Source organism: Strix uralensis, chromosome 22, assembly GCF_047716275.1.
Source record: "Strix uralensis isolate ZFMK-TIS-50842 chromosome 22, bStrUra1, whole genome shotgun sequence".
Lineage (NCBI taxonomy): Eukaryota > Metazoa > Chordata > Aves > Strigiformes > Strigidae > Strix > Strix uralensis.
The window spans coordinates 11,148,787-11,283,940 of NC_133993.1; the positions used below are offsets into that span (position 1 = coordinate 11,148,787).

General features: G+C 59.5%; 7 protein-coding genes and 1 long non-coding RNA gene across 19 annotated transcripts in view; 3 read left to right on the forward strand and 5 right to left on the reverse strand.

The window, feature by feature from the left end:
- The first annotated feature begins 553 nt into the window (after positions 1-553).
- Positions 554-10,945, forward strand: ODAD4 (outer dynein arm docking complex subunit 4). Its single transcript, XM_074892055.1, has 12 exons — positions 554-680; positions 1,018-1,149; positions 1,451-1,604; positions 2,705-2,766; positions 3,772-3,928; positions 4,894-5,118; positions 6,112-6,319; positions 8,291-8,377; positions 8,591-8,787; positions 8,980-9,080; positions 9,835-9,913; positions 10,646-10,945. Exons 1-12 carry the CDS (start codon positions 567-569, stop codon positions 10,867-10,869), a joined length of 1,740 nt encoding a protein of 579 aa, XP_074748156.1. The 5' UTR covers positions 554-566; the 3' UTR covers positions 10,870-10,945.
- Positions 10,946-11,082: 137 nt separating this feature from the next.
- Positions 11,083-17,061, forward strand: CNP (2'',3''-cyclic nucleotide 3'' phosphodiesterase). Its single transcript, XM_074892113.1, has 4 exons — positions 11,083-11,212; positions 12,966-13,635; positions 14,187-14,329; positions 14,835-17,061. Exons 1-4 carry the CDS (start codon positions 11,210-11,212, stop codon positions 15,285-15,287), a joined length of 1,269 nt encoding a protein of 422 aa, XP_074748214.1. The 5' UTR covers positions 11,083-11,209; the 3' UTR covers positions 15,288-17,061.
- A 4,749-nt stretch (positions 17,062-21,810) lies between these two features.
- DNAJC7 (DnaJ heat shock protein family (Hsp40) member C7) lies at positions 21,811-42,090 on the reverse strand. Its single transcript, XM_074892084.1, has 14 exons — positions 41,966-42,090; positions 32,027-32,115; positions 31,399-31,523; positions 31,202-31,315; positions 30,545-30,619; positions 28,895-29,013; positions 28,387-28,540; positions 27,448-27,612; positions 26,315-26,406; positions 24,639-24,712; positions 23,913-24,059; positions 23,520-23,672; positions 22,931-22,993; positions 21,811-22,129 (listed from the first exon to the last, which is right to left on the reverse strand). Exons 1-14 carry the CDS (start codon positions 42,046-42,048, stop codon positions 22,092-22,094), a joined length of 1,491 nt encoding a protein of 496 aa, XP_074748185.1. The 5' UTR covers positions 42,049-42,090; the 3' UTR covers positions 21,811-22,091.
- LOC141953547 (uncharacterized) lies at positions 35,542-37,542 on the reverse strand. The gene is made up of 2 exons (XR_012631926.1): positions 36,637-37,542; positions 35,542-36,217 (listed from the first exon to the last, which is right to left on the reverse strand). It is a non-coding gene; the product is annotated as an uncharacterized LOC141953547 (long non-coding RNA).
- Positions 42,091-42,168: 78 nt separating the features above from the next.
- NKIRAS2 (NFKB inhibitor interacting Ras like 2) lies at positions 42,169-44,760 on the forward strand. Of its 3 annotated transcripts, XM_074892161.1 has the most exons (4): positions 42,169-42,762; positions 42,971-43,048; positions 43,146-43,212; positions 43,622-44,760. In XM_074892161.1, the coding sequence occupies exons 1-4, from the start codon at positions 42,669-42,671 to the stop codon at positions 43,716-43,718; spliced, it is 336 nt and encodes a 111-aa protein (XP_074748262.1). In that variant the 5' UTR covers positions 42,169-42,668; the 3' UTR covers positions 43,719-44,760. The 3 variants fall into 3 exon arrangements, with proteins under 3 accessions (XP_074748262.1, XP_074748261.1, XP_074748259.1); XM_074892160.1 differs by having other exon boundaries at positions 42,200-42,758; positions 42,971-43,212; XM_074892158.1 differs by having other exon boundaries at positions 42,206-42,762; positions 42,971-43,212.
- On the reverse strand, positions 44,752-120,710 carry ZNF385C (zinc finger protein 385C). Of its 7 annotated transcripts, none has more exons than XM_074892066.1 (9): positions 120,593-120,710; positions 95,423-95,671; positions 58,143-58,285; positions 53,809-53,919; positions 51,564-51,735; positions 50,451-50,780; positions 48,690-48,877; positions 48,421-48,519; positions 44,752-47,657 (listed from the first exon to the last, which is right to left on the reverse strand). In XM_074892066.1, the coding sequence occupies exons 1-9, from the start codon at positions 120,627-120,629 to the stop codon at positions 47,433-47,435; spliced, it is 1,554 nt and encodes a 517-aa protein (XP_074748167.1). In that variant the 5' UTR covers positions 120,630-120,710; the 3' UTR covers positions 44,752-47,432. The 7 variants fall into 7 exon arrangements, with proteins under 7 accessions (XP_074748167.1, XP_074748165.1, XP_074748163.1 ...); XM_074892064.1 differs by having other exon boundaries at positions 48,406-48,519; XM_074892062.1 differs by having other exon boundaries at positions 48,690-48,913.
- Positions 63,509-71,268, reverse strand: C22H17orf113 (chromosome 22 C17orf113 homolog). 3 transcript variants are annotated; one of them, XM_074892026.1, is made up of 3 exons: positions 70,848-71,268; positions 67,166-67,694; positions 63,509-65,734 (listed from the first exon to the last, which is right to left on the reverse strand). In XM_074892026.1, exons 1-3 carry the CDS (start codon positions 70,862-70,864, stop codon positions 64,202-64,204), a joined length of 2,079 nt encoding a protein of 692 aa, XP_074748127.1. In that variant the 5' UTR covers positions 70,865-71,268; the 3' UTR covers positions 63,509-64,201. The 3 variants fall into 3 exon arrangements, with proteins under 3 accessions (XP_074748127.1, XP_074748128.1, XP_074748129.1); XM_074892027.1 differs by having other exon boundaries at positions 67,166-67,794; XM_074892028.1 differs by having other exon boundaries at positions 67,166-68,069.
- A 14,180-nt stretch (positions 120,711-134,890) lies between the features above and the next one.
- DHX58 (DExH-box helicase 58) overlaps positions 134,891-135,154 on the reverse strand; it is a 4,553-nt gene continuing 4,289 nt past the window's right edge. For both annotated transcript variants that reach the window (XM_074892032.1, XM_074892031.1), the window contains one exon: positions 134,891-135,154. This exon is cut by the window's right edge and continues 352 nt beyond it. The gene's annotated coding sequence lies outside the window, so the exon portion shown is untranslated.

Below are 135,154 nucleotides of genomic sequence, written 5' to 3' on the forward strand. Positions count from 1 at the left end.
CGGGCTGCCGCTCACCCGACCCGGCCGCTCGCGCCGTCGCTCTCCAAAGCCGTTCCACCACGCTCCTCGCGCTCCCACACCCCGTTTTTCCGGCCGTGCCTCCAGCGCGGAGCTTTGGAAACGCGGGTGCAAGAACAAAACCCCGAGGGCCACCGGATCCTCCACCAGCCAGACAGGCCGGGCCAGGAGGGGCCAAACGCGAGGCACCACGAGCACCCGGCACTTTTTTGGCAGAAAACACGCATTTTCCTGCTCATCCAAGCAGCGCAGCCCCTCCCACGCACCTCCCTATCGCCGCCCACGCGTGCCCTACTTACACCGCACCTCTGACCACCCCACCCCACCGCCGGGCCTGCGCGGACTCGCCGGGAAGGCGGCGGAGGAACGGGCAGGGGAACGCGCCCGCCCCCCCCTACGTGCGGCGACGCGGGAAACTCCCGCCAGGGCGCGGAAAACGGCGGCGTGCGCGGTCCCGTGACGTCACATCCTGGGCGGGGCTCCGCGCCGGAAGTCGGGCCGTTGCCTGGCAGCGGTTGCCAGGCGACGGCGGCGGCGTCGGGCCGGCCATGGCGGCAGCGGCGGACCCGGGGCCGGCCGGCACCTTCCCCAACTTCATGGCCGAGGGGACGCTGCTGTGCCGGCGGGGCGAGTACGACAAGGCGCTGGCCTGCTTCAACAACGTGAGGGCGCCGTGCCGTGCCCGGGGGGGGTGCGAGCGGCGGGAAGGGGCCCGCGGGCATCGAGGCGGCCTGGGGGCGGGAGGGGCCCCTCGGACATGGCGGCCGCGACGGGACGTGCGGCCCCAAGGGCGCCTGGAGGTCACGGCCTGAAGGGAGGTGGCCCACGCGGGGCCGTGCGGGGGGTGCAGTGGGGTTTTTCGGTGAAAAAGTGGGTTTCTCCTCACCCATCGCCCAGACCCATGTCGGGACGGGGCAGGTTGCAGCGAGTACTTGTGCCCGGTCACATCTGTGCTGCGGAGGCAGCACCGCTGGTGTGTCCCCGTCTGCTGCCTTCCAGGCGCTGAAGCTGAGAGCAGGAGACAAGCACTGCCTAGTCGCCCGCTCCAAATGTTACCTGAAACTTGGGGACATGGAAAATTCCCTGAAAGATGCTGAAGCTTCTCTCCAAAACGACAAAACGTTCTCTAAGGTAAACAGCATGAGGTGACAAGAGTCTGGGTGGCCGAGGACCGGTCTGTTATCTGTGAAACTCTGAAGGGGCTGGGAGACAGTGTTGTGTAGAAACAGCTAATTCCAAGCACACCCTTGACATTTTTATTGCTTCCAGAGGAGTGGAGGTGCTTAGTCAGCAATTGAGAAAGAGTTTCAGGATTGGATTTGGTTGTATGCAGATTGCGATAGCACAGGGCTCTCACTTCTGCCTAGCAGGGACATGTGATCTCTGAAGCTTTTTTTCCTCTTTTTTATTTTTTTTCCAAATGTCATTTTAGGGCCTTTACCAAAAAGCCGAGACGTTATACATCATGGGTGATTTTGAATTTGCATTAGTGTTTTATCATCGAGGCTACAGACTACGTCCAGAACTGCAGAAGTTCAGGCTGGGTATCGAGAAGTCCCAGGAGGCAATTATCAACTGCATTGGAAGTAAGATGTTTCATTTTATGGCCCCTACAAGCACAGCCAGCAGCTGGTCGCTGGACAGCTGACGGCAGATTGGCTCAGTGAGTGACCCAAGGACCCTGCAACAACAGAGTCTCTTTGCTCAGCGGCCACTCTCAGGTGAAACCAGGGAGCACCAAAAAGAGCACAGCCCTGTTCTTTTTTTGGCTGAATGCCCATTCATATACAGTGTCTAATAACCGGTTATGTAAGTAAATTATGACACTAACTTAAATTTCCAAAGTCACCGTGAAAATGTTCTAAATACAGAACCAAGCAGCTCACCTGCTTACGGCCCTACTGAGTACAGAATCTATTCTGAGATCTTTAGGCTAATATTCAAAGTTTGTAATGAGATTTGCTGTGCTACCTGAGACTGGCCTTCCTGAGATCTGACTTTCCTCCAGTTTACGTTGCACAAGACCAGTGAAACTGTTGACTCTTGCAGTAGAGCGCTGCTGTCATCATCTCTGGCCTAGATCACAGAACGTCGCCCTGCAGGAGGCAGGAAAGGCCAAGGACCCAGTGGTGTTCGCAGCAGGCTGACACCTCCTCCCTCCTCCCTCAGTTCTTCTCTCAGCCACGCTCTCGCACGCCGACAGGCGCGGACAGGCCGTGCACCCCCTCCCAGGCACACAGCCCCTCCTCGGCGGGTGCTGCTGCCCCAGACTCGTGCTCAGGGAACCCGCGTGTCGTGTCGCTCCCGGGGCTGCTGTGAAACCGCCCGGCTGCTCAGGGGCTGCCGAGGTGGATCCCCAGAGCTCGTCCCCTCCCTGCCGGGGCACACCCTGCTGCGCACCCCTCACGGGCCCTGATCCTGCAGATATCTCAGTGCTTTACTCTCCCTCAAATCTGTTGCAAAATTTCAGTCCACCTCCAGTGCCACAGATTAACCTCACATCCCAGCTGCAGAAAAGCTTGACGCTCTTTCATATGTGATATTTATTTAAAAAAACAGGGAAAGTTTCCAGATCTAGCTCGCTTTCTCCATTACTGCAGCTTGGCACATTTACGGTCCTTTTAATTTCTAAAGCCTCTGCACTGCTGTTCTTGAACACTAACAAGTATTTTCTCTGTATTTGCAGGTCCATCCTCAGTTAAGCTGGAGAATAAAGGGGATCTGTGCTTTATAAGCAGGCAGGCAGAGGTACAGTCTGCAGAGCTCTTGCCCTACAAGCTGACTAGAGCTGTTACAGTGCAATACTTTCTGAAATAGGCATTAGAGGGTTGAGAGTTTCTGTAGCAACATGGGTGGGTACAGCTGGTCTGGTGAAGTGCCCTATGAGCACAGAAAGCACACTGACCCCTTGGGAGAGTATTTATACACCTGCTTTTAATGTCATTCTGGCTCAAGCTACGCAAAATTTAAAGAAGGCAGAAGGGCAGGGGAGAGCAACACCCAGAACCAAAGCCCAGGTTGAAGTTTCTCCGCCAGGCGGGCTGGTCCTGCCGGCGCTGTGGATCCCCCATCAAAGGCTAATCAGTAACAGCGCTGGGGTCGGAGCCCGGGTTCATTTATCCACGATGTTTACTTTGGTTTCACCTGATGTTTAAGGTTCACATTTTTGATAACGGACACTGTCTTGATTGCTTCATTTCGGGGTGCTCCAGTGAAGTAGCGCCTCGTTCCTCTGCGACGCCAAACCACACTCCCCTGGGGTCAGCGCTGGGGAGCTCATTGCTGCTCTCAGCTGGAGTGACGGGTACTCCGTGGTAAAAAGAATTTGTACAAAGGGGCCTAAACATGAGCACTGTAACTGTTGGGATTTTGAATGTGAAACTTTAGAAATCCCGACGTTTCAGAAGCCCCGACTGTTACAGCCTCTGTTTCTTTGACTGCGGACCAGACCCGCCTTTCCCCCAGCCTTCACGGCCTCGCACAGCTCTGGCCAGGAACCCGCCCCCGACAATACAAGACCTGGGCAGAACCAACTCTTGCTCTTCCTATAACGCCCCCTCCTGTTCTTGGAGGGGAGGGAGCACAGCGGGCAGCAAAACTGCAGTGGCTCATGACCAAAGCGATGGGTGAGACACTGATTTTTTGCTTTTCTTTAAAAAATAAGTGGGCTCATGTGGAGTGTAAACAAAATTCTGCTAATCCTAGTGTTCCCCACTAATCTCCCCCAACTTCCTTTATTTTTTCTTGCTGTAGAGCAAAAAAGCAAATCAGAAACTCCAAATCAAACCAACTAAGGATCAAAAGAGGACAAGGAAACAGGAACCTGTGAGGAATCCAAAAACAGAGCGAGAGCTTCTTGGAGAGCTTTATGCTGACAAGGCCTACCTAGAAAAGTTGCTCGAGGATGAAGGTCTTTCTCCATTTTATTTAACTAAATGCTCTAAGCAAGTTAAGCAAGTTCTTTTTTTTTTTTTTTTTCTTCATATCCCTATGACTACTCTTCCTTCTCTGTACCAGAGCTCACCTCGCACATAGTGCTGGCAGTGGTTGTGAGGGAGGCAGGAGTCTGGAGGGTGCAGGTATTTTTGGAGCCAGATCCAATATTCACAACTATAAGCATATTTCCTTCCCTATTACATGTCAGGCTTTTATAACAAACAATAGATCAAGTCCAAGCAATCTGTGCTGTTGAAATCAAAAGCAGGAACAGTGTCACTGCAAACTACTTCTGTCTTAGTGTTAAATTCCACCAACACTTGCATTAAGTGCAAAGTGTTGCTCCTAAGACTGTAACTCATTTGTGGGTTTGTTATAAATGCTGTTAAGATCAAGATGAAGGATTTGGAGAAGTATCTTAGTTTAGAACTAGGCAGAAAGGTGGTTCCCCTTTAGTAATTCTTCTAGGGAACTCTTTACCCAGTAATAGAGAGGTAATTAAGAATTTAGTCTCCTGGCGGGGTGATGGCATTACTGGCATGAATAATGTCTGTGGCTGCCTGGTCTCCAGGCATGTAAACGCTCTCGCAGTTTCCCTCTTGCAGTCTCACCCACAGGCTGTTCAAACGCCCCACGCAGCCGTTTCTGCCCAGGACATCATCACAGCCAGCCCCGGAACGGCCCCGTCTGGGCTTTGCTCAGCAGAAGGCGGCAGCTAAAGGGGCTGGGAACCAGCTCTCGCTCCCGCGCAGAACGGGTGACAGCACGGGCGTTTGCCGTAGCTTCCCTCCTCATCGCATCAGTTCTGGGGAGCACTGAGGACTTTCATTTCTAGGACTGTCTGTCAGAGCAGAAAAACATTCACAACCATCCCCCACTGAACTGCAGCTTCATCCAGCACCCACATTAATACTCTCCTGGGTTCTACCATCTTTTCAGACTTGATGGAGAGCAGCACAAAGCAGGGGACCAAAGTAGCGGACCTGGTTTTGAGCGGCATTTCCTACCTGGACGCTCGCCGTGAATTCTGGCAGCAGCAGAAGCCTATTTATGCCCGTGAGAGAGAGCGCAAGCTCAGGCAGCAAAGGTGGATCCGGAACAAGACACGAAAACCAGCCGAGATTGGCAGATACATTGTGAAGAGCATGGAGGACATCCAGCTGTGTAGGTGTCCTGGCTGGAAGCAGCGAGAAAATGATGACTGGCACGTGTAATTATTTGCTGTAGTAATAACAGACCAGAACAGCAGTAGCAGTGCAAGCATTAACAAACACCAGTTGGCAGTTTTGGGGAAGTATTTGCGTTTGTATTCTTCACCTTTCCCAACGCTTTCTTAGATACAGAATCCAACACAATTTTTTCCTCAGCTTTTTCTGTACTTGAGGTCTTGATGGTTGGTTTTCAGGACACCACGTGGATGGCGAAGCCAGGCAGGCCCCTGCTGCGTGCTTAGCAAACGCCTCTGGTCTGGGAATCAGCAGTGGTTTTACTGAGGGAATGCAGGCCACTGCAGTTAATCACTTCCATAGTTCAAAAATACCATTGCAGAGAGATGAAGAAGCTGAGAAACAGTGGTCTGGAAGGAAGGAGTAATTAATCTCTGGTCTCCTTCTCTCTTCCTATGCTACGTATTTACAACCCAGGGAAAAGAGTTTAGTTGTTACTGCAATTCAGTTCTTTTAAGCTACAGCAGCTGGGTGAAGGTGGTGTCAGAAACACCCTGCAGCCCGGCTCCTGCAGCAGGGTGCATCGAACAGAGCTCACCAGGGAAGTGCAAGGGCTCATTTAGGAGATAAAAACCTAAGTGCTGTAGCTAGACCCTCATCTCCAAGGCCAGACTGCCCTGCGGCAATAACTGAGCTTTCAAAACCTTTGGACAACAAGCATCTTCTCCTTTTTCCTCAGCAGGTGTGAGGTCGTTTCCCTGTGCTTACCCCAATGAAAGTGATTTCCAGGAGTGCCAGGTGGAGGGTCAGAAGTGCCATCTCGCAGGGGCAGATTTCTTGGACATTAGAGGGAGGAGTGTAGGAGATGCTGAAGGGTTGGGAGCTCCAGCCTTTCCCCAGCTTTGTCTGAGGGGTACACGAGCACGCCTGGGCTTGCCTCCCGCTGTCACTGTGTCCCCCGCCAGCATTGAACTCTCCTCCCTGTCACCAGTGCTGGCCGGGGACTGCCCTGAGGAGAGCTGCAGGAAAGCTGAGCGGCTGCTGAAAACCGTACAAGGGTGCTCCGAGGATGAAGTTCCCAACAAGAGTGAACTGATTGGAAACCTCCACAGCTGCATTGGGAATGCTCAGTTAGAGATGGGCCGGACAGAGGCAGCTCTGCAGAGCCATAAGATGGATCTGGAATTTGCCAGGCAGAGGTGAGTGCTGAGAGGTTCAGGTGAGTGGGGAAAGGAGGAAGGTGCCTCTGCAAGGGCTTTTAGCATCAGGTAATGTCGTAATTCTCATCTGGAGGTTTAACAGGGCAACGCATTCAGGCTCTGCCCAGGTATCGTGGTCTCTAGTGACTTCTTATCTTCACTATTTCAAAAATAAGGAGGCTGAAGCAGATTTTTAAAGGACCTAGACCACGTGGCACATCTCAATCTCGGCTGAATCAAAGCAAAAGAGAACCCAAGTCCCAGTCTCAGCACTTGTAGCCTCTAGTACACACTTCCTTCTCTGGGAGGTTGGGCTCTAAATTACACCAGTTTTCTGCTACATTTTCTCTTAAAATCATTTGCATTCAAACTGTGATAGCAGACTTGAAATATTTATCTAAGAGGTACAATTATCTGCCCATACGTACACATTCTGCAGCTCTTTCAGCTAAAACAGAATGGAGCAAAGTGTAGTCTTAAGATTTAGTAAGAGTTTTGCAGAGCAGAGGAGAAAACACCGAACAGTTGCTTGAACTGAAGTTATTTTGGTTTTATTTTTGCTAATACTGCACAGGACTTTCGAAGTGAAACTGTTTCTCATTTTCACAAATCCCTTTTTAAAATTAATACCGGTTTAAGAAATTTCTGCCTCTCTCCTGGCGATCTCCACTCCCCAGTTTTCCCAAATAAAGTTCAGAATTAGCAGTAGAGAGGCAGGAATGCCATACATCATTTTAGGACTCTTCTGAAGCGATGTCAAGTTGTGTTTCAAGGACGGCGGTGGCTGGGGGGGCTTTGCCCTCTCGTGGCTGGAGCTCAGCAGGGCAAGAGGAGACACGTTAATGCCTCGCAGCGCCCCCGGCAAGGCATTTATCCTCCTTTCATCAGTTTTTTCATTTGTAAGGTAAGGGTAGTCAAAGCAGGCCACTTCCGAAGGTGGGAACCAGGACTAATTAAGGAAAAAATTTAAAGTCCACAGGCTACATTATTATAGAAGCTGCCTCTAGCATGGGGCGAAGGCTCATTCAGAGCAGAGGGAGCAGGGCCTGTTACCCAGAGCCTGGAGACACAGGGCAGGCACGGACCGGTCTGGGTCTTCCCTCTTGGGCAGAAATCCGTTAGCATTTGGGACCCGGGAGCTGGCAGGGGACTTCCGTGGGACCCCCAGGGCAACTAAGGGAAACAGAGGCAAAGCAAAGTAGAAAGACTTACAAGGGCTGCCAGGTTTCTGCCAAAACAAAAATAAACCCAAAGACAAAACTAAACCACTTCCCCTGTGTCTTACGGGGTGTCGGCTGCAACAGCTGCAGATAAAATCAAAAATCCACCTTGATTTTATGACTTTCAGTCTGATATTGGTCCTTTACCTCTGCTTCTCACCACTTCACCTGAAGTTATGCTGAGCACCAAAGAAAACACGTACGGCTGAAGAAAGCCCAGACTATGTCAGGAACAAGACTAAGCCGTGTGTGAGCTGGCACAGGCAGGATGCAGGAACAACCACAAAACCACAAGCAAAATGCAAAGAGTAAATTTATTCTCGTTCCCTCGCGAGCGGGGGGATCTCCGCAGCAGCACCCGGGCAGAGGCCCGCGAGCGGGGACGCCGGCGCCGCGCAGCTCGGGCCTTGCCACCCAGAAAGACGAGGAGAAAAAGATCTTGAACCTGCTGCTTTCACCCGTGTATCAGGGATTTTCGCAGGTGTAGTTTTCTACTGTGCTTTGATCTTTCCCGCAGCAGGGCAGGAATCTCAGGCGTGTTCGATAGGTGCCTCGGAGTCTATCCCAGGCCCCTCTCATCTAAACACAGATGTTCTACCTGTCAGGCACACAAAACTAAACAATTGGTGTGATAAACGGGTGTTTCGACACCCCAGCCCATGTCACTTGAGTGTGTTTACAATCCTCCTTGCCAATCTTCCGTTCTATTCCGACAGTCAGCTACTACAATTTCTTTTTCTTTCCATCACAGCGATCTGCCAGATGCCGTGTCCAGAGCCCTCGATAACATTGGCAGAGTTTATGCCAGAATCGGCAAATTCCAGCAAGCCATTGACACGTATGTAAAATTAGCAACAGAAAAGGCATAAGGCTGTTTTGAATTACCTAGATGATGCCTTTTCAGTTTGTTTACTCATACTGGCAGCAAGGGGGGGCTGGGAGATTTTTCATACAACAGTACCTGGAACCCTTTGTTTATAGAATCAGTGGTTGAAATTATAACTGTGCTTGGTGAGATCTGCTAAATGTCTTTCTTACTCTCCGCTCCAAGTTGGGAGGAGAAGATTCCAATGGCAAAATCCAGCCTGGAGAAGACCTGGCTGTTCCATGAAATCGGCCGATGTTACCTGGAGCTGGATAAAGCTGAAGCGGCCCAGAATTACGGCCAGAAGTCCCTGCAGGCATCAGATGAAGAGGGAGATGTTGAGTGGCAACTCCATGCTACTGTCCTGGTGGCACAAGCACAAGGTACAGGCGTTAGTACCAGTTTTGCTCTAGGGATGGCGACAGCCTGTCCCTTCAGCACCTTGTGAAAACATCTCTGTGATTTAACGGCCAAAGTAACTGTTCAGACCAAGACCCCTCATCAGAGACTCGCTCGATTAACTATTGTTCTCTTGGTCTTGGCTTAAAATAGATGTTTTCATTTGTCTGTTACAGTGAAGTTGAAGGATTACTGGTCTGCGATCATGAACTTTGAAAAAGCCCTGGAGAAGGCAAAGCTTGTTCACGATGAGGCTGCTCAAAGGGCCGTCATTGCTGTAAGTGGGTTGTTGTGAAGAGGAGAAGCTTGGGGCCAGGGCACTAAGTTGGCTCTAACTATTGTCTGGTGAACTGAGAAAACATCACTGCACAGCTGGTGTGTTAAGAGGGGGAAAACGCAGCCTCCGAAGCAGTTTACGTATTGGAAGTTTTGAAACCTCCTGGCTCAGAAAACTTAACCCCAGTTTATGAACCAGTCCAACGTATAAAAGGATGAAGCCCTGGCCCTGCTCAGGTCGAGGGAAAATGTTCTTTTGACCTTCCTGGGGCAAGGATTTCCCACAGAGAGTGGCTGATCACAGCTCACCCTTTCCTGCCCTCTCCGAAAGGTCCCAGAGGAGCCACTTTGCATCAGACCATGGAAGAGCGTGTGGGCACGGCCAGGGACCTGCGGGAAAGCGGCCGCCTGTTGCCAGCCCCCACTGACCCGGCAGCGGGTTGGGGGATCCGGCTGAGCCCAGCTTGCCAGGCACCAGTTCCAGCACAGGCACCGACACCAGATCCCTCACGGGCATCCAGAGCTCGGGCAGAAAAAGGGTAGTGTGAGAGGGTGGGACCTTCAGGGGAGGGGACGCTTGGTAAGGGCTGAGGCCGGTAGGAATCACCGCAGAGAGGAACAAAGCACACTGTCACAGAGAGCCTTGTGGTAAGAAAGGACCAGGGAACGATAGCAGAGAGCAAAAGAAAACAGGAAAAACTCAAGTATGTAACTGCATGTCTAGAGCTTTCGTTAATAAGCCGTATCGCTTTCAGGCCTTGGATGATGTGAGCAAAAGCTTCATCGAGGAGCTGGACAAGAGGAGAGAAGAAGCGAGAGTTTCCTCTGTTAAAGGTAAGTGTCATTTAGACCTCGGCACCCCATAAATGTAGAAATTCTCCGTTTCCCTTCTCTGGAGCACAGACATGTGGGAACAAGGCACCCCGTTCCCCGGTGACAAGCACCTGGATCTCTGGCCCACGTTGCATCCTGCGGGCTAGGACAGGCGAGGGGCTAACGCGTTATAATTTGTAGCTTCTGGTTTTTGGTAGTGAAGGTTTAATCTTGAGCTGGTATAAACCCAAACAGGTGATGTCGGTGTTGGAGGGGGCTTTGGGCAACCTGGGCTAGTGGAAGGCAGGGGGGCGGGGCTGGGGGGGCTTTGGGGTCCCTTCAACCCAAACCCGTTGGTGACTCCGGCGAAGGAGCCGGCTTTGCCCTCCCCGCCAGACCCTCCGCTCCGCTTTTCGCAGCGCTGGCAGCGGCCCCGGTGCCCCGGCAGCCCCGTGGCGGCCCGGAACTCGCTCAGGAGCAAAACGCGGCTCTAAAAGCGACTGTGACTGAGGCCCGCGGCGCCCCCGGGGCCGGTTCCCTTCGCGCGCCGAGCTGCGACCGGCGCGGGGCAGGAGGGGGCAGCACCTCCCCAGCGGCCCCGGGCCCGCTGCCCCCCACGGGCCTCTCCTGCCCCCCCCGGCCCCGGGCCGAGCTTCCAGCTGCGGGGCAGAGGCCGGGGGTCTCTTTTCTTGCCCCCCCCTCTCCGATTTCTCAGTGCCGGGACTTGCTTTACTGTTGTTTTTTCCCTCCCAGACGCTGGGTGCAGCGGCGGGACCCCCCGAGACAACTGGGAGCAGCGGAGCGAGAGGGCGGGGAGCGGCCCGGGGGGGCGGGAAGAGGCGAAGCAAAAAGAAGGTGCCGGGAACTGCGAAGACGCAGCTGGAAAGGCCAAGGAAGGGGCAGGTGGAGGAGGAAAGGCCGGAGGAAGCGGCGAGCGGGAGCGGCGGGGAAGGCCCCGACCCGACGGGAGCCCCTGAGAGCCGCGGGGCCGCCGCCCCCCCCCGCGCTCGGCGCTGCGCGGGCGCGCTGCAAACACGAGCTCTGCCCTGAGAACCCGACCCCGACCCTCCCTGCGCCCACGCGTGGGGCGAAGCCGCGGGAAAGCGCCGCCCCCCCCCCCTCCATCCCTCCCCGTCCCGGGCGGGGACCGAGCTCCGGGCACCCCCCAACCGCCGCCCCCGGGGGAGGGTCCGGCCCGGCCCCCCGCGCCTGCGCGGTCACGGGGGGGGGCCGGCGGTGGCGGGGGGGCCCCGGCGCTATGAAAGGGACCGCGGCCGTGCCCGCCCCAGAGCCGCTTCCCCGCGCCGCTCCCTCACCATGGTAAGCGGGGCCGGGGCCCTCCCGGGCGCTGGGTTTCGTTTCCCGGGTGGGGGGAGGAAGCTCCGGAGTGGCCCGACACGGGGGTGCTGGGCGCGGGGGGGTGCCCGGGTCGGGGGGTGCAGCCGGGCGCAGCCCCGGGGTCCCCGCGGTGCAGCGGCTCCGCCCGGGGGGGTCCCGGGCCGCCCTGGGCACGACCCCCCCCCTCCCGATGCCTGGAGCACTCGCTCCCTCCGCGCGAGGCCCCGTCCCTGGGGGGCCCCGGGGCGCGCAGACAAGCGGGGGCTTTGTGGGGCCGGGCCGGGGGGGTGGCGGGGCTGTGCGGGGCCATTGTCCGGGCCCCCGCCGTGAGCGCGGCCATTGTCCTCCGGGCTGGGCGCGAACAATGCGGGGGGGGGCGGACATTGTTCCTTTGTTCGGCGCTGGACAAGCGGCCGCAGTCACCGCCATCGCCGGCAGCTGCCTGCGGGACCCTGCCCGACCCGACCCTCGGCCCCGAGGGGCTGCACCCCGTCCGCTCCCTCCCGGGGGGGGCTCGGGGGGGCCCGGGGTCCCCCGCTCTGCTCGGGGGCCCGGCCGGGTTCGGGAGCGGGCGCGGTGCTGGGGGGCACCGCCCCGGGGTGCTGCGCGACCCTGGGGCCAGGGGGGGCCGGTCCCGGGGTGCTTCGGAACCAAAACCCGCCTCCGCGTTCCCCAATGAGGGGCAGAAAAGTGAATCCCCTGAACTCGGTGTTTTCTAAGCAACAGCCTCGCCCTGGGCTCGTTTCTCAGCCGTGGGCAACCCCCCCCCCGGCAAAACCTCCTCCAGCATCGCCCGCGGCCACTGGTCACCGGGGCTGGTCGCGGCCGGGCGGGGGGGTGGAGGGTCACGCACTGACCCGCGGACCAGCGGCCGCCCCGCTGAGGCTACTGAGAACCCGCAGAGTTGGAGAAGTCCCGCGTCTCCTCCCAGGCCCTGCTGGGAACCGCCCGGGACTCCAGTTCCCGGGGGGAGCCTGGGCCAGCGCCGGCCCCCCCTCCCGGCTCACTCGCCGCTGCCGAGCGCGGCCGTCGCGGCTGGTTTCGCTTTCGGGTTCCGCTGCTGGGGGGGGCCGAGGGTAGCGGCAGCGATCGCACTTGTGCTTCATCCCAAGAGGAGCCCAAACCCCCCCCCGAGCGCTCGGGGTGCTGATGGGGAAATGGCAGGTCCCGGCGCCGCCCCGGGGGGGGGCTCCGCTCAGGAACAGCCTTTGCTGCGGGGCCGGGGGTCCCTGAGCTCCTGCAGCCCCTTCGCCCTCCCCGCAGCCACGAGGCTGCAGCAGCCGCCCCAACCTGCCGGGACTCCGGTTCCCCGGCGGAGCTCCCCGCCACACGCCGCAGCCTCGCCGTCGAGTAGGACAAGTTGCTGTCGGTGTTCAGAAATAAATTGGGCCCTCGAAGGGCTCTGCCCGGGCTGCAGCTTCGGCAGCTCGTGGTGCCCGTGAGACCGCGGCTGCTGCCACGTGACGGGGAAAACTTCCCCTTCCCGGTCCGGCCGCGGGCGCAGCGGGGAGCGGAGCTGCACCTGCGGCCCCTCGGGTCAGGGCCGGGGCCGGGGGGGTGGGACGGGGCGCGGGTCCCCCTGCAGCACCCGCAGGGGTGGCTGTGGGGTGGTCTCAGCCGAGGTGGGGGACGCGGGGGCAGAGGTGTTCCCTGCACCCCCTGCTCCTCCCAGCACCGGGGACGGGCGGGCTCCAGGCGTTGGTAGCCTGCAAAATATTTCCTTCTTGCATTTCAGAACAGAGGCTTCTCAAAGAAGAGTCACACGTTCCTGCCTAAAATATTTAAAAAAATGTCTGCTCAATCCACGAAAGAAAGACCCGAAAGCTTGCAGTTCCCTTTCCTTGACGATGAAGATACCATCTCCACAGTCAAAGAATCTAAAACCTTCTTTATTTTACGAGGCCTGCCGGGCAGTGGGAAGTCCACTCTCGCCCAGGCTATTCAGGATCGGTACAAAGATGCCTGCAAGGTCATCTCGGTTGATAGCTATAAAATCACCCCTTTAATAAGAAGCACCGTTCCTGAAGAGTATTCAAAGGTGGATGAGGATCTAGTTGACTATTGCAAACGAGACATCAGCGTTATTGTTTTGGATGACACTCACCATGAGAGGGAACGACTGGACCAACTCTTTGATATCGCTGACAAATACCGGTACAAAGTCGTCTTTGCCGAGCCCAAAACCCAGTGGCGGCTGGATTGTTTGCAGCTGAAGGAAAAGAACCAGTGGAAACTGTCGGTGGAAGAGCTGAAGAAGATGAAGCCGAGCTTGGAGAAGGAATTCCTACCCATGTATTTTGGGTGGTTTTTGAGCAAAAGAAGTTCAGAGATCCTGAGGAAGGCTGGCCAGGCCTTCTTAGATGAGCTTGGAAGTCTCAAAGCCTTCAAAAAGGAGAGTAAATACTGTATGTATAGAAGTGTCTTACATCTGTTGGTGAAATGTTAACAGTCAGCGAATGGACCGAGCTCAGTCAGCTTCTAAAGTGAATTTCCAGTGAAGGTTAGCAAGGAGAAGAACTGTTGAAGGCTACTGATCTGTTCCCCATAGCTGACAGAGTTGCTGTTGTAATTAAAAATAAACAAAACGGTTTTTCCTAAGGAGCCTGTTCAGCTCTGGCGCTGCAGGAGCTGCCTTCGGCCGGCAGCAGCGTTGCGCCGGGGGGCTCAGCATCCCCTGGGCGCTGCCGTGAGCTGGAGACAAAGGGAGAGACTGAAGCACCTCGTCCCCAAGGGGATCGTGCAGTGTCAAGGTTAAGACGAGCCATGATGATACAGAGAAGCTTCTGTTGTCTGTTACATCCCCTGTTAGCCCGGGGGGAGGGAGGAGTTTTACCCACCCATCAAGTCCTTTTCAGCAGTTAAAGATGAAACACGAAGGTTGGGGAAGGGACTTAGGCTCATGGGTGACATCAGGGGATCGCGTTTTGATACTGATATTGTTTACTTGTATTTGCAGTTGCTTCTGCTATTGAAGACCCCAAAATAAAAATAGATCTCACCAGCTACTTCGTGAAGAGGCCGCCCGGGGTCTTACACTGCACCACAAAATACACCGACTTTGGAAAAGCAGCTGGAGCCGAGGAATACGCACAGCAAGAAGTGAGTATGTGACCCCCGTGACCCCTGTCCTGTCCCGACCCCCCAGGGGATCCACGAGCCCCCCGGGGGGGGACACACGTGGCTTTGCTGGAGCCGAGAGGGCAACTGGGGACTGTGGCTACGTCCGTCCATGTGGCCTGTGCAATGGAAAAGTCGTAATTGTGGGGGAGATGGTGACTATTTCCTGTTGTTTTCCAAACAAAATACTCCTGCCCCCCCCCCCCCCCCCCCCCCCAGCCCCCACTTGCAGCATCATCTCCCATAGCCTGATTTGAACAATGATGAATTTAAGGTATTTACGCTTCCAGCTAAATTATTTCAAAACAGCTAAGCCCAAGTTAAATATCACAATTTGTGAAGGAGAGGTGTAACCAGCTCCGAATTCATGGAGCAGGAACTCCAGGCGCGACCCTCCAGTCGCACCCGGCGCCTCCGATGTGCCCGAGCAGGAGCGGCCGAGCCCCCGTCCCGCCCGCGGCTAAAGCTCTGTCCTCCCCCCTCGCAGGCGGTGAAGGCTTCCTACGGCAAAGGCTTCACCTTGTCCATCTCTGCTCTCTTCATCACCACAAAAACTGTCGGGGCTCGCGTAGAGCTGAGCGAACAGCAGCTGCTGCTGTGGCCTGGGGACGCCGATAAGATCCTGCCCACCGACAGCCTCCCGCGGGGCAGCCGCGCTCACGTCACCCTCGGCTGCGCCAACAGCGTCGAAGCCGTCCAGACCGGGCTGGATCTGCTGGAGTTTGTGAAACTGGAAAAGGCAGGGAACAAAGGGGAAGAAGTGGGGGAAATTGGAGGAGGGAAACTGCTGTATTTTGGTAACGGTATGTGGATGCTCACCCTTTCTAAAAAGATCGATGTGAAGGCAATATTCTCGGGTTACTATGGAAAAGGAAAACTTGTGCCAACGCAGAGCACCAACAAACGGGGCTCTGCCTTCAGTTCCTGCACCATCATCTAGGGCAGGGCAGGGCAGCTGGCTGGGTTGTTTTTAAAAGGCAAGTAACTCCTGTAACCTTTAAAAGTGTAAAGAGAAATAATTCTACCTTACTAAAGTCAGCCCTTTCGCCAGCCCCTCTGGGGAGAGTTTATTGGCCTCGAACAAGGAAGAAAACAAGCAACTCCTGACTGACAAGGGAAAACTGTCCCGTAACTGGTGCCAGTAACTGAAGTGCTGCTGAGTGTATTTTAATGACGTTTTGGAAGAACCAGCCGTGGCGTTCTGCTTGTTTTCTTCCTCAGAGGAAGATCAACTCTGGCCTTGTAGCGCTTCCCCATGAACCACAATCGTTAGAGCTTTCCCTGTCGGTACGAGCGGTGGCAGAGCAAAGCCTGGACGGGCCCGCCCCGAGGCCACGCGACGTGTGTGACGCCGCTGCCCGACTCCCGCAGCCGGGGGCTGGGATCAGCCGTTCGGGAGCGGAATTGCTGGGTCAGACCTGCGGGACCCGCTCGTGGCCCCCCCTGCTCCGGCGGGGCAGGTTCCGGTAGCTCAGCCCACCAGCGGGACCCCGCAGAGCGCAGGGGGGTCCCCAGCCCCGCGGGCGGCCGGGCTCTGCCCCGCTCACGTTTCCCCTGGGTGGGGGGACGGGCCCCACTGGCGAGCGGCGCAGGAGCCGGACGGGCTCTGACAGCGGCCGTGGACTTAAAGGCGACGAGCAAAATCCCAGGAGGGGGATTTGGCTCCAGCCACGTGTCGGGGGGGGCTGGACCAAGCCCTGTCCAGGGGCCTTGGCCTGTAGGGAACAATCCTGCCATGGCAGGGAGTGGAAGAGATGAACTAATGTCTTTTCCATCTTATTTTATAGAAACTAAAATCGTGTCTGAAGTACAGAACTGCACTTCATGCAAGATTTTACTACTTTTCTCTAATGCACTTGAATGTTAAGTTAGGGTGGCAGTAACACTGTAATGTAGGACCTAAGTGGAGGTATCGTAACCACGTAACTCACGTCTGCTCAAACCTAAACCCTCGGCTGGGACTAGTGCTAACGACCGAGCTCCTGTTGGCCGGAGCTTTACTGAGCCTCGGCCCGAGCCTCTGCCGGCCGGGGCTGGTCACTGCTTCACCCTAACACAAAGCTCAACTAACAGATCCCGGTCAGGACAACCTGAAACTCTGGCTCAGCCTTTGTGAACTCACAGTGAAATTAATCCCCTGTTAATCCATGTAAATACTGACTGTGCTCGACAAGCGCGTGCTGCGTCTGTCAGGGAGCTGTGGCGGGCGCAGGGGAGCCGGCGCTTCCCCTGGGGCTGCTCAGGACAGAGGCCAGGACGGCTCTGGGGCTGCTCTGGGGAGCACTCGGCAAGTTCACCAACGGAGCCAAACACTCCTGCTGTTTCAAAACGATGGATGATAAATTCTTGTTAGAACATAAAAGAATTATATATACACAGCCCTGTAATCCCCCCTTCCCCTCCCCAGAGGAACCCCGGCTGGTTCTGCAGAGGGCGAGTGCCTGATGCTCAGCCTGGGCCTCTCCTTTGTTCCCTCAGAGCTTTAAAACCGCGTTTAGCAGCGCGGGCCCAGGGCCACTCCTGGGGGAGTGCGGGAGCGCCCTGACCCCCCGCCCTCCCTGCCCCGGGAACTCCAGCTCCCACCCGGCACCGAAACGCGCAGCTGGAAAATCGTGTTTCTTTGCCTGTTCAAGAACAACAGTGAGACCGTCGTCATTTAAGTTTTTATTAGTTTGTACATCATATACAGTTTATAATAAAGTAAACCAATTGCATATGGTTTTGCTTCAGTCTGTGATATTCTTCATATAAACACATCATTATGAATTATGCCTAATGAAGTAAACAACAAATATTCACATTTTTACCATTCACATCCTAGAAAGGTTTCAGGGTCCGGGGAGGGACAGTGTCACACCGTGTGAAGCCCGTCTTGGAGAGGACGGCGGGTTTGGCAAAGCGATGGGGACAGCGATTGCTCCATGCAATACTCCCTCCCTCCCACGGGAGAGGGGACGAGAAGGTATTTACACTGAGGTAAACATTCAGAATTTCGGTTCAGATAAATACTGCAGCACGGGCGCGGGCGTCCTCTCCGAGTTGGCTTCACATCAGCGTCTGGTTTTGTCCTGACTGCGGCTGAATGTCGTTACCACAAAGCTGACACACACGCCACGAGGGTGCTGGGGCTGCTCTTTCGCACTCAACCCCTCCACCGTTGCTTCACGCGATCCCCTCCTGCGGCGCGGGGAGCAGGGGCGGGGGGGTCGGGGGGGTCGGAGGTGGGGCCGGCCCTGACAGAACCGCAGAGGCGGCCGCCCCACTCCCGCCGGCTCAGCCCCCCGCCCCGTGTCCCAGCCGGTGCCTCTGCGCCCCGCTCACACCCCCCGTGCCAGAGCCGAGACCCCCGGACGCTGCTCGAGGGAGGGACGAGCCAGTCCCTGACCCTGCGGGCGCGGGGAAGGGCCAAAGCGTTGCCCAGCATCTGCCGAAGGGCACAGAAGGGCCCCGGGAAAGCCGGGGGGTGCACGCGCCAGCTGTCCCTCTGCCCTAGGCGAGGGGAGGGGGTACAAGGCACAAATTTAAACGGGATGAAAACCATCCACTTGAAGATAAGTGAGTATCTTTAGTTATTACTGAAACTGAGGAAGTCGTTCGGGAAGATCCAACCACCGCGTGGTCCAAGCGCTTTGTCCCGCGAGCGGCTGCGGGGGCTCGGCCAGCGCCACGCTCCGGTTCCCGTATCGGAAACCAAACAACAGCACAGCAGCTTGTCCTCTGCACCCCCGCCGGGTACAGAGAGCTGAGGGACTTGCAAGATCCCAGGGATAATCATAACGGTTGTCTCTAAACACTTTTCTTTCCTCCTCCTTTTTTTTCCCAATTTGCATCAACGTATTTACAAAACAGTCAGACGCCTTTAGCACTAAGGATCCAGCTTTCAGCAACGCTCCCCAGCGGAACCGGGCGCTTCCCTGCGTAGCCAAAACACCGAAGAGCCTGTCAAAGGGGGCAGCCAGAGGCACCTTAATGGTCTTTACAGCTGATTCCAAGTCCAGGTTCAGCGCAGCTGGGAAGGACTCTCAGCACCCCCCGCAGAAGGTGGAGCTGACACAGCATCAGATTTGTAAAGCAAATCCGCACGCGGCGTCGTGGTCTGGAGGTCGGACCATTGTACGCACCAGGATCTCCCCACGCCAGCGTTACCGACGCCTGTTCTCGTTTGTAAAGCACGAAACTGCTTCTGTTTTCATTCAAATGCAACTGCAAATGTCACTGTTTGAAACTACCCCTACAGCAGCTCAGACACCACAAGTATCATCCGGCAAAAAAACACCAGAGGGAAAGCGCGACAGCCCCACGACTCCTCACAGCCCCACGACTCCTCGTCTCCCTGTGACGGCCACGAGCCCCGACCCGTAGCTCCACTTCCCACGCTCGGCCTGCGAGAGCCCCGCTGCCCCCGCTGCCCCCCGCAGTTCAGAGCTCACCAAGGAAGCCGACAGCAGCTCCACCAGGCACCGAGCTGCCCCACAGCGACTGCGGCCGCTGCGAGATCCCTCCCTCACACGCCGACCCGCTCTGGCTCTGCCCCCCCTGGGCACCTTCTCACAGCACCGACCGTTCCCCTCCGCAGAGCCCGGGCAGGAGCCGCGGGGCAGACGCGCAGCCAAGGCCGGTGACGGGGCCGCACGGGGAGTTCTGCTCACGGGCCTGTCTGGGGGCACGTTTCGGGGTAAAGCATTAAGGCTCTTGCTGTTATGCCAAAAAAGAAACCTTTCAGTAATGACAAAGACTGACTTGGTTAAAGGGAAGGGCTTTCCCATCGTGCCGAGTTCCTGCGGTGACAGTGACGGGACGAACACGCGTCTGCGTGAGGCTCAAGGGTGCTCCAGGGCGTCACCCCCGGCAGCCGCCTCCTCACCCCCAGGAGCTTTCCACCGCCCAGAGGAAGCGGAGCCCTGACCCCGCTTCGAGCCCCTCGTTCGTTATCTCTGGGCAACTCTGGCGCCGAGGGGGGCCGGGGGGTCTGCGCAGCGGCAGCCGCCGCACAAACAGCACCAAAGTTCCCCGCGGCCACGTGCCAAACACGACCCGTGAATAACGTTCCGTAACCACCACGTGTGAAAGGCAACGGTTCAAGCAACGCACAGCTAAGCAGAGTTTTCTCAAAGAAACAAGAGCCCCGCGTCTCCGAGCCGCGCCAGGACACGACGGAGGTTCCAAAGCCACCGTCCCCCGCCCTGCGGCGCCGCGGCCGCTGTCCCGGGGGAGCGGAGTCGCCCAGCGCCGCCCCAAGCCCAGCGCTCTGCCGAAGGGAACCCACGTTCGCCTTCGCTTCGAGTCACGTAACACGCTCCTTAGAAAAGTCTTGGCACTCACCATATTAATATTTAACTACATTAAATCATGCATTCATGTACAGTTTTATAAATATCTGCTGTGTACATTCTCTCGGAAGAAAAGCCATTCCCCTCCTGTCCTCCGAGGAATGGTCTCATTCGAAGTTTGGAGAGAAGGAAGCCTGTCGCACTTCACTGCGGGAGGGGGAAATAATAATAAAAACCACTGACAGATGCGGGACGTGTCTCTGCATGGTGATAAAAGACTGAGAAAAGTCCAAACTGTACAGTAATATCAATACACACAGGACAAGACATGATGAATCCCGAATGCCACACTAAAACAAGTCCTGTAAACTCTGATGTACAAGTGCCGGGAGAACTGCAGAAGTATCAGTATGCATAGACCAGTATTTCAGTTCCCCAGAATTACCATTTCAGAGTCTGAAAGATGCAAGGACCTCAATTTGCTCGCAGTGCAATCCGGGTAAGTCCATCACGTTACACTGGTGCGAAGGAAGTTTGAATAAACGTTGTAGAGTCTATTTTTGGAAATATCACTCAACATTGGCTCATTTTAAAAGCTGACTTTTGAGCGAGTTACAAAATACTTTCTTTATTCTGCAGTACTGGAATTTAAGCCCTTAAATCTTCCCTCTACGAAAGCAGATTGTCAAAAGTTCTGACAAATGCACCCGCGGGGCCGTAGCGCTCGGCGGCACCACGACACTATTGCAACCGCCGCCGGGCCGACGCGCCGCGCGGGCCCGGGACAGCCCTCGGAAGGAAGGAAGACAAAGATGTCAGCGTTCAAAGTAATCGCTTCATGCGATGGATTCATTGCAATTTTTGTTCCTGCAGTAAGAAGTTAAATCCGATATTATATAAAAGTTAGCGTCAGGCTTCTCTAGGACAGAGTCTTGCACGTATTTCTATGAACACCCGTTGTCTCAGCCAAGCCCAACTCAGCCTCCAAACGCCACTACGCTACCGGGGGCAGCTCCGCACGCTCCGCACACGCGGCGCTGCCCAGACTCGGCTCCTCGCTGGTGCTTTCTCCCAAAGCCAACGCGCTCGCCCAGCTCGGAGCCAGCCCGCGCCACGCGCTGCACTCCAGCACCCGCCACAGACAGCGCTGAGCCGGAACAAGGCACCTCCTCCGAAAGGTGCTCCGCTCTCTAAAGAAAAGGGAAGAATTCTGGAAGCAGAGTCCTCTCCCAGCTGAGATCGTGCTGCAACACTACATTTAGGGTGAAAAGTAAAAGAGCGTTCCCGTTAACGGGCAGGACCCCCAAGCCCAGCCCAGTCCCAGTTCCAGACGGCGGCAGCAGCCCCAGGCTGAGCTCATCCTCCAGCACTTGTCCTGACACCGTGCGAGAGAAGCAAGCGACAGACCGTCAGTTCAGTTTGACTTTGCATTTTCTTGCTTCTTTGGACTAGTAAATTACTTCTAGTTGAAAACTACTTGACTAGTTTAACATCTTTGTACAGTTCCTGTAAACATTGAGAGCACACTGCTGCACGCACACAGTAACCGTTTTCAATCATTCACCTGAATTTTACTTTGCATTTCTTCAGAGCAAGAAAGAGCTCATCCGCGTTATGGATCAGTAACACGAAATCAAACATCAAGCTCAACAAAATCAAGTTTTAGCACAAATATTAAATGCTTAAGTGGATTAATTAAAAAGAGTACGGTGAAGAAATTCAGCCCAGAGCAAATTCAATATTCCCTTAAACAGGACAATTGTCGGAGTGGCAACACAGAGCCCTTACTTCGAGCTGCATCACAGGGAACTCTCACATAAGCTGCTCTTTCAAATCCAAAGAAGCATTTCTCCGATACAAAATTGTTAAGCTCACATGTTATCATTTCAGTTAATGCCCAAGTGTACTGTTCTGGCAGAACCATGGCAAAAGAAAAAAAAAGAAAAAATAAAAGACAGCTGGCAGGTAAAATGCGATTGTATCAAACTTGATTGAATCTTGGCAATATTGTCAGAAGATGGAGATAACTTACAAGTCACTACAAACCCCAGCCATGCTGCCACACTGCGCTTTGGAGCCAACCAGAACAAACAGGAGATTTACTTCACTCTCTTACAAGTTGAGATTCTGGGAGGACTTCAGGGAAATCCTCTCTGCTGAGGAGCAGGAACAGTCTGAAAGTATGGGCCAGCATGGAGGGACCAAAAGATTCAAAGCTTTATTTTTTTTTTTTAATAAAGTTAACAGTAAAACAAAATTCACAAGCCTTCCCCTCCCCGAGCTGGTTTCCTCTTCACACACAAAAGCACACAAAACAGAGGTCTCCAACCGAGAAAAATGAAACTGCTCTAAGTACAATGAGACATGATGAAGGAAGGAGTCTAAGTATGTCCGTATTCAAGGTTAAAATAAGCAGATCAGGTATGTGTGGTTGGTTGATTTGTTTTTGTTTTTTGTTTTGTTTTTTGTTTTTTTTAGCCAAACTGGAAAAAGAAATTTCCAGGCCCAGAAGCTGAAAAAGAAAATGACAGACATTAGCACTTTCAAAATGCAAAGGCAATAGCGTTACCTACTATCCTGCAGCAGCGCGATGCCCAGCCAGTACTTAACTCAAACAAAACCATCTGACCAAGCAGGAGATGAGATCTTTGCTGTGCACTTCCAGCAGCTGATTTCCATCCACCAAGCAGAAGAGTGGACTGCTGGCAGCACGGGTAAAGGAGGCAGATTTACAAGGAGGAAGGTGAACAGTACAGGAAGTGTGCAAGGCTTCTCAAAATTCACTCAACCAAAGCCCTCACGGAACGCACACCTCCCCCCGGGCGTGCCGATCCCAGCCGAGCGCCCGCTCAGCGCCGCACGTCCTGCTCCGAGGCGCGAGGACAGCAGGACACCGAGCAACAGCTTCTTCATGGCCCCCGTCACCTCAGGGTCTGCAGCAGAGGCCCTCAGGAGGGTTCAGCGGGCAGGGAAGCAGCAGGAGCTGACTGGGAACTGCCTCCTGCTGCTTTAGCACCCGCAGCTGCACCCACGTTATGGGTAACTACCCTGACACAACACACACTCCCGGCACAGCCCGCGGGCGCTGCCAGGACAGGGCACCCCGGGGGCTCTTGCTCCAGAACACGAGAGAACCAGAACCCACCATCACCTGGGATGTGGTGGACTGAACGATCCAAAAGCTCTGAGGTACTTTTGTGTGGAGAAGTCCAATACCCTTCCCAAACAGCACATCCACCGCAAACCCCGCTGGCCTCTCACGCGATCTGTGTACTTACATTTCCAAAGCTGACAGGAGAACACTTCCACCTACCTTCAAAACTGAAGCCACCTGGCCCGCCAAAGAAGGCCTTGAAGATATTATTTGCATCAAAGTCTACAGGGAAGAAAAGGAAGTTGTGAGCTGAAGTGAAACAGTTACAGTTTCTGCAATTTAGAAATTGTCACTTGAGGGCCCATAAAGCATTTTACAAACGGACAAAAAGCTACAAGCAAACAGCTGGCTCTGTCCGAGCACCGCGACGCAGCGGCCGAGCGCAGGGCCGCTGACAGGAGCGGGAAGCAGCTCAAAGCAGACAATTTCAGTCACCAGGGCAACCTCAGAATCTCGGATAAGCAGCATTTGGGGACCCACAACCTTCCTATCACGCTATTTTATACTCGTGCCTAACAGCAGCCACTACCTACCGGCTCAGCCAGGGGTAACAGCCACCACATGACCCCGACTGTTCACAACTCGAAACGCTCGGTGCAGATCTGCCATTCAAATGCTTCCTGAGCCCCAACCCAGTCAATTCATAGAATTAGTACAAATGGGAGGTTTGCTTTAGAGGAGCAGGCAGACTCTAAATGGTCCAATCTTTTAAAGGCTGCCATGGTAGAGTATCATAAGGAACACTTACCTCCCATGTTCAATCCATCCTCTTCTAGATCCTGGCCGCTGTCGTAGCGAGCCTTCTTCTTGGGATCTGACAGGATGGTAAAGGCTTCACCAACCTCCTTAAATTTCTTCTCCTCCTCTTTCTGTACTTCTGCACTTGCCCCGCTGTGTCGGTCTAGAGGTACAAAACCAAGCAGGAAAGCAGCCTTCAGTTTCTAGCGTGAATGGAAAAGGCTTCACATTCCCAGTTACCCTCACAGGACGTATTTGAGATCCGGGGGCTCAGAAACGCTGTTTGTCCAGAAATCCCCCCGCTCACGTTTATTCCTGCCTCTGAGCGACGGCTGCGCAGGGCACGTGTGGAGCAAGGGGACCAAAGAACACCACATGCTCTAATAACAGAGTCTGTGGATACCTGGATGATGCATTAGTGCTCTTTTCCTGTAAGCCTTCTTGATCTCATCTTCAGAGGCATTTTTGTCAACCCCAAGGATTTTATAGTAGTCTTTCCGTTTGCTCTTTTTCAGTTCCACCTGTGCGTTCTTTAGAAGCTGCTTGTGTTCTGGAAAGAAGAGCAATGCCGAAGGAAAGCGGCGTCAGTGTCAGGCACAATCTCCTGCTTTAAAAGGGGCCGGAGACCAATGTGTTGAGGTGACCTGGGCTGAAGGGCTGAAGAGCCACAAGTGACCAGCCCACCTGGGTTTACAGTCAGGTGGCTGATTGAAGCCTCACTGCCCACCTCAGGCTGCTTCCAAATGTAGGTAAAGGTCTCAGTGCTCTTAAACCAGCACTAGGCACTGAACCACAAGGACTAAGGCTACTCTGTCCATTACATTTCAGGCTACTAAAACCAGCAAGACAACAGTTAAGAATGAGAACCACAACCAAATATTCTGAATCTAGTGCACTGCCTCGGCTACACACTAAATTATCTTCTCAGCATCAGTGCTGGGAGAGAAACAAGATTCTGAGATGGGTATTTCAGAGTGGTTCGGAGGGCTTCTCCAGCATTGTCCTGCTGGGGTAAAAGGCTACAAGTCCCAGCGTATTGTGGGGGAAGAAAGCAAACAAAAGAAAAAACAACAAAAAAATGCCAGTTAAGGGAAACTTATGCGCACAAAAAGAATGGCAATATGCTCACCTTTCGTTTTTTCTGTCTGATAAACCTTTTCATAGTCTCTTACAGCATCTTCATATTGTTCTGTGTCCATGTAACTGTGGAAAGAAACACTGGTGGCCCAAGTGTACTTCATGGGAAATAGCAAGAGGGGGCTCAGGTACGAGCTTACTGGATGGGTATGAACTAAGGAAAAGATGCACACGGGGCTGCAGGAAGAGCCATCGTTAGAGGAACCCACAAAGGGTCTCGGCCAGGCCGCCTGGAAGCCCAGACACCTGCTATTTGTGGGAAATCCTGGCACGGGAACCCGTACTTTAGGCTCTAAGTGGGGACTGCAATCTCACTTGCCAGCACAAGTTCTACTTTAACGATCTGATAATTCCTTTATCCAGCTGCAGGAACTAACACCAGCCAGATTTCAAGGAAGCTGGTGCGGAGCTGAAGCTGGTGCAGAGCTGCGCCCCAGCGATGCCGGTCACAAGTGACAGTGCTGGCAGCGCGGGGGGACGTGTGCCCGCACTGACCAGCGCTGCCTGCGCCGGGCACCCACCAAAGCCGCTCGGTCGCTCCCCTCCTCAACTGGGCTGGGGAGGGGGGACATCACGAATGACTCGCGGGTCGAGATGAGGACAGTTTAACAAAGCAAAAGCAAAGGTTGCGCACGAGAGCAAAGGAAAGCAGAAGATTTTATTCTGTTTCTCATCAGCAGGAGATGTCCAGCCACCTCCCGGAAGCAGGGCCGCAGTACGGGCAGTGGTTAATCCAGAAGAGAAGCACAAATAACAAGTGTCCCCCCCTTCCTCCTCCTCTCTCTCAGCTCTTCGTGCTGAGCAGCCCTCATACGGTCTGGGACACCCCTTGGGTCACCCCAACCCCGGCGGGGCTCAGCACCTCTGTGGCTCCCACCACAGCACAGCGCTACAAGGGCCACTGGGGGAAGACCAACCCCATCTCAGCCAGACCCAGGACACTGAAATTTAGCAGTTACGGAGCTGGAGCTTGAGAACAGCACTGAGGGGTGTAAACTGAAATGAATGCACCACGGGAGGGCTGCAGTAATGGGTCTGGTTCAATAAGCCAGGCAGCTTTGCCACCAACTGGGGAATAATCACTACTGAGGGAAGTAGCAAATAAACCCATGGTCAGAGCAGAGCTTTGACTACTTCCCTGGTTGGTGCCAAGTTCTAAAGGAGACAGACCCAAAGATCCTCTGGACACTCGCTCAGCCCCACCCGAGCTGCCGTTTACCCAGGGCTGACATGGACAGCGCCAGCGGGTTCCTCCCTCGTGGGAAGCCCAGCACCCCATTTCAAAATCTGGCTTGTTGGAAGCATGAACAGCCCTGCCAGGGTGAGATCTCTTACCCACAGCAGCCCTTCTGAAAGAGCTCGAGAGACGCTCTCTGGGACAGAACATCTTACGTTAGTCTGTAAACACTGTAAGTCAAGCTTTAGAACAAATCCTGCCTAAATACAACATCAATAGGTAGTCCCAGATCCACACTGGCAGGACTCACTACACAGAGCTTTCCCTGTCTCCTCGTCAGCATAAGGGAGAGGAATAAAGTCAGGAGCCCTCAAGACAGAACCTTTCATTCAGTTAAGCTTCAGATTTGTTATCCCTGTCACTCAGTGCTGTAGGGAGGAGGTTCCTACCCACAAACCTGCCCGACATGCCCATTACAAAGGTTTACTTACCACTGTGCTCTCCTCAAGTAGGCTTTGATATACGTGTCATCCAGTTTTACTGCATTCGTGCAGTCATCTATTGCTTCTTCAAGTTTCCTAAGCTACAACACCAGACAGAAGTTAACTGAATCCCAATCAGAGAACAAGTTCTGCTAAGCAGCGTTACGATTTTAGGCAAAGGAAAGGGGTAAAGTATCTTGGAAAATCTCACTGGTTTGTATGTCTGTGTCTAGGAAATTTTTCCCAATGCCCCCCAAAACACAGAGTTTTTTAACCCTAGGAAAAAATTAGAAGCTTGGCCAGTGAAGCAGTAGAACTATGTGGTGCTTCTCTTTAAGAAACGCACTTGGAAACAAGGGTCTTCCTGAGAATGATCTGGAAACCACGTTATTCTGTATCCTAATTAATTTCCAGACAGGAAAATAAAAAGATTTAAAAGATTTTTTTTTTTTTTTAAAAAAGCATTGTTTGTTTCCAGACACAAACAGCCATGTAAAATATCCATTATTGTTGCCTTCAGCACATCCCATTTCCCAGGTTTTGAGAACAGCCTCTGCCTCTTGACCCGGGGGGTGCTGAAGCCTCGGCGCTGGCAGCGCAGGCATCGACAGAGACAGCTGAGGAGGGAACATGCCCAGAAGTAGTGCAGGGTGGAAACTGGAAGCGCTATCACATGGCTGACTGTCTCTCTGGATAGTGCATGACCAAAATGGAACAGCAAACCTGGAAAAAGCGTCCAGGGTTTTTAGATCAGGTCCTATTTTTTAGATCAAAAAACCCAAAGCGAGACAGATGATCTACAAGAATAATAACAAAATAAATCTCCTCGTTACCAGGAAGGAAACAAATAAGGATGCCTTTATGCTGATGAAGATAAGGCTAAATTACATTCCTCCTCTCCCTCCCACTCTGTGCAGCTCAAGTATTTGAGTTTTGTTTCTTCAGGAGTCAACTTCGTTGGCTGTTTGGAACAGATCCAGTCATTGTGCAAGTACAAAAACCTGAAACACTGCCTACAGCACTAGAAAGATCCAGCTGCCCCAGCAGCCAGACTGTGCCTTCCAAAAGGACTGATTTGTAGTTTATAAACTCTGTGGTGAGGAGCATGCTGAAGGACTACCTGCCAGGTGACGATTTCTTACCTTTGAATTAACTGTCCCCCGGTTGCAGTAGAGTTTGGCATTTGTTTTTATGTTATTTGGATCTATTCCTAGTGCCTCTGTATATAGTTCATATGCTAGTTTGTAGTTTCCTTCTTTGAATGCTTTATTCCCATCTTCTTTCTTTGCTTTAAGTGCTTTGGCATTCTGAAAGAAAATATACCCTGGATAAGGACATTAGGAAGCGGTTCAGGGGCAGGAAGCACCTTATTTCGCTGGGTGCAGGCCCTCCAACATAACTGTTCTAATTTGGTTTCAGATACATTACAGGATCCAAAAGTCACAGCCTTGCTGCAGCAGCTGAAACGGGCTGTAAGCGTTTTGCCTTTCCCCCAGGAGAAGCGCTAAGGAACAGGCAGTGCTAGTTACAGGCGTTCTCCATGGGAACAAAGGGTGTCTAATGTTTGAGATGAGAACATGACAGTGAAGTAAATCTATGTATTCAAAATAAATAGGAATGGGATGTCACTTTTTGAGAGCTTATACAAGTGAAAAAAAGATCTAGAAAGTCAGTTAAAGAACTACAACAGAGTGGAAACGAGGGAAGGAGCAACCTGAAAGGAAGAGTGTTCAAACGCAAGTCAACCTGCAGGCACTAATATTGAATCAGAAAGTCAGAAGTTCTTCTAGAACCGACAGACCTCGTTTTATTGCTCCTACATCTGATCAGGGAACAAAGAAGAATGAAAGGGAGGCAACCTTCAAAGCACCACAGCCTCCTGAGAAAGAGCTTCTAGCAAGGCAGTTTTACCTAAAGCAGCAGCTGGTTGTCTTTGGGAAGGGCCCGACACTGCTGACTGCTGGGGGACGGTGGTGTTGAGGGAGGGAGAAGGGATTGATGCAGCAGAACCAAATTAGGTGTCTGGTTAAAAAAAGAAATCCTGGTAATTGTGCAGTCCCATCCCAGTACCCACAACTTACACGGCAGGCAAGACATGCTTTCTCGTGATCAGGAGCCATCCTGAGCGCTTGGACAAAGAACTGCACGGCCTTCTCGATACAGTCCTCGTAATAAAGGCAGAGACCACGGACGTACAGAGCGTCTGCGTTTGTTGAGTCCATTCGCAGGATGTCACTGTAACAGACATTAAAAAACGAAATGGTTCCCTATTCCAGTTTCCTTCTGGTCTCCAAAAGCACTCTTCCTCCACTGAGATATTTAGTTATTTCACCAAGCCCGTGGTACAGATGTGCAGGAGCGTGGGAACTGGCTGAAGCAGGACTGCTGGTTATTAACTGAGTCGAGAGACAGTTTCCCAGTAAGATTAACTTTAAAGGGGATAAATCCACGCACGCTTCCTCCCCACAACTTGCATTAAGGACTCTTCCTGTTTTTATATTCCCTCATTCATTTTGGGCTGTGGAAAACGAGCGGCGGCCAGGAGGCACCACCCGCTGTTACTCAATCTCTAGACCCTAAGACACTCACCTTGCTACGGACTGTGCCTCGGGGTAGCGACCCAGTAACGCTAAACACTCAGCCTTGAGGATTTTGAATCTGTGACAAGCAGGAGCAAACTCCAAAGCACGATCCATGCAAAATACAACCTGGTGTGAGAAAAAACACAGATGTGAGCAAAGCAAACAGCCAAAGGCTGCACCATTACCACACCTGAGATTTCCTATTCGTCTTTGAACAAGAAGGTAAGCGTGCAGACACCCGTTTCCTCTGCTGCTGGAGGCATGTTCCGGTAGAAAACTGTCCTCATCTGCAGGTTTTTTGTCCTGTCTTTTAAAAGGCCTTGTGTTCAAAGGTCTGTGCACCTGCTATGTCACTGTAACTAGCACTACACAGGAAATTCAAGGGACACCTGTAGAAGGTCCATCCCTTTAACTCTCCGGAAACTGTAGGCCCTAAAGAAAAAGTCAAGGAAGACAATTCTGCCCCTGTTTCCTGTATTATAAAGACATGTGGGAAGGACAAAAATTCCATAGATGGAGACAGTTTGGCCTGGACAAAACCCAAAAAAGTACAGTGCAGGGACTGATCTTGCACTGGTCTGACTGCAATGGGCAGGGTGATCTAATAGGTCTTTTCCATCTCGGCCTCTCTGGTGGGGCCATCTGCACCAGAACGGGTCATTGTTCCACCGAGGTTCATCTGCTTCCCCGGCCCGTGACATCACGATTGCCCGCTGTGGGAAGCGCTCTGCTCCAGACTGAGAAGCCAATGGCTTCTGGGTGGGGAAGGAGCAGGAGCAGCTCTCCAGAAACAAAGGTCACATCTCATGCAACGCTGCCCAGTGAAGTGAGACGCAAGAAGTGAAGGGACAGATGCAAAAGCCCAGAACATGCAACACAGGAAGGGCAATTCCTGCACGTGAAATCCAGACTGACCATACTCCCCATTTGCTCCTCATAACCAGGTGACACAGGGATTCACCCTTCCAAAATCTTAAGCTTAGTCTAAGAGTCAGCGACCTGAACAATGAGCTCAATGTGCTGGACAATCTCCTTTCTGGGCCAAACTTGGGCCTTACATGCATCCACTGAACAGAACCAGTTGCATGAGAAGTGTTTGGTGCCTTTCAGATGTCATGCTGTCATTTCTTGTTGTATCAGGTCAGTACCAGCTGCATCCTGTTACAGCCCTTGGGAAGAAAGATTTGGAAACAGTAACGGAGAATGCCCCACGCAGATCTACATTCCTCCTTCAATGACCCTCACTGTATTACTGGCAGACAGACTGCCTTTTTTTTTTTTAATATAAAGAGTTGAGAAAGAAGAATCCAGGATATGCGCTAAGGAGCAAAGCGTGATCAAATGCTGCTGCTGACAAAATCTGTATCAAACAGCTCATTCATGGTTCCGCTCACCCTGCAAAGCCAACAGTAACAGAGGATACTCAGCCTGAGCCAGTCACCCTCTTCACTTTTCATCCGCTCAGCGCTGAGAGCACGAGCTCTGCCACTCGCACAACCACCCCGGGCTCAGCAGACAGCCCTGCTTCCACAGCCAGCGCCTGGTGGCCAGCACCTCCCGTGGGGACCCAGCTAACGCCGGACAGGGAAAGCAGACATGCCTCTGGCTGAGCTGGACAGCTTCACAATGCTACAGGAGACCATCCAGTTAATCTCACCTTCCTGAAATCCCGCTTCTCAAAATCCACTTCAGCTATTTTTTCATACTCAAGCACAGTACTGGCGTTCTTCAGCTGCAAGACAGGAGAACACAGCAAGTGTGGCAGGACAGTCACTGCTCTGAAACCCCACCGAGCAGCATTTAAGCGGTTAATCCCTAAAGTGTCAGAGCAAAAACTGTTGCAGACCATGAAACAGTAATGCAGGTTACATGAATAATTTTGTCAGCATTTAAAATCAGTTTGAAATCAAGTGACCTAACTGGTAGCCCAGGAAAATGTGCCCCTGTGAACGAGATAGAGAAGAGGCAGCAGCCTTCTACACGCTGCATCACCCCTTTCTGTGCTGCCTTACCACCATTCACCATTCCTCCCCTGGAGTGCTGGGTGAAGGACCAGCTTAGCCTCCACGCCTCTCCGCTAAGAAGAGACAATCACACACAAAAGTAACTGTGCAGCCTGGCGGTCTGCTGAGAAACAAGCACAGACTTTGACAGCATCTCATTTCTTCCCATTACCTCCCAGTACGCAAACAGTCATCACTAACACTGACTCTGACTCCACCTCGCAAATCTGAAGCGAAAGGCTTACCAGTTCAATCCACCCCCTCTGACAGCCCCATCTACTGGGAATATTTAAGTTTCAAGAACCTCTTACCTCTTGCTGTGCCTGGGTATTCTTATGATCCAGTTCTAAAACTCGTTGAAAGCAGCGGCTGGCAGCCATGGCATTCCCTAGGGAAAGGTGGCACTTCCCTTCCCGTAGATGGCCCTGAGGAGACAGTTAAAAGGAGCTGCAATAGGTGGAGAGGAGGGTACGAGCCACCAGTAAGAAGTACGAAGTGCTCCACGTACCCGTACAAAGCTATCGTCCAACCTGACAGACTGCTGAGCGTCTCCCAGCGCCTCTCGGAACCTCCCCAACATCATGAGCGTGGCGGCCCTGTTGCCATAGTAACTGGCGTTGTTAGGACAGGTATCTGGGAAGAGGCAAGAGCACCCGTGTCAGGGTAACGCAGACAGCTACACAACTCGGACAACATATTAAAAAGCCGTGCTCGGATCAAAAACTCACATTCCCAATTTATAAGGTCACCTGAGTGGCTTAAGATGACACATGATGGTCAAGCAGCGGCTTTGAACAGCCAGTCATAAAACTGCTGCTGCCCACGCTCTACACGGGGATGAACTCCCACAGAAGCCGGCAGCACCGCTGACCCTGCGCTAGCGGGAACGCTGGGCTGGCTTCGCGTTAAAAGAATCTTGGCTGGAGGAGAAACAAAGAACTGCTGCTCTCACCCACGCTGGCACTGACTCGCATTATCAGTCTGGTGAAATTTCGCAAGGTGATTAAAGCAGGGAAAAAGTTTTCATCCAGCATGTGCTGTTAGAAACCCTGCTGGTATATTTTAAATCAACTACCAACTTCTATTTTCAGACATGGTATTCAGCAAGGATTAATATTATTGTAAACTGTTCTCACCTATGGCTTTTGTATAATAGTTGTACGCTTCATTGTAATCTTTCTTGGCATAGTATGCGTTTCCTTGTTCCTTGAACGACTCTGCTTCTCTGAAAGGAAGCAAAACACCACATTTTAAGAGGAATTGACACCAGAACAGATTCTGACCATGACTGAGCATTTGAGCCCTAAGCAACCTTGGTGTAACTCTGCAGTGGTACCTGGTTGCTGTGAGATCTCCCTGCAGACACTGTCCGTGAGAAAACGGCACACGCCGTGTCCTGCTGGCTCTCCGATACTTCATCCCTCTACCAGGGCCGTGAACAGGGGTACTCAGGGATGGTACTTAGCTGCATACTGCAGGGATGCAGGAGCAGACTGAAGCCACCTTTGAGCACCCTCCCTTCAGTCTCAGAAGCACTGGCTTAGAGCCCAGCAAAACTCCACTGTACGTGGTTAATCAAACCAGCCTACTCCTGCGAGGTGCTGCATAACCTCAGCAGGCACCGAAGTCAAGGAACAGTGCTGTCTATCTTTCAGAAGTAGTCCCACATACTTAAGAAACAGGGCCAAGAACAATTTCTACATTCAAAAGACAGCTAAATCAAAGAGAAATAAGGGTGCAAGCCTCAAGTAGAAGCTTGGCACTGCCTTGGCAACAGGTCCAGAAATAGTCCTCACACCCAAGAGCAAGCATTTGCAGAGACACTTTAGGACATTTAGAAAGACACAACATATGGTTTAAAGCAGCATCCCTTAAACTCTTGAAAGCAAAGTTTCCCCCGAAAGAAATTAAACCCTCCTCTCTCTTCTCCCATCTATCTTCACCATTTTAGATAAGCAGTCTGAGAGGGAACTTGCACCATGGTGCTGAAGTTTAATTCAACTTCACTGAATTTAATTCAGATTTAGTTCACTTGCTTCCCCTCCTAGACTGCTTCTCACGTAAAAGCTATGAGGCCAACCCAAAAGCAGCATCACCCCACTCCAAGATACAGCAGTCAAGACTCGCATCGTGCTTGCGGGACTTCACTGCTGTAGCCAGAGACAGACACTGTTTGTCCACTCTCCAAAGCGTTCGCGCAGCCAGAACTCTGGCCCCAGACAAAGACAAATTCTAACTGTCAGAACAAAGACCTTCACGTCCCACCGGGGACACGGCCAGCGTATCCACGAGCCCCAGCTACTCTCTCCTTCGACAACCAGCAAGCTCCTGCTAGAGCAGCCCAGCCTGCGCAGGGAGGTCACCCTGTCACAAGCAGTACAGATGAAGTTGATTATTACAGGTCATCGTATTCCTCCTGGATGACTACCAAGTGCTCTGAAGAGAGCCTCTGCTGGAGCAATGAAGCAGAAGTCAAAGAAGCTAAAATAGCTGGGTGACCCCCCAGTCTGCCCAAGCAGAGCTGCACTTGTGGGCCCAAACACGGGTCACTCCCAGGCTGTGCCAAAACGTTGGGCTTCGGCATTTCTTGAAAGAAGGATCCAGAAGTGAAGGTGTCGCTTTGCACCACTTGCTGCAGGAAAGGGAAAGCCAAGGTGAACAAAAGCAAGCCAAGCCAGAGACCGCAGGACCAGAGAGTGAAGAGTCACAGGACTTTTTACATCCAACTCCACAGTAATGACGAGCTGTTCAACTGCTCTTGGGCTGAGGAGCTTCACTTCTGTAACTGGCAACGCTACAGTAACAGTCAAAGGCCTGAGTCAGAGCCAGTCTTCAGTCTATCAGGGACTATAAACACAGAGATAATCTCTGCCTTTAAAAATTGAGGCTCGTCTGTCGCAGAAAGTATAATGCAAGTGATCCACTTCTGTATCCACCTCTGTAAAGATCTACACCTTTACAAAATTCTCAAAAATCAGCTGCAGCTTTGAGCATGTTACAGGACTGGGGTTTGCCCAGAGGAAGGAAAGACTTTGTCTTTCACGAATCACATTCTTAATAAACCTCACAGGACAGACGTTGACCGTCTTCACTGAGGGCTGTAGCTACGACACATTCAAAGCTTGGAAAAGGTGCTCTTACTACAGGGGACGTACTGTTAGAAGGTACCGTAGTGAGAAACCTCTTTCAGTATATAAAAGAAAAACTGAAGGGAAGACTGCTGACTAGCTCTGCATTTTAGTAACTGCCAAATCCAAGACCTGAGCGTGCAGAGCAGACCTGGTAAGAGTTGACCACCACTTTGCTTTTTTATTTTGGAAGTATCTAGAGATCAGAGAGCTTTATCTCCTGGCAGCTGCCCTCCCAGGACAGCCCGAGCTCGAGCCGCAGCGTCCTCGCCGCGGGGGGAGCGCTGCCAGAGCACATCTCGGCAAAGGCAGCGCAGGAGCCGGAGCGGGGAGGAGCCCCCCAGTGAACGAGAGCAATGTTCAGCAAGCCTACTAGAGAAAGAACAAAGGGAATTGTGTTGAAACAAGTTCACATGTTTCTAACCTCATTCGGGCTTGCCATTGGCCATTCCCACACAACCGCCTCATGCAAAGGGTTGTTTTCACTGAACCATCACAGTTTTGCCAGCTGGCAAAACAATAGACACAGGGAGCTGCCACGCCGAGGGCGCGCGGGCCGCGGCTGATGGGTGCGCTCCTCACTTTCAGTTTTAACTTTTGCCACAGCGACACCCCGGCAACGGACCAGACACCCCCCTGCTGTAACTGCTGAAGTCAAAGAGCACCCAACCACGCTGCCGTATTGAGTTGAAATAAGATGAACAAGTAACAGGGTGGCAAAGAAACGGGTTAGCGCACACACCCCACTACCTCGGAAGGGTCTGGTCATGGCTCCCGGGTCCGGCTCTTCCCCGCCGCACCCGCTCCAGCCCATCTGAGACGGGAACCTGCTGCAGCTCCTCTGCCCCAGCCTTGCCACCACCACGCCCCAGGCAGGTGCTTGTTCCTGAAGCCAGCACGCTGCCAGCCCCCGACAGCGGTACAGCACCCCCCGGGCTCCTCCCTCCCCAGGGCCACAAGATCTAGAAACAACTGTGTGCCCGCTGGCTGGATCTGTATCACAAGTGGCAGGACTCATACTTTGCATGATTAAAAAGGTGTCCAAACACAACCCCCTTTTTTTAATATCACAGATCAAACATTCCAAATGCAGTGGAAAAACGAATCGGCAATTCTGCACTTCTAGAACCGTGGCAGTAAGCAGTTTAACCAAAACTCTATTGTTTCTGCAATCATAAAAAGAAAACCACAGATCCGACTGAAGTTCTTTCCCTCAGGAGCTCTCTGCTGTATATAAAGAAAAGGTGAACTACTAATGGCAGAACTCATCTGAGCCACCACTGTAACCTGCTTGGCATACCAGTCCCCGACCCACAAGCCTTTTGGCAATTTTACCTGTCGTGTTACGAGGAAGCCTCGTCTAATAGCTACAGCTGAAGGGCTGGGTGCCAGAGCATCTGTGTGCCAGCAAACTGCCAGCAAGGGCTGGGAAAACGGGAGAAAGAGGATGGATACATGGCAAAACCAACTTTCACAAAGCACCGGTATTCTGAGACGCTAGAGAAAACACACAAACACAAGAATTACTGTTTTCTATTCTATTTTATTGGTCTATTTTCTTTGTAAGCATTTAACACAGATTGACACGTCAACAAGTCACACCACCTCAGGTAACACTAGCAGAAAGGAAGTACACAGGTATTTCTACTGCTTACACAGCTTAAACTTAATGATGGAAAGAGTTTGTGAAAAGGAGAGCAAATTGCCCCCAAAGCACAAAGGCAAAGCCAGTTGCTGGAAGTGCAAGGCTCGTGGTCTGAGATCCCAGACACAGGACAGGAGCATCTCTCCCCAGTTGCGCTCCACTGACATAGAAAGCACACAGAGAAAACAGTTCTTGTTTACCACGGTCTCTGGCTATGACAAGAAAAAATGCAGATCTCCTGATATCACTGGTAATTGTTTTAATCCAAACAGATGCTGCAGCCTGAATGAGATCATTCTGCATCTCGCACTGATGTAGGCTGCATTCCCCACTTGCTACTTTTGAAACTGAAGAAGAATCGTGCTTTGCTAAAAATACAATCCAGGCTGAATGGATCGCTTTGTGAGGGGAGGTTGGTGTCTTCTCAGGGCCTCTCCACGCCGGACACAGAAGACGGGGAAGAGTTGCACCAAGGATCTCAGGAAGAAGCTTCTCTTTCATTGCTTGCGTGTACCACGGGCTCACAAGGAGGGAACTGTTTGGAGTAACTCTCCCTGCAAGCCAGACAATTTTTTTCTCTTTTACAACATTTGTCAGGACCCCTAATGCTTCAAGTGCTCCGGCCCTTCTCACCCTAGAGGACCTGCCACCAAGAGAAGCGGCAGCCGCGGGTGCTGGCGCTCCCCTCGCACACCCGGGGGCTGAGGGGACGCAGCGCGAGGAGCTCGCTGCCATCACAAGGCTCCTTCTATTCCCTGTGCCTGGCTGAAAGCTCAGCCCCGCTCCTTCCCAGAACAGAAGAGCTATGAGAAGCAGCCATCCCGCGCACCACTGACACGAGCCCACATTTGCCTAACAACTTCTGCCTCCTCCTCAGAGCTTCCACATGCTGCCCCCGCTCGAGTGCCAATGGCTTCCACCCCTCCTCCTCCAGCTCCCAACGAGACATATGCAGCCCCACCTCGCAACACACCTGATTTTCTAAGTCATCGGAAACTCTGGGCATCTGTCCAAACCGCAGCCCCAGGTCTCGGTGTGCTGGCACGGCCCCTGCACACGCGGGTACAGGCACCCAAAGCCCATGACCCAGCTACAGCAGTTCAGCACCGAAGCAGGCGGCAGACTCGCGCTCTCTCAGCTCTCCTGACCCTCACTCCTACTTCGTTTCCTGCCTCCATTACGAAACAGTGACAAAAACCCTAAAATATCTAGGATTTAACGAAGGCTCCAAAATCCTGTCCTGGCCAAGCAATCTTTTTTAGGATGCTCTGACAAAAGGAACATACCTGCCTTTTCCAAGCAATTCCTGAAGAGATTTTTTTCTTTAATAGGATACAGTGCCTTTATCTGGCATTTTTTTGGGTGAAACCCAGTCCAAATTCTCAGCTGTCAGATGTTACTCAGCTGCTGGGGTAAAATAAGTTTGGTGATCTCAATACAGTTTACAGCGGGCAGATGTCTAGAGCTTAAAATTAGCTGTCATATTTGCCACTGGACATCCGATACTCTCCCCTCCCTCCCTTCAGGGCTCCGAAGAGAAGCCAAACACTACATGGGCCACAGAGATACACAGGGTGTACTTCCCTGGACACTGCAGAGACCCTTCCTCCAGGTTCAGTTTTATACCCTGAGTGAGGATTTAGAGCGAAGGGAATCTCTCTCATCTCCCAGTGTTTGTGTTTTCTGTCTCTGGTGCAGAAACCACCACCAGATCATACAGCACATCCACTGTGATCACCCTCTGCAGCCAGGCAGCATCACGCCGACCCGACTGCAGCAGAGCGCGAGCCTCAGCACGCATTGCTCTGCACATCAGCACCCCCCACCGAACGAGGAGCGGGTTTACTACCAGCTGCAACACAGAAATGAAAATGATGACATTTACTCACAGCATGCCCCAAACCAGGGGAATCCTGAGTCTGTACATGCAAATATCCACGTGGATAGTCTAAAGACTCACCAGCTGAAACACAAAAGCAAAGGTCTGCCTCAAGTCTCTCACAAGAGCAGACGACAGCAACATAACTGACATTTAATCCTGAAGGAGCAGAAAAAACCCCGCGCTAACCTCTACACACAGCCCAGAACATTCCTGGTACCCGAGGACAGACTCAAACATGGAAGACCAAAAGCTGCAAGGACCAAAATACGCCACAAGAAATCAAAGAAATGAACCAAAGCTCTCCCTGCAGCTCTAAGTAGAAACAGCCAGACGAGCCCCGAACTTTAATTGCGCCGTTATGTAACACACCTCGCTCGCAGAGCTCCGTGTTAACCCAATTCAGAGCAATGGCCCGATCACTGCTGGCAGGGTCACAGCGCTGCTGTTGTGAAAACCCACGGAAGGGTCTAGAATCAGCTAGAGATAGCTTTTTTCCACTGAGGCCTAAACGAAGGAAGCCAGCCAGCTGTAAGAATTACATGGTAAAACAACTGCATCTACAACATGATTTGCCCTAAAAAAGCATGTTTTGTGTAAAAGAAAATGGCTGGAATTGCAGGTACTGACCATCTTTTCATACTGTATAAAGCGACCACCTCATTCAGAGCATTGAAATACTCTGCAAATTTATGGGAGATCAAACAACTCTGTGAGCATCTTCTGCTGCTCCTTGTATTATCATAAGATCATAAAGTAATTACATATTAGTAAAATAGGCCAGATTTACAGCCTGGAAAACACAAGTGCCCATTTACAAGCAGAAAAGGAATGGTGGAACCTTCTTCAGGCTATCCCGTGGCGACGCTTACCCACCAACGGTGCCCCTAGAGCGGCTCACCCCCCCTCCTGCCAGCACTCCCCGCGAAAGCGGCCAAGTAACGGCCAGGATTCACCAGGAGCCTGACCAAGATGCAGCTCACTCCTCGCAGAACAGCAGCTGAAAGGTTCTTGCTGCTCACCAACACCTGGCAACCTCCAGGCAACATCTGTCCAACTAATTAGTGACCCAAAGTCGGGCAGAACCTTCTGGACTTCTGCACAATTTCCTTTGTGTGGCAAATTTCACGTTCACTGCTTTGCTGAGGTTAACTATGATTTGCTCCAGAGGCATCAACACACCTGAAGTCTGCAGCAAAAGCCCTGTAAAAGCAGCAGTCCGGGCAGCTCATTTCATAATGATACTTTCCAAACAATTTGAGATACTTCTTTTTAAGAGGCTTCCACATCCTCCAGTGTTGAAGAACGAGGAGAGAGATCCAGCCTTAAGTACACGCATCAGAGTCTAGAGCTGCCAGGAAGATGACAAGAAAATTCTCCCTGGCAAAACTCCAGTGACCCCAAGCTCACAGACCAGCTGGGCCCGGGGAAAAACTGTCCCCACGGGTTAGAAACCTTCACAATTACTTTTTGGGGCAGACCACTCCCTGACTGCACCACAGCTCAACCCCTGGTCATCAGCTGCTCCCCAGCAGAGGAGCTGGCACGAACAGCACCACCACCCAGCAGATAAAATTAATGCAATTACATCAACCCTTTTCCATAAGGACCCCCACAAATTATGCAGCAGCAGACAATAATTATCCTGTGACCAAACTCTATTCCTGTCCCTTAAACAACCTCTGAGTGAGCCGTTTGGCGTGTTTTAGCTGTTTCACTGTATTAGTTACAATCATTCTGAATTAGAGATCTCTACTTTTGCTAATTTCCTAATTTTTATGAAGCCCCAGAGAAGAGAATCGTGCATTCAGACAAAGGTGAGTCCTTAAGCAAAGTCTGTGTATGTGGTCGTATTGTAATTCCTAAACAGAAGTACAGAACGTGGAAAGCCTTGATGCTGACTTACAGCAATGATTCAGAAAAGGTTTTCACTTACTGTTGCTGTTCTTTGATAGAAGCTAGCACAGACACATCATAAAGGCTGAACTAGATCAGATTCAGGTATATGCCTGCACATGCCTACTAATGTGGAGTGTCTGCACAGCCCTTACACGGACGGTTCAAGATGTTTTACAAACATTAGACACCTAATTAAGCCTCCCTAATACAGCGACTATCACCCTAATTTACATTAGATCAATTGAGCCACAGAAGTTAAATAACTAATGTAAGCCAAGAAGGGCCAAAGTAGAGAAGAGGTTAATGCACAGGACCCCAACAAAACCTGCCTCGGCTGGCAGAAAGGCCTGAGTGTGGAGTTGGGAACTGTCAGTGTGAGGTTAATGGTTGGACTGGATGGTCTCCAAGGTCTTTTCCAACCTAGACGATTCTGTGATTCTGTGTAAGGCCTGTGCTTTCTGAGCAACCAGAAAGAATAACTGGAAGTAGAATAATCATCTCCTACCCACACATTTCTCTTTTAGCAAGATAAAGGAGTAATATCCCAACAACAACAAAAAAGGAAGCATCGTGAAAGCACCCAGCAAAAGCACTGCATGGTAATAACCACAAACCATGGCACTGGCCTTATGACACCCAGAAAAACCCAGATGCACGAGACTGCCTCTGTTCTTCACAGCTGAACCTCCCTCAGAGCAGGGCGAGGACCGAACACTGCTCACAAGTTCTTCTATTTCTGTACCAGCTCAGCCTTTCCCAAGAAGATCATCCTATCCACGACTGGTTTCCTGCACCCATCACTTCTGCAATGAAACTTGGGAAGGAGGAAGGAAGGGCAATGCCAGGGTCAGCAGCAGAAGATGACCGCACCTTCAGCACGGCTTCTACATTTGGATATTGTTCACGTTTCAAAACACCATATTTAATTAGCCTGGGGGAAGGAATGACTTACCCACAGACAGGGCTTTCCCAACTCCACAGGCCATGCAATTTGTCAGCATTCTATGCACAAATCCAAGTGCCTCTTCAGCAACATCTAATTTAACTCCTTAGAATGACATCACCAGGAAGCCAGCTCCTTCCCAGCACAGCTCCTTAAGCCTTCAATTTCTGACAGTAAACAAGCAGCACAAAACACCTCAGGCCATCAATATTATTTTGAAAATACTATTCCTCAGAGGCCACTTTCAATTTTGTTTCCTCCTTTTAATTCCATGCACCGAATAATTTTCTAGAGCAATTGCCTCACCTTCTACAGAAATAGTTCCCTCCTCCCCAGTTCCCCAGGAGATAACCAACCGCCAGCGTTGATGCTGCAGAACCAGTGGAGTTTCCTAGACATCGGACCTTCCCACCTCACTGCCTGCAGAGACTGCAACGCTCCGCTGCTGCGGGGAACCACTCGCTCGCTCTTGAGAAGAAAACGTGCAAGAAAGGTTGGGATTCCCACCACCCCCGGCCTCCGACGGCACCGTCCGCTCCCCTGGGCGAGGTGCACCAGATCACTTTAGAAATAAACCAGTTACTGGAACCTGAAGAAGCTCTTTAATTAGGGTAACGTTTCCAGAGCAGGACTCTGCCCAAACATTCGCCTTGAGCTGACACTTTTCCCAATATCCACAGCAAGAGTAAAAATTGCTGGGTGTAGATTTCAAATGGTACCAGGGACAAGGGAATTGGGTTTAATGAAGAAGCGGAGAGCAGCACTCTAATCTACGAGTCTGAAGCTTCCGTTCTACACCACAGTTTAATACTCTCCTCCTTGTCCTCAGCGATGGGAGGAAGCTCTCTTCAGACACCAGCCCACATGGCCTTGAGACAGAAAGGACGTTAATTATATTTCTAGGACACTTAAACTCTCGTTGACTGAAGGCAGCCCGACTCCACCACAGGGTGTATGTTCTAATCCTGGTACACACGGAGGCCATGAGATCTCACACGGGACGTGCGGCCAAGACATCCCAAAATAAAGCGTCGCCCGGCAGCAAGCGCAGCCCTGCCCCGCCGGTGGCATGTCAGAGCCCCGGGCGGGCCTGCGGGCCCTCGCTGCGGGGCCACGGGCGGGAGCAGCTGGCGCTTCCCGGCGGGTCGAGGCTCGGAGAAAGGCCTCGGCCCTCAGGGCCCGCCCCGGGCGGGGACCGGCCGCAGCCCCGGGAGCGCTCCCCGCCCTGCGCGGCGCCCCCCAGGCCGGGAGCTGCCGGCCCCCCGGCGCGCAGCCCAGCCCGGCTGCGGGCGGCCCGCGGCGCTGCCCCCGCAGAGCTCCCGCCGAGGAGGCCGGAGGGGCCCTGCCCGCCCGCCGGGGCTGCCCCGCGCGGGAAGAGCCGGCCCAGCACCTGCGGCAGCCCCGCACCGAGGCCCCGGCACCTGCCGCCCCGGCCCCCTCCCGCTCCCCGCAGCCCAGGGCCGCCCCGGCCCCCCCAGCCCTACCCGCCCGCCGGGCCCCGGCCCGGGGAGCCCGGCCCCGGCCCCGCCCGCCGGCAGGGACACCGGCCGCCCCCTCCCCCGCCCGCGGCAGCCGCTCTACCTCCGCGTCTCCTCCTCGCTCTCAGGCTCGCCGGGTCCCTCGGGCGCCGCCATGATCACATCGCACTCGGCCGCCGCCGCCATCTTACCGCCGGGCCGGGCTGGGGACTGGCGGCGGGGCGGGGGCGGGCGCCGGAAGGGGCGGGGCTTCCGCTGACAACGGCGGCGGCGCGCGGGCCGGCGGGAGGGCGCTCGGGCGGGGCGGGGCGGGGCCGCCCTCGGGGTCCGCCCGCCATGGGCAGGCCGGGACGCGCCCGCGCAGCCGGAGACGGCACCGGGCACCGGGCACCGGGCACCGGGGCGGGGCCCTTCCCCTCCCCTCACCCGCCGTCACCGCGGCCCAGCGAGTCCCGGCAGGTCCCGGTCCTCCCTCCCGCTAGAGGGCGCTGTGGGCCCGCCAGGCCTTGCCGCGCCCTTCTGCTGTCGCTCCGGTGAGGCCCCGGCGGCCCCTTGGCCCGGCCCGGCCGCAGCGCTGCCCCGGGCGGTCCCGCAGGCTTCGCCCCTGAGGCCTGGGCCGGGTGTGGGCAGGGCCGCGTCCTCCGCCCGGCAGCTGCGGGCTGGGGCCTCCGGTGGCCCCTCAGGCCCTTGTCCCCGTCCCCGCCTGGCCGGCGAGCCCCGAGCGGCGCTGGCCGCCCCCCCGGCCCTCCCCTGAGAGCCGCCGGTGTTTCGCGGGCGGGTTCCCGCAGCGGCCCCGGTGAGGCAGCATGGGCAAGAGCTGCAAGGTGGTGGTGTGCGGCCAGGCCTCCGTCGGGAAAACCTCGATCCTGGAGCAGCTTCTGTACGGGAACCATGTGGTGGGTGAGTCTGCGGGGGACGGGGAGGCAGCGGGGCTGGGGGCTGCCCGGCCGCTCCGCTGGGTGCCAGGCGAGGAAGGTGGGGAGCAGGGGGCGAGGCTGCACCCCCTCAACACGCCGGCGGTGGGGGGGGGAAGGCTCGCTGGCCGGGTTGTGCGCGGGGCAGCGCCCTGGCCACAGTCCCCATGTCCCCCCTGGCCACCTCTCTGCAGGCTCCGAGATGATCGAGACCCAGGAGGACATTTACGTGGGCTCCATCGAGACAGACCGGGGGGTGCGCGAGCAGGTGCGCTTCTACGACACGCGGGGCCTGCGGGACGGCCTGGAGCTTCCCAAGCACTGCTTCTCCTGCACGGACGGCTACGTGCTGGTCTATAGCACCGACAGCAAGGAGTCCTTCAAGCGAGTGGAGCTCCTCAAGAAGGAGATTGACAAGTCCAAAGACAAGAAAGAGGTGAGTAGCCCAGGGGAGAGGGGCTGCAGAGTGGGATCAGCTCCCCTTCTTCAAGTTTGTGCCCAGAGACTCTCCTTTTCTCCAGCTTGTCATGAGAATGTGGCCGGGTCCCTGCTCTGCAAGACTCTCAATTGGAGCTGGCTGCTATCCTGGGATGTGTTCTGAGTGTACAAGTGCTCAAGAGGCCCTTCCATTTTGGGGCTGATTTGAGGCACACAGACCCAAACAGGAGGGGAAGCTGCCAGACGGCAGCACTGGGAAATGGGGTGGCTTAAAAGACCTTGGCACGGAGAGGGAATTAGCTGCAGGACTGGGCCGGCCACCGAGGATCTTCAAGGCAGAGCCAGGCAGCACCGTTCAGCTCTGCATTTGGTACCTTCAGGGCTTCTTCTCACCCTTTTTTGAACAGGTCACCATTGTGGTTCTGGGCAACAAGTGTGACCTGCAGGAGCAGCGCCGGGTGGACCACGACGCAGCCCAGCACTGGGCCAAGGGTGAGAAGGTGAAGCTGTGGGAGGTGTCTGTGGCCGACCGGCACACGCTGATCGAGCCGTTCATCTACCTGGCCAGCAAGATGACGCAGCCGCAGAGCAAGTCTGCGTTCCCCCTGAGCCGCAAGAACAAGGGCAGCGGATCCATGGATGGCTGAGCCTTGCTTTCCCTTCCATTGCCACCTCCTCTTCCTCACCTCCCTGTTTCCCTTGCACATACCTCCTGCTGAGCCTGCGGGAAGCACGGTGGCACGAGGAACAGGTGTCCCGGGGCTGGGGGTGGTCTCTGAGGATGCGAGAGGCGAGCCATCTCCTGCACTGGGACAGGGACCGCTCTTCTCCCTGCCCGGCCCCTGCAGACACCGGAGGTGCTGCAGGAAAGCCAGGAATCCCCGAGTGAGGCCTCTCCGCTCTCGAGCCGCAGGCTGGCACACCCCAGGGTGCTGGAGGGGTGGCGCAGCGAGGGGTGGCAGCAGGTGGGGATCGGCTCCGTGGCCGAGCATGGCCCGGCCACAGGAAACGGTTCCCTCTCCCCGGAGCTGCCCTGGTCTGTATTTACTGGTACCGGGTGCAAAAAGCCGGGTGCTGGCTCAGCCGCTGTCGGGACAGCTCTCCCGTGCCCCAGCTGGCTCTGCAGGGCTGCAGCGTTCCCCGGCAGGTTGCCCCGGCAGGTTGCCCCTGGCCTGGCACTGCTCTCCGCTCCAGGGAACACAGTGTGGAGCGGGGCAGGATGCTGGTGCTGAGGGCAGGGGGCCCACGTCCACCCCACTGCAGCCCCCCTCTTCCTGGGTGCAGGCTCAGTCCTGACCTTGGAGAAGCGGGGACGCGCCTGCACACCCCGATGCTCGGGGCGCCGCTGCCCCTCTCGCGGTGCTGACTCTCCTCTCAGAACCACCCCAAGACAGGGAGGGGGGTCCCAGCCCTGCCCAGCAGCACGTGTTCCCTTGGCTAGCCTGGATCTGGGAAAAAAAAGTGATGAGAAAGCCCTGGCTTGTTTATACTTGTTCCTTTTATTTACTGAGTAACACAATAAAGCGATGAGATTCGATTATCAAAATATTTTCCTTTTTTTTTTTTTTTTGTTTTCCCCAACAGCTATAGTACATCAAAAAAATATACAATGGACATTACAGGAGGGGTACTGGCCAAGTCCCTAGAGTCTGTTTATTCCATTTTTGTGGTTTTTTTTTTTTGAATCAAACTGTTCACATCACTCCAAGGTTATTTACAGAGGGGCACACGTTATTGAGCGCTACGGACTATGCCCTACTACCTAGTACAGCGTACGCCAAGTCAAAGGCAGTAAATGCTTTGGACAGCGCAGGAGCAGGGGGGCTGGAGGCGGGGGGCGGTGGGAGGGGGAGCGTGTTCTTACGCAGCTCGTTGCAGAATTATTGTTATCAGAAGGAAATGGCTTTCGAGGGGTTAAAGTGCCAAGTGTAGGAGGACTCCACGGGTGGTGGGAGCAGCCGATGTCAGCCCCTGCGAAGATTTTTTCAACCAAACTGCAGGGGAACGACCCACCAGTGCTGCCACCAGTGCTGCTACCGGCCGCGAGGCGGCCTGGGGAGGGGCACAGTGAGATGAGCAGGGGGAGGGCTGGCACCAGGCCGGCCACTGGGCCCTGGCCAGCGCAGGCTCGTGTCCTGCGGGACACGGGGTGTCCCCTGGGCTGTGGGACCATCGCCCCGTCCCTGTCAGAGCCGCTGCTGGGAGCCTTCCCGCGGCTGCTCTCCGGCCGCGTCTCCCACCACCTCTGTCAGACCTCCCCGCTGTCGCTACCCCCAGCCTTCCGCTCGCTGCCCTCCTGGTGCTTCTCCCGGAGCCCTCTCCCCACCTCCCTCCTCCCTGGGGTGCAGAGGAGATACCCCGAGCAGACGAATCCGTGCCCCAGGGCTCCCTCGCACCCCCGTCCCCTGCGGCAGGAGCGTGGCGGTGGCACCGCGGGCCAGCGCTGCCCATGGCGCCAGAATGGGGCCCTCCAGCCGCAGGCGTAGGGCTCGGTGCCCCCCCGCTCCATCGGCGCAGGCTCCCTCCTGCCCTCGGCCCAGGCTCCAGCTCTTCCCACCGGCGTCTCAGCCGTGTGTTCCCCGTCGGCGGGTCCCACTGCCAGGGCCCCGTCCTGAGCATCGGTGCAGCGCGCCGGGCAAAATCCTGAAATCCAGGCGCTGCTCGTGGCCAAGACATCGGACCTGTGTGCTTGTGCGTGTGGCTTCCCGGGGCACAAACCCACCTGCGGCTTCCCGAGGGCGGGGAGGGACTGTGGGCCACAGCCGAGGCCTCAGAGCCGGCGCCCTGCGCCAGGGGCGGGGAGGGAATCGCCTGCACAGAACCAAGCGTTGTGTCGGGTTTCTTCTGCTCTGACCACGCCGCTGGCCGCAGCGTGAGCACCAGTCGCAGACAGACCGCGGCGGGCGAGCTGCTCCCCTGGATTGCATAGATCGGGGTGGGTCGTCACTCCAGCGTAAGGTCCGTTTGGGTTGCAACTTTCCTGCATATTCCTATTTACAGCAGCGCGCTGGGAACCCGCAGCGCCGTGGTTACAGTTTTCAGACCAGGTCGTGGCTGGGCATTCTGAGCACAGTGAAAAGCAGAGCTACGGCTTCGGGGTCCCCCGGGAGCGCAGCGGCCTGCAGGCTACAGCGGGAACGTCCCAGGTGAGCGCCGGGCGTAGGCTGCGGGCGCCACCGGCTCCTTCGTACCTGATTGCCCGGGCTGCCGGGGACATCTCTGCTCTCGGGAATCGTCGGTAACTCCCTGGAAGCTCCTAAGGGGACGGGGTCGGAGGGCCAGGCGCGGCTGGCTGGCGGGCGGCAGCAGCGTTGCCTTTCACTGGGGAACCGAAAGTGCTTTAGGGACATTCACGCAGCCTCACAGCATCTCCCGGGAGGTAGGGGCAGGGCTGGCCCCTGCCGCGGGGACGGAGGCAAACGCCGGGCGCTGAGCACAGGGTCACCTCCTCGGGGAGTCCGCACCGGGCGGCCCGGCTGCCCCGTCCCCGCCGCAGGCCCGGCCGTGTGCTTCTGGGGGGCCAGCGCAGGGGCTGCGCTTTCGGAGGGGCGAGGCGCCGGCCCTGCGCTTCGGCTATTGCTCTCAGAGTGAAGATACGGTCGGGGCGGCCGGTGCCCGCCGCGGTGGGGCTCTTTGGCTGGTGGGACGTAGGGGGGTTGTGGGGTGCAGGGGGCTGGTGGGCAGCATGGAGACCCCCGGCCAGTGCAGGCAAGTGTGGGGCTGGCGACGGCCCAGCCAGCCCGGCCCGAGAGGGGAACTGCCAACCTCCCGCCTGAGCTGGGGTCGTTCCTCCAGTAAGCGCCGGGCTGAGACTCCTCTCGCAGTTCCCTTCCCGCAGGGCTGGCAGGGACCGGCTGGCCAGGGGGATGCTCCTTCCCTAGGGACCAGCCAGCTCCTCTTCTTCCAGTCTGGTAACTGGGAGGGTGATGAACAAGAAGCCAGCGGGCCCAGGACAGGAGGCCGCTGGCCACGAGATGGTCCTGGTGGCTCAGGCACTGCCCTCTCCCGTGTGCCGCCGTGTGAGGGGCTCCTCTGCTGAGCGCGGGGCCGGCACGGGGGCTGGCTGGGCTCTGCTGGGGCATCTGGCTCCAGCTGGAGCCCGCTCAAAGCGAAGGAGAAGCCGGGGTTGATGTCTACGACTACGGTTTCCCACCAGCAGAAGAGCAGCCTGCCCAGGAGCGCCGCCCCACGCCGTGCAGCCCCCGCGGCACAGCGGCTCTAGTAGGGCGCGAAGACGATGGGGCCCGGCGTGGTGCGGACGTGGGCCGGTGGCGTTCGGAAAAGGGCTGGTCCGAGGATCGGGGCCTGGAAGAGGGTGGTGGCGGCGGCTGGTCTGAGGGCGAGGGGCCCAGGCATGGCGCAGACGGCGGCCGTGGTGAGCGGGCTCGGCAGGAAGCGGGTCGCCAGCGTTTTGGTGAGATGCTTCTGCAAAGCCAGCTTGGACTGCGGGGGGGGAGGAGGAGACACCATGAGGCACCCGGCTGCAGGAGAGCCCCCAGCCCCGGGCAGACAGGCGGCCCCGCGGCAGCCCCTGCCCACGTTCGCCCTCAGCTGAGCTCTGGGCACGTCTCTGTGGTAAACGCAGCCCCTGGCCCCGGCCCCCCGCACGCTCCATCCCGCAACCCCGGCCCCTCGGCTCGGCGGCTCCACGTCGGGCACGCAGGGGTGGCCCAGCCGTGACAACCTCCCCAGGCAGGTCCTCAGCCCCATCGCGCCGGCCCGGAGACCTGCCCCGGCTTTTGCAACGGCCGGGCTGTTCCCTGCAGCAGTGCTCTCCTCTGGAGCCCTGCGATGATTTTTGCTGTCAAACTCTCTGCTAAGCTACGCGCCTCTGCAAGCAAACACTTAGGCTTGGTTTAACTGAGCCCTGCTCGCCTGAGCACCCAACCATCACAGCTCTCCTGTTCAGAAACCGTGAAACGGGTGGAAGGACCACAAGAGCTGCAGTTGTGAACGCTGCTGCCAGGGGACTCACGTCCTCTTCCCGTGCTTTCCTTCCCGTGAATAAAGACTCGAAGCTCCTCTCACAGCTCCAGCCTGCCCTCGCCAAGGGCAGCAGCTTCGATCTGACCGTGGGAACTGAGGCTTTAAGAAAAGCAGCCCCTGTGTCTCTTATGGCAAGGGATGGCTAAGATGGCAAACGCAGTTTTGGGGAGCAGACCAGGTGGGTAATTTGCAGGGAGACAGATACCTTGAGAATACTCACTGCGAGGGCAGCATTCTTCTGCAGCTTGTTATAGGGGCTGTACTTGGGCTTGGGCGGCTTCCCCGCCAGCCTGTCTTTGTGCCTCCGGCTGCTCATGTGCTGGGAGAGGAAAACGGCCGGATCACCCGGAGCCAGGGCAGCGAGGGCAGCCCCACGGCACCACACAGCTTGTGTCCAGGGGGGACGCCCATCAGGGACCCCCCCCAGCCCCCGGTGGCTGTGCAGGGGGGTCTGCAGGCCCCCTGCGCCCCCAGGCCCGGCATCGTCACCTGTTTGAGCTGGGTCTCCGAGTTCACGTAGATCTCACACACTTGGCAGTGAAACGCCTTGTTCTGGATGTTGATGCTGCCCTTGTTGCCGATCCGCTTGGCCTTGTGCCCTGCCCGGGAGAGGAGCTTGCCTCGGCCTCGCCGCACCTGGGTGCTGTGACCTTCCAGCATCGACTTGTGCTTGGCGCCTGGGGGGCAGAGGGGACACTCACCACACGCTGACTCTGCAAACACACCCAGCACAGTGCCGAGCGCCGCGGCAGGGGGACGGGCGCCCTCCAAGGAACCCACCCGACTGCTGCGCATCCCCCCTCCCGTGGGACCCCTGTGCCCCGCCAGACTGTGCCCGGCCGCGCCTGCAGGCTGAGGGAACAGGCAGCTGCCTGCGAGTCCAGACTCTCGCTGGGGATGCGGCAGCCCGCTCCCAAACCCTGCCAGGCTCTCGGGGGCAGCTGCTCTTCGCAGGCAGAGCAGAAATGCTCGGCCTCCTGGAGACCCCCCCCCCCCATGTGCCAGACCTTTGGAGAAACTGCTATTTTAAGTGTGTGCCGGAGCCTGTCGCCTGTCCCCGGGCGTGAGCGCAGTCTGCAGAGCCGGGCACGCGTCGCCCGCCGTGCTGCAGCATCTGAGCTGTGCCCAAGGTCAGAGAGGATCCGGCCGCAGAGCCAGGAATAGCTCAGTGGGGTTACAGGAGGCGGGGAAGGAGGAACCCGAAATCCCCGCGCACCTGGGCACAGGGCGCTCCGTCCTGCCCTGCCAGCGCTGGGCTGGTGGCGGGGGGGCGGGTGAGTAATTTAAGCCACCACTAATTCATTCTATTTTTTAAGGCGTTAAGCAAGGAGCCCAAGCCCATGTGACAGCCACGGAGGAGCGCAAGCCTGCAAACATTTTGTTTGTTTGTTCTTTTTCCCCAAATCAGCTCCTAAATTTGTAACCGGAGCTGACAAAAGCAAAAGGACACGTTTGCAGCTAAAGCACAGCAGCGTCCTGAGCCGACCCCTGCGCGCAGCTGCTGCTGCTGCCCCAGCGGGCGGGCAGGGCTGAGGGAACTGGTTCCCTGTTCTGGCTGAACTGGGGGAGAGAAGGCCCTTCCCTGTATAACTGGGGTGTCCACCCTTGTTTAGCATCCTCTAGAGAAAGGGGGGAGCCGGGAGCTGGTGCTGCAGGGCCTGCAGACCCCGGTGGGGGTTCCCTGTCCCGGGGGGTCCAGCTGCCCCCTCCTCCCCTCCAGCCACCCCCAGGCCGCAGGGGACCCCCCCCAGCCCCAGGCACTGGCCTGCCCTGAGGGGGCTGCCGAGCACAGCCCAGGAGCCAGCGCTGGCTGCTGCGCTCCGTCAGATTCCCAAGGGGCTTCTCCAAATGTCCGGGAGCCCGAAGCACCGAGCTGCTCTTGGGAGGATTATCCCGGGTCTGAGAGAGGCTCTGCGCTCAGGTTGCTATCAGCTTAAAGCCAAACCGCAACCGAATATAAAGTAGCCTTCAATCACCTAATTAAATGTATCTGAAAATGTCTTTAATTAAGAGACATGAACAGTAAGCGAGCTTTTGACCTTGCTAAAATTCACTCCATAAGCTGCAGCACAGGTAAAACACCACCACTTATCTTTGCAAGCCACCTTAATTAACCCTTTTTAATTAAAGCAATATGCATGAGCGCTCGTGGTTTCCCTGCACGGCTGTTTGGTGACGGGCCCGGCGGGGCTCTGCGGGGAGCCCAGGACGGAGCTGGCGGGGCCGTCCCCGCCCCGGCGCTGCCCTTACCCGTGTTGTGAGCCTCCAGCTGGGACAGGGAGTTGACGGTCACTTTGCAGGTGGGACAGTACAGGTGCTGTTTGCTCTTCTTCCCCTCCTTCTCGCTCTCGGGGGCTGAGCTGACGCTGCTGCCCGACTCGGCTGCCTGCGCCTCCGCTGCCTGCGCGGCCGAGGAGCCCACGCTGGCGGCATCCGAGGTGCCCTCCGAGAGCTCCGAGGCCGGCGGGGAGCCGAGTGGGGCGACGCTGCCCGGCAGCTCCGCCGGTGACTCCTCGGGGCCCGGTGTCAGCCCCAGGCTGCTGCACTCACCCTCTGGCTCCTGCAGGCCCTCGGCTGGAGCTGACGGGAGGGAAAGGGAAGGGGAAAATGGGAAAAAAGAAAGAAAGGGCAGAAAGGGAAAGTTCTCCGTGCTTGAATGGGTTTTCTGGGTTTCAGAGAGCACCCCCGTCCTCCCCAAGACCATCTCAGGCACCGTCTGCTCAGGCTCATCCCAGCTGAGGGCGGCTCTTGCCGAGGTCTCTCCCGTTGCCGCTTTTCTCTGTGGCCGGTGGCAGCCGAGCTCAGCACAAAAGCCCGGCCGAGCTCCGGTGCTGCCTCGGCTCGGGGGGAGCTGGCTTCTGCCAGTCCCATCCCTGCGTGGTGGCAGAGGCCGGGGGTTGACGAGGGAACGGGCAGGGACCGCTGCGGCTCCAGCAGCCACCCAAATCATCTCCCAGAGACCAAACCCCAGGGGAAGCAGCCGCCATTCCCCCCACACTGCTACGGGACGCAGAGGGGCCCGGTTCCCCCCAGGGCCAAGAGCTGCCCCGGCTCCTGGGCTGGATTTCCATCCCCTCCCCGCGACGCTGCCCCCAGCCAGGCACGCCGGGGACGCCAGCGGAGTACAGAAGCTCATTTATTAGCGCTCGCGGTGGCGTCCATGCCGTGCTAACCGCAGCCCTGCTCGGCCCGACCGCGGCGGGATGCTCAGCCACGAGGCTGCTGCGGTTCAGGATTTAACCGGGCGCCCCAGGGTGCTGCAGCCAGGGCAGGGCTGGGCACACAAACGCCGCCGCACTCCCGGGAACCGGCCAGGCCACTCACTGCGGGGTCGTGCCCCCTCCGCACCCCCGGCCCACCTACCTGTGCTGCCGGGCTCCGCGCTGCCCTTGGGGCTGGGGGTGAAGTCGGCTGTGCCGTCCCGGCTGGAGGCCACCGCTGCAGCCCCCGCCGCTTTCTGCTTGTTCTTCATGGCCTCGATGGCCTTCAGCCTCCGCGCGTGCTTGTGGCCCTTGTAGTGGGCTTCTGCCTGGTTCTGGGGAGGGAGAGACGGGGACGGCTGCGTCGGTGCTGTGGCCGGACAGATGGACGGACATGGGGAGGATGGGTGGAGGCTCAGCCCCGGGCTGTGGCCACTCGGACACGTTTCCGGTGCGGCCACCTCCCGTGGTGCCATTCACCGCCTCGGAGGTGGTATTTTTAGCTGGGTGCAGCACAAAGCTGCTCTCCTCCTCCCGCCAGATTGCTCCGCACACAAATGTATTCAGGCCGAGGTATCACTTTGCTAAGATACAGCCGCATTGCACGGCAAGATAAGGACCCTGCTCTGATTAAATGCATCAAGTCACTTTTAAAAGAAGCTTTCAGGCAAAATTTATGACTTCAGAAACATACAATGAATTGCTCGCTGTAAAAATAAAATAAAAAAGTACATTGGTGGGGAGGACACGTCTCCCATTGTAACCTAACGGGTGTCTAACACGCAATTTACATTCACGGGCTCCTTTCTCCCAGCGAACGCTGAATAATGAAGTGCACGTCGATGGGTTCATGCCTGCACCAAACTGATAAAAACGCACACAAAAGAAAATCACCCAAACACTTGTGTACTCCGCAGCCAGGGACAATGCCGCATTGTCCCCAAAAACAACCACAGTTTAGCAATTTATGGGAAGTAAATCCAATGTGAATTAAGACACTGTACCACTGAGCAGCACCGATTAATTTGTACGGCGTTCTCAGCTTCCCGGTAGGAAGAAGCATCCCTTCCCTCCCCCCGGCTTTCCAAGGGCTGGGAATGGTGTCCGGGGGTGCAGCAGCAGCCGGGCACGTGGGAAAGCGAAAGGCCCAGCCGAGCGCGGGGCCTCATTAGCAAATACAATAAACTTCCACCAGATAACGGGGTTGGGGCTGCAGCCTAAGTAGGTCACCCGGCGCCGCCGCCGCTCTGCGCACAAACACACGCGGCATGCGAGGGTCTGTGCCGGAACGTGCTCCCCCACAGACGTGACCTCGGGGGGGGACACGGGCAGGGACGGGCAGGGACAGGCAGGGACAGGCAGAGCAGCACAGGGCGCCCAGGAGGGCGGGGGGAGCCAACAGGGTGGTGGGACCAACTCTCCCGGCACCGCTCTTCCAGCCGGGCTGCAGCTCGGAACGGCGAAGCGGTGCTTCTCCCCGAGCCGCTTGGTTGCAGAGCGGAATAATGAAGCCCAGAAACGCTGACTTTTGCTGGCAGAGCAGCGCCCAGCCCCGGGCTCTGCTGAGGCAGCTGGGCCAGGCTGGGGCGGGAGGCAGAGCCAGCCTGGCCAGGGCGCAGAGTCCCAGGGAGCCAGAGCAGCTCCCGGCAGCCCGCGCTGGTGGACACCGAGTGCCGGCAGCTCCGGCAGACCAGACCGGGCTCGGGGCCGTCCACCCGCAGGCAGGGAAGGGACAGCCGAGCCCGGGGGATGCTCCCAGGGTGGCAGCTCTGCAGGTAACGCCTGTGCCCGGGCTGAGCGCGGGGGGCTCCTGCCCTCACCTCCGCCACGCAGCCGCGGCACGGAGGAGCGGAGGCCAGCCCAGGCTGCCTGCAAACCCCCGTCCCCCTCCTGCCGGCTTCGAGCAAGAATTCCCTTTCACGTCTTTTAATCAGTTTTCCCCCACAAAAGATCAACTGTGTGCAAGTCATTACCGTGGGGATCGATGAATGTTTCCTTCCTCCCCTCTACAAGGTGGTTGATTTACTCAGAATAAAAGGCAGGGAAAAAACCCACCTGCCACAGCAGCGCTCTGGAAGCCAGGGCAGGGAAGATTATATTCAGCTCCCAAGGACCAGAGATGAATTGCACGGCTGATAAAGCAGCTTAAGCGCAAACCCCGGGACCAAGGCAGCAGGGAGCAGAGCTGAACTGAACGAGGAGCAGAAAGAGCCAGCGTGGCAAACGGGACACGGCCGCCCCGCGAGCGCCTGGCCCACGGGCAGGGAGGTGCCGGCGGAATCGTCAGCCGGGGCAGGCGCAGAGCGAGGGCGGGCAGAGCCCCGGGGATGCCGCCTGCGCGATGGGCGTCCGTGTGCCCCCGGCGTGGGACGCTCCCGCCCAGCCCCGCGCTCGCCGGCCCCGCTTACCGCAGAGTTGAAGCGCAGGTGGCAGATGTTGCAGGAGATGAACTGCTTCTTCTTGAGCGGGGTGGGCACGCCGAAGGTGTGGCTGATCACCGCCTTCTGCACCGGGTCCATCTGGCAGGGGAGGGAAGGCAGAGGCCGGCTGGGTGCCACGCTGCGATGGCCGGCACAGCACCGCGGCCTGGCGAGCCCCTGCGCCCGTACACCCCCTGAGGAGCCACCGCAAACGCCGCAGGGCTCACGCCCGGTGCCTGGACGGAGCGAGTGGCTGGGGCGGCAGAGGAGCCCCTGACATGGGGCAACACGTGCTGCGTCAACGCCCGCGCTCGTCCTCTCTAAACCATCCCTGAAAAAAACCAACCTGCAGGGTCCAAGGGCCCGCTGTGGGCTGGCAGAGGGGACGAGGCCGCAGTGGGGGCACAGACTGTGGGCCCCGTCCTCCCCAGCCCCACTGTGCTCCCCTGCGTGTCCCCTCTCCCCCCACCACAGACATCGGTGTCACGGGTGGCAAATTATCGGTTTCTGTTTGAGCTCCCAGCTGCTGCCCTCGACCTCCCAACGCCAGGGCAGCTTTCTGAGACACTCAGCAGGAGCAAAAACCATCAAAACAGGGGCAGAGGCGAACAAAACAAGCAACCGGCCGTTAATCCTCCACGTGCTCTTCACCAGGGAGCTGAGACGTCCCTGTGCAAAGCCGAAGGGTGAGCGGAGCCAGGCGTGCCTGCTGCCTGCCCGCGGGATGCTGCCGGGCCCAGGCAGGGCTGGGGGCAGGAGGGACCGCGGTGCCCACAGCCGTGGGCCCAGCTCGCCCCCCGCACGCTGCCCGTGCGGAGCTGCCCCGGGCTGCCCCGCTCCCGCTCCGGCGGGCCCTTCGCGCGCTGCAGGCGCGTCCCACGGCTGACGCCTCGGAAGCCTGCGCAGCCCCTGGTATCTCACCGGGCGCGTGCACGGAGCCAGAGCAGCTCCCGTTATCCACAGGGAGCCGCGTCCTTCCCGGAGCCCCTTCCCGGCGCGGCAGAGGCAGAGCCCTGCGGCCTGATGACAGCCCCTGGCGCTTCGGGCTCTCCCCAGGGCTTGGCGTCATTCCTCAGCCCAGGCAGCAAACTTGTTCGAAAAGCCATAATTGTTTTAAACAAAATGCATTTATTTGGGGGGGGGGGATAAGAATAACCTCTTTGTCTGAGCGTGGCTATAATCTATAATGCAAGTATTGTTCCCCTACCCTGTGGCATAGGCAGATTATCTTATCTGAGTCCTGCTGTCAGTAGAGCCCTGGGTTTTCAGGCGATCGTATTTCTCTGCAAAGCTATTTCGTTGCCGAGACAGGTGCATCAGTCTTCGAGGCACATGCCTGGACAACGGAGCCATTATCAAGACCCCAAATTCCTTTCCAGGAGTGAGCAGAATGGTAAAAGCAGGTGATTAATGAAGTGCCTGTTTGCTATGAAATTTCACTCACTTATCTGGCATATAAATGAAGAGGCATTTGGGGTTCGGCAGAGACCTGGAGGAAGCTACAGATGGCAAAGATGCTGCCCCACCCCTGACGACAAACACTGCAGCGTGCTCCAGGCAGCATCCCTGCGCTGCCAGTCTGCGGGCAGAACGGGGCCGGCACGTGTTTTCAAGAGAAACACCCACCTTTTCCACACAAAGGAAAGCAAAACAGCTCTAACCTTCGCAGCAGCATCAGCTGCCGGGGCCTGGCTGGTGGCTCCCACTGAACCCCGCTGACACCCCGGGGAAGGGAGACGCCAGCACCACGATGCAAAGGCGGTTGGGGACTGGCCTGGCCTGAACCTGAACCTGAACCTGAACCTGAACCTGCCGGCGCAGGCAGCGGCAGCGGGGCCGCGGTTGGGCACCGGCGCTGAGCAGCCCCAGCAGCATGCAGGGCACTTTGCTGGAAGCCCAGCCCAGCCCCATCCAGCGCGGTGCTGAGCACACTTGAAGCCGAGAATCCACCTGAGAGCCCTCGTGCTCTCTCCGAATGAAAATACAAACGTCAGCGTCCGCCGCTCGCTGCCAGCTCAGGTGTGAAGACGCCCCCAGCTCTGCCCCGGGCTGGGGAGGCTCCTGCCACAGCGGAACTGGCCCGACAGCTTTGGGCACCGCATGCTTGGAGAATAAAGATCTTGGCTTTATAGTCAATTCTGATTGACTCACATCCTTTTATTTGTCCCTGGATGTTCCTAGTGACATAAACAGAGCTCCCTGCGCTGAGCTCCCTGCGGGCCACCAGGGTCAGACACGGGAACTCCCAGGGACGCAGCATCGGCTCGTTCTGCGTCTCCTGCCGTGGCTTTGCGGGGTGCTGCTGGGTCCTGGGGCTCTGCAACATCTCAGGAGCTGGAAAAGGCCTTTCAAGCACGAAATGCACCTTCTGTGTTGCGTTAGGAAATTTTTTTCCCTGTTGTTGTTGCTTTAAGTGGCAGGAGAGCTCAGCGTGGAAAAGGTTTCGCTTGTTCCAGAGTAAAACATCTGCTGGGTTCATGAGAGCCTGGTGACCTGCCCAAAGTGTTCTGCGAGCACTTGCAAACAGCTCCTGCTCCGTGGGGCAGCACTGGGCCCTGCTCAGCACCCCCGAGCCCTGCTCAGCACCCCCGGGCCCTGCTCAGCACCACCAGGCCCTGCTCAGCACCCCCAACCCCTGCTCAGCACCCCCGGGCCCTGCTCACCACCCCCTGGCCCTGCTCAGCACCCCCTGGCCCTGCTCAGCACCCCCAGGCCCTGCTCAGCACCACCAGCCACGCTGCGGAAGCAGAGGCAGACCCTCCGGTTCCTTTTTACAGCAGCTCAGAGCCCGCCGGCAGCTCTCTCAGGAAGTGAAATACCTTGACTGATGCCCACTCCCACCCTCCCAAACCACGCCTGGGGCTCAGCTGCCCGGTGGGGTCCCCGATCTGGCATCACCCGGGCAGGGAAACGGGGCGCAGCGACACTCAAACCCTGCGTGTGGTGGGGACGGGGCCTCTGCCCCAGCTCCCTGCAAAGCCCTCGCACCCCCAGCCGCCTCCCCAGCCCCGGCGCAGCCCCAAGGGGCAGCTCCCAGCCCCGGACGATCAGGCCTGGCTTTGCTCAGCTGAGATCACACACCAGACTCGGGTCAGAGCTCACAGCAATTAATTCAAGGTGCCGGGAGAGCCTGTCCCACTCTGCGGGCTGAGGAGTCCCCACCGAGCACAGACGCAGCGCGACGGGGCTGTGCGGCTCCAGCGAGTGCAAGAGATTCATTTCTCAAATTATTATTATTTTTTTAAAGCAACACAACTCTGGAGAACGTGTGCCAAGGCAGGGGCACGTGGGAGCCAAGCAGAACAAACAACAGGGTCTGGCTCAGGTTAGCTACTGACTCCGGCAACTAAAAAAAGGAGCCCAGACAAAGAGCAGCAACCTTAATGGCATCAAAAAAATCCTCCTCTCCTGTGTTTCTGCTTGTTAGCACAGGGGAGAGACAGGCTAGAGCTGGGATTTCAAAAGAGCTTAAAGGAGTCAGACGTCTGAATCCCATTCAGCACAACAGGAATCCTGGACCTAATTTCTATGGCTGCCTTTGAAGATCTCAGCGATAATTTGCACCTTCCGAGCATGTTTAATCTCAAACCCACTTACAAAAGGCCACTGAGCAGGTGGGGAGGGAGCTCAGGGAAGTTCTGTTTCCAGGCTCACGAGGGAAAAAAAAATGGCATTTACCAAATCCAGAAATGTCCACCCTGCCTCTGTGGGGGGAGAGGGGGGAGCGGCCCCGGGTCCCGCGGCCCCTCGGCGAGGCCAGGAGCTGGGGCGCAGGGGAAGCCCCGGCAGCAGTTTTGGGCCACATCCAGGTCAGTTTAGACCTACAACAGAACAGCTCGAGAGACGCTGCAGCGCAGGACCCAAGCGCTCGGGCTGGGGGTTCAAGGTTGGGGACTTTGAGCCCAGCCGGGCGGTGGGAGAATTCCCGCAGCGCCCAGGCTCGTCCGACACCGCAGCCACCCAGCACCAGCCACAGTCCTTGTATCTTTATACGCTTTCTCTCTCTTTCTTTCCTTTTCTTTATTTATTTTGCAACTAATGAACTGCTCTCCAGAGCTACTTTATTACTATTGATTCCAGGAGCAAAATCCAATTGATCTTGGATAAAATGAACCATCTTTTTAATTCTGGTATATAGGGGTGACGGCTGGGCAGGAACCGCTCGGAGCTCAGGGCAGGGCGGGCGCGTTGCACTAGTGTCCAGCAGCCAGAGACCACGGTAATTAAGCCAGAAATTATCTGGCGGGCTTTGAGGAGTGGTGCTGCATAGAAGACAGAGGAGGGGTCCGGCGGCCGATGCCCACCCGCCCCCGGGGACTCACCGTGTTGAAGTTGGGGAAGAGGTTGAGCGGTGACGTCCCGTTGAGCCTGAAGGTCAGAAAGTGCTTGATGTCCAAGGGGGGGTGAAGGGGGCGGCCGGGGATCGGCAACGACGCTAAGAGGGGGCTGCTGTGTCCGGAGGGACCTGGGCAGAGGGGAGAGAGCAGCGTTAGCGTGGGTGGCCCCTGCTCCAGCAGGGGGACACGGCCCGGGGGGACACGGCACATGGGGACATGGCACACGAGGCCGTTTGCTGTGGGCTCCGGACCCTCCTCAGCGAAAGGTCCCAGCCCAGGGTGGCCCCGGGCACCCCGCGGCCCTTCGGGCTCAAAACCAGTGTCCCGGTTCAAAGCCGAGTGCAGCGTCCTCGCGTCCTCGCATCGACATGTGCAGGAGTTTGCTCTGAACCCTCCAAAAGGCGTCAAAACCTCCCGCGGAGAAACAGCCCCTTCCCCGGGCTCTCCCACGGGGGCTCCTCCTTACCGGGGCCAGTGGTTTTTTGTTTGTGGCAGCAGCTGAAGGAGCTCCCCGGCCCCAAGCACCCCCGTGAGCGCCGGGTGGGGGGCAGAGGGCTGAGCAGCCCCTGCCACAGCTTTGCAAAGGTGTTGAATTTTGGGTGCCCCCGGGGCCCTCCAAGCCACGTGGGTGCCCCAGCTCTGCCCCTCCACGTGTATTTTGGGTGAAACCCCCCAGGAACGAGCTCCCCTCCCAACCTGTCCGCTCCCCAGCCAGGCACTGCCGCCTGCCTTGCATCATCCCCCGCAGACTAACCACGAGCTGCAGCGTGTGATATAAAAATAGCCTGGAGTTATTAATAATTTTCTGTTTGAAAAGAAAACACCCCTGGGAAGGAGGGGAGGCCGAACGCTCCAGCCCGTTCCCTGTCCCAGCTGTTTTCCACTCGGACTCCCCTGTCCCCCCGCTGGGAAAACATCCCCTGACCCACGGAGGGCCCGGGCTGGGCTCCTGCGCCCGCGCACAGCTCCGAGTGCGAGAAGGGGGGAAAGTTAAAAAAAACAAATGAAGGAATAATATACAATAAATAAGAAAAGGTTTTGAAATGGTGGGAGCCAGAAGAGTCTGTGAGAGATGGATGTGCCAGAGCCCATCTGCATCTCGCAGCTTCATGCCTTCTCCCTCCTGCAGCCGCCTCAGCAGCCCCATCCCTCCGCCTGGACAAGGCCAATGTTCCTTTTATTCTTTTGATTTCTGGGTTTTCAGCAAAAAGGTGGTTGCGGAGCCGGGCTGGCCCAGCACGGCACTACCCCAGCCCACGGCCCCGTGCCAGAGGCAGCAGCAGTCCCTCGCGGGGGGACAGAGCGGCCAGTGCCCGGGGGGGGGCGGGTGCTCCCGCAGCAGACCACCGACTGGGACCCCCCGTCACTGGGGCCGCCCTGGGACAGCGCCAAGGCCCTCGCCCCCCTCCAGCCCCCCCCTGCACCCCGACACCGGCGGCACAGGATGAGGACCCCGGTCTGGCAGTGGGGGGGGTTCTGCTCTCCCGCTGCACTTTGCTTTTTGCTCCCCACCCGACCCTCTGCTGGCAGAAACCAGGAGCTGAGATACAAATCTGAAATTCAAAGTTTGAAGGATTTTCTGAATTTGAGCAGTGAGCGCTCGCTGCGCGGGCCCTGCGGGCAGCAACGACCTCTTTCTGGGCGAGCGCACACGGGCAGCTCTTCAGCGGCACCGGAGCCATCCCTGAGTCAGGCCTGACTCGGGGGAAAAATTACATTTTGCTTCATCAGGCGTGCATTGATCGAGTTAATTCCAGAGTCGCCCAGAAGGGAAATCTGGGAAACTGTTTAAAAATAAATAAATAAAATTATAGCAACAGCGATGAGGGAGGGAGCAAAAGCAAGCAGAAATGGGTGAACAATGCATAATTAACCTTCTGAGGCGTGAAACAGTATTTCTGCATCAAATCATCCGATACGGCAGGGCCAGCACCCGGGGAGCGGCCCCCGGAGACCCCCCAGCCCGCACGTGCAGCCGCGGCCCTGCGGAGCGCAGCCGTCGCAGCAAAGGCACTCGGGGCTGCACTGCCAGGGCTTCCACTTGCCTTTGTCGGGATGGTTTGCACTGACTGCACTGGCCTCAAAAAAACCATATCTATATGTACGTATATATAATATTTACCACTGGGAGGAACAAGAGGGGGTGAAGCCTGCGCCCCCACCATCAGTAACCAAACGAGGGGAGGTTGCAGCTCAGCCAACGCCGCTGCACCGGCGCAACGCGGCTGCTGCTGCCCGGCCCCGTGGCCGAGGGGTTCCCTTCCCGGGGCGCAGCTCCCTCCCGGGCGGGCGTGTGGCCCGGGGGTGCTGGGGGACACGCGGGCTCCCGGGGACGGCCACGGCCCGCGGCAGGTGCTGCCCACCGACACAGTACGGATGCGATGTGCCAAGCTGCTCTGGCACGTCCTTGAGCCCAAATCTGCAGATGAAACGTGTTTCTGGGCTGGGTCTGCAGTCTGGGGGGGAACAGGCGTGAGGAGAGAGCCCAGAAACCCCAACCGAGACGGGACCCCGTGGAGGGGACAGGCCCCAGCACCAGCGGCGCTCCCCGGCGAGGAGCGAGCGGCCCCAACACCCCGCAGCACCCCACCCGCACACGGGGCACCCCACGATGCTCCCGGGGCACTTCCCAAGGTCACGGGGCCACACTGCGGGTCCTGCCTTACCTTTGCTGCAAGCCAGATTCCGGCAGCAGCTGCAGGCTGTATTTTTAGGTGTTAATTAGACACTCAATTAAGGAGATTTGCATTGGGGAGAGCGGCAGGGCCCCAGGTCTGTATAGAATGACACGACCTTGCCCACGATGACTGGCACGGCCTCAGCGGGGTGGGCTCTGCTGGTGAAGGGCATCCCTGGATGCTCAGCCCGCAGCTCCGGAGTGGGGCCGTCCTCTGCCACGGCGCTGCCCTTGTCTGTGACCCCATTTTGGCAGAGGAGCCCCCACCCCCCCAGCAATCCCCACTGCCCCGGCACTGCGGGTCCCGCCGGGCTGGGACGCGCTTGCGGCTCCACGGAGCATTTTGCAGGGCTGGTGCGGGAAGGGGAGCGCAGGAGCCCCCGGCACGAGCGCCTGCTGCAGCCTGGGGGGGCCCCTTCGCCCCCCCAGCCCCGCAGGGAGGGTGCACGGATGTTCTTAACTGAGCATCCAGGCCTGACCGAAAGACGCCGAATCACCCGGCATCAGCGCTGCGGTGCTGCGCATCCTCTGCCTGCGGCTCAGCCCGGAGCCACCAGCACAGCGTCCTCCCAGCCCAGCTCCTGTCCCGCAGGCGCGCGACTCTCGGAGGGGTCCCTGGGAATTTAAAGATGTGTCTCAGGCCTCTGTTTCACCAAGCCCACCCGGGACCGTGCCCAGCCATGTCCCCAGCCCGTCCCCACCACCTCTTTGCTCCGTGCCGCGCACAGCGACCACAATACCCATCGGCAGCGGGTTCTCCCTCAGGTCCCCCCGCCAGGCAGATCAGAGCAACTGTTGTGCTCTAACGCTACGTCTGTGTGAACCTCCAGGAAACACCTTTGAAAGCGGCAGGGACAACGCTGTGGGTTTTCATACTGACACGAGAATCTGCCAAGGACCCGTCTCCGCAGACGCCGGCTGCCTCGCAAGAGCATCTGGCGCAGAGTCTGCACAGGACAGATGGAGACGGGAGCTGTTTATTCGCACGGAGGCAGTCTGGCTCCCTCCCATTTGGTAGGTGTTCTCAGCAAATCTTGGTGGCGTCTCAGATTCCTTACCCAGGGCTTTAAAGCTTTTGTCTCTGGCCAAGCATCGGCTGAATTCACTCCAGTTCCTTCCAGGAGAGTCTCTGGGAAACGCGTGTGTGCTCCCAACGGCCAAAGGCCACCGGCAGAGCAACACTGGACCACGGCCGCAGCACCGGAGCAGCCCCAGCGCCGCTCGGGGTCCGCACCAGTAACGCACAGATTGCACCGCGCTGGGCTCCCAGAGCAACCGGCCCCAGCAAACCCGACCCGATGGCAGCGCAGCAGATCCGGGCGGCAGTGACGCGGTGGGGACACTCCGGGCCCCGGCAGCCCCCGCGGCAGGACCAGCCCCGGCCAAGCGCAGCCCCTCCATCCCGCCCGGCACCAGCGGAGCCCCCCGGGAAGGAAGGGCCAAGGCCCCCCGTGTCTGGGGGCCGCAGAGCTGGCAATTCCCAGCCTCCCTGGGAACGTGGGGACGGTGTCAGCACCACCCTGCTAAATCCTCATCTTTCCAGCTTTCGACAGCCACAGCCGCCACCTCCGCACGCGCCGTTTGGACAGAACGCGGCCGGCAGCGAAGCCCAGCTCGCAGGACAAGGGCACAGCGAGAACCCCCAACCCGAGTGGGGGGTGATCGTGAGTGAGCAGCCTTCACCCAAACACACATGCCACCACACCAGCGTCGCCGCCATTCGGATCAGCCGGAAGGACACACGGACTCTGGGCCGACAGCGGTCACCCACCGCCACCCCCGAGGTCAGAAATCCAGCTTTCCCTGCCACCACCACGGACACAGGGCAGAGCACCAGGCACGGACACCGCAGGCACCCCCCAACACCCCGTCTGCACGTCCGACACGGGACCCGGTGCCCACTGGGTCGGGCAAGTGGCCAACCGCCCCTCAGAGCAATGGGCTGCGACCCCTCGGGCCATCCAGGCTGCTCACCAGGGCTGGGGCGGGCGAGGGGCAGGGAGGTGGGGGGCAGCGAGCCCGAGCCCCTCCCGGCCTTTCCGTCTTGCTGCAGCACAAGTCCCAGCCGGAGGCAACCGCACGGGACCAATGGGGACCGCCAGGGTCATGGACACGGGGGTCAAATCCTGCTGGACACAGACCCTGCACCTGCGGGACGGCGTCAACTTACCCAGGGACGGAGCGGAGCCGAATCCCGCGGCAGGACCCGGCGCTCAGCATCGAACCCACGTGACGCTTCAGGCTGCTGCGTTGGCTTTATCGCGGATCAAAGCCAGTCAGAAGAGTCGTCCGACCCCCCGCGACAGGACGGGCGAGAGCGTCCCTCCGGGTTAAGAGCAGAGAAGCCCCGTGACAGCGGCTGTGCCGGGCAGCACCTCTGCCGGCTCCCGACGGCTTCGCTCGCTTCTCAGTAAAGGGAATGTTTGAAAGGAAAAACACAAGCTAAAGAACTCAGGTTTGTCCCAAAAGTAGGTGTTAAAAGACTCTTTCTTTGGTTGCAAGATACAGAGAGCTCAGAGTGCAAAGGGAACGTAGGTACGTGATGCCATTTGGAAAAGACCAGGAATTTGCTATTTATTATTTTTGGACCCCGGCTTATAATTTATTCTGTCATTGCAAAAAAAGTCCTTTTAGATATCTTTGTACTTTAAACACTAGGAAAATTAAGATAGACCTTTTTAATATATATATATTTATATATATACCTTTTTATATATACACATACACATATATACACAATGATGCATTTAAAAGTTACTATTTCCTTGGTGATTACAATACCATTCTCAAAATCTCTTGCTCTTGAAATGATCATGACTTGATGCCACTGCTAAAAATATTTTGTGCTGTGCGCAAGGAATACCAACAAGACACCGCCAGGCATTTCGGGGTTTGCCACAGAGCTAGAAAGATGTGCTGCCTTTTCTGCATTCATTCTCGAGGCTCCAAAACAACAGAAATTGGATATTTTTGCGGAGTATTAAGTGAAAGCTGCTGGGTATCATTGTGCAAAGGCCATGTGACATTTGAGCTCAAGAGAAGATTTGCCTTCATCTCCCTGAAACAAAATAACAAACCCTGGAAAAAAACCTCATCCAGTTTGGGATTTCAGGTGGCCCCGAGATTTTAAATTCTGGCCAATTCAGATGGATGTTGGGGGGATGAGGGAGGGGTGGTCATGGGACCGGCGTGGCTTTGTGAAGGATCCTGTTTCCTCTTCCCAGCACGGAGCAGGTCACCACCCACCGGTGGCCACGTGGCCCCAGCGGTGACCAGCGATGGGGAAAGGCGGCATCGAGCCGGCGCTTGGGGCTGCCCGCAGGACCCGGCTCCCTGCCCGCAGGGCTCTGCCTTCGCCGCCTGCCGCTCACTTCACCTGCGCCATGATGAAGCCGGACTCCTTCATGCTCTCGTAGTACTCAATGGCCAACGCAAAGTCAAACTCATTGATGGCCGGCCCATCGATGGCGATCTTCATGAGGTCGGAGAGCCCCTCGTCCTTCGCACGGCGCGACCGGCCACGCTTCAGCAGCTCCCGGCCCCGGCTGATCTTCTCGGCAAGGACCGAGCCCAGTGGCAAGGCCAGGGCGATGGCCGCGAGGACGGCGAAGTCCGGGAAGAGCTCGTGCATCTCGGAGTTGCTGTAGACCAGCTTGACGCAGAGGTCCTTGAAGGAGAGCTGGCTGAGGCTGAAGACGATCCGCTTGAAGAGGGGGAAATCGCTCAGGGCCCTCTCGCTCACCACCACCCGGGAGTACGCCTGCAGGAGGAAATTGAGCTCACTCACCCCGTAGCTGCCGATGTCCTCCAAAGATTGAGGGTAGCACTTGGGATTGAAGATGGCCGAGAAGGAGCTGATGGCCTCCAGGACACTGCTGGGGAACCTGTCCAGCAGGTTGCCCCGCACACTCTCCAGGTAGCTCTCCTTCAGGCGCTCAAAGTGCTTCAGGTGCACCTTGGAGCAGTTGGCCAGCTCAACGCCCTTGTAGTAGAGGCGGCTCTCGCCCTCCCGGTCGTCCCGTGGGTGCTCGTTCATCTCGTTGAGGAACTCCTGGAGGTTCTGGCCGCTGGCGCTCTTCTGGGCCTGCAGGGTGGTGGCCGTGGTGGAGACGATGGGCTTCAGGATGGAGAGGTCGAAGTCCTCGATCTGGAAGAAGCGGCTGAGTTTCTGGAAGATGGGGAGGACGTCCAGGAGGATTTTGGTGAAGGCCACAAACTGGAACTTCTTGAGCTCTTCGCAGAGGCCATGGGCCACGGGCGACCGCTCCGCCTCGCTCTCCAGCAGCAGCACCAGCGTGGGCCACGAGGAATCGATGGCTTCCACAGCTGGGAAAATAGAAGTCCAGTGGATGGCTCTGGGGCTCCCCAGGTCTATCTCACAGAGGTCCAGGACGCTCCGCAGCTCCTGCAGGCCGTTGCTTTCCCCCCTGAAGCTGGAGTAGAGCCGGTACACGGCGTCCACGGTGGTCTCGTATTTCTGGAGGTACTCGATGCTGACGATGCCCTGGGCCGGCAGCAGGGAGCTCCCGTGGGACAGGCAGTGCATCTCCGTGAGGAGCGGGCAGAGGGAGGTCAGCGCCGTCCCCACCCCGCTCAGCCGCTCGGCCACCAGCGAGGCGCTGTCGGCGCTGAGCCAGGTGATCTTCATGGTGGGGATGCCGAAGGAGCGCATCACCTCGCCCACCTTGCCCGCCACCGTGGAGGCCTCCCCGGCGGGCAGCTCGAAGCTCCCCAGGAAGGTGGCGGAGGTCTGCCCGTTGCAGGGCGAGACGGTGGTGGTGAACATGGCGAGGCTGCGGTGCTCCAGGACGTCCACCGTCTCATCCACCACCAGCCCCACGAACGGCGAAGCTTTTATCCTGTGCCTGTCCTCGTTGTGCAGGACTTTGGCGATCGCTGCCTGAGCCGGTTGCAGGAGTCGCGCAGGGCAGGCGGGGAGGGAAAGAGAAACACAAGTGAACTTCCGAAGCAGGCGGGAGACACACAGCACCCAGCGCAAAGCGAGCGGCAGGGCTCCTGCCCTCGGGGCTCCCCAAAGCGGCACAAGGTCCCGAGCCGGAGAAAAGCCCTTAAACAAGTTGTATATGCGAGGACATATACAAGCTGGAAATCACCTTCTTTTCTTCTAATCTCCTGCCTCCTCCTGCGCCCCGCCTGCAGCCCAGCCACCAGGCGAAGCTGCAGAGAGTGGGGGGGTCCCTGCCCTGAGCTGCGACCTCCCCATCACCGAGACCCTGCCTGTGCCGGGAGCGAGGCGAGACACCGACCACCCGCCGCCTCGGTTCAAACTTCAGCAGTTACATTCGTGCTTTACAAGCCCAGCACGGGTAGGAGCAGCAGGAAAACTCTGCAGCACCTTTTCCTTCTTTACTTGTTTTTCCCCAATTCAGGCAAATGCCCCAGTTTGAAAGGAAAACTTCCTCGGTGTGTGTGAACACTCCAAGTAGCACTTCAGGCTGAGAAATCTAATTAGTGGTTTTAGTCTATCTGCAGCAAAATAAGGCTCTTTAGAGATCTAAAAAGCATGGCAAATGGCCAAGACTCACTAAAAATTTAATTTGATTTTAACAGGCATGAAGCATTTGTAAAATTAAGAAAATCCTTTCTAAACTCTCCGGCTACTTGATCTTTCTGATCACTCAGTTTAGGGCAAAAGAGGAAAAACCCACAGTGCTCGTGTGCTAATTGAACTCCTGAGCTTTCATCGCTCGAGCAGCCTGGTGGGCTCCGGCGGCAGAGGATGCTCCTGGGCTCCCCGCCTGTCTGGAAACACGCGTCTGGCCACCAGCCTGGCCACCAGCCCGACGCTCCTTTGATGGAGCCGATCGCCTTCTCCTGGCGGGTCAAATCAGGGAATGAACCACGGAAGTGCCACGTTGATGTTTAACGTGGAGGAACTGTCAGGACAGGAGCATCGCTGGCTCCACCGGCTCCCCATGGGACTAGGGCACGTCCTGGAGCAGCCGGGTTTTGGGGGCCGGGCTGGTGGTCCCAAACACACCGCGACGTGCCCTGGTGCCATGGGGCGTGTTCGCCCGTCCGAGGGCGGGAGTGGAGCTCTGCCCGTGCTCTGCCCATCAGCAAACGCTGGCGCAGAGGCTGCCGGTGCTCCTGGGCGGCCAACGGCCCCAGCCCCGGCTCTGCCTGCGAGTCAGGGGCAGCAGCTCCCTGCCCACCCGCCGCCGTGGCACCCGGCTCGGGCCCCGCCGGGCTCCGGTTGCCAGCAGGACCCAGAGATCCTCGCTGCAGGGATGACCGGCCCCGGTGAGGCTGAGCACACCCCTTCCCCCCCGGCAACGCGGGCGCAGAGCCCCCGGCCTGGCCTACCCACCTGCATCTCGCGGACGCTGCCGGGGTGGTAGTACTCGCTGTGCTCGGAGGCCAGCAGCGCCTGGCACAGGTTGAACTTCTGGAAGTCAAGCAGGGAGGAGCACTTCTCGGCCGGGATCTCCTCCTTCGCCATCCAGTAGACGGTGGTGAGGACGGCCACCTTCGCCGGGTTCACCTCCACCTTGATGACCGAGCGCAGCTCCGGGTGGCCGTGGACGCGCGTCTCGAACGCCAGCTGCTCCCGGTTCACGGCCAGCGCCTGGCGGTGCGCACCCGAGGTGACGTGCCGCAGCAGGGCGTGGCGCTGGAAGTTGTCCGTGCCCACGGTAAAGGCGTTCTCCGCTTTACCGTGCTTGTTCTTCACCAGCGCCTGCCGACACTCTATGCAAAACATGAGTTTCCTCTCATAGTCAAACTCCAGCCAGGTAAATTCTTCCTTCCAGTGCTCATTGAAATAGCGCTTACACTTTTTATTGGAATTGGAAGTTTCCCCAGCTGGCTTTTTCCCTGGAGGCACCATATTGCTGTGGCTGGGAAATCAAACACTACGGTTGAACTGAAACGTGCCTTGGAGGAGCAGCCTCTACATTTAATTTAGTAAGAAGGTCTATTACAACTCTCCTGGTCCGACTGGAGATGAAAGAGACACAAGGGAAAGGGATTAGGGCCCTGCAAACCTCAGCCTGCGCTCAGCGTTATTCTCGGCTGCTAACGAAGAGCTGCGGTGACACGGCGGCGGCGGCAGCCCCGGCCCCGCGCGGGGGGATCCCACCGAGCGCCTCGCTGGAGTCACCGGCAGCTCCGGAGGTCAGCAGTGGGACCGGCACACGCGCAGGGTCTGTCCTCGTGATCCCAGGGACACCCAAACGCGCCTCCCATCACACCAGAGCTCCGTGCTGCGGCTGCTGCTGGGAAGGTAGGGAAGGTTCAGCGCTGGCTTTGGACCAAACGTCTCAAAACAAGCGTTCAGCCCCACGAGGATCCGCACCCGCTGGCGACCCGGAGCTGAGCGGGGATGACTTGGAGGGCAGCTCAGAAACACGTGCTCGCACGCACACGTGGTTCCATTCCTCCCTCGCTCATCTATCCCCGGACACCGCCAAAGCTGCGCTGCGTCCCAAGGCGGCGGGGCCGAGCTCTGCCGGCAGCGCCCCAGCCCAGCACCCTCCCAGGGCCGGCTGGGGCGCAGGACCCGCTCCAGCCAGGGCTCCCCGGTGTCTACTGGAGCCCGAGGCTGCAAAGCACTCACGCAGGCACGTGTTTAGACCAGGCAGCTGAAGTATTTAAGCACCCACTCAACTCCCTCCCTATACTTGAGCCCCGCTCAGTCCGAAATCTTCCCTGAGCTGGACTGAAAAACCAAACTGAGCCTTGTAAAAGTGGGGGGAGGAGGAACCCAGCGCAGGGTGGGGAAGGGGGGGAACCAAAACGCAAAGGGAAAAGGAAAGAAAACGGAGATTCAGCAGCAGCACAAGCGAGGGAATATCGTCAGTCAGTGCAACTTGCTGAGAGGTTTTTCAAAAGAACAAACCCCCAAGCACCAGAGCCGTTATCACAGCGCTCAGGAGGAGCCTCGTGATTTAGGTGTTAGAGCAACACCCCGAGTCCCAGCGCTGCAGACACCTGCTCCCGGGGAGCAGGGGTTCCCCTCGGGGTGCCCTGGGTGATGCTGGCGGGGTGATGGGGGAGCTGCCGTCACCCAGCCACCCCCCCAGGGCCGGGGAACATCCTTTAGTGGCAGTGGGAGGGGAAGGGGTGACCATCCTCAGCCCTGCGCTTTCCCGGGGTGCCCAGGAGCAGCCGCCCGTCCTCACTCGCCACCTTGCTGGTCCCTCCAGGTCCAGCCCGAGCCGTGAGTCTTCCCCCAGCTCTGGCGGCTTCTTCTGGCTGTGCCTGGCTTTCCCGGGACGCCTCCTCCCGTCCTGAAGGACGGTGACGTGCCAAAGCCTCCTGCCACGCCGGACGGGAGCAGCACTCCTGCACCACGGAAACCAGAGAAACCTGGTGAAAAAGCATCAGAGGCCACGAAACGCCTCTCCGTCCTGAGAGCAAACACGCCAGCCCCGGGCAGGAGCCGGCAGAGGAGGCGGCAGCACCGGCATCGCCCAGCCCAGCCGCAGCCCGCGGGCCGGCCAGGCCCCAGGCACCTCACCCCGCAGAGCCGGGCGCTGCGGACCCTCGGCGCGGTGCCGAGCCTTGGGGCCTGGGTTTCCCATTGCTGCCCTCCGGGTGCGTCACGGCCCCGGTGCCCTGAGCAGCCCCGGCCCCCGGCCCTCAGCCCGTGGGCGACGTGAGAGCGTCACCCTCCTGCTCCCAGCCTGGAGCCCTCACCCCGTGTGCTTCCGGCAAAGCGGGAGCTGGGAGCCAGCTCTGCCAGGGCAGGGACACCAGAGCAGCCAGCCCAGGTCAGAGCAGGGCTTTGCTAGTCCCGAACTCGACTCTAACCACAGTCAGCATCAAATGCTTCCAAGGAAGCAGAGAGAAACCCCAGGACACAGCCCCACGGGGAGTTTCTTCCCGCCCGCAGGGAGCACAAAGCTTTCAAGGTTTGCAGCGGGCGCGCGGATCCCCTCCGCATCTTCCTCTTCGCCTGTTTAACGTGGTTTGATTCACTTCCCAGAGCCGGGCCTCCCGCCTGGGCCCACACCTCGGCTCGGGGCAGCCGAGGGCACCCAGGGAACGATTCCCGGAGCCAAGGCGTCCCGACAAAGCTGCAGCCGCTTCCTCAGGCCAGTCCAAGAGCCGCACCGCAGCGGCCGAGCGCCAGCCAGAGCCGTGTCTCCTCAGAAGCACGTTAATTAGGAAACAGTGACGGACTTGCCACGTGAGAGTCAAAGCCCAGACCTGTCTTGTTGAACGTTTCCTCTGCAGTTGCCAGCACCCGTCAGACGCTCCCCGGGGACGCAGGCTCTGCCAGCGTTGGGATCGTGCCGTGTCCCGGTGAGGCTCGGGGCTCGCCCCCGAAGCGGGGATGGCTCTGTCACCTTCCACAGCCTCGCTGACAGTTCATGGTCCCAGCCTGCCCCGGTCCCACCGCCCCGACCCCCGCGCCGGGCAGGCGTCGAGCTCAGTGTGCCCTGGCTGTGGCTGGGACGGTGCCCGGCCCCAGGGGGCAGTTTCCTTCATTCCCTCCCTGTCACCGACCCCATTTGCTCCCAAACCCGTCCCCACCTACACAGAGCCCCCAGTGCTCGCTCCAGCACAAACTGCTACCTTGGAAAGGGAAAAAAAAAAAAAGCAGCAATTAGTGTCTGGGGCACACGGGGCTGGGGAGAGCTGGGGCTGGAGCTGAGCACCGCAGCACCACGTCCCGCAGCGCCGGCACCAGCCCCGGGCACCCTGCGCCGCCGCCGTGCGGGTCGCTCCCTGGCCATGGGGAAAAGCAGCGCCGCGTTCCCCCGGGGACCCGGCAGCGTGCAGGGAGTGGGGTGACACTGCGGTACCCCACCAGCCTGCGGCTCCCCCCAGCTGGGGCAGGGGCGCCGTGCGGGGGGAAGTTTGGGCAGGATCGGGATTTACTTGCAAGAGGATGAGCGGCTGCTCCGGCCCTCACGCTCAGGGGCATCAGCCCTGGCTGCTGTCACCTAACGCCCGCCCGGGTGCGGAGAGCAGAGCAGGATGTGACCCCAGCACCCAGCCCTGCGTGCCCGACCCGCACGCCCGCCCTCCCCCTACATACGTACCATTGAAAGGCTGCCATAAGCTTTGGGGTGAGGGGGCTTGCAAACTTCCCAGATTTTGGTTTTTAAATAGGAAAGAAAAAAATAAAAAAAAATCTAATTAAAAAACCAAACCCAGCCAAACAATGCAAAGCCAAAAAAAAAAAAAAAAAAAAATAAAGCTTGCCGGGAGGCAGGGAGCAGCAGCAACCCCCCGCCCCGGCAGCCCCGCTCAGCACATGGGGGCCGGTGCCCGCCGGCTGCCGCGGCCCCGAGCGCGGCGGCTGCGGGAACAAAGCCTGCGGCTGCCGCCCTGCGCTCACGGGAGCGTGGGAGCAGCCATCTTGCTGCGAGGACTGTCTGGCTCCGCGGATGCTCCCGGCAGCCAACGGCGGCAGTGGCCACTAGCGGTGGCCAGGAACGGGGAAGGCCGCGTGGCCATGGCCACCGGGCCGGTGGGGATGGTGGACACGGTGGTTGGGCGATGGCCTCCAGTCCCTGGGGAAGGGGAGCACGTGGAGCTGCGCCCCCGTGCACGCTGCTTCCCCCCCCCCGGACACCTTCCCCCAAGATACAAGGAGGGCCAAAGGGATGGGCATGGGGCACGCGGCTTGTGGCCCCCCAGGACCCCCAGGTCCCTCGGCCGAGGGCTGAGGGCGCAGCAGGACGAGCAGTAAAAGCATTTGCATCCAGCCAGGGCTGCCCCCCAGCCCTGCCCCCAGGCCCCCAGCTGTGGCAGATCCAGGTCCGAGCCCCTCAGCCGACGCAGCGGCGGGACGGGGACCGAGCTCCCGTTCCAGCCCCGTTTCACTGCACTCCCGGGCCGCAGCTGCGGGACTGGCGCTGGGTCTGGCCCCAGCACCCACCGCCTCCTGCTGGGGCTCCCTAAAGGCTCCACTCATGCCAAAAAAACGGCTTTTAGCATTAAAAGCAGCTGAAATCAAGAGCCCCCCCAACTTCTTCCAAAAATAGAATTTTACGCCAACTTTGCTTTCCCCCAAACAAGGTTCCTGAGGATGCAAAAATCCCAAAGAGCACCGGTGTCTCGCAGGAGCCCCCGAGGGGGACACCCCGCCCGTTCCCCAGCCCCCCGCACGGCCGCGGGGCCCCGGAGGATGCTCCCGGCTCCAAGGCAAAGTCAGGCCTTGGCGAGGGCCTGGGCCCCGCGGTACGTGCCTGGATTAGGGGCAGCATTGTACCTGGCTCCGCACGGGAGGGGACGGCGGCCCCCCAGTGAATCCCCCTCCTTAGGCTCCTCCATATGTCCCGGGGCAAGAGGCTCTTCCTGCTCTCGGGACATTCCTGCCCGGCCACCTCAGCCCAGGGTTAATGCTAACAGGAGCCGGGTGAAACCAGAGACGGGGCTCCAGGGGTGAAAATATGCACTATTTATTCTTGTGCTAATGCCAGCGAGAAAAGAGGACTGAGCCTTTTTAATCAGTTTTCAGGCAGGAGGCTGCCGCATCGCACCGCCCGGTTCCAGCATCCGGAGCGGGATCGCAGAGGTCAGCGGTCCCGGGGGGCGGCTGGGGACAACCCCCTTTCCCACGGCCCCGGCAGCGCTTGGCCCCCGCCGAGCCCCGGCACCGGGATCCACCGGCAGGACCCGGGGGGGCTCCAGCCGGGAACGCTCTTGTTTTTCCCCCCATTCCCAAAGGCAGCGGCCGGGTCCGACCCCGCCGGGGCGGGTGCCCCAACGCGGAGCAGAGGGACGGGGAGCGCCCGGGGGCCCCCCGCAGAGTCCGGGAAAACAGGTGGATTTGGCAAAAGCCCCCAGTGCCCCCCCGCTGCTTCCACCAGCACCAGATACAAATGGAGCCACTTGCAATAGCAGGAGCCGAAGGGAACCAGGCAGGGAAAATCTGCAGCGGGGAAACAAAACCGTGTCAGGGGAGGAACAACCGGGACCAGGCAGGAACCCAAAACCCCGCTGGGAAAACCAGCCGAGGCAGCACGTGGCTCCGCAGCGGGCTCCAATCTGGGCGAGATGGGAGACGGGGCAGGTCGGTGCCCCGCGGGGCGTTTCGCTGACAGACACGGGGACAAGGCGCCTGTCACCCACTGAGGGGGGTCCCCTGAGACGCGGGGGCGTAGCTGGGGCGCAGCGGCCCAGGCGCGGGGCCGCCCTTCCTGATGCCAACCCGGGGCGGCCTGGTGGGAGCGAGGGGGGGACAGGGACAGACACAGGGACACATGCCAGGGGCCGAGCAGAGAGCGCGGGTGCCTGCCGAGGCACACTGAGCCTGGGGGGAGATGGCTGGGAAAGCGGGGTGTGCTGGGCGAACCCCGCGGGCTCCGGGGTAAGGGGAGGCTCTGCCTGCTCCGTGCCAGGGGCACGGCTGAACCCGCTGGTCTCTTCTGCCCTGTGTGCCTCTGCCTGGGGTCCTGCGGGGGGGCGGCTACAGGAAACAGCTGAAATCCCTCCTGTGAAATAGTCTTTCAATTGCCTTTTTGGGTTTTTTTCCTCCATAAATTCACATTTCTGCTGGAAGCCTCTGGCTTCAAGGTGGATGCAAGGTCGGGATGAAGGATGCCCCCGACCCTGACGGGCAGCCCTGCCCTTGTGTCCCTGCAGGACAGCAGAGCTCCTTCCTAAAGGAACCGAAATGGAAATATTTCTGTTTGCTCCTCTGCAGCGGCAGTCTCGCTTTGATTCGATCATCGCTATTTTTCTCCCCGGTGACGTGCCCAGAGCGCTCGGCGGGCAGGTGCCCTGCCTGCACGAGCACATTCATCATCCGCGTGGCACGAGGGCGGCCGCTGCCCGATGAGCCACAGTTTCCATTTGAGCCCCGGTGCCTTCGACAGCCGAACCAAACCTCAGCGCCCCGCCGGGATGCAGGGGGCCAGAGCCCGGCCCCCCCCCCAGCACTTCAGCCCCACACCTGGGAGCTGCGTCTCCCTGGGGGTTTTTCACTGCATCTGTAAGAGGCTGAGCACAAGAGACTGAAAACCCAGCCGTATTACCCCAAAAGACATGAAATCCCTGAGCATGTTGATGAGATTTTGTTTTCCTTCTCCGCTTTAAGCCAGTCTCGGTCTCCAAGACCCTTTTCCAGCCGGGGAGTGGAGCTGCTGGTGCCCCCAGAGCTGCTCACCCCGGAGAGCCCCGTCCCCTCGCAGCCCCCCGGCTCCACCAGCCGCCCCCCTCCGCTCCCCACCCGTCGCACGGGGATGAGGGGAGCCCCTTCCCCGCTGCCCGAGGGGCTCGGAAGGTGCTGGCTCTGCACGGGGAGGATCCTGGGGGGAGAGAAGGCCCCCGCTGCCCTGCGGGTCCCCACTCCCCCCCCACCCAAAGCCCCGACTGCGCCAGGGCCCAGAGCCAGGCGGGGGCCGGGAGCAGCAGGGGCACATGGGGGAGGGATGCGCGGGAGAACGGAGGGGAGGACAGACAGGAGGATGCCCAGGAGCCCCCCCAGCCCCACGGCCTTGCCCCCAGCCCCACGGCGCAGCATCCCTCACACCCGCAGGTGCCGACAGCTCAATTTAATCTCTGCTGTGCACGGCGGAGGGAGGCGGGTGCGAGGAGCCGCTGCCTCGTGTAGGAGAGAGTCGTCCCTCTGCGAGGGAGACAGCGCTCGGCACGGCGTCAGCTCAGACAAATTAAAAATACTTCTGCAGCCCCCCCCGGGGCTGTTGCCTGGCCAGGCAGATCTGGCAGGGCTGCCTCCTCCGGCAGGATCTGCTGTTTCGCAGCATCGCTGTGAAGAGACCGGAGTGTCGCGGGCAGAAGCGGCTGCCTCTGCTCAGGGACGGGGATGGGGCACACACTGGGGGACCCCGATATTTCCCTGCCGTGTCCCAGCTCTCCTGCACATCTCCAGGGTGCTCGGGGGCTCCTCGTCTGCCGGGGGGGCCCCTCCAGCACCGCTGGGGGCACAGGGGCTCTGGCTGAGGCACACTCAGGTCCTTCCAGAGGGTCCTGGGTGGGCAGCGGGGCATGGAGAGAGGACCGTGGGGTGCTGCTGGAGGAGGAAGCCCCCCCCACGCTGCTGACACGGCCCCCCCCCGCCCCCCAGCCACTACCAGCTTGCAGGACGCTGCCTCACGCCTCCTTCCACTGCACAGCCTTGTCACAACCTTTCGCTGCGTGACTTGAGCTGGCAGGGAACAAGCCTTGAAATAAACTCAGATGACATCCCTGCAAACTCCGGGGCACAGCCACACACAGGATTATTTGTCTGGGCTGGGGAGGGGGGGCAGTGCTCATCCCTCCCCCACCAGCGACCCTGGCTCGGGGCTAACGCTCCTCCGATCAGAGACGCTGCCCGTTCGCTCTCCCCCACGCAGCAGCCGCGAAGGGCAAAGCCCTTGTGTGGAGGAGCAAGGGCAGGGCAGAGCCAAGGCGATCGCCCACCCTGGGCTCCCTCCCAGCGACGCACCTCGGCGGCACCCAGCACCCCGGGAGCTGCCGGGAGCGATAACCCTGCACAGCTGATAAATAAATGATTCCTGAGGAGCAGAGCTGGACACAGACCTTGCTCAAGCTGCTTTTCCTCCCCACGTCCACAAGCACCGAGCCACCTCCCCTTGGATTTAAATTCCCAACTCCCCCCGTGCGTCAGCTAATTATCTGAAAATAGGCATTTAGCAATCTCCGCCTCGCAGAGCCCCCGACCAGCTCAGCATCCCCCGTGCCGTGGCCAGTGTCCCCCGCACCGGGGCCACCACAGCCTGGCCGAGACCTGGCTGATCTCCACGACAGGCACCGAGGAGCTGGGGAAGGAGCTGGGGAAGGAGCTGGGGAAGGAGCTGGGGAAGGAGCTGGTCTAATCCTGACCCGGGGGGGCGGCAGAAAGGCAGCAGCCAGCATTAACCACTGATCCAGGCCCCGCGCCCCAAAGCCCTGCCCGCCCCTCCCCATCATCGCCTTCTCCCCTAGGGTGGTGGGGGGAGAGGTCAGGGTCCTTCCGAAACACGGAGAGCTCAGCGGGGAGACCGGAGCCGTAGATTAGTTCTGCCTTTATTCTGGGCATCGTTTAAATCATAAAAATTACAGCCGAGTCCAATTTATTACAGCCACGGAACAACTGACAGAAATGAAAAGGGAAAAAAGATACTCAAATTGATCCTCTCTCACCATTCCAGTGAAATAACCAATTTGGAACAAATTAAGGGGCTCCCGTCTGTACCAGCCTTTTGAATTGCCTCTAAACCAACACACATTTTTCATGGCGCAGCATTTCCTCCATTAGCAGTGAAAATTAATGATTTCTATTATTGAAGCACCTCAAGGCTGGTGCCTCCCTCGCACAGCCAGGGCTGGGCTGGCCCTTCCCCAGGGCACCGAGCCCCGGGAGAGCAGAGCCATGAGGAGACAGACGGGCTCAGAGAGGACAAGTGACATGACCGGGGCCACCTGGCAGGTCGGTGGCAGAGCCAGGCTCCGGGCCAGTGGCCGTCCCCATCCCAGATGGGCTGGAGCGATGCACACAGACCACCGTGGTGAGGCCCAAACCGGCCAAACCACTGTGTGTGACGGCGTGACGGCTGTCCCTGACCCCCCCCAGCAGTGAAACCACGTGGGCTTCAGCCAGCCCCTCCCAGCTTTGCTCTCAGGGGGCTGAAAGGGGAATCGCCCCCTTGCAGGGGGTTCCACCAGCTCAGACTTCAGGGGTGCAAGTCCCAGGGCACTGAGAGGACTCTCAAACCCTAATCCACTTACATATCCCCCCCAGGTTTTATAAAGGTCAAAGCCCCTTTCCCCCCCCATGTGCTTTCTGCTCACAGCGTTATTTTTGGGGACCCCCCCGCACAGTTGCGCTGGCAGCTGCTGAAGCACGGAACTGCCCCCCACGGCTGCCCTGGGGCCAGGCTGGTCATACCCAGGGTTTGGAGGATGACACGCATCTGTCATTATTTTTTAATTAGATTTTTATTTCCTACCGCTAGTATTTCACTGTAATTTCCGCCACTCCTACCCAGGCCACGCTAATATAATCACTTCAGAGAAGAGTGGGAACAGGCAGCCTCCTCGCGCTGCCGACCCGCTCAGAAAAGGGACAGAAAAGCAACCTGTGAAATCCCAGCCCCTGCGGCCATGCCCAGCTCTGGGCCACCGGGCGGGGGCCGGCACTGACCATCAAAGCCTCGGCCCCAGCAGCTGCTGGGAGCATCCTCGCTGCAGAAACTTCAAAAAAGTTCACATTTGCTCAAAATACTTGTCAGCAACTCATTATTCCAGCAAGGTGAGGTAGAATTAAAAACAGTCTAAAAGAATTTGTGAATTATACCCTTGGCTTGATGCTGGAAACGCAGTGATATTTTCTAGCCCACATCATACTGGAGGTCAAGATTAGATGACAGCTTGGTCTAAAAATACTCCGAAGAGGAGGCTGAGGCTGTCGGAGGAGCCTGGAGCCTCCAGTGCCCCCCCGGGGTGTTGCTTGTGGTTGAAACCAGGGGCCAGATGTTTTCCCCAGGACACTTCTTGGAGCAAGCCCCTGGCAACAAAAACAACTGCTGCAATTATAGGGAAATTCACCCAAAACCACCTCAGGGAAAGCTCAGTCCCACCATCTGATGAAGGAGCCCCAGAGCCAAACCCAGCATCTGAGCGGGGACAGGCTCCCTTCTCCGTTAGCCCCGACAGCGACAGGGGGGACAAGAAGCCTCATTAAGCAGCCAATTAACAACAGCAAACTGCCAGCAGCGTCGGACCCCCGGTCCCACCCTGCGTCGCCCACCGCGGGTTTGCGCTGTGGCACGGGGTGAAGACGGGTCACTCCGAGCTCCCCCTTTTTTTCAAAGAAATGTTTAAAACAGAGCGGGGGGGGGGGACACGTTTCGCCGTGGCGGGGAGCAGCCGCCGCACACGCACCTCACGATCACACGCTTCTGCGCCCGGAGCACCACGGCCCCGCGTCCCCCGCCCCGGCACAGAGATGCCAGCGAGGCCCCAGCACCGCGGGTTCAAAAGCGAAGTGTTAGTGGCTTTACAACATTTCCTACATATTTGAGGGCAGAAGGCTAAAAGCAAGCTTTGGGGTGGGGGCATTTGGGTTGGGTTTTTTTTAAGCCTGCTTTGCCCGACAAGTATTCCAGATAAATATCCCGAGTAGCGTTACACGTTCCAGAGATACAGGAAAAGGCAGCTCGTGGAGAAAAGACTGTTCCAAACTATTAGAAAAATTAAAGTGATCCCCAGGAGGCAGCCGAGGCTGCGTTACACCTCGGAGGAGCCCGCTCAGACGTGCCGGTGCACGAAGAGCCGCCGTGCCCCGGCCTGGCCGCCCTCCGCAGCCACAGGCACCGACAGGCACGTGCCAGCGGCCCACGGGCAGAGGAAGAGGAGCGCAGGGAGGCACCGAGACACGCACACGCTCCCACGGACATGCACAGCACACGCGTGTGTCCGTGCACGGGGAGCGCCAGCACCGCTGCCCGCAGGAGCCCTTCGCAGGCAGAGGCCGGGGGCGACACTCCTTCCCCAGCAGCCTGCCGCAAAGTTAATACCGGTACTAACAAAACCGACGAAATCATCAGTCCCGAATCCGCACGTGAAACGGGCCCGAGAGCAGCGTTACGCTCCATTTGCCGCCGCAGCTCCGCTCCACCCGCCCGAGGCAGCAGCAAACCCCCCCAGCCTGTCCCTGCCTTTTCAGCAAAGGCGCTGCTGGTCGCTCGCCCCCCCCCCCCCCGCCCCCCCGACTCATTTCACACAAAAAGCATCAAACGTTTGTGTCAGGGGCGCAGCAGAAACGCAAGTTGGAGCTGACCCCCAAACGAAGAGCAAGGGCAGAATAAAGCCGTGTCAGCGCACGACCTTTTTCTTCCTCTTTTTGCAGCCCTGGGAAAAATCAATAAGATGCAGTGAGTCAAACTCAGCTTGAATCCCGTAAGTAATTAGGATTAGCGGGCTGGGAGCCGGAGCAGCAGCGGCTGCGGGTGTGCTGGGCTGGGAGGGACCATTCTGGGGGTGCACGGGGCACAGCCCGGTGATGCCAGCGGGAAGAGCTGCTCTTTAACGGGCTTGCGGGCAGCAGGGAGAGGTAATGGCCTGATTTGCTTGGAAAGAAGCAAATCTCACGAGGGCAATTCAACGTGCTGAAGCCCTGATGGGAGCAGGATGGGACCCCACAGGTGAATCAGTATTTGTGTTTGATGCTGAGTCCGTTACCAGCCCCCCGCTCCCCAGCCCGGACTCTCCAGCACCGCGGATTTCTCGAGCCCTTTCCCGGCAGGAAATGACCCACCGCAATTCTTCACTCTGAAGAGTTGAGGCTGTGGTCAAAATTGCAAAGGGAAGAAGAGACACCCCCTCGCCACAACCTCAGCAGAGCTACCCAGAAAACGAGGAACAATTCGATAGATCGCTTTTTTCTTTCAAGAACAACTCGTACCTTGATTTATTTCCATTTTCTCAAGCTCAAGCAACTTGGCAAAAGCCGCTGCCCGCAGGAACGCTCGAGTCGGGTCCGTGCGGGCAGGAGCATCCCCGGGAGCCCCCCGGACCCCCCCGGACCCCGTCCCACCGCCCCCGCCGCGCCAGCCGAGCCCCAGAGCCCTGCTCGCTGCCGGGGGCTCGGTGGGAGGCTCCTGCCGACCCCCCCGCGCCCAGCCCGGGCAGCGAAGCTCCGCCGGCGGCGTTCCCGAGGACTGGGGGGGGAGATGGGGGGGCAGGGATGGGGGTGCGATGGGGCTGAGCAGCCCCCGGCCTGCTGCTCCCGCGGCGGGGGGGGAAGTTGCGTTTCACCCACCTAGAAGCATTTTGGATGCGGCTGCCTCGGCTCGGCGCTGCTGGTGCCTCCCGCTCGCCCGGCTGGGCTGCGGGCAGGGGCGGGCAGGGGCGGGCAGGGCAGGCAGGGGCGGGCAGGGGCGGGCAGGGCGGGCTCGCAGCCCCCGCTCAGCCGCGCCCCCCCCCCCTAATTAACAGCTCCGTGCCGCCGGGCGGTGCGAGCCCCTCGACCCCCCCCCCGGCCCCGCGGGGGGGAAAAGCCTCCGGAGGTGCCGGTAATGGGGAGCCGGGGGGAGCCCCCCCCGATCGCTCCGCGCCGGGGCTGCCGGAGCAAAGAAACTTGGAGGGGGAGGAGGGACCCCACAACCGGCTTCGGCTGCACCCCGAGTGCCCAGGACCCCCCTCGGAGAGAGCTGGTTTAGGGGGGTCGGGCAGGCACCCTGCACCGCGCCGGGTCTGCACCGCGGGGTTCGCTCAGGGGGAACCGAAACCCGGCGGGGGGTCTCAGGGCCCCCGAACCCCCTGTCGTGGGCAGGGCTGCCCGCAGGCGCTGGTGGGGTGTGGGGTGAACCGGCCACCCCCCCGAACTGTGGGACACCCCTCCCCAGCCACCAGCGTGGCCCCCGCTTTTCGGGGTTCACGATCGAGACACGGGCACTTGCCCAGGAGCAGCAGCACGAACTCACCCCCCCTCCTCCGGCACCCAGGCGAGGGAGCCCCGAGCCCCCTGGCCAGCCCCAGAGCACCCAGTGGGTGCCGGACAACCCGCAGCCCCCCGGGGAAAGGGGCAGCAGGGGCTACGCTGCCCGGTAGCCACACGTCCCTGCTCAGTGGCCACGTGTCCCTGCCCGGCTCAGCCCCAGCCTCGAGCACTGGAAACACGCAGGGTCTGATCCAGCCGCAGCGTCGCCACGTGGGGTGACACGGGGGGATGTGGGCAGCCTGCCCCGGGTGGGGGACTCCCCCCAGCCCCCCGTGACTGGGGCTTTGCAGCACCCCTGGAGCCCCGGCTGTGTTGCCCTCCCCGGCACTTTTGTTGGCAAAGGTTGGGGCGGTGGAACTCCCTGACGGCGGCACCTTCTCTGTGCTGAATTTTTGGCCTCCAGAGCTGGAGGTTCACGACTTGATTGCGTGGTGCCTTTTAGAGAGGGAAACGATGAAAAACCTGCTTGTGAAAAGAGGAAACAACCATCTTCCCCCCCCCCCTCCAAAAGGGAGACGAGAACAGGGAGGGATTTAAACACTTCCCTCGAGTCCAACAATTCAGAGTCGGGCAGGAACCCCTCTCCTTCAGCCACGAGCAGAGCAAAGATGTAAACCACGAGATGCCCAATTCCCTTCCCAGGCGCTGCAGCTGGACCAGGCACTTTCAGGCTAAATTCTCGCATTTTGGTGCTCTGACCAAAGCCGTCAGAGGCAGCCGGTGGGTTCTTCCCCAGCACCCACCTGGGCTCGGCTGGCACCGGGCAAGGCCCCGGGCAGGGCCAGTGCACCGGGCTCACGTACCCCCGCGCAGGGTATCTGCTTTCGGGGTCGTTAGCAGCAGCAGTAAGTTTAGCCCCGGCACTCGCTAATCTGGGATTGACAGCTGGGCCCGCGCCGCCTGTTACCAGCCTCCCGGCCGGCTATTTAAACCTGGTATTAATTTGTTTAATGTCATCAGCAGTTTGGTGTTACTGCCAGAAGTGTCAAGCGGAGGGGAGCGTGGAGGTGTAAGGAGGGTGGAGGTGTAAGGAGGTGTAAAGACTGGGGGGGGCTGACAACCATCCGGGGGCTGTTCTCCTTATCCCCAGGGCGACCACGAGCCACAGGCAAGTTTGGCATCTCCCGACCTCCAGCCCCACTGGCAAGGCCCGGCCAGAGCGACGTACAGCCCTGAACCCCCACACTCCACCCTCCGCCCCCCCTCACCCACGGCCCTGAGCAGCCCCTCGAGTTCCGCACAGCGATTTCATCGATAAACGCCGAGTTTGGCCCCGCCGGGCGGGCAGGTCCTGGCTGGCACCACCGAGCTGGCGTGACATGGAGGGGTGGGGGCGAGGAACGGCAGCGTGGGACGGCGCGTTTTATGGCCGAGGCTTTGAGGCCAGCTGGAGCAGAGGCTAATTGCAGGTGCTGATTACAGACCCCTGCCATTAACGCCTCCTGCCCTCCCCTGCCCGGCCGCGGCGGATCGCTGGAATTCCCCAGCGGCGCAGCGTGGGTCCGGCCGCTGCATAACTTGCTATATTTGTACGTGGACCCCGGTGCTGGCACACGGCAGCAGCACAAACCCTCCCACTGGGCCCAGTCGCGTGTCACCCTCCCGGGGCATCGCCAGCCGCCCCGCACCCCCGGGAGCAAAGCCCGCGGCCGCTTCTTCCCACCACGTCCTCTGTGCACGGAGCTGCTGCTGCCGAGTGTCCTCACCGGAGCCGCGACGAGCACCGGGGCCGTGACAACCGGCTTCCCCATCCCCGCGTAACCCCGTGGGTGGCACTCAGAAAAAATCAAAGCCAACGGGCATCGCTGCATCAGACGCTGCCCCCCCCGCCGCGGGCACTACTCTTCCACACAGGTTGTTAACCAAAGGCAGAGCGTCAGCAGCGCGGGGATGGAACCAGCCCCCCTGCCCAGCGCAGCCGCAGCCCCCCAGCACTCCTCAGCCTGCAGCTCGTCGTGCATGTCCCGCTGGAGGCAAATCCCAAACCTGCACTCAGAGGGGGGGCGTTCACCTGCACCCGCCGCAGAGCCGGGCTTGCTCGGGCAGGTCTGCTCAAGCCGCGCCTGCAGCGGCTCAGAGGGAAAGGGCGGGTGGGGGAACGGGGTGGGTGCTCGGGAAGCAGAACGGGTCTGGCTGTGACCCATCGGGCTGTCCCTGATGCCACCAATTCACTGGGTTCCTTGTGAGGACAGACTCCAGGAACCACAACAGAGCGAGTACTCTGAAACCTACTGAGGGCAGTGTTAAACTCCTCACTGGCTGAGAGGTGACCAGGACAGGCTCCCCCCGAGTTTACACTCCAAAAGCAGCCTGGCAAACAGTGGCCAGAATTGGGCAACGAACACGTCAATAAACGAGAAGGGAAACAGAGGGATAAAAAACCCAGCAGGAAGCTCCCCCCGCCCCAGGTCTGCTGAGCCTTCCAGAGCCTTTCTGGCTGACTTTGTTCACTGAGGATTTAAGGTATAATTTGGGGGTGAAAGATGTCAGATAGCATCAAGACCGATACACCTGGAGGACGTGTATCAGTTTTCTTCTGCTCTGTAACTTGAGCCCCCTCAGAAGCAGAAGGCTCAGGCGCGGAGCAGCCGCTGGCGGTTCATCCCCGCCAGGCCAGGAAGGCGGGCGCTGACCTTTCCTGCTCCCGAGTTTGCTTGGGATTAAGATAACATATTTGAAGGGCTGAATCCGCCCCCCGGGGGGTTCCCACACAAAGAGGATGGGGTTTGTGGCTCGCGTTCCCCCACGACCCCACCGCAACCCCCCCCGCAATAAACAGGGACCCGGTCAAACCGCTGAGTCCGCGGGTGCCCACCCCAATCAGATCAGGGCACCCTGACTTTTTAATTAATTCTTCCTGGAGATTTCTGCTTTTATGCATCTGTGTGGAGGGGTGACCCGTGGCCCTGGCTGGCTGTCCCCGGGGGGGACGCATCCGCCACGGCCAGGAGCCCCTGCAGTGGGGGGGCTGGGGTTTAACTTCAATTTTCCCCACGAAGGGCAGGTCTGGTCTCATCGTGTTGTGAAGAACCAGGATAACAGCCAAAGCCTCGGCTTTTCCTCTCTGTGCTGCTTTAATCCTCCCTGTTTCAGGAGCAGAGAACAATATTGCCCTTTCATTAATCCCAGCTCCTGCGCGAAGTCTCAGCTTTAAACCGCGATGGAAACTACCCCATTAAGGGCCTTTTTGTTGCAGGGCAAAGCATTAAAACATTATTTTCCCTTCATTTTAGTAAGGATCCGCCTCAAAAAGCAGCTTAAAAGTGCTTGAATGTGTACACTCACCATTCTCACTCTTACCAAGGTAACTGCTGCCTGGGTGTCACTGTGGAGGACGGTCACCGTGTCCCCAGGTCTGGGGGGGCTCCTCCACCCATTGTCACCCCCCGAGGGGACGGGGCTCTGGTGTGCCCCAGGGTGCCTGCGAGGAGCCCCAAGGACGAGCAACCACTTGAATGCGGGAACCGCCACGGGCAGGGCGGCAGGACGAGAGCCGGGGCCGCGCTCACGGTAATTATCTTTCACAGGGAGATGTCTAATTACAAAGGCATCCAGGACAGGTCTGCAAATAGGGTGGAGAAACTGGATGACCTAAAAATATTTAATTATCAGGAAAAGGGATGGGAATTACACCTGTAAATAGTTTCAGAGAGAGAGTGTAATATTTTCCATCTAATTTAGGAGGGCCCTCCTGGAAGAAGCAGGGCAGAGGATGTCACCTGCCACCACACTTCAGCGCACGAAGAAACCCCTCGCGCAGCGCCGAGCCCTGGGCACGCACGCACGGGCCACAAACCTGGGGCTTTGTCTGAAATCCCGAGCTCGCCCAGCGCTCCCGGGAAGGACGCCCGGAGCCCACCCCGGCACGAAGGCGCCCGGGGCTGCTAGTGCGGGGCCCACCCGGCACCTGACCTCTGACAATCGGCATCAAGAGCAGCACAACGGCTTGGAAATCTGTGGAAGGGGTTTTGTGACGTGAGGGGTACGAGCTGGGAGCGGCTCTGGAGCCACGTGGACAACCCCCCCCCCCCACCTTCCAGAAGCCCCCATTGGCTCCTGGGGCCTCGACCCCCGCAGCTGGGCGCTGTGTTCGCCAGCACGTCCGCTGCTGCCCCGCCTTCGCTGGGTCTCCAGCCCCAGCCCCCCCAGCTCTGGCCACGCAGCAGCCGTCACGGCCCAGTGTCATTGTCCCCTTCCCGTGGCTGGGGGCAGCCCCCCACGGCACCTGGGGCAGCTGCCTTCCTCCTCCCTCCTCATCCTCGTGCAGATTCCCGGGGGGGTCGCAGCGCTCCTGAGCCCCCATATCGGCTCAGCTGGAGGTTGGCATGGCAACCAGCTACCCAAAATCTTCATGATGCTTAATTAGCCGGGGGGTGATGCTGCTGGGTCTGGTCTTGGCCATGAGGTCCCTGCTCAGCTCCGTGCCCCTCGGGGGGTCCCGGGGACCTGCCGCTGCCCAGGAGCGCGTCCGGTGGCACCAAGGGATGGGCACAGGCCACGGCGCAGACGCTCCCGCTGGCACGGCAACGGCGAAATAGATGAAACTATTACTCATAAATCCACGGCTGTAGAAAATATCAAAGGTGAACCGGAGCAGCATTGTGTGCGAGTTTGCAACAAGCAGCAACAACTCGGAGGCAAGAAGAGGGAAGGAAACCTAATTGAAGGCGACTGTGCAACGCCCGCAGCGAAACGCCGTCCTGCTCCAGCGGACGCCAACCGCCTCCCTGCGCTAAGAGCGGAGCCCCGGGGCCGCCGCAGGGGAAGGTCCTTGTGCTGGTGGGAAACACGGAGGCGCAGGGGCACCCCCCGGCACCCCCCGGCACACACGGGCAGGTCCCCGCCGTGGGGCAGAGCAGTGCCCAGCCAGGAGCATCGCAGACCCCCCGGGCCGGAGCGGCACTGCCCGGCCTTGCACAGCCGAAGCGCGGGTGCAGCCGGGTCAGGCTCAGGGACCGAGCACCCCCACCACGGCTCAGCCCCCGGCTCCTCGCTCCCCTCCCGGGCACAGACCCACCCTCCGCCGCTCGGGCTGTCTCATGTGGCTGGAATCCAGTTTTCTCCCTCCGCCCAACCGTGCCACAACACCATGGGGTTATAAAAAGGAGAGATCACTCTGGGAAAGACGGCATAAAGCATGACCAGGGAAGATCATCTCTTCATAGAAAATTTTATATTGCTTACGACTTACTGTCTGCGAACATAAAACAGTTTAACCAGCCGACCCTAAATCACAGTGACAGCTTTACACTACCCACAAACCTCTGCTTGCCCTCATCCAGCTCAGTCCTACCTACCTCCCCTCCCCGTTTTCCTTCTTTTTTTTAAACACTTGCTCCCCCCCTTTCCCCCGGGAGAGCAGCACACGCGTGTGCACACACATGCAGAGAAGCAGCCGAGCCCGAGGCGCAGTGAGAGGGGCCCAGGGCTGGAGGCTGGGAGGGACGAGCTGCATTCCCGGCCTCGCTGCAGAGACCCCAGACAAGTCACTTGCCCATCGCTGTCACCCCACACCAGCCCCCCCAGCCCGTTCAGCCCCAGGATGGTGCCTCGGTCCAGGGTGGCCCTGCAGCCTGATGTGACTTGGTTATTGGCACCTCTAATCCCTGGTGACAGCAGTCAGCGTGGGAGTGGGATGCCGTGGGATGCCGTGGGATGCCGTGGGATGCTGTGGGATGCAGTGGGATGCAGTAGGATGCCGTGGGATGCTGTGGGATGCAGTAGGGTGCAGTGGGATGCAGTGGGATGCCGTGGGATGCCGTGGAATGCTGTGGGATGCAGTAGGATGCAGTGGGATGCCGTGGGATGCCGTGGGATGCAGTGGGATGCAGTAGGGTGCAGTGGGATGCAGTGGGATGCCGTGGGATGCCGTGGGATGCAGTAGGGTGCAGTGGGATGCAGTGGGATGCCGTGGGATGCCGTGGGATGCAGTGGGATGCAGTAGGATGCAGTGGGATGCAGTGGGATGCCGTGGGATGCGGTGGGATGCGGTGGGATGCAGTAGGATGCAGTGGGACACTTCACTTTGCCTCCCTCCCATGCCAGAGCAGGACAGCAGCCGCCCCCATCCTGTGGTCACGTCCCCTGGGACCACCGAGGTCCCGTGTCCTCCCCTCTCCCTGGGGACACTGAGGGAGCAAAACGTACCTTTGTGCCGGGGCGCCGGCGGGCAGAGCGAGGCGCGCTCATGGTTTGCTGCCGCTTTTACCATTTTTTCCCCAGTTAAAATAAATCCCAGGCTTTCCTCTTCCAAATCTGCTGAGCTGATGCTACATGGGAAACTGAAATATTCCATGGCTGCATGTTCCCCGTTGCTCTTAATCCACTTCTAATTAAGATCACGTGTGACGCATGCCTGAGCTAAGTGGCCATAAAATGCTATTGTTGCAACTTAATAGCAAACCAAATGGAAGAAAATTACAGCAAAATCCAAGATTAAGGATAACTGGCTCACAAAATACAGTGCTTAAAAATAACATCAGGCAATTTCCTCCTGATTTTGGGAAAAATCGTCACCGCCAGCAGCATCCTCTGTGCACGCACAGCTCGGCCTCTGCCGCCCCGGCTCTGGGGTCGAGGCCCCTCGGCAGCGCCGGGCGCGGGGGCCGGTGTGGGCCCGGCTCTGCCATCCCGCCGCCGCAGCCCCGCCGCGACCCCACGGCCACTGCTCAGCCCCCACGCACGGTCCCACCGGGACCAAACCAACCCCCCTGGGAAGGTTCAGAGCCCCCGGGCAGCCCGAGCTCTGATTTAAGCCGATGGTTTCCCAAAGCCCAGCCTTGAGCCCAGCCCAGCCCTGGTACCAGCGGCTCCAGCAGCCGGACACGCGGGAACGCGGCGCTGGCCACTGCGTCTCCCCGGGACTCAAAGCACTAAACCCCTTTGTCCCAGCAGCCAGAAACGGTCGCGGCCTTTTGATGGGGCTGATTTTACGAGAAAGGTGGCGGGGGGGGAAGCAGCACTAAAAATTTGGCACGTTATCAGGGGAGGAACCGGCTGCGCGGCCGAGCACAGGACCGGGGGTCTGCATCCAGGCTCTCCGCTCCCCCGCGGCCGGACGCGGCCGGTGCCCTCCCCCCGAGCAGCACCTTGTGAAGGTCAGACCCATTTCACACTCGGGAGACAAACTGGGGGCGGGCGCGGGGCCAAAAGCCGGTGTCCAATATGTGTGTGCAGCCGGCAGTGGCTGCCCAGGTCTCCCTTTCAAAATGACCCCGTCTCTTCCGCCACCCGTTCACCCCGCTGGTGTTTGCACCCTCCCCACCCTCTGCCATGACACCCCTCGCCCTCTCGGACACGGGTCCAGCTCCCGTGAGACCCCCCCCGTGTCCCCTCACTGCTCTGGGAAACCGCAGCTTGCTCCGCTGCCCCCCCAAACACCCCCGTGGTCGCTGACCCCCATGGCCCAGGCACCAGCCTGCCGGCCCACCTGAAGATTATACTTGATATATATTATCTTAGTTGCTTTACTTCTCATTTGGTCTCTATTTTATTTTTTTTAAGGCAAATCCCTCCCACGGATGCAGCTGGAGCATCCACCCCAGCCCCTGAGACCCCACCGCAGCGGGCTCCGACCTCCTCCGAGCATCACACAGCAGCCTGTGCCGGGCTGCGCTTGCACAAGCGAAACCCAGCAGCTTCTCTTCATCATTTTTTGGCTGAGAGTTTAAATTTTAAGGATCTTTTTAGAATAATGTATCAGGGAAAAAAATCCCCGAAGCCCATGGCCAGAAATCGGGGTGCAGAGCAGAGGGGCAGTGCCCTGATGGGCATCAAGAAAATCCTTCTAGCAAGTTAACAGCTAATCAATTTATTTTTTATTTGAAGTTACCGACTCAATAAAATCAGAGATTAATTATGATACAGTTATTAATCCACAATAAAATGAATAGCTGGGCTGTTCAGAGGGAGAGCAAGTTAATGGGGTATTTTCAGAGGATTTAAAAAGGGAGCTGTTTTCTCCAGATGAATGGGCTGGCACGAGGCTAACGTGCCACGGGGAGGGTTCGGGCTCCCACGGTGCCTCTCGCATGGAGCCCACAGGCCTTTTTCTCCACGCAAAATGGCTTTTTTGGTACACCAAAATCATTTAGTGGAACAGAGATTTTTCTGCCAGATCCTGCTGACGGCGTGAATCTCTCCCCTTCTCTCCCCTTGGCAGCTCGGCTGGGGCCGGGCGGCTGCTCCCCCCAGCTCTGCACAGCACCTGACCCCCCCGGGAGCCTCGGGGACCTCCCCCACCCTGACGGGGAGGGGAGAAGCCTGAGAAGGAAAATGTCCAATTACACAACTGCACTTCTTCAAACAACACCTTCAAACGGCATCTTTAAGATGTGAAAAAAACATTAGATTTCCCCCACTGAGATTCCAGGTTATTCAAATCTGATCTGAAAAGCTATTTTTAATCATCTTTGCTCGCAGCAGAAGGGAGCAGCCGAGGCCAACAGAGCAGGAGGACTCCGTATGCTTGTCCTTCGCTGAATTTACAGCAGCTTAAAATACGAACCCCGCTACCGTCTGGCCACGAGGTCATCGATCGGCACATGGGGAGATGCAGCGTCTGGCGCAGCGGAACATTAAAAACCCTTTAACACAAGGGAGGGCGCGGATCTGCTGTGGTGGAGCCCGGGAGACCCTCACATGCTGCATCAACGTCCCCAGCTCCCGGCTGGGGTCGAGTGGGAGCATTCCCCCGCCAGCCCCGCGAGACCCGCGCCTGCCCTTCCCCACTGCCCTTCCCCACACACCTGCTGCTCCTTTACGTTCCCAGTGGCTCTTTTCCCCATATCTATAACTGATCCCGTCAGCCGACGTCACGCCCAGGGGCCCGCTCGGCCGTGCCAGGCGAGGCAGCGCCGCGAACGTGGCTCCCGGGGCAGCTGGACCCGCTGCTTTCCCTGCTGAATTTCTCCAAAAACTCCCAAAAGCAGGAGAGCAGCAAACCCCTGCAGGAGTTAAGGAGAAAGCCAGAAAAGCCGACTCTCCCCCCGTGGCATCACCGGTGCAGGTCCCCGCAGGCTGCCGACGCTGGTCACGGGTCGGGGCTCCCAGTGAGGGCCGGCACGGCCGGAGGAGCCGGGCACCTTCCCACCGCCCCTGCCCCGGCTTCGAGGACGTCCTGGCCCCAGCCAAGCTGGTGATGTGGTCGTTGTACCCCAATTAGTCCCCAATTAGACCCTAATCCTGCATGTTTGCATATTGTTTAAATCAACACATTGGCTTTTATTCCAGAGAAAGCGCCACTAAGCATCGCCTTGTTTATTAAAGACAATTAAAGGATTCTGTGCGCAACATGAAATTGAAAAAAAACTAGATTGGCACGTGTTTTCTTGGTAATGAACAGCTGAAGAGCTCCGACAGCAGAGAGCAGCAGGGGGAAGGCAGGAGGAAACACTGGCTGGGGCCGACCTCCGCGATGGCGAGTGCCAGAACACACGGAGCGGGACCACGGAGCCACCAGCCTGTTCCCGGCCAGACCCCCAGCTCCCCTCCCTCCGCTGCTCCCCACGCCAGGGCGCTGCTTTCCCCGGCGATGCTCGGGGTGGTTTTCAGGACTCGTTTATCATCAGGGTCATCCCAGCCCAGAACACGAGCATGGACCTGCCCTGCTCAGCACAACCGGCTGTGGGGACCCTCCATTTGTTGGCTGGGAACAGCTCGCCCAGGCCAGTGACGGGCTGGGGGACGCCCGGGGACACCAGGCTCTGCTCGGCAGCGCAGCACCCCGGGACCCTTCTGGGCTCTCGCGCGGTTTGACACCAGAGCCCATCGCTTTCATCTGGATAAACCGGCCTTCGCACACCGCGGCCCCAGGTCTGCACCGTGGGCTGTGACAGAGGAGCCATTCGAGGGGAGCAGCTTCCCCCCAGCACCCAGAACCAGCCCTGCCTGCTGCCACCACCGGGGGGTTCGGCTGGCGCCCCCCGTGCAGCACAGGATATCTCCCCCCAGCAGCCGCCAGCCCCTCCCCGGCTCCCAGAGCAGCACAGGCTCCCACGGGGTCCCCACGTCCCCTCTCGGGGGCCCACCCCCTCTGCTGCAGACCCAGCGATGCTGAAGCTGTCACACCGATTTCCCTGCTCATCTCAAACCTTTCTGCTCTGCAGACGCACCCAGACAGACATTTCAGCAGCTAATTGGGGAAACCGGAATCTTCCCCTTTGCAAGGAGCCGTTCTTTGCGTGCAGTGCCGCTGTGGGGACGGACAGCAGCGGGCAGCCCCAGAGAGGGTTTGGGTACGTGACCCCACGGGGACACGTGGGGCAACCTGGGTTGGCACCGGGGCACGGTTGGCTCCGTGTGTTCTGGCCCAACCGGGCCTCAGCGCTGGCTTTGGGGGAGGTGCCCGGCAGCCCCCAGGGCCGTGGGCTCGGGGCTCGCACAGACGACGCCTGGACAGGGTGCCCGTGCCACCGCCCCCAGCACCCTCCGCCCCCGGGCAAGGGGGGTGAGAGCCGCTGTCAGCTCGGATCTGCCCGGGAAGCCGGGAGACTCCTGCTCCGCAGGCGAGCGCGTCCCCGCCCCGGCTCAGCGAGATGCGAGCTGACAGGGCCCGGGGACACCGGCTCTGTGTCAGCGGAGCTGCTCTTTACATCCCGTGACTTTTTGGGGACACTGGTGGAAGAGCCTTTTTTGGGAGCAGTGGACAGCGAGGGGGTAGATTCCTGAAATGCTCCAGCTCAGCCCATCCTGTGATGGGCAGCTCCTGAGATCATCCAGGAATAAAAAGGGCAGGCGGCAACCCCTGGTCCCCTGCCCTCACCCAGCAGCTCGCACTGGCCCAAAAGCCACACCAGAGCTGTGTCTGCAGCCACCGCTCCCCATTTTGGGGTAGCACAGCTCTTTCTGCTCATTCGGCACCAGAACAGGGGGTCTGGCTCCTGGCTGCCAGAGCACAATGGCACCAAGAGCAAACCGAGCTCACTTGGGCACCCTTGAAAATCACAGGCAGTAATTAAATCACTCTTGACCCAGTTGGATTTGAACTGGCATCTGCGACATGAAAACGTCTTTCATCTGTGGACATCCTGTATCTAACTGCTGCCTGCGCTGCAGTTCAACACGAGACAACAGAAATCTATGATTTGCCTTGCGAGAAAATGCCTAATGAACAATAATTTGTTTTTAAGTTGGGGGTCTTTCTGGCATAGAGCTAATAAATTGTAATGATACTGATTATCACATCTGCTTGCCAGCTAAGCTCCTCCGCAGCTTTGCTCCACGAAATGCGGGTGACTACAGCCTTTGCAGAAATAACTGATGAGAGAAGCCAGAGGGGAGAAGCTCGAGCAGCGTCTGTGAAAGCCGCCTTTGATGTAGCTGTAGATGTCAGTGCGAGACAGAGATTCCAGCTCAGAGGAATATCCCGTCTTTGTCTAACTCAATTATTTCATTTAAGCCATTGTCTTTAAAAACACCCCCTCTCCTCCCAAGGCTCCCCCCGTGCCGACACGTTATCAGAGGCGCGTGAGCCTGCCCTCTCCGGGGTTGTGCCGGGCTGAGCCCATCGCCGGAGCGGGCAGCGGGGCCGGGAGCTGCCCGAGAAGGGGCGACTGCTCCCATGCCTGCAGGCAGGTGCGTTTCCTCAGCACCCAAAGGTGCTGGTTTGGCCGATGAAGGGCTCCAAGAGGAGTGTGATGGGGCCCAAGCAACCACCACCTCTGCCCAGCCCTGCCTGCACCCTCCTGCCCGCGCGGCGGCCCAGGCAGGAGCACAGACCCGGAGTTCGTCCAGCGCTTGTCCTCAGCTCAGCTGGGCAAAGCAGGAGGGGCTGAGCCCCGCTTCTCGGCAGCGGTGGGCGGGGGGTTTGGGGGGAATCAGCCCCTCTCCCTGCACAGGTGAGGCCGGGTGACCCCGAGCACCCACAGCGCCAGCGTGGAGAGGACACGGGCATCACGACAGCCTGTTCCCAGCCCTAATCTGTGCTTCGCGGCCACACGCCCCCCCTCCCCTTTGTCCATGACAAAGCTGGCAAGGACATTTTTAACCAAAAGCGTGGGGGGAAGGTCAGCCCCGGACGAGCGGAGCAGGCTGCGGCGGGAGCAGCGTCCTGCACGGGCACCGCTTCCCCGGCGCCGCGGGGGGGGGCAGCGGGACGGGGCCGGGGGGAGCAGATGCCGTCTGCAATTTCCCAGCATAAGCGAATCGCAGCCCTGCGCCAGCAGAAGCCGACTTCACCTCGGGGCCAGAGCAAAGCGCGAGGCTGTGACTGTGCTGGAGGTCAGGGCCGACGCAGGAGTACACGGCGCGTTCTTGCACGCTCCGAGATTCTTTGGCTCGGTAGGAAACGCGTCCCTGGAGAGTCTCCCGTTGAGCCACAGCCGGGTCCAGGGGGAGAATCTGGAAACTACAGGCGGGAATTTATGAGCCCTGATCCCATTAAAATAGCAGGCAATATTTCCATCTGTCAGTAAACGATGATGAACAGAGCAGCTCCTTTGCATATCCCAGGCCTTGCTCAGACAAAACCAGCACAGGAAGGGCAGGATTTGGCACAGAGACAGCCATTGCCACGTTAGGAATTTATGGATATAAATCCAGCCGGCCGGGTCTCCAGTGAGAGCAGGAGCAGGTATTTATACAGACCCATCCCCAGGGGTCTGCCAAGGCCAGGCCAGCTCAGCCGGGGCCCTGGCACCGACCACAGCGCCCGGCTGCCCACCCTCTCGGTTTGCTGGGGACCAGCATCCTCCCGAGCCGGCTGCGAGCCGGGTCCCGTCAGCACTTTGAGGAGACTCGGTGCTCAGCAGGATGCAAAGTGCTGGCAGGGAGCACAAGTCCAGGATTGTACCCAGGATCCCCCCACGCAGATGGGCCACCCCTGAGCACGGCCACCCCGGGACCCGGGGAGCATCGTGCGTGTGTGGGACACGCTGCTGTGACCGCCCGTCCTGCTGACCGGGGCTGGGGGGGGCAGACAGGGCAGGTTTTACCATCCTGCAACCCGCTACTGCTTTGCTGTTTGCAAAAGCTTTGCGGGTTTGTTTGCCAATCCCTCAGATGTTATTAAACAAACATTCCCTGACCGAACTGGGCCTGGACTCCAAGCCCTTTGCTCCGCAGCAGAGTCCCTGCGTGGCAGCAGCTGGGGCGCAGGGTGCCCGGGAGCGGGGGGCCGGCACTGAACACACCGTTTTACAGGATTTCATCTTATTCCTGCCCTTTCCCCAGCCCCGCAACTTCTCCTCACCCTCACACCAGATAAAGGCATCAATTAGCTACAAAGTGCTTTGGAGACCTCAGCTCATTAATCCAACTCGTTAATTGGTCTGTACGGAAAGGAGGGCAGGTGCCAGGTCAGTCACCCAGCGCGGCTCGAAGGGGGCTGCACCCAGACAGCCAGCACAGCCAGCGCCACCCCCCCGCCCGCAGCGGGGTCCCGGGGAAGCCCCAGCCCCAGGCCCGGCCAGGTGCTGCCCTGGGCAGAGGCGTCCGCACCAGCCCCGGGAAGGACAAATTCCCTTGGTCTGCTGCTTAATGCCAGGTAAACCCCCAGAGCCGCAAGGCTCAGGCAGAGCTGGGCAGTCGGTGCTGTAGGGTGACATTTGCTGTTTCCCTGCTTTGATGCAGGAGAAAATCTGCAGCAGTCAGCGGCACGGGCCCAGGGCAGGCAAATGCCAACAGATGGCACAGAGGGCAGGCAAGTCCCTGCCCTCACACGAGCTCCTGCCTGGCGGCACAGCATCCCTGCCGGGAACCAGCACCCCTGCCATGGCTGATGGGCGAGGGGCTGGAATCACCCACCCACCCACGCAGCCGCCAGGGACAAGCACCAGCCCTTCTCATGTGCTCAGAAAGAGCCCCCAGAGAGGGGCTGAGAGGGCACTGCTGTCACCAGGGTGGCATTTTGGAAAAAAACAGGCAGGAAGCCATAGGTTGGGTTAGTTGGGCTCGGTGTGACGGGGATCACCTCATTGCTCTTCAGCAGAGGCTTTGTGCAGCCACCAGCAGACGTGCTCCATCCCGAGCGGCAGCTGGCAGCTCGTTAACATGCGGCTGCACCTCCTGGAGCCGCTGACAACATCGAGTGGACGTCGCTGGACTGCGCTCCTGCCAGCCCTAACACAGCGGAGGTGTTTTATAAGAATTAGGGAATTAACAGCAGCTCCACTGCCAAAAAGAGAAGCTGTCCCCAGCTCACAGCAGCCTCGGAGCGCTACGCCCCAGCATCGCATCGCAGGGGCGACCAGCAAGTGGAACAGGAGCACGTCCCCCCCGGGAGCTCGGGTACAGGTGCTCGGGGACATCACAAAAGACGCTTCTGCTGCAATGCCCGAGGTCCCATCGCTGAGCCCAGCACCTAAACACTCGGCAAAACAAACCTGTGGACCTTAAAACATCCTGTCAAGGGCAAGCACGGAGCTGCCGTGGCTGCCACTTCTGCTAAGTGGCTTTTATGATAAGCATCGGTCTCTAAATGGAAAACAAAACCTGCCCTTGTTGCAGTGCTGGTGCTTCCTGTCTCACTGGAACAGATCGAGGCCGTTAGACACAGCGACCCGACGCCTCTGCTCGTCCGGGTCCGTGTGCGGCCCGTCAAGGGCCGGTGTCGCAGCAGACGATACGGCAGCGCTGACAGGCACGAGGGACGTGGGGCAGGGACCCCCCCGGGGCACACACCCCATGGGAGCCCTCCCCGGGCAGCCTCTCCTGGGACTGCGGGGAAGAAGCAAGATCCCCCACCACAGACCAGCACAACGGGAGAGTTTGCCAAGGACGTTACAAGTCACAGGGCCAGTGGGATCTGGGGGGGGTTAACAGGGGTTGCCAGCGCAGAGCACCCCACCAGAAAAATGGAGGTGAAGTTTCAGAAGATTGGAGTTTCCAACAAAACCTCCAACCACATTTGAAATTACGGTTTGCATGTTTTGAGCTTTTGAGCAGTCCATCCTTAACCCTCAGCACCAAAATCGAAGCAGCATTTTGAGACAAGAGCAGCCAAACTCGGTAGTCACAGGATGTGCGCGGCAGGAGGGATGTGGTCAAGATGGCCCCTGGAAGCAGGTAGCCAGTAACCCAGAACCACCAGCCACCCCCCTCGCATGCGCTCGTCCCAGCCGCACGAGTCAGCTACGGAAAACCAGGCAGATGCTCATGAAGACACAAGTGACGGACGCCGAGGACACGGCAGAGCGTTCCCGAACATCCCATGGGTCTGGCGTGCCGAGCCCGGAGCAGGGGCAGCCTTTGGGCCCCCTGGGTCTGAGGGATGGGTCCTACCTTGGCCTGGCGGCATCTTCCCCTTGTTGAGCTGCTTGAGGCGCTTCTGGTGGGACTTGCCGTTGTAGTGGATCTGCGCCTGCGCGGCCGAGTTCAGCTGGATGTTGCAGACCTCGCAGAGCGTGAACGACTGGTGCTTCTTCTCCCGCTTCATGCGCTGCTCGGGCTGGCCGGGCGGGCCGCTGGCCGCCTCCACCAGCCGCACCCCGCTCTCGGGGCTCTGGGATGGGCTCAGGGGTCGCTTCATGCCTGTGGGAGGAAGGACAGACCCGCCGTGAGGACGGAGGGACGGGAACGGGGGGGCAGGTGAGGCAGGAGAGCCCAGCACAGGTCCCGCGGCTGCGGGGTGCCCGGGCTGCCGGGATCGGGGGGGGGACTCCCCGAGCGAGAGCAGCAGCGGGTGCAGCTCTGCAGGGAGTTGCTTTAGGCAAGAGGAGCAGCAGCATTCCTGGGAGGCTGGTGCTGCAGCGGGGAATAACCCACTTCCAAGCTTCTAGCACCAGACAACTCTTCTCGTGCCAGTGAAAGTCTCTCTGTTGGCTCCCGGGCAGCACCGTTGGCTGGCCCGGGGCGGAGCTGGGATGGCAACGAGCTCTGCAGGCAAGAAACTCAACTGGAAGGGCTCGGGTGCTGCTCGGGGGTCCTGAGCCCATCCCCGCCGCAGCGGGGGGAGGACGGGCACCCGCCCCTCAAGCGCCGGCTCGCCCACGTTGAGGATGCCCGTCCTGAACGCAGGGCTCGGCAGGAGCAGCTGGGACGGCAGCTCGAGCCCCCGACCCACGCAGGGACAGCACCGGGAGGAGCGGCCCACCGAGGGCTCGGGGTCACCCAGGGACGGCCCTCCCGCGGCCTTCGCCTCTGCACTGCCCGACCCCGGACCGGGAGCTGGGGGGGCATCCAGAGCCCCGGAGAGGCGCGAAGGTCACCCGAGCCCTGCGATCCGGTTACCACCCTGGAGCTGGCAGCTGCCGGTTACAAATACACACAGGCACGCTGCGCCCAGACACCCCGGGGGGCCGAGAGCGGGGGACCAGGGTGTCTGGGGGTGCGCTGCAGCCATGCCCCCGCCACCCTCGGGAAGGGCCGCGCAGCCCCTGCTCGGGGGTTCCTCTCTGCACTCCTGGGGCGCTGGGGACCAGCCCAGGGACTCTGGGTTCTGCCGCCGTCCCGGCCGGACACGGCGCAGCAGCATCTTGGAGACCCTCGCCCTTAACCCCGGGGGGCCCCGGGCACCCCCACCGACACGGCCGGTGTTTCCCCGTCCCGCACCCACCGCCGGCTCCGTCCCCCCTTGCCCGCGTTTGCTGCTGGAGGCACCGGCCGAGCTGCCGCCGGCTCCCCTCGGGGACGAGGCATTTCTCCCCAGAGTCACCCCATTGAGCATGAGCACCCCAAAAAGTGCCCCCGGTTCCCTGAACCCCGGGCAGCCCCGGGAGCCGCGTGGGTGGGTTCGGGGGGTGCTGCGCACCCACACAGCACCCACGCGGCGGGGGGAGCCCCCGCAGCCCCACAAATAAAACGGGGGGGGGGGGGGGGCGGTGCAGCCCCAGCCACGGCCCCGCGGTGGCGCAGACGCTCCGCGCCGGTCCCGGCGGCAAAGTCGGGGGGGGGGGGGGGGCGAGGGAGGGGTGCGGGGGGAGCAGATCTCCTGGACAGGGGGGCAGCGGGGACCCCCCCGCCGCGATGCGTGGGTGTGCTGCACCCCCCCCCCCAATCACCCATGTAGCGAATGCCCCCGGCCTCAGCGGGTTTTGGCATTTTCCCGGCGCCAGACCCATCTCGCTCCCTCCAGCTCCCGGAGGTGACCAGAAGCGATATTTTATCTCCTCTAATAGTGATATTTAGCAGAAAGTAATGGACGGTTTTTCCACGAGTTGTTAATGAAATCGAAGGCAAAAGCCGGGACCAGCGGGGATGGGGGGGGCCCCGTCTGCCCCTCCCGACCCTGCAAGCGGAGCCAGCGCGGTGTCACCCCAGGGGACCTCACAGCCCCGCGCCCACCGCAGTGCTCGCCCCCATCTCTGGCAGGATTTAAGGGCATTTCTGCTCGGGGGGGTGTCTGCACGCGGGGATGGAGCGGGACCTGCGCAGCCAGCGGTGCGTCAGGCGGCTGGGACCAACCACCCGCTGTCCCTTCCAGCCTGACTTGCTCCCCGACTAGCCCAAAATGTTGGCAATGAGATCCTTAAACTCCTGCTCCACCGGTCAAAATACTAAACAGCGTAACTAAAAGAAGCTTTGCATTAAAAAAGAGGTAAATCTACTTTTTGGGAGAAGGATTTAGGAGCCTGAAGTTCGCATGCAGCCCTCTGGTACCTGGTAACGCTGGACTCTCTCTGGAGACCTCAGGAATTTTCCTGAAGCTCCAGCTTCACCTTTCAATCAAAATGAAAGAAAACACACAGTCCCTGTGCTTGAGATAAGTGAAAAAAGCATGGCCTAGCCCTGACAAACCCAAAACCCCCCTAAATTCTATTTATAAAAAAATAGCTGATGTTTTTCAAACGAAACCTCGCGGACTTGGCGCACTCGGGGCCGACACAGCGGCGGGACGGAGCCGCCCCGGGAGCAAAGGCTGCCGCATCGTTTGTGGTCATTCCCCAAAACTCGCCGTGATCGATGCCTGATGGCCCCGCAGCGCCCCGGGGAGAGGGCCTTTACCAGAATAACCATTAGCGGAGCCGCCGGAAAGCAGATCTGGGAGCCGATCAGCACCGGGAATGTGAAACGGGGCCCCGGGGACGCAGCGGGACAGGCAGAGCACTGGTGGGGACGCGCCAGCGGAGGCAGGTCCCTGGGTGCCCTTGGCATCCTCCCCCTCCCCGGGTATTTTTAATGCGATTACATCTCCGGACACAGAGCTAAAATCGGAACATTATGTGGACAAAGTATCCCAAAAGTCCCCCTTGTCTTAAAAAAAGGAACTGCTGCTGCTTTGATTAGACGGCGGCTCCCTGTCCCCGCTCTCGCTGCGGTGTTTAAAGGGTCTGTCCTACCTGCACCCCGCTTGCCTCATTCACTTCATTTCTGCTGCCCCTGTTCTGCTTCGCAGGTGCCAGGACCATAAATTTGGAAATCTGTGGCTGGGACACGTTGCTGCGGGTGTGAGGGCCTGCGGCTCCCTGACTGACGGCTACTTTGGGGCAGACTTTGCCTTTTCAGCAAAGCACTGATGACCTTTTGGGGGAGGGCTGTTACCCCCTTTCACAGGAGGGAAACTGAGGCACAGTGAGGGTTAAGTGACACCCCCCACATCCCCACGGTGACTCAGGGGCTCTGAGCCAAGCCCAGCACCAAGCCCAGGGTCACCATGTCCCAGCTCCGCTGCCCCAGCCCACCCGGGGCCGATGGGGGGGCCAGGAGCAACCCCGTCTTTCGGGTGGTCTTGCCAAGGGCGCGGGGCTCGGCTGGGATGGGGGGGCTGAGCTGCCACCCCCCCACCTCTGCCCAGATTTCATCTGGCTGATCGGCACCAGCGACACCTCCCCAGACCCGCGTTGCCCCCCTGCTGTCTGCACTTTGCTGCCCTTTGCTCGGAGCCACCGAGGTTTGTGCCGGCGAAAAGCTCCCTGACAGATGTCCAAATCTCTCTGAAATAAAAGAAGGTCAGAGCGGCTTGGGTGTCACCGCAGCGGCGAGCGCTGCGTCAGAGCCCCCGTCCTCCCACGGCACGGCGTCTCCAGGACACGCTGACCCCCATCCCGTCCCCAAGGTCCTCAGCCCCCGTCCCCAAGCCCCGGCCACCCACAGACACACCCAGCCCCAGCCCAGGGCTGCAGCACTCGCATCCTCGAGTCCAGGGGAGATTTTCCCCTCGAGTCCTCGCTGCTTTTATTGTTTGCGATCGCTTGGAATAACAAACTGACTCTGGGATTGCCATCGCCTCGTCCCCTGTCCCTCCCAGCCCCCAGCTGGGTCTCCGCGGCCGCGCAGCGCAGCAGGCTGTCGGGCAGGCGGCTCTGCACGCTTAGTTCATAATTTTAAGGTCAGTTTTATACTCTTGTACAGTAGCCCATAACCTCAGGTCTCTCCCTCTCTTTCTTTTTTTTAATAACACCATAAACATGTTGCAAAAGGCTGTAAAGTGCTGACAAATGTTAGAGAGAATTTAAAATCCAGGCATTAAATATCTGAAATAAGGAACAGTGGTTTATAGAGGGTGCAGGACAGCCCAGCTCACGTCTGTTCCAGAGAGCATCCGTGCGGGTGGAAGGGAAGCAGCGGAGCGAGGCTCTGCTGGGCGAGGACACGCTGCTCCAGCTGCTCCAGGACCTTTGCAGCGGCCGCTCGGTTCCCCAGCTGCTCCAGTGCAGCCCCCACGGACCACCCGGCCCCACCAGCAGCGATTTGTTCCCCCAGGAGCCAGACCAGATGCATTTGCACCGGGGGCCCGGGCAGCAGGACGCTGTCCCAGCGCTGGCACTGGCCCCAGGGACGCCGCATCCCTGGGTGCCGGGGTAACGGCTCAGCTGATGCCGCAGCCCAAATTAATTTCAGCCCCTGGAAGACCCTGACTGGTCGCCCGAGCAGTGGGCCCTGGCCTTGCCCCGACCTTGGCGCGCGCACAGCAGCCAGATCCCATTTCCTGAGAGCCCGGCGCCTCCGGGATCCCTTTGCGGGAGCCAGGCTGGCCCGGCCCTGGGGTCCCCTCGCAGGGGACATCCCCAGGGCTGCTCTGGTCACCAGCTGAGCCTTAGCAGCAGCCCCACGCTGGGAACAGCCTTTACTTCAGCTCTTAAACACAAACCACACTCTTCAGACACCGTAACTGCCCGCGCAGGCTGCGGGCACTGGAGCCGCCGCAGCATCCCTCGCCTCGGTGAGCCCCGGGGCTGCACAGGCCGAAGGAACAGCGCCCTGAGCCACAGTTGGCCACCTTCTGCTGGGTGACTTTGCCGGGAGCTCGCGGGCGACAGCAGCCCCTGACACCGGCGGGGAGGAGCGAGGGGGATTAGCGGAGGCGATGCCAGCAGACATCTGCAGCCTGCTGACACATTTACGCACCCTCAGCCTGCAGACGAGGAGCTGGAGCTCAGGGCACGTGGCAGAGGTCTTGCAGCCACCCACCCTCCACGCCGGGGCCCCCCAAATCTCCAAATAGCTGCTTTTTAGCAGGGCTGGCACCTTGAAAAGCAACTGCTGGGCATGATCTAGGTCACTGGCACGGTAGGGTTCTGGCCAAGCTACAAAATCCTGATGAAGAAGCAGGTTCGATGCATGTTGGGTCCTTTGCCTCTGATCCTCCAGACGACCCAAGGACAGACCCAGCGGGGCCATCCCGGGGCGTGGGGAGCGCAGTTAAACGCAGCCCAGCCAGAGGTTTCCGTGCTGATGCAGCCTGAGTGTCTGCCTGGGGTCACTCTCCCGGTGCCACCCTGGCAGGGACCCCCGGGCTCCCTCCTGCCATCGGCACCAACTTGTGTCCCACTGGTCTTTTACTGGGCCTGAACACAACGGACCCAAACACGAGGGGCCAGAACCTCCGCCCAAATAAAACTGCCTTCGGCAGGGAGCTGAAGTGGCATCAAAATTGCTGATCTGAAGATCTGTCCCACTCAGCAATGTGGAGTCAGGGAAACTACCACCTTAACCTAAAGTTCGGGTGAACTTGCTAAGAGAGCACGAAATCTAAAAAAATAAAATCCGGTTTTAGTTCACGATTCCGTAACACTGAATCCACTTTCCTTATCTCTGGCTGAGTGCATGTAATAGTAAATAAAAGCAATGGAAATATAAGAATTAGTATGAAAGTCGCCACCAACAGCTGTCACAAAACTCATTTAAACCCCTCGAGCAATGACCTTATTTGCAGTGGCCCTGTTTGCATTTGCAGGATGCCCAAGAAAGCCAGAAAATGCCACAAACCCTCACCCGAGTGCGACGCAAATCACAGCATCTCATTGCTGGCTCAGTTTGCGCTTTTCTACTGAAATTTGCCGTCAGAGCTGACAGCGCGTCCCCGTTAAAATTGGCTTGAATGTGCAAATCAGCCAAGTTATCCCGTGCTTGGGGGGGTAAATCTCAGCAGAGGGGCAGTTCGAGTCTCGGAGCAGCTCTGTGATTTTGTCGCTGCCACAGGCAGAGGCTGGCCAGGTATTTGCCCCGGGGACCCCGGCTGCCCCCACCCTCCCGAGCCCCCGGGGAGCCCCAGACCCCCCCGGGGCGCAGAGGACCCCGGCTGGGGGGCGGCAGCCACACCATCCTGCCCTCGCACAGACCCCTCGTCGCTGCCGCCGGCGAGTTCCAGCCCACCCACCCCTCTGGGTTCGGGGCACAGGGAGGCTGCGGAGGCAGCGCCTGGTGCCCCCAGACTCTTACCTGGGCGCCGGCAAAGGGGACGCTGAGCCCTCCCCGTGGCAGCTGCCGAGCTCCTGCCCGTGTGCCGCGGCCGCCGGGCACCGCAGACACCCCTACGCCCGGAGAGTTTCCGACACTTGTCTCATATTTCAAGAAGCGCTTCAAAAGCGTTTCGATCGCCACTAAATCAGCCCTCAGCAGCAGCCTCCGACGAGAGCCGGGCTGAGGAGGAGCTGGGTGCCTGCAGCTCAGCGAGTTTCCAAAAAGCCCCGAGCGTCACGCGGGGGAGCGGGTGCCAGCTGGCAGAGGCTGCACCGAGGAGCCACCTCGAGCCAGGCGCTGGCGAAGGCACCCGACATCGGCTCGGTGGGGGTCGGGGGGACGGGGCAGCTTCCCAGGCTGCCTCCAAGGTCGGACCCAGAAAACTCCCCGTGCGGCTTCACAAAGAGGCACCTGCACTGGTAGATGGATGCGAAGGTGACTGGCCTCTGCCCCCCGGGACAGAGGGGGCCTGGGAGACCTGCTACGGCACCCGGAGATGCTCCGATGTCCCAGGCTGAGGGCTAAGCAGGTGCAGGCAGACCACAGATTTCAGAGGGCCCTGGCCATGCCCGCATCACCTTCAGCCTTTCATAAGACAGTGTCAAAACAGCCCCCTTCTGCCCCCCGCCCCCCAGCCCAACATATGCTCTGCTAACGCCAGAGCAAGGCGTGTTTTAGGATCAGTCCATAAACCACCCGTTGTCAGGGCAAGGATTAGTGTGAGCCAGCCCTCCCGGCGCGCTCAGGGCTGCGGGCTGGCTCCCGGCACAGGGACCAGGGTGTGCAGGGGGCTCAGAGCATCCTCAGCCCTCAGGTCTGAGCCCTGCCAACGCCCAGGCTGGCTCTTACCCTCGGATGCTGCCCGGGGCCCCCCTCAGCCCTGCTCCCACACTCTGAAGGGCAGCAGGACATCCTGCAGCGCCCCGGGCATGCAGAGGGCATCACACGGGCACACTGGTGCTGCCGTGTCCTCTCGTTTGCACATCAGAGATCATTAACACCGCAGGGCTGTGTGTCCCCTGAATCAGCAGATCTCAGCCCTGCTCCCGAGCAGCGAGGACAGCGCAGACCGGAGCTGAAGGAGATGCCACGGAGGGGACAACGCTGCATTTCTGCGGCGGCGCAGAGAATGTGGCTGTGTGCCCCGGGAGCCAAAACCTGGGACGCGCCTCTCAGCTCCCACCCCAGGGTCCCACAACCCCTCAGCTTCTAACGCCGCGTTGGTAACAAGTTGATTAATCACCTTTGGCGGGGACCAAACGGGCAGAGGGGCGGTAATGAGAGAGGGAAGGTGGTGCTGGCCGGGCAGGAAGGGTGCACGGGCCGTGGCTTTTTTAGAGTGATAAATGAGGTGGGGCTGGGGCTGGCCAGCGTGCCGTCCGGGGCACGTGCCACAGCTGGGTGCCAGTGGGTGAGGGTGGGCCGGGTGGCCTCCCCACAGCCCCCAGCAGTGACCCACCCGCTCTTGCACCAGAGGGGAAGAAAGCAAAGCAAACGCAGGCAGGGAGCCTGACATCTCGTCCCCGGGGGTTCCGCTGTAAATGTGAGCGCAGCGTAAGGGAGCGGCGGGAGAGGAGAGACTGAGGCGCCGGCGATTCACCATCCTGGTGCCCCCGGCCAAGCAACGCCTGGCACCGGCCTTGCGAGATCACAAAACCCTTCAGGTTTCCTGTGATCGGCACAAAGATTAGGGCAGAGCCACCCACCACAAACCTGGGTGCAGTCCCCCAGCACTGAGCCCTCTCTCCCGCACCGCCAAGACCTCGCGTGGTGCTAAAACACAAGGAGGGTGCGGAGGCCGCAGGGTGCGGGTGGGCAGAGCCCCGGGGCTGAGCTGGCATCACCCCAGGCAGGGAGGAGGTGGCGAGGTGGGATCTGAGGCGTCACGGCAGGAGAGGGATAAACCAGGCGGCTTAGCCGAGCTGTGGGGAGAAAGCGGGGCTGTCACCCCGTCACACCGTTCATCACGGGGCGGCTGCCGGCCGAGCGCGGCCCAGCCCACGGCATCTGGCAGATGAGGGCTCTGGCTGCTCCCCCACCTCCGCGCCGCTCGCCTCTTAAAATAAACCAGAGGAGCAAACCGTGGGGCAAGTCTTGGCCGAGCTGCTCCGAGCTGCCTCTTCCTAGTCGCTACAAACAGGGTGGTTTTTTTTCAAATCCCCCTGAAATCGAATCCAGACACCCCTTGTGAGATGGCAGCGTCCCCTCTGGGCATGGGGCTGGCTCCCCTCAGCCCCGCGGAGCCCGGACCCTTGTGACGACTCGCACAGACCCCTAAACCCCGAGGTGACGCTGCCCATGGCGTGGCTCGGCAGGTGCCGGAGGTCCCCGAAGGCCCCGTCCCTCCTGTGCTGCTCGAGGTAACCCCTGCCCTGCCCCTGGCCCTCACCCCTCTCCTCACTGAACTTGCTGCAACTATTTTCTCTCGGAAAATAAACCCCAGAGACACGCGTTGTGCCGCAGGGAGGGGTCCGAGCCCTGGCAGTGCCTCGTGCCCCTCTTGCCGCTCGCTGAAGCTGCCGCTGCAAGTTCCCGGAGGAGATGATTTACCACATGTGCTGGACTCAGAACGAGATTATCGCGTTAAACGTTAAAGCCCCAATTCAGAGAGCGCCGGCCAGTGCTGCTCCCTCTGCGGAGCCAAATTTCCTTACAGCTGGGCCCGTGCTGGAGCTACGCAAGGCGAGAAAGCAAAGCCCGGAGGCCTCGCCAGGCACACGCCGCTCAAAGCTTTTGTTCCCAAAGCCCCTTTCCCCGGGGCCAGCATCCCGGCCAGCCCCCCCGGGCAGGATGTGACCCCCCGTGCCCACCAGCCCCCGGCTCTGCCCGCCCGGCCCACGCAGGCGCCGTGCCCGAGGCAGCTCTGCCATGGCCACACAGCACGGCCCGAACCCCGGCACCGGGCAAGGGGCTGCCAGCTCCCGGCGAGCACCGGCAGCACGGAGCCCCCAGCATCCCCCCAGCATCGCGGTGGCAGCCGCGTTCCCCTGCTACATGTCCCCTGGGAGGGCAGAGCGGGGGACACCCACCACCACAGCTGTCAGCAACGAGCCGGGGTCCCAGCACGGCGAAGGTGGGCAGGGTCTGCCCTCCCGGCTCCCCCCACTCCCACAGCTGGGTCAGGAACTGGGTGGAAACTGGCTTTTAAGCATGTTTCCAGCATGGATAGCTGCTGGCTAACGCAGGAGACCTCCACTTTAACCTGGAGCTCTTGCAGGCTACTGTATTACAGCCTAAATTAAATATTTCATAGTGCTAAGCAAGTGACATTTGAAATCCAGACATTGCAGGGGTATCAAATACAGATATTTGCAACGAGATCTGTTTAAATCCATGTAGTGCTTTGGATCCATCCATCAAAACAAGCCCAGTGCTTTATTAAAATAAAAGTTATCAAACACCTGACTTCCCAGAGGAGGCTCTGGAGCCCACAAGGTGCAGCTCAGTGGTTCAGGGGGGGAAGTAAATAAGCTGAACCCCGCTGACCCATGAGCCCACTATTAGAGTGTAGCTTTGAAAGCTATTTTCATTAAAAACTTAAGACTGGCAAGAGACTGTGTGTTACTTCTGCCTTCTGAACCTTCCACAACCGTATGTTGCATGTAGTTTAACCACCAAGATTGAAACACCCGTGTCCCCACAGAGACTCTCCCTACATCTCAGGATCACGCTCAGAAGAGCTTAAACTCAAGCCAGAGCTGCACCAAACACCGCCAAAGCCAAAGCCAAAGCCAAAGCCAAAGCCAAAGCAATCCCCTCCCAGGCCAGGACCCCCAGACAAGCCGGGGCAGCAGGACCTACCAGCGCATCACAGGGGTCCAGGCTGGCAGAGGATGCCCGGGGTGCAGAGCAGCGGTGCAGAGCAGAACCCCCACCTGATCCCCAACCCCCCCAGGCTGCATCCCTCCCCTTCTTACACCCCTCCCAAACTCAGCCCAGCTGGGCCGGCCCTGGCCCAGGATAACCCACCACCCCCAGCTGCTGGCGGAGCTTCACTGCAGCAGAGAGAAGGAAAAACCCCGGCTCCTGGCCAGAAATGGAACCTGTTTTCAAACAGATCTCTCAAATGTGTGTTACAGGAATTGCCATGAGGTTGTTTGCTCTGACAAATGCCTGATTTACTTCCCCAGTTAAGTAATACGGTCGCTGCATAAAAACACACCCTAAAAATGAAGGTTTGTCAAAATACAGCAAAACTACTTTCATTAACTTCCCTAAAAAAGTGCTTGGAAAGATCCAGGCTGGAGAGGGGTTTTCTGCATCAGGCACAGCAGATGTGGCACAGAGTCCCGGCAGCAGGATCGGGTTGATGGTGAACGTGTGTTCAAGGCCAAATTTGGGAAAGATCCGCTCAGCAGCGACAGTTCAGTCCCACCAGCTCCAGTGGGAGCGAAAGGCTCCCCGAGGGCTTTGTCAGGGGCCTGCCCAGGGCCTGCCCCGCCCGCTGTGGAGGGAAGGAGCCGGGAGAGAAACCCCCACCCCGCCGGTAACGCGGCCGAGGGGCCGCCCCCCCGCCCCGCCCTGGCACGATCTGCCCCAGATCCGCAGCTCTTGTCATGGCGCTGAAGTTCCCAAACCTCCCGACTGCCGGGAAGAGCTTGATAATGCGTCTCCAGCTGAAAGGCAGATGACAAGTAAAAAGAACCTGGAATTTATTGTTTTCTTAGAATTTAGAGTGGGAGGAAGGAAAATGGGACGACCCATGATTTTTTAATGCCTGCAGTTGGCAGTTCCATATTTAATGTGACAGCATCCCTTTAAGAGAAATATGTTCATACACAGGAAAGAAAATAAATTGGCAAAGCAATTTGCTTTCAAGCCAGCCTGACAATTCCCCACACAAACACTCTACTGCAGCCTTAGCTGAGCTGCAGTGGCCGGCGCTCCGTGCTGGGCAGTGTATAATCTAAGAGTTTAAGGATGCTTCACTGGCTGACAAGCCCATCTGCTAATACTGGAAGCGGTAATTTATCCCAGAGATGGTACAGAGAAAGAGTGGAAGAAATAATTCATTGTGTGTGAGACGACGAGGAGACGCGTTGTCATGTTCTCACGCTGACAACCCCACAATACAAACAGAGCTGCTTGTTACAGAGCCTGAACCCGGCACGATCAAAAGGGTTTCTTCATTCGGGGTAGGAAGGGAATGAAAAAAAGAAAGGAAGAAAGGAAAAGGAGAGCTAAATCAAAGCCTGTGCTTACCACTTCTTATGAAAGAAACTTGTGAGCAATGCTTTCTGAAGGCAATTAGCAGCCAGAAGCTGAGGCACGCGCCGAGCGGGCAGGACCCCGCGGGATGCGGCCGCCGTCCTCGTCCTTGGGGCTGTGGGAGCATCAGCCCCCGCACGGGCCCTCGGCCCTGGCACGGGCAGCGCGGAGGGGACCGGCCGAGCCGGCGGGAAGGACGGGTCTGAGGAAGGCAAAGCGCGACGGCACCGGGGCCGCGGGGAGGAGAGGAGCCAGAAACCAGGGTCTGAAACCCCCCCATGGGGCTGCATCACCCCGGTCTGCGGCCTGGGCTAGAGAGGGACCACGCAGCCAGCGCTTGCCACGGCAATCCCTCCACCTGCAGATTATTTTTGCAACCTTTTATTTGCTTATAGAAATTTTGTGGTGTTTACCACAACCCCTCCCAGTGCTCCTTTCAGCCAGCCGAGGCTGGGGACCAGTTTGAGACAGCTCAGGTAGCCCCGGCCCCACGGCAAAGGCGCCGGCGAGCAGCCAGCCCCCCCCCGGGATTCGCCTCAGCCAGGTGATGGGGGTGTCTGTGCGGATCTGGCAGAATTATTAAACCCTCCAGACCATGACAAAATCTCACAGGTGTTGGAAGGGCTCTGCCTTGGCGGGGGCTGGGGAGAAACGCGGGGACCTTCCCGGGCTGCCGGGAGAGACGGGCACAGGCGGGTACGTGGGAGCACTCAGGACCCTCCAGCCCCTGAAGCCCCGAGCCTGATCGCGGTGGTCCCACGGCCTGGGGCCGGCACAGCGGCCCGAGCCCCCCAAGGACCAGGAGGTGCCACTGAGGGGTCCCCCAGGAGCGATGGGGGTGCAAGAGTCCCATCACGAGCGGGAGCTGCGCTGCGGGAGCGCTGGCTTTCAGCCCCAGCTCACATCTCGAAACGCCGACTTGTCCGTGAGCCGCCGGGAAGCCATCACTGACAGGCAGGGAAATTAAATGGGACAGATGATAATTAATTGTCCATGTCTTTCAGTGTCTCCTGGATATGGACTAATGAAGTTATACATTACTCGCTGGCTAGAGGACAGAAGGAAGAGGAAAAGATTTTTAGAGCTCGGGTTTAATCAGTTCAGTGATAAGCGTGGCCTGAATTAGTCACCTGCTCTCCGCACGCTGTTTCCGTTCCCTCGGTTATCTCCACGCTCAGCAGCCCACGGCTCCCGCGAGCCGGCCGGACTCGCTCCCCCGCTTTTGCAGCACCAGGATAAAGTTGCAGGAACCAGTCGCTGCCGTGTGAGCATCCTTTGCTGCAGCAGAGGTTGCTGGTGTCAGGAGAGCAGCACGTGTGTCCAATTAAACTGAGAAACCTTTGCTCCGAGAAGGCCAGAAGGCAGCAAGTGTTGGCTGGCAGCGCAGGTGGCAGCTCTAATATTTATTTGGGCAGCACCATTAACGTTATTTAATGAGCTCTAGTGGGTCAGCTTTCCTGTTGGAAAGGAATTCGTAAATGGACTCATGAAAAGTTACTTGTCTCCCTGCCATGGAAAACACGTGGACAGGGGCTGCGAGCAGCCGGCCTGGGTGTGCAGAGCCATGCAGGGTACGTGCCGCAGGCTCGCTGCGGGGGGGGCGGGGGGGGGCTTCGGGCTGGTTTGTGTCAGCACAACGCCCAGGGCCCTCCTCGGGCTCGGCCGGTGCAGGGGAGGGACGGCGATGGCACTGGGACTCACCCCCCATGCTCAGGAAGATTTTGCCCGTTTCCTTTCCTGCTCCAGCCCCGGGTGCTCTGGAGCTGCAGCACCAAAGGGGACAAGGAGCCTGTTGTCACCCCATGGGGGCCGTTACGGGGTCCCCGCAGGGTGCTGGGGTGCCCGCAGGAGCCTCGCTCAGCCCCGTGCAAGCCAAGGCCATGGGTGCCCACCTCCCTCCCATGCATCAGCACGCCACAGGAGAGATCTCCCTCCTCCCTCCTCTGCCGCTCACCTGCCTCCCACACCCCAGCACGCGTGACGCCACGATTGCTGCTGCGCTGTCACCGGATGGTGCCCGACGCGGGGGGGTGGCAGGGCTGGGCACGGAGGGGGCAGCTCCCACCGAGCCCCACGCCCGGCCGATGGGAGTGGGGAGCTGCCGTTCCTGCTGCCAGGCGCAGGACGCAGCCTGTGCTCAGCACCGCCCGCCAGAGAATTCCAGGTGACGGGAAACACAGTGGCGAGGTGGCCCGGGCAGGGGTGCTGGCAAGTTCAGCTCCCGACGAGGCAGCCCGTCCGTGCCAAGGGCCCCAGCATGTCCCTGAGCGGGCACGGTGCCACCCGCACAGACAGGATCGGGGGAGGCAGCCAAGGCACGGTCCTGCCTCTGGGGCCGGCGTCCTGACAGGAACCCCAGTAGCCGGCCAGCCCGCCGCCGCAGCTCACGGCTCCCCGGGGCGAGCGTTGCTCCTGGGCAGGTGGGAGACCCCCGACCAGGGACGTGCCGGAGGGCGGGAGAGGGGCTCCTCGTTCCGGCCCCAGCACATGTGCCCCCACACTGGCCGCAGCCCGGCGCCTCGCCCCGACGCTTCTCTCGGGGGAGGGCGGCTGGAGCATCGCCAAGCGGCCGGGACGCAGCGTGTCGGCCCCACGGCGGGCAGCAAATCCTGCAACTGCCCCACCGAGCCCAGCACCACCCTGGCACCGACCGCGGCCACCCAGGGCCCTGGGGGACGCGAGCGGAGGACAGCGGCGAAAGGCTCATCTCTGCTGGCAGCTGGCGAGAGGTGGAGGCGTTGCTGTTATGAAAACATGTGAGGGCTGTGTCTGAAAACATTGCAAGGAGCCAGCTACATAAATAGGCCCTTTATGGCTCTTTCCTGCTCTGAGACAGGCCCTTTCACGCGCGCCTGGCTCCGGCACGGCGGGGTTACTCTGCTAAAAGAGCTCTTCGTGCTGGGCGTGGTGGGGACGGGGAGGCACCCGCAGCCGGGAGCCCAAGAGCTGCAGCGCAGCAGAACTGCCCAGCCCAGCCCCCCCACACCAGCACCCGCCCGGGACAGGGGCAAAGCTGGTCTGGGGCACGTTGGAGCCCCCCCAGCCATGGGGACGGCATCAGGGCCACCACGTGGTGCCCGGCCAGGAGCCGCCTTTGCCACCATGCGGCATCACCCGCAGCCAGGCCGGGCTCTGGGACAGGCCCCCCCTGCACCAGCCGGTCCCCTCTAGCCCAAGCGGCACAGCACCAGCGGATGAAGGGCCCACCCGTAGCCCAATCCCACACCGTTCTGCACCAAACCTGGAGAGGCCCCTGCTCCATGCACACAGACTCAGGGCTACCCCACTCCTTTCTCCCCAGCAGCAATCACCCCCCCGCGAGACTGAGCCTCTTCCAGGGCCGGAGCAGCTGATGCTGAGCTCCCCGCGGGCTCCATGTGCCGGCACCGTGCTCCGCTGCCTCCTGCTCCCCGGCCCCGCAGGCTCCCGGGAAATGGGGCTGTGCAAGGAGCTATTTCTGTCTGGAGGCTCCAGCAACGTGACACCCCCCAGCCCCCGCAGCAGCGCGGGGTGGCAGCCCTGCCAGCATCCGTTTGCAGCTGCAAATGTGTTGACACCTGAGCAATAATCTCTCTTTCCTCATCTGAGATGCTTTGGGGCAAATGGCAGAGCAAAGCGCTGCAGTTCCCCGGAAGGTGTCAGCTGGCACCCAGGTAGGGGGCAAACAGGAGGGGAGCGGGGCTTGCCCAGGCCGGAGGAGTCACTGTGTTATGGGGGGAGCCCGCGGCCCGTGCGCCTTCGCGAGCAGCTCTGCAGCCCTGACTCCGTCCTTCCTCAGGGTTTCCAGGTCACACACGAGAGAGCAGCGTGGCAGGTCCCGGCTCTCCAGCGGGAGTTTCTGCTTGAAGGACAAGAGCGCCTGGCTCAGGTGATGGGGGCAGGAGGCAGCTTTGCCCTCCTGAGTCCCGGGACCTCGGAGGTGCCTCCACCGCGGTCACCCAACCAGGGTTCCAAGGCCCAGCACCCCTCCCGAGCAGGGGGTGTTCCCATCGCACCAGCACCCCGTGGGAAAGCGGCTCGTGGCCCCAGGCGGGAGCTGAGGTGCCCGGGGAGGGGCTGGGCGGGCAGGACCAGGACAGGGTGACCTGTGCTGTCACAGGACAGGGGCAGCGGGAGCAAACCTCGGGCTGCAGCATGCGGGCACTACTAATCAGTGGCTTCATTAGGGAGTCGTCATTAATTGAGCATCTCTGGTGGCTGTAGAAACTGATGATCCATCTGGTGCCAGAAGCCACCCATGCAGCAGCAGCAGCTCTTTATTTCCTTCGGCCACATCTATTCAACACAATTCCAGTGCAGTTTATGCCCCCCCAGCAGCCAACGTCCCCCCAGCGTGGGAAAGCTGGTGACTAAAGCAGCGGGTGAATGATTAGTGACTCAGCAGATAATTTTGCTCATCTTGTGGCTTTTTTTAGCACGGGGAGGACAGAGCTCGCACAGCAAACCCCGACCTGGCACCGCCACCACTCCCACCCCCCGGCCCTGGTGCCCCAGTGCCGCGCTGCCCACCGGGGGCTGGGGAGCGTTTGCAGGCGAGAGTCCGCTCGACGCGGTTCTCCTCTGGAAAAGAGAAGAAATCAGACAAGGCTGTCAAGGGCTTTGGCTTTTTCTTAACTCTCCCTTTTATTTTTTCCTTTATGACCCAGGAAAAGGGAAGGGGAGCGCTACAGCCCTGGTTAGCCGGGCGGCGCGGGCAGCCCTGGCAGCGCTCACTGCGCCGTTCGCGCCGCACTGGAGCTGACCCGGCAGCAGCTTTTGTCAAGAGCAAAGCACTCAGCTCTTGTCTTAGCGGTGACCGATGTCTGAAACACCAGGTGCTGGCTTGAATTAACAAGCTCTTTGAGTTGGAATTCTGCTGCAAAACAAGCCCACGCCAGGGCGAACGCTGCCGGGGAAAACCTCTGCCCGTGGCATCTGCAGCAGCAGCGCGGGGGCACCGGACCTGCCCTGACTGCGCGGGCGGCCCAAGGAGCGCGCGAACGGCCGCGTCCCGGCAGGCTGCGGACGGTGACGGGGACATGTCACGAGTTTCTTCTCATCTCTACAGCCAGGGCAGCCGCAGCGCGGCAGAACAGCTCAAGTGCTGGAGCCCAACGCAGCTCTGTGCCTGGCGGTGCTGAGCCGGCTGCCGGCGTTTCCAGGCCTCCAGGTGATCAGTGCCGGAGCAGAGGCTGAGGTCCGTGTCCTTGGTGCTGCCACCGCACCTGCACCGATCCCCCTCCATCCCGGCTCAGCCACCCCCAGGGCCCCAGTGCCACTGCCCTGGCACAGGGCCATTGGCAGGTGGACCCTGCATCAGTGTGACCAGTGCGACCAGTGCAACCAGTGCCAGCTGCTCCCATCTCCCCTGAGGAGCTGCTGGTGTTGGTGGCAGATGGTTGCCCGGTGTCACCAAACGCTCTCATGGTCCCAGAGCAGCACCCTGGGGTGTCAGCCCCAGCCATGGCGGGGTGGGGGACAGGAATTGCTGCTGCCCTAAAAGCGGCTTCGTTCTCACTTTCTCTGTAATGATTTCCCAGCTGCTTCCCCATTTTAGCTGATAATGGGACTTCACTATCTGTCTGGGTTTGAGAGTTGCTTGCCTTGTTCAAGCTGAAGAAAATCAATTCCCCTCTCACTCAAGTCTTTCCAAGACAGATGAACTGAAGATCGCTCCTGCCTGAGCAAAATATTTATTCAGTCTGAGAACAGATTTACTTTTGAACCTTCTATAAATACAGCTGAGGGCCCCGATTTAATCCCTTACCAGAAGACCAAATTTTATTTGTTTTATGTTTTAAAAAATCCTCCCTTTTCCGACGCCCTGTCAGCAGGTGAAGAAAGGCAGGAATTTTGGCAGCCGCCTCGGCACTGGGCAGAGCCCAGCACCCCGCCTGCCTCGGCACCGCCGCTGCCCGGCCCCACACACGACCCTCTGCACCCCCGGGACTGGCAACCACCGTCCCGCGGCCACGTCCCCCTCGGCCCCACGAGCCCCCCAGGACCGGCCGCCCTTCGCCCCATCCGCAGCCAGAACGGGCCTCACGGGCCGCGTGCTCATTAGTATTCCAACGGGCCGGCTGTTTATTAGCGATGCAGCCGGCGCTTCGCCACGAGCCGGCGCCTCTCCCCATCGCCGCCCCCACGGAGGGGACACACCAAGCAGGGACCCCGCTCAGGACCGCGGCTTCACACCGGCCCTCAGCCCCCAGGGCTCGGCGCAGGCAGCTGCCTCCGTCCTCCCCTGCCTGCTGTTCTCTCTCACGTCCCAGCCAGCGTTAGCTCCGGCCGCGGTGCAGCGGGGTCGGGCTCCCCGCAACTGGCAGGAGAAGAAGCAGCTCCTTCGACAGCTGGGGGTGGGTGGACAGGGGGGAAATGCCCCCCCGGGGCACTTGGGGGGATCTGCTGCCTGCATCTGACCAGCGCGTGCCACCGCCTGCCTCGCCGAGGAGGGATCTGCCCAAGCCCTTAGGAGGGGAAATGCTCCCAAGGACCAACTGAAAAGCTTTCCCGCCATTAAGCAGAGGCCAAACCCGCCTGGAGCCGGATCTCCTGCTGCCAGAGCCCATCCCTGGGCTGCGCTCGCAGCGCCCAGAGGTGCAGGTGGCTGCCAGGGTTCGGTAAATCCCTTTGACCCACCGGCTGCCCAGCTGGCACTCATCCTGCCCCGCGACGCCCCGTGCCCTCCCGTGCTAACGGAGCCACTTCCCCGCCACATCTGGCCGAGGAGGTGAAATACTGGCACAGATTAAAACGCCGGGGTGCCCGTCCCAGGTGCCTCCCCGAGCTCCAGAGCAGCTCCCGGCCGGGAGCGCAGCCGCGGGATGAACAGCCCCAGCCCCAGCCTGGCCCGGGGGATCGCTGCGCTCCCCTCCGACAGCCCGCCTGCCACGTCCCCGCCCCGGGGAAGGCTCCTCTGAAGGCACAGCATGTCCTACACTACGACTGGCTCGCTAATTTGACACACTTATTAAATTGCTATTATGCCTGTTGGCTAATTACCTCCTCTGGAAACCAGAGAGGACAGAAATTTGACATTGAGCTGTGAAAATCTGCAACGCTATGGATGCCGGCTGGGTCTGGGGTGCTCAGTGGGGCTGGAGGGCGAGCAGGGGCCTGGAAACGCGGCGGCTGCTGCTGTGTTCCTCCCTGTCCCACCAGCCGCGGCCCCACGGGGGAGTGGGGGGCCCCGGAGCCCCATGAACCCCCCACACCATGTCCCTGGGGCATCAGAGCTGCCCATCCCGCACCCCGCGCCTGCCGGAGCACAGATTAATCTGGGTGCCCTTTAATCCGCTAAAGCCCTTTCGTAACAGCGCTCAAAAATAAGCCTGGAGAGTTCCTAATACTTCTTGAAAATTTGGAGTTGGGATATTTATAGGCTCTGCCCTTGCGTGCGATGAAGCTCACCCAGCGATGGGCGGGAGGGCTCCGCTGCTGGGGGGGACCCGCTGCCGGGCCCCCAGGGTCTCGCCCCCCAGCCCTGCCGGGAGCCCGCTCGGTGCCGCTCCCCCGTCTCCCGCCGGCTCGGTAACAAGCTTCCCTTGTTTGGGATTTTTTTTTTTTCCTAAAAACATTTCAGGGCTCCTCAGAAGAAACTCCAGCCCCGGCGCACAGACGGGCTCTGTGCTGAGACGCCTTCAGCACTTCAAACGAATGCAAAGCAGCGGCGCTCGGACCAAGACAAACAGCAGCCGCGGCAGCACGTGTTCCCCGGGAGCGCGAGGGCAGGCGCAGGGGAGCAGAGACAAACGGGAACGGCAAAAGTGACACTTCAAAACCAAAACCCCCAAAATGGAGGAGCCCAGCCCCACCTGGGCTGCGGTTGTTGATCTTCCCAATAAACAGCCAAACCCCCCCGAGGGCCAGGGGTGCGCGGGGTGGGAGCACAGCGACAGGCTGGAGGGTCCCGGCTGCTCCGCTTCGCTCTCCAGGAACGTGACACCAGGTTCCCCCCAGCAGGACCGTCCCGGCCCCCATCAGCGTCTCCTCTGCCAGGCTCGGCACAGGGACAAAGAGCCAGGAAGGTCCTGGAGAACAGATTCCCTTCCAGAGGTGAGTGAGATCCCGCTGCGGGTGGAGGGGTGAAACCTGCCTCGGCGCTGAGCAGCGCTTGGGCTGGGGGCCCTGCCCGAGTCCTTGACCCCGGCCGGGCGTCCTCCGGGCCAGCCCTGAGGCCTCTGTCTGTCCCAGAGCACAGTTCTTGGTTTTGAAAATATTCATTCTCAGCCACCAATCCTCTTTTTTATATCGTTGTGACTCGCAGATTAAAAGCGGAGAGCGCAGGGGACGGTGCTGGTGCTGGATGAGGTGGTGCTGGATGCTGGTGGCCGTCAGCCCCTCTGGCACAGCTCGGCTGGGGCAGCAACACCGCGGCACCTGCAAGGCCCCACTCACCGGTGCCACACTCTCCTGCTCCAACAGATAAAGGAAAAATATAACCCCAAAAAGCTCTTGGCCCTTTGCCACGCAGTTTTACAGAGACGTGACCTGCTGCTCCCCGCTGCAGCGGGCTGCGGCACTTTTCCCAGTTCAAAGGCAGCAGAGGTCTCAAAGAACGGGGAGGTGAAAGGAAGGTGAGAAGCAGCCTCTGATCTTACACTGGCAGAACCCACCCCACGTTCAACAGCTCCTTCACCCCCCGCCAGTGCGGAGCGAGAGCCAGCGACCAGATGTCAGAGCCAGAAATACCCAAACTGGGAATAAAGCGCCGGGCTCAGCACTGCCAGGCGGGCGGCCGGGGGCATCTCCCCTGCGCTGCGTCACCCCCGGTCCCCCCGAGACGCCCCAGCTCATCCCCTGCACGGCAGGTCCGAGGTGGGTCCTGCTCGCGGGCGGAGGAGTCGCCAATAAACCCCACAGCTCCCCCCCCTCATCCTTCCTGGTCCCCGGGGCTCCTCGACCCGCTGATAGCAGGTGACTCCCACGTCCTCAGAGATGCACCGCGCTGGGCTGGGAGCGGGGCTGGGGGGCCAGCGGGGCGTGCGTGCCACCCAGGCTACCACAGGACCACCGGGTCCGCCTGGTCTGGGAGGGGAGGAAAACCCACAGGTGCAGGGGATCCGTTCAGACGGAGCAGAGTCCTGGAGCAAGACGGGGCTTGGGCCGGCAGCGGGAGCCGTGAAGGACATTGGCAAAAGACCCTCCGCTGCCCGCGGCCGCGCCGAGTGGAGCCCTGCAGCCCCCATCCTGCCGGTGCCTCCCCTCTGCGGAGGAAAAGCATCTCTGAGCTGAGCCTGGAGCCTGGGGAGCGTGATGTGACAGCCTGGCCTCGGAGCCAAACCGAGCATCCCCCAGACTGGTTCCATCCCCCAGGATCGGGCCCGTTGGCCGAAGGAGCCTTGCGGCCTCCCCGGCTCCCAGCAACCCGCGGCGGCAGTTTCGCGCAGCCGGAGCCGCTCCCGTCTTCGGGCAGATACGGGCACGGATTAGGACTTAACCTCAAAATGTTTCCCTTGCAATTTCCAAGTGATCTTTCTTATCAACTAATTAAAAATTTTCCATAATTAGGTCAGGGAAAATCACGACTCAGGAACGTTCCCATTTCAAGGCAGCACAGATCTGTTCTGTGCTGAGGGCTCGGAGCCCCCACCGGAGCCCGGCTGCCCCCCCCCATCAGCACGGGGGCTCAGCCCAGAGTCGCCCCGTCCGGGCCCTGCAGCCCCGAGAGCTTCAGACCGCCGGCCCCTCTCCCTGGCACTCCGCCGGGGATTCATTCTGGGGAAAAGCCTGTTTACATTGCAGGGGGAAAAAAGTAGTGTTTTTTTAAAAAAAAACCAACCAACCATAAAGGGCCCTGTGACAGCGGGGGGACCCTTCCCTGCCTTCCGACCCTGCGAAGCCAGGGGTGCTCGGGGCAGGCGGGCACCCGGCAGTTTGGCCACGGGAGAACATTGAAATGCTGCCAAAAGTCAAAAACCAGCATCTGTGGGGTTTTCCCCACGGGTGAGTGTCCCACGAGGAACCGGGACCCTCCCTGGGTGTGTCCGGTGCCGGCAGCTCGCCCGCAGAGCGAGGTTCCCTTTTACAACCTGCAAGTAAATTGTTGTGGTTCTAATAAAAAATGAGCACTTGTTACCATGCAGCCGCAGACTGGATTTCCTTGAGAGCACAGATATAATTCTTGACGGGGGCTTCCTGACACATAAATTATGACACTATTTTGGAGGCAATCTCAGAACATCAGACTAAGAAACAGCCTTTGTACATCACAATATTGTTTCTAAATTGACAAATAGACCCTCATGGGCTTCATTACTCTGCTCCGGGCGCACATGTTTGCATTTTTATTTTCCCTAGGAATGATTAAAGGGCTGCGGAACCGTGGGCTCTGGGTTTGGAAAATTCAAACACCAGCCCCGATCGAGCTGAGAAACAAGAAAAGTAGCTTGGAGGGACGCGGAGCTCCGAGAGGGGCTCTCTGTTCCGATGGCGCTTTGGGGAGCGCCCCGTGCTCCCAGGACGGGTTTGCTTCCAGTCCTGGAAACCCAGCGGTGTGAAGCAGCTCGATGAACACGTTCAGCACTCGATCGAGCGTATCTGTGCAAAGGTCCTTGTTTATTCGATAGCAGACTTATACTGTGCACTTGTAGAAATACGTAGATCCCCCCAAAAATGCCAGATAAAAGCCAAAGCAAGGGGAAGATCTCCAGAAATAGCATCGCTCCAGGCTCCGCTCTGGGACACCGGCCTCCGCGTGGGGACAGGCAGCAGGAGGGTGCAGCGGGACGGGCTGGGGCAGCTCTGCCCTGGCCAGCCCCAGCCCCGGCCCCGGCAGCACATTGCTGGGACCCTCGTCCCGGGTGTACCCAGACACAAGCCGGCGGGGAGCGCCGCGGGCGGGAGGGGAGACCCCGCAGCCCGGGGTGCGATGGCGCTGCACAGCCGGTTCAGTTTTGCGCCCCAGGTTCTGCAGTGTTCATGCTCCTTCCTGCCAGCAAAAATAGACTCAGCACCTCCGAGCCGGGTGTCTCCCCTCTGTGCAGAAGGAGACGGGAGAAGCCAGGCAGGAGGGGGGGGATGGCGAGGCAGCCCCGAGCGCACAGGATGGCATCTCCTCACACGGGTTCGCCATCGGGCTTTGCCGAGTGGCCGAGCCACCAACCCTCACCCGTGGTGGCCAGGACACGTGTCCCTGCAGGGTTCAGTGACAGGGATGAGGCCCCCAGGCCAGCAAGACATCAGCCACCAGTCTCGGGACTATTAAACCAGCCTCTGGAACGATTCATACCAGGGGCTGGTGGTTTTGCCAAAGCCAACGACCACTTGAGCGGCAGCAGCGGGACAGTGGGACAGCGGGACAGCAGGACAGCAGGACAGCGGGACAGCGGGACAGTGGGACAGCAGGACAGCAGGACAGTGGGACAGCGGGACAGCGGGACAGCGGGACAGCAGGGCCAGCCCGCTCCAGAGCCGAGCCGAGCCGAGCACCGGTGCAAGAGCTCGGGGATGCTCGTGCACAAGACGCGCAGTGGGAAGTCACAGCTCGGTGCAATGTCACCACCCCGATAACACGCGGCAGAGCTCTGTACTTTTACATACAAAGAGCCACATCCAGGTTATACAAGTCGATTTTTTAATGCACACAGCAGACTGCAGAAGCCCCACAGCACACGTTATCGCCCGCCCGACTCTGAACTCTACATATGGCAGGAGAGTTTCTCGTCAGCGGTGGCTACCGAGGGACCAGCACGGTCCCTCCCATCCCCACGGAGCCGTTTCAGCCAAGTGACAAACACCACTTGGAGAAGCCGACACTGGGCTGGAGGCTCCATTGGAAAACACCTGCAGCCACTTAAAAAAAAAAAAAAAAAAGCCAATGATGGTGGATTTGACTTGTGTTGGCTGCAGAAACTCCTGGCCAGGCTGGCAGCCGGGGACAGAGCCTCATTTATTCGCAGACCGTCACACAGAGCGGCGCTGCCCATTGAGGCTGTTTTCAGGCACCGTGCCCCACACGCAGACACAGCAGCTCACACAAAACCTCTCCGCTCCCCGCTCAGACACCCCAGATAATCACAGGGATGGAGACGACCTTTGCGCAGCGCTGAGCAGCACCAGGCCAGCTCCGGCCTCACCCTTGCACTGAAAACTGCGGCCACGCTCCTCTCGGGGCAGGGTGCTGCCAGCTCGCACAGGACCTGGGGACACATCCAGCCCTCACAGGATAGGGCAGCTTGAGCAGCGAGGTGGCAACAGAACTGGTGCTGATCCCCTTCGCCCCAGTGAATTAACCCAGAAACCACTTACAGCCTTCCGGAGTGCAGAGCTGGGCCCTAGCCCCCTTACCTTCAGGCAGAATCATCTCCTGTATTTAAGATGCACTTTCGAGCTTTGCTCTGACAACAAAAAGTGGCCCCGTGTGCCAAGGAGAGCTGGGAGTTCCCATTCTGTGCAAGAAGTTGTTTTCCCACACGCACATCCCACGTGCCAGTGCCCACAGCCCCGCCGCCGCGCTGCCGAGGGCAGGCACAGGCACGTCCCGCGCCCTGGGATCCGCGGGGTTTGCTCTGGGGCAGAGCAGAGCTCCAGCCCTACCCCCCCACACGCGGCTCCGGCAATAACCCGCTGCTGGTCCGAGGCAATGGCAAAGCTGAGGAGCAGGCGGGCGACCTTCTGGGTGAGGGTGCTGCTCCTGTTCCTGACTTCACTCCTGTGCGGCTGGGGAGGGGACCCCGCTCTGCCCCGGGCCCAGCCGCCCCGAGACCCCGCGCTCGCTGCCCACCTCGCTCACAGAAAGCGCTTTTGTCAGGCTTCAGCAAAAGTCCTTTTCTTTAAAAGCTGAGAACCCCTTGTGGGGACGGCGGGGAAGCCGCAGCTCCATTTCCCACACAAACCTCTCCGTGCCTCCACCCGCAGCCGAGCCGTGGGGTGTGCTGGGTGTGCTGCGCACCCCGACACCCCCACCAGCACGGGGGGGCCCACGGACATGGCCCTGCTGCCCACCCACAGACACGGACACGGACACGGACATGGCCCTGTCACCCACCCACCGACACAGACACCAACACGGCCACGGCCCCACCACCCACCCCGGCTGCGCGTGGGCACCCTGACAAACCCGCCCGGGCCCAGGCGCTGCCGGCAGAGCCGAGCCCACCGCAGGCCCGGGGGGGTCACACGCCGCACACCCCAATGGCACGGACGCCTTGGCAGAGACGAGCTGGGGGGGCACCACCATCACCACCACCCCCCCCCCCGCACACCCACACGGGTCCCACGGTCCCGCGAGGGGACAAGGGGCTGCAACGGGGGCCTCGGCAAAGTTGCTCTGAGGAAGTTTCCCTCCTGACCTGACACCTCCCGCGGGGAAGGTCAGCGGGACCGGGGGCTCTGCCGCCCCCCCGGTGCCCGGCGCTGCGCAGTCGGGCTTCCCGCTTCCCTGTGCCGCCGGTGGGAGCGCGGAGAGCGGAGCATCCCCCCGGGCGGACAACCCTCCATCCCTTCATCCCTCCAACCCTCCATCCCTCCCTCCCTCCATCCCTCCCTCCATCCCTCCATCCATCCACCCATCCCGGCCCCGCGGTGCCTCCCCACCGCATCCCCCCTCCCCGACAACTTTCCTACGGCCTCAACTCTCCGGGGCCCGCGGACCGGCGGTGCCGGGGGCGCCCGGGCCCCCCCCCCGCCCCCCACCCACCCTACCTGCCCAGCCACCCGGCTCCGCCGCCGTTTGCAGCATCCTCCCGCCGGCTGCTCGCTCCCGGCTGGGCGAGCGCGCTCCCGGAGGAGGAGGAGGAGGAAGAGGAGGAGGAGGAGGAGGAGGAAAGGGGGGGATGAAGGCAGCGCGCGCGCCGCCGCCGTCCGTCCCCCCGTTCCCCCCCCCGCAACCCCCGGCGCCGTGAGCCCGTACGGGGTGGGAGGGGGGAACCGCAGCGGCGCATCCCGGTGCTGCATCCCGCAGCGGGGCCCGCGGGGGCGGCGGGATCCCCGGGGCCCCCTCCCCGGCTTTGCTGCCACAGCCCCCCCTCACCCCCGGGGGCGTGCGGTGGTTCCCCGGGCCCCTTCCAGGGCATTTGGGGTCCGTGGGGTGCGTGGACGGTCATGCGGGAGGGGGGGGGGGTGATGCAGCGGGGAAGGCACCCCAATGTCAGTGCATTAGGTGCCCGGTGCCACCAGCACCCCGGGACATGGCGGGGTCAGGTCCCAGTCCTGCCACGACGAGGGTCCCGTCCCCTACCCCGAGCGGCAGCAGGCAGGGTCAGGCAGGGTCAGGCAGGGTCAGGCAGGGTCAGGCAGACCCAGCTCCCCAGGAGCTCTGGGGGGGGACAAAGGGAGTGGCCACGGTGGCCTCGCTGGTGGCAGAGCCCCGGCCTGGCCCGGAGAGCAGCAGCGTGGCAGCGTGGCCGGTAACACCTCACGCCCTCCCAGCCGCTCGAAGGAGCTGGAGGAGCCCAGTGGCTCCGGGAGGGCGAATCGGGGCGGCGGGAGGGGACGGGGGGGGCCTGCAGGGAGATGCTGGAGCACAGGGCACCTGCCAGGCAAAGGTTTCTTTGCTGACATACAGCTGGCTTGTGCGAAAATCAACCTTTTTTTTGAGTGCAAAAGCATGTGTTGTCCTATCGTTGCCATCGTTATTAATATTTTATCAGCTCCCAGAACCTTTAAGCGGGACCACACAGTGTTGACATGGAAGAGCAGATATAGAAAGGACCTGCTCCCCACCCCGAGGAATATTCTGTCTAGACACGTTATATAATCACACTTTGCCCTCCTCCAGGACATCTCGCCGAGGATCTCAAAGCACTTCGCAAACTGCTGATGAAGCTTCGCAGCGCAGCTGGGAGGGACCTGCCCTGCGCTCGTGGGCTCTCGAGCCAGGAGCACTCAGGGGCTCCGTCTCCGGCAGCGCTCGCCCACTTGCTGCTTTGCTCCGCTAAAATGTGTAATTGCTGCCAAGATGAAGAAGGTGGGTCCAGCCCCGCGAAGGCGCTGGCACAGGGGTGGAGGCCGCTGGGAGCGAGGACAGACCCCGCGCTGCTCTGAGCTCCCCGAGCCCGCGGGGATACGTGGCTGCGGGAGGGCTCGAGGGGCCGGCGGACGCCAGGAGCAGGGGGACGGAGCTCTGAGCTCCTCTCCAGCAGCATCCTCCAGCTCTGTAGCTCTCGGAACACAAGCGGGCGGCCCAGCAGCGTGGGCTTGCACCTGCCCACGCCCAGAGCCCCTTTCCCCGCTGCCACCGGAGCCGGGGTCGGTCCCGGGGAGCAGCAGCGCGGCACCGCTGAGCCTTGGCACGGAGCTCGTTACGAATTACTTTGGTTTTTAAGGATCCTTTCTCCAAAGCTCGGTGCATCTATTTGCTGTGCCATCTGATTTTCACAACGTAGCGTGTTTTTTTTCCTCCCTATAAATAATTACAGGCACTCTAATGGATCTCAAACCTCGCATTACCTTAGCTGTCAGGAGCTCGACGATTACGGTGTAGCCTCCCTCTCCAAGGAGCAGAGACGGGGCTGCAGCTCCTCCACGGATTTTTTTCCTTCACGTTAACCCTTACAGCCCCGTGGCGTGGGACCAGGGAAGCACTGGGATGAGGCCTCTCGCCCACCCCACATCTCCCGGCGTTCCAGCCCTGGGGAGCGCGGACGAGTCGCTCCCACTCCACAGCAACTGCTGGCTCCCCCCCGCCCCAGGCAGCCGCTCACATCGCTCAGTCTAATGCAATATTCCTCTGGCCGTCTTTCCCATCTCCTGAAGTTTTCATGGTATATTTAGCAAGCCCGCATGCAGGGATTTTTTAAATTAAACTAAACTTTCATGCCCATCCGAGCCTGTCCCTATGAAGGGACCAAGCCGGTGACACTTTGCCGTGTCAAAAAGATGAGTGAGGGTGCGGGGGGGGAGGAGGGAGCGGTCCCAGCCGGAGGGTTGGATCCCATCGGCTCTCGCAAACTGTCCTCAGCGGGACCCCCCAGGTCTGCACCACGCAAACACGCTTTGCTGATCAAATTCCTCAGGAAAATTCTTTCAGTGATGCTGACTTCACAATCTGCTCTTTATTTCCCATACAACCTTGCCCAGCCCTGTCTGCTCCCATCTTCCCACACGGACCCAGCCTCAGCTGGCTCAGAACAAACTCTCAGGCTGCAAGTAACTTGTTTTCCCTTCCAGAAACGCGCACAAAGACAGGGCAAGGCAATCAATGCGATATGCATCTCGGCACTGCTGGCTGATCCTCCCGGAGACACCTCTTTGCTTGTGTTTAGTTCAGCTTCTCCCAGAGATACGGTTTGTGTCGAGGCCAACAGAGACTCATCGCCCTTAAACCTCTTAGTCTGCTGCAGATATTTCTGAAAATGATGACAAATCTCTAAACAAAGAGAAGGTCATCTCCAGCTGCACCACGCTGAAATGCTCTGGGACAGATTAGCGGGAGGAACAGCACATCCGAATCCTCCATCTCGCTGCAGTTGCTCACAAAGTTTCTCCCGCCCCCGTGCTCATTTCTTTACAGCAGCTTTTTGCATTCAAAGAGAAGAAAGGAGCCTACGAGGGAACGGGCCCTCGTCAGGGCTGAAGCTTCACCTTTTGTTTGTGGAGTTCCGCAGCTCCGCGTTCAGTAAATAAGGAGTTTTATAATTAATCCAGTGGTCTACCTCCTCCCGGCAGCGGGAGCTGCACTGTCGGCCCCTGCAGCTCCGAGCATCTCGCCGTGCCGGGAGGTGCTGGCGCTGCCCGAGGACGCCGTGGTGGCACCGTGCCGGTGAACCAGGTACTGACGGGGGGTGACAGAGTAGCCGAAGGCCGTCCCGGACACGAAGCCACCGAGACATTTCCGATCCCAAATGTGGAGCCACGGGCCCATGAGCCCTGCCTGTGTCCTGCCCAGAGAGCCCCAGGCTCCTGCGCAGCACCAGGGTCCCGGAGCACCAGCTGGCAGGAGGGGGGACGACGAGGAGGAGCCCACCCCCCAAACCCCCAGTCGAGACCCTCAGCCTGGAGGCACCACTGCAGGCACCAGCGCCCGCCCAGGACAGGCAGCAAGCAAGAGGCTTTGAGAGCAATTTTAAGTAGCCGATTATCGCAAAGCCCTTCCCTGCGCGGGCCGGCTCGGCCAGGAGCATCCCTGAGCCGTGAGCCCCTGGAGCCCGCGCGGAGCCTGTCAGCAAACACCGGGCACGGGCCCCGAAATGGATCCCCCCAAAACGCGAGAGCTGCTCGTCCCCTTCCCCAGCATCGCTGCCGAGGGATCCTGAGGGGCTTCTGGGCGCCCAGGCCCGCGGGAGACGGGTGGGCAGAGGAGGGGCCGTGCCGCAGGAGCTGAGCCCGGGGTCCCGCAGCCCGCGAAGGGCGATGCGGGGCGGCTGGGCCCCGGCGTCGCTTTCCAGGAAGCCTCGCTGGCTCCTCACGGACGCGCTGAGCCCTGCCAAGCTGCTCCAGCAGCTGCCACGGCCGTTCAGCAGCTGTTAAGCCTATAATTGCTCATTGAGTCATAATTTTTTTTTTTTTTTGGTGAAAGCCGCACTGTCAGGGAATTAAAATCTTTTCAAAAGCCCATAAAGATTTCATAAAAGTTTCGGCTCCAGGTCAGTGGGGGTTAGTGTCTTTACAGCCAGGAGAAGGGGCAGGAGATGGGGAGACTGGGCAGCACAACGTCTCAGCAGCCGTAACCAGTAAAAGAAACGACAGCGACGGGCAGCCCCAGCCACGGGCCGGTGTCGTTGCCTTTGTGCCGAGGCCGCACTGACCCTGCCCACCCCCAGCACCGGGCAGGATTGGCCCCAGTCGATAGCCCGGGTGCCAGGGCCCATCTTTGGGGGGGTCCAGGTTGTTCATCTTAAATTCCACAGAGGATGCTGCTGATGCAGGCAGTGGGGCGCTGGGACGCGGGCACAGCAGCCCCACCAGCCTCCTGGAGAGCCAGGAGCCAACGCGGGGTGAGTGGGGGCCCGAGGGACGGCAGCACCGCGGCTCTCACGCCTGCACGGGGTCCGCGACCTGAATTAACAGCTCCCCTGGCTCCGGCCAGGCGCGGTGACTGACCCGCCACCAGTGCAGCCAGGGAGGGCCCCGGCCTGGCAAACACCCACGTTTGGATTCAGAGGAGCCCACAGTGTCCTCAGGGGAAAGGGTTTGCACTCTGTAATGTAAAAATGGAATAAGCTTTTCCATTTATACAGCCCTTTCCACTCGAGCACTTTGCAAACAGCTCATTAATTACATCTCAGCCCACTTCTCCCAGGTTAGGCCATTACCAGCAGCACTCCAGGGCTGCGGTTTGAAGATCCACCCGTGGTCCAGCAGCACCTTCCTTTTGCTTTTAAGAACAGGGCAAGAGCGCTGGGACAGTGACCTGTCCGTGCGTCTGTCCCCACACCCAACGGACACTTCTCCGTGGTGACAGCTGCACCTCCGCCACCGAGCCCTGGCTGCACCAGCACGTCACCGGGGCAGCGGGACAAGGTGCTAGGGGGTGTCGGCCACCCCAACGCCCGCGTCGTCACCGCTGCCGCAGCGCACGTGGTGGGTGCCCCTTCCTCCGCAGCCCTCGCCCCACGGCGGTGGCTTGGCTGGGAGCGAAGGGAGGAGGAAAACCTTAAAGTCATCTCAGGGCATGTCAAAATCTTGGGCACAAGAGGTGCCTGCCTCGAGCCTACAAACGCGTGTGCTGGCAAAAGCTTTGGAAACCAAACGGCGACAAGGGGAGTGCGCTACCCATCACAGAAACACTGGGGAGTCGGCGTCCGTCCCTCAGTGCTGGGGAGCTGGTTTGTCAATTTTGAATGTTCGCAGGAGCTGACGCTCTGCAGCCGTGCTGGGTGCAGGTGCCCCAGTCCCGCAGCACGGTCCGGAGGCTGCCCCACAGCAGGGATGCTCCAGCCCACGGCAGGGATGCTCCAGCCCACGGCAGGGATGCTCCAGCCCGCGGCAGGGATGCTCCAGCCCACGGCAGGGATGCTCCAGCCCGCGGCAGGCCGGAGCCGGTGGCCCTGCACACCGTCCAGCACCCGCCCTGTCACCCTGTGGCAGTGGAGAGGAGCAGGGGCTGCTGCGTGGCTTCATGCACAACCAACAGGGACAGTCGGGGCTCAACGAGGCTGCTGTGGGCCACGTTCGGTGTTCGCAGGTTCCCAAGGCCCCACACACTCCCCGGCAGCCCCGCTCCATTCCCCGGCACCTCCTGCTTGCCCGTCCCTCCGTCAGCTCTGTAAAACGCCCGGACCAGGCGGGCGTGTCATGTCGTACAGCCGCGCCGTGGGGAGGGACCCGGCGTCTGGGGGGGTCAGGGACCCCCCAGTCTCAGGAGATTAAACACAGCCAGGCTGTGCTGACAGCCTGGTCTGCACCCCGGGATCTGCACAGCCACCAGCACCCCGACCCCAGCACCCTGCACCCATGGGTGCTGCGGGCACAACGGGCCCCGTTTTCTAACCAGGGTGCAGAAGCGAGAGCACAAACGGGTTGGAGCCTGCACTGCCAGGGCTTGGCACGAGACGGGCTTTCTGCCAGGCTGAGCGCCCCGTGGGCACCCATGGGTGCAGGAAACCCCCCACCGCTCGCCCTCGCAGCCCCGTGCCGGCGCTGGCAGCTCTTCCTCGGCCGCAGCACCAGCGCCCAGAAAAGCCGCGCGAGTGAAAGAGGCACCAGTGACCCAGCGTTAGCGGAGAGACTTCTATTATTTTATGGCTGTTGTTCTTTCCTTCCCTTGGTAACTTTTAATTAAAATCTACAAAAGGAAGATAACTACTCCCTCTGCATAATTGCAGGGAGTAAATTTTATTGTATAGAAAAGTGGTTTTAATTTTTAATAGACTTATTTTTAAGGAAGAACAACACTTTGAAGGGAGCTGTGAGCCCTGGTAACATTATCAAAGGCGAGAAGAGGAACGAAGATGGGTTTATTACATGTTCCCTATAAAACTGTTATTTTAGGGGAGTTTTGTGCTTCCCCCTAATGAGAGATGAATTGCACCAGCTTCGTTTGCTGTAGGAGGAAAATTAAAATGAAACTGATAAGAGGCCCAGCCTCTCGCATCTGACTTACCTCCCAATTATAAATGAAAGCTCACAGGCATTCCAGAGATGGGACTTGATGTCTACATTAATTATAAATAAATTATCTACACTTAATGTTTAAATGAAATTCCAGATAAAGCTTTATATTTAGAAGAGCATTGCATCAGCACATAAATATTTATATGAGGAGTCTGGGTGAACTGCGGCTGCTTCGGTGTGACGTCGGAGCGGAGCCGGAGCGGGGAGCCCCGGCCGGGCGCTGGGGGGAGCGGAGCCGAGCGGGGAGCGGGGCAGCCGCCTCTCAAACCCAAACCCCACCCGTGTTTGGAAAGGGGAGGCAGCGGGACACGCTGGGGCTGCACCAGCCTGACGTTGGCCACGTGCAGAGCAGCAGAAACATCCACTGCACGTGGCCAGGACTGAGCATCCCGGCCAGGGCTGAGCATCCCAACCAGGGCTGAGCATCCCAACTAGGACTGAGCATCCCGAGCAGGGCTGAGCATCCCAACTAGGACTGAGCATCCCAACCAGGGCTGAGCATCCCAACCAGGGCTGAGCATCCCAACTAGGACTGAGCATCCCGAGCAGGGCTGAGCATCCCAACCAGGGCTGAGCATCCCAACCAGGGCTGAGCATCCCAACTAGGACTGAGCATCCCAACCAGGGCTGAGCATCCCGGCCAGGGCTGAGCATCCCAACCAGGGCTGAGCATCCCAACTAGGACTGAGCATCCCAACCAGGGCTGAGCATCCCGGCCAGGGCTGAGCATCCCAGCCAGGGCTGAGAATCCCAACCAGGGCTGAGCATCCCGGCCAGGGCTGAGCATCCCAACCAGGGCTGAGCATCCCGGCCAGGGCTGAGCATCCCAACCAGGGCTGAGCATCCCAGCCAGGGCTGAGCATCCCAGCCAGCGCAGAACGTGCATGCAATGACCCACCAGCGAGAGTTGGACCAGCAGAGCCTGGCGCAGGCGGCCCAGGAGTTGCAGCAGGGTCACCTTTGGTATCACAGCGCTGCACAAGTCCTCGTTCTGCAACGGGAGCGGTATCTCATTTCTTCCTCAATTAGCTCCTGATTATCAGTGTCCCAGGGCCCCTTTCCAGTCTCTGTTTAATGCACCATTAATAATTCATTTCTCAGATAGCAGGAACGCAGCGCGAGGTTAGGGCTTTGTGACTAATAAGTACCAGAGCAACCCCCATCTCCAAGGGACAAATGAAGGGAACAAAAATGAAGTGAAAGAATCAAAGATAATATGTTCTGTGGCCTTTAATCAAACACCGGATAACGGGTTTGATTACTCAGGTGAAGAACACACAGGCACACTCCTCCTTGGCTCCCAGCCCTCGCCAACACCGCCGTGGCCTCGCCGGCACCAGCACTGCCCCACCACCTCCCCTGAGGCACCTCGAGGCACAACTCAGCAGTCACCAAGCCAAGGCAGGGGCTGGCCCACACCGCCCCGTCCCAGGGCTGGAGGTTCAGGCTCAAGCTGGATCTTTTCCTGGGGCAGAGAGGGAAACCAGAAATCCTGGCCTTTTCCTGGAAAACCCTGGACATCTCCTCAGAAGGCCCGAACGCTCCAGCCCTTCCACGGGGAGTTTGGGGATGGGTGGGAGGCGCAGCCTGACCTGACCAAGGGGCTGCAACATCCCACTGAGCAGCCCAAGGCTCTGCACCGTGCCGGGGAGGGTAAATCAAAGAACTTCCACGAACACGCGTGTGGGCCGGCACGGGCAGGAAGGAAAAGCAGCTCCTTGCTCTCTCCCACCGGCACTGCCCCGCCGTGCCCCGGGTTAGGTAATAGCGGAGAAATTGCAGGAGGGAAACAAACTACCAGACAAAAACCATCCTCCAAAATAACCTCGGCTGCAGCGGGAGAAGAAGCCGGGCAGCGCGTGAGGCGGGATGGACCGGGAGCACCCGCCAGACCGATGGCGACAGCGTGTCCCATGTCCCCTGGGTGCAAAACTGCGGCCTCTTCATACAGGAACCCGCAACTGGAGCCGGCGGCGCCGCACTGGGACAGAGTCCGGCTGTTCCCGGGCGGGAGGGGAGAGCTCGTGGCAGGCTGGATGCGAGGGGCCGGTGTCTGGACTGGGTGGGATGAGCTGCGCTCCTGTCACGGCCGCTCCCAGCACGGGTGGGCAGCAGCAGTTGGGATGTTTCTGCAGTGGGCTGGAGCCATGGGCACATCAGGACACGGCTCTGCCCGCCGAGGGGCAGGGAGTGGGGCAGAGCCAGCGCCGGGCGCCGAGCACGGCGAGGAGCTGCTCAGCACCTCGGCAGCTGCACATTAAGTGTGACGGGTTTCTGACAGATCCAATTATAAAGCCGGGTCTCAGCAGAATCCCAGCCCTGAGATACAGCGCATGAAATTTTGTTTGGGAATTTTCCGATATAGCAGCTTGTGCTGTGGGTCCCTGCAGGCCCCGGGCTGTGCCAGCACCCGTCGAGCCGTCCCTGGGCCTCGCCCCCACCGTGCTGCATCCCCTCCCTTCCTCGCATCCCGCCGATGCGCAGCCCAAATGCAGAATCACCTCAAAAATAGCAAGAACAAGAGAGGCAACCCCCCCGGCAGAGCTGAAGAAGGGGGATACCTGCAGCCTCCCTGCTCTTCCGCCCGACATGGACATGCCCTGGCCTCGGCCCCGGGTGCCATGTGCCGGGATCGTCCCTGCCCCTGTGCAGCCCCAGGGACAGCGGGGCCGGGACCAGGCACAGGCTACGGGCTGTAAATCACTCGGGCTTCCAGGAGCTGAGGATCTGCCCAGTCTTTTGTGGCACAGCCCTAGGACAGTATTTTTAGCCCGACTTCCTAGAAAAGTGAGGTGGGCACGTGTGGGGCAGCGTCTGCCTGGGCACTGGTGCCTGTCCAGGACCTTTCAGCCCTTTTCAGCCCATTGACCTCTCTTAGACCGAGGAGGTTCCCATGAGCTTCCCTAAAAGCAGCGAGCCCAGAGGGGCAGGAGGGACAGGAAGGGCAGGAGGGGCAGGAGGAGCAGGAGAGCTTTCCCTCTGGCGAGGGGATGAGGTGGTTTGGCCCCACGGAGGCAGCTGCAGGGAGAGGAGCTGTGTTTCATCGGCGCTGCTGCTGGGGAGTTGCCCATGGGCTCACGGGGTCCCGTCTCGAGCGGGGAAGAAGCAGGCAGCCCATTGCTGGAGAAGAAGGAGGCACATGGCAAATCCCCCTCGGGAATAACTCCCCACAGCATCCCCGCTCCAGGGCAGGAGGAGCCCCCGCACTGCTCAGACCTGGAACCCCAGACGCCGCGGGGGGAAGATCTCTGCAGGGTTTCTTGGCTTTCTGATGAGGAAGCAAATGACTGTGCTCCCCCCACTCACAGCCCCACGCCAGCCCAGCCCCCCTCCCCAGGGCACCTTCTGCAGGCAGACCCCCCCCTCCTCTTGGCTGACAGGGACTTGGCTGCCCTGGAAATGCTCTTCGGATGAAAGTGGCCAAGTAACCTCCAGGGACCGAGGGGACAAGGGCCAAAGAGGATGTGGGGACGCGAGGCTGGCGGCTCCCCTGCGGCGCTTTGGTCCAAAGAGACATTGAGTCTCTGCGCTGAGCACGGGGCCGGCTGCTCTGCCCCTGCCCCGCCAGAGCTGCGTGAGTTCTTTTTATCAAACACGCTCCCTGGATTAGAGGATTTGTTTTACTTTTTATATAGTGGCTGAGAGGGCAGCGCTGTGCCCCGGCACTGCCAGTGGATCCTGGGACGGCAGCTGGGGAGGAAGCTCGGGATGAGAGCTGGCAAGTCTGCAGCACGGCACCCACCGGGTCAGAGCTGCGTCAGTCCCCTGGCTCTGGGACCTGGGAGCTGCTGGGAGGACAGATTTGCTTTCACACCCAAAGGCTGTTCCATCCTCTGCCATCCGCAGCCGAGACCAGGCTGGCAGGAGCAGCAGGGAGGAAGGTGCTGGGGCGGCCTGGGCGTTGCCTGGGGGCTGGGAGCTTCCCCCCACCCCAGCCCCGGCTTTCGTGCCCTCCTCAGGGGCATCTGATGACCAGCTGCAGCCCCTGCCCTGAGCCGGCAGCTCAGCCCCTGGGCACTTGCACGCCGCGCAGCCGGGCCACGGCTCAGGCTGATCCAGCCGCGGCGGTTACACCAGTGACACCCAGCAGGGACCCCTCCCTGAGCCCCCCGGCACTGGCAGCCCCTGGTCTCGGCATCCCGTCGTGGAGCCAGTGGGGACCCACTTGCGGCAGAGGCAGCACCATCCGCGCAGCGCCCTGGGCACGTGGCTCCCTGTGCCACCGGCACCACCCGGCCACTTGCCAGGGAGCGTCTGTAGCCGAAGCAGAATAAAACTGCAGTGATTATATTTCCTGCATCCCCGCTTGGGGCGGGAGGGAAATTGTTTGATGCTAATCCCCTTGTTTAATCCACCAGCAACCTGACATGCTAACAGTCAAGATTAACTCGCGGCGGGGAATCAGACGTGCAGCCGCTGGTCGCGGGGACGGCGGAGCAGAGCACGACGAGGACGACCCCGCGCGCTTTGCGGGCTCCCTCATGCTCTTGGCAGCGGAGCAGAGCGGGGGTACGAGCAGCGTGGAGGGAGGGCTTTTTGTTTTCAGGATCAAGTTCCTCCACAGTGAGAAATTTTCACCAGGCTGGAATTTCCCCTGGTACAGAAAGGGAGGCTCCAGCTGTCCCGGGAAAGGTCACCTCGGGGGCTGATGCTCTCCCGAGCAGCGATACCATGAGGCAGCGAGATTTTCAAATGCGCCTGGGAAGCAAAATTCGCCCACGCTGCCACCGGACTCATCCTGCTGCTGCCCAAGCCCAGGTCTGCACGGGGCCAGAGCCGTAGGGCAGGATGGGGCCATCCCCGGGTCAGGACCCCCGGCCCCAGGCACCTGTGGGCCAGCCAGGGCATCGCTTTGAGAAGGGTGCCCGGGGATCCTGCTCCAGGCGCTCTGCGCCCTCCGTGCTGCACAGCGGCACCCGAGTTTGAGTTTCAATTTGTCTGGCTTTATCTTCAAGCCCTCAGTTCTTATTATTCCTCTCTCAGCTAAGTTAAAGAGCCCTTTAATACCCGGCAGTTTTCTCCCTGGGAAGGTACTTGCACACCGTAATCAAGTCACATCTCAGGCTACTTTTCGATAAGCTAAACAGCTTGAGCGCCGAGTCTCTGCTAAACACCCAGCCTCGGGAAAGGGCCGCTCTGAGGCGCTGCCAAGCAGAGCGGAGCCAGAGTTTTTTCAGCTGGTGCATTGAAAGGTGAATTGTTGCTTTCTGATGTGCTGATGATAAATGAAATGGCCTGTATAAAAATAAATTGCTGCATCGCCCTCGCTCTGGTCCGTGAGCAGACGGCTGCCGGAGGCACGAGGGGTGCTGGGGAAGGAGGATGCGGGCGCCGCTGGGGCTGGGCCCATCCCCACGCCAAGCCCTGGCCTGGCAGCCCGCGGGGCCCTCACCTGCAAAAGAGCAGGTGGAAAACACCTTCACCGCACTCCTGCCAGCAAAACTCGCTGCAGCAGCTGTTTGCTGTGGGCTAATGGTGCCTGTCTCCACTTACAGGCGGGGAGTTACGACGGCCAGGAACATAAGAGCTTCGGGGAGCTGAGATAAGCAGAGATGCTCCAAGCCACAGCCTTAAATCCAGAGGTTATTGACAGGGGAGGTGTCAGCGCGCCAGCACCGGCCCAGCAGCCCTCCCCAACGCCCGCTGGGGCGATGAAGTTGGGCTTCAGGCTGGTTTAATCACAGGATGGACCTGCCTGGCGCTGCCCAAAGGGCCGGGGATGTTTGTCACTCTTGGTGGGGGCACGGTCACGCTGTGCCATGGGAGGAGGGAGCAGGGTGACCCAGGGCAGGGTGCAGCACCTGGGGGATGGAGGGGAGGAGAGGGACCCCCCAGCTAGGGTCTGACCCGCGGTGGGAGGACGAGTGGTACAAAGACACTGTGCCCAGGGAGCAGGCTGGGGACACGCTCAGGCAGCCCCACGACACACAGACCTGCTCAGACACGGACTTGCAGCCTCCCCGAGTCCCTGCGGCTCCGAAGCCGGTTTATCAGCATGCTGCAGCCCCGATCGATGGGCAGAGACCTGGGTGGCTGATCAGAGGGGAGCAGCCACTGCCCCTGCTCCAGGCTGGGGGATGCAGCGGCGGCGCACGCAGAGGAGGCTGCGGAGGGGTAACGGGTGTTGCAGGGGCGCACGACCGCACAGCCTCACGCAGGCCACGGGCAGCCCGGGGACTGAGCCACGCGGGGCCAGCTCTGAGGGACACTGGCTCTGAGGGACATTGGCTCTGAAGGACACTGGCTCTGAAGGACACCAGCCAAGGTCACAGCACCGATTGCTGCAGCTCGGCTGCTCCCTGCTGCTGGGCCCAAGGTGACTGAGCCCCTGGGAAGGAGAAGCCAGATGGGGTTAAAGCAGAGATGTGCAGGGAGGAGCAAGCGGAGGCTGGGTGCAAACCCACTTGCAAAACCCGCAGAGTCCCACAGGGCGACGCTGCCCTGGCCCTGTATCCCATGGGGTCAGGTGGACCCCCTCAAAAATGGGTAATTTTGGATCAGTGTTGCAGAAATTCTGGTTTTGGCACCGAGGTGGACCAGCAGATCCATCCAGGCTGGTGAGAGCTCGTACCACCGGGTGCTGCAGCACCCACCAGGTTAACTCACAGCCTGGATTCTCTGAGCACAAATCAGGGCAATTGGAGCTTAGCAAAACGATCGGGGTCCCTGCAGGGGGAACTCTGCCTGGGGAGAGGTAGGAGAGGCCATCCCAGCCCACAGAGAGCTACAAATAACTCAAACGGCCTCATTACCCAGTTTCTGATGCAGAGTTGGGTTTCGGGTTTCCCCCGGGGCCAACTCCACCTGAAACTGGGCTACGCCTCAGCACGGCACAAGCAAAGTCGGGCAGGAGCCCCCCGCTCGCTCCCACCCCGCGTCCTCGCTGGAGGAAACCGCCGGCAGCGGCCCGGGGCGAGTAGCCCCGACGGCGGCAGTGCTGGGGTGCCCCCGGGGGGGCTGCCTGGAGCGGGGACAGCTTTGGGGTGGCGATCACGCGCGGTGCCCCCACAGCCACCCGGGGCCGGCGGAAAAGCCGCCCCTCGCCCTCCGCGGGAGCCGCTGGTGCCCCGCGGGACCGGGCTGGGAGCACGGACAGACGGTGGCCCCCGCCGCCCCCGGGGCGACCCGTGACCCGCCGAGGAACCGCGCTGCTCACCGGAGCGGGCGGGGCCGGGGCCGCCACCGACACGCGTGGCCGGATCCCGCGGGGAAGGGGCACGCACGGAGCGGCGGGAGCGAGCGGCGCAGCCCCCCCGCACCCGCCGGGCACCGGCTGAGCGGCAGCCCCGGGCCGGGCCCGGTGCCCCGGGCACCCCCCGGCTCCCCGGGCACCGCCCGCGTCCCACGGCCGGGCCGGGCCGGGGCTTCCCTCTAGCGACCGTCGGCGGGAAAGCACGTCGCGGGGGGACACGCGGGATCCGGGGCTGCCGCATCCCGGCCCGGCTGCGGGGACCCCGAGCCCCGGCACCGACACCCCACCCCGCCCCCGAGGCCGGCCCAAGCCCTGCGACTCCCTCAGCCTCCCCGGCTCGGGAGGACAGAGACTGGCGAGCCCGGGGGGGCCCCAGCTGAGCCCGCAGAGCTCCCAGGCGGGACCCCCAACCCCTTCCCCGAGCCCGGGCGCACCGTGCTGGGCGCCCCGGTTCAGCCTCAGAAGCCCTTGAATTTCTGCCAGAAGGTCAAACCCACCCGCAGCTCCAGCGGCGCTGCCGCGGGGGGGCTGAGGCTCATGTTGGGCCACAGGGGGTTTTGAGGGGATCAGGGGGGGCTGAGGTGGGTCCCTCTGGCCAGTGTCTGCAGCGAGGGGTAGGACTGGGGCAGCCCCACACATGCCAGCGCGGGGCCGGAGGGGTCTGGCTCCCCAGCAGGCGACGGGCCAGTTGCCCATCGATTGCGACGTCCCACGGCAGCGAGTTCCCACGGTGAATGAAACCGCCAGCGCGTCCCTGGATCGCGGCGCACACGCCCGGGTTTAATGGAGGACAAGCGACTTGGCAAAGCAGAGCGGAGGCTGCCCCAGCGCTGGGACGTGTCCTGGGCCACGGGAAATGGCAGATTCACCTGGCACGGCAGCGGCCCGGCAGCGCTGGGGGACGGCAGGGGAAGGCAGCGGCACGGGGAGCAGCGGGCAGGGAAGGGTTCGGGTCCTTTCCCATCCCCGAGCCTCGTCCTTTTTGGGTGGGCGCAGCCGCCGCCTCCCGCAGGGACGGG

Coding starts and splice junctions, on each gene's coding strand:
- ODAD4 (XM_074892055.1), top strand. CDS start 567: ATGGCGGCAGCGGCGGACCCGGGGCCGGCCGGCACCTTCCCCAACTTC. Junction 1,150..1,450: donor ACGACAAAACGTTCTCTAAG/GTAAACAGCATG, acceptor ATGTCATTTTAG/GGCCTTTACCAAAAAGCCGA. Junction 5,119..6,111: donor CATGGAGGACATCCAGCTGT/GTAGGTGTCCTG, acceptor CCCTGTCACCAG/TGCTGGCCGGGGACTGCCCT.
- DNAJC7 (XM_074892084.1), bottom strand. CDS start 42,048: ATGGCGGCGGCGGCCGAGTGCGATGTGATCATGGCGGCGCCCGAGGGA. Junction 29,014..30,544: donor AGAAGCGGGATTTCAGGAAG/GTGAGATTAACT, acceptor TTCTCACACCAG/GTTGTATTTTGCATGGATCG. Junction 22,130..22,930: donor AGGTGGCTTCAGTTTTGAAG/GTAGGTGGAAGT, acceptor TTTCTTTTTCAG/CTTCTGGGCCTGGAAATTTC.
- CNP (XM_074892113.1), top strand. Junction 13,636..14,186: donor CAAAAAGGAGAGTAAATACT/GTATGTATAGAA, acceptor TTGTATTTGCAG/TTGCTTCTGCTATTGAAGAC. Junction 14,330..14,834: donor AGGAATACGCACAGCAAGAA/GTGAGTATGTGA, acceptor CCCCCCTCGCAG/GCGGTGAAGGCTTCCTACGG.
- ZNF385C (XM_074892061.1), bottom strand. CDS start 120,629: ATGCTGCAAACGGCGGCGGAGCCGGGTGGCTGGGCAG. Junction 53,920..58,142: donor TCTTCCCCAACTTCAACACG/GTGAGTCCCCGG, acceptor CTCCCCTGCCAG/ATGGACCCGGTGCAGAAGGC. Junction 50,781..51,563: donor CGCGGAGCCCGGCAGCACAG/GTAGGTGGGCCG, acceptor CCCTCCCGTCAG/CTCCAGCCGAGGGCCTGCAG.
- C22H17orf113 (XM_074892026.1), bottom strand. Junction 65,735..67,165: donor GCAGCGTCCGCGAGATGCAG/GTGGGTAGGCCA, acceptor CAACCGGCTCAG/GCAGCGATCGCCAAAGTCCT.
- NKIRAS2 (XM_074892158.1), top strand. CDS start 42,669: ATGGGCAAGAGCTGCAAGGTGGTGGTGTGCGGCCAGGCCTCCGTCGGG. Junction 42,763..42,970: donor GTACGGGAACCATGTGGTGG/GTGAGTCTGCGG, acceptor ACCTCTCTGCAG/GCTCCGAGATGATCGAGACC. Junction 43,213..43,621: donor AGTCCAAAGACAAGAAAGAG/GTGAGTAGCCCA, acceptor TTTTTTGAACAG/GTCACCATTGTGGTTCTGGG.